Below are 144,179 nucleotides of genomic sequence, written 5' to 3' on the forward strand. Positions count from 1 at the left end.
CGCTCGATCACCAGCTCTAAACTTCGAAGGAGACGAAGAAATTGAGCGGAAACATCCATCGCAACACTTTAGGCTGCTCTGATACTGAACTAGGCTTCGTGGCGGTTCCTCTCTCGAACCTTTAGGCCACCCTCTGTCGTCAGCGTCCTCGAGCATAAATCGCCTTCGAAAAACTATACAATCGCAGCTATTACATTAAAAAAAATCACGAAGACAAAGCGTCCATCCTCATCTTTACCTTCCTATTTATTTCAATCACCTTTCAATATCCTATGTCATCTGTTTCTTCACCTCGGCTAAAACTCAGTGGGCTAATGGGATACTCTGACCCCTCTCAGGTACGGGTATAGTAGTAGAAATACATGGGATGTGAAGCTTCAAGTGTTATGTACTAAGTCACTTGATAGGCTATGGAAAAGGGAGATTTTATAAATGAATAACATCTGTTTCCGAACAAAGGTTTGCGTCTTCAGTAGGCTTCTTTATGGGCAATTATTTTCCTGAAGATGGTTTATTTTCAACATACTTTTATAAATTTACATCTTAGTTACAGATCTCCATAAATAAAGGACAGAACAGATTTCCTTCTTATAATTAAATCTACGCAACTTTTGCAGTTTATTTACATAATATGGATCAATCTGTCATATCAGTTATATAAAGACGACCAGGTGCTTGCTTGGAACTTTATGAACGCTCCTTGACTTAATGAAGCATAACTTTGACGTGACTGGCGAAGGTTTTGAGTATTGACTCCGATTTTAATATAAATTGGACATTATGGTCTGGCTTCAAGATATATGCAGAAATACAAACGGCTATAATTCGTAAAATATTAGAGACATCGACTTGATATCGGGTATGGCAACATGTTAGCATGTTCACAGGGCGAAACCTAACCATGCCAGATATCAATAATGAATAACCTGATCAATAAATAATTATCATGGAGACGAAATAATCTGAACTTATTCTTCCGTATGGTGGCATGTTAGCATGCCCACAGGGCGAACCTACTCATACGGCAGAATAACATTAAGTCCTTTTGCATTATGCAAAAATTGAAAATATATTACGTATAAGTTTCGAAGAAATGAAACTGAATTATCACAAAGTTGTGAGCAATCGTAAATTAACTTATTCTCACGCATGGTGACATGTTAGCATGTCCACAGGGCGAACCTAACCATGCGTCAGAATAACAGTAAGTTCTGAGTCAAAATTTAACATTATTTTGCTAAGATTTTATTTAAAATTTCAGAAAACTTCAAAATAAAGTTTAAATTAACTTATTCTTTCGTATGGTGAAATGTTAGCATGTCCACAGGGCGAACCTACCCATACGACAGAATAACTATGTATCTAAGCTAATTTGGGAACGAAGACTGAGTTCTTGAATCCTCCCATAAAGGGAGCTGAGTATTTAAGATGTTAATCCATCGGAGTCGGTGTTGAAAATGCCCCGGAATTAGGTTCCGAAGCTGTATTTATATCCTCGCATGTCAAGCAGAGCGCCTCCCATGACACAAAAGAAAAACATAGCTACAGCTGTGATATGCACAACTAATTTGTGTATAATGGCAATATTCTAAAGATTAAACAGTATGTTCCATAAGGTTCATTTTTCTATGTCTAAAACAACAGTTATGATCCTTAAAGTTTCTATAATATTCTCTACTATAAAGTTGTCACATTCTTAAAAACTTCTTCCCAATGTCCATAAGGCTTACATTACTAATAACTCCAACTGAAATTTAGCTCTTATGGCTTTCATAATAGTTTGATTCTAAAACTGAGAACACATATTTTTGACTAATTGTCAACAATGAAAGATTTTGCTTTCAAGAAGCTTGCAAATAACAAATTCTAAACTTCTCGAATGACAGAATTAGGTCATTAGTTCAACTATTAAATATCTCATCTTTCATAATATTTTTATAGTGAATATAAAAAGTAAAATAATTAAGAATAATATTAAATATGACCGAATCTTTGATATGGTTCGGGAGGATCATATCAAGATGGCGGGCATTTTTTTTATCATGGCGCACATCATTTTCTCCATTCGTAAGCCTCAGCGGCAACTTTTTTTTCCTAGCTCTGGTAAGTTCTACGACAATGAGACAAAATCTGTGATGTTAAGCACATTGTAAGCTACAATTATATTTCTGTGTAATTTTCTAAATATTATTCCTTCATAATAAATTTTAAGGTCAAAATTGTGTATTTTAATTGCTCAAAATGACCTTTTCGGATATTTGGGGGGGGGGGGAGGCAGTTTGTTTGACACTTGAATGTTTTTGTGCAAGTACCTGTGTACCAATAGAGTATGTCAAAATTATTTGAAGCTTGAGACTTTAATAATTTTTTTCTACAGGGTCATAAACATGTACTTTTTGTTAAAAAAAATCCAAGTTCAGGGTTAAATATCTCTGGTGGGCAGTTGTTTAAAGATCTGAAATTTGTACACAATATAGTACTCCATGATAAGTAACTTCCGTAAAAATTTTGAGTTTGAGATTCAATTGGTTAAGAGATACAAAACTCATGAAAAATTCAATATTTTGCATTAAATATGGTATGTCTAATTTAATTTTGTATTAACATTTTGTGTTGAAATTCTGCAAACTGTAATTTGGAATGTCAATCAACAACATTACAATCCTGAAATGAATCTACAATAAAGTATATATACGAAGGCATGCTGAAAAGTAAAGCTTCCTATGTTTTTATTTTCTTTGTTACCTTGTAAATGCATTTTGGATTTTGAGCAACCATACATTGCACTTATAAGACTTTCCCGCTTCTCCATTGAAGATTTCAAACTTCTATCGCCAGTGGATGCTGAACTATTGCGAGGAAAATGGCAGTATGTAAACATGCAATGTTGATGAAGTGCCTGAAGTAGCGTGCAGTTATCGAGTTTCTAACCACAAGAAAATGTGCTACAAATTGACATTCATCTGAGACTGAGAGCATTTTATGGGGATGAATGTGTAGACATCAGTACTGCAAAATATTGAATTTTTCACGAGTTTTTTATCTCTTAAACCAATTGAATCTCAAACTCAAAATTTTTACTGAAGTTACTTATCATATTATGTACAAATTTCAGATTTTTAAACAACTGCCCACCAGAGATATTTAACCCTGAACTTGGAATTTTTTAACAAAAAGTACATATTTATGACCCTGTAGAAAAAAATATTAAAGTCTCAAGCTTCAAATAATTTTGACATCCTCTATTGGTACACAGGTACTTGCACAAGAAAATTCAAGTGTCAAACAAACTGCCTTCCCCCCCCCCCAAAAAAAATATTCGAAAATGTCATTTTGAGCAATTAGAATACACAATTTTGACCTTAAAATTTATTATGAAGGAATAATATTTAGAAAATTACACAGAAATATAATTGTAGCCTACAATGTGCTTAACATCACAGACTTTGTCTCATTGTCGTAGAACTTACCAGAGCTGAGAAAAAAGTTGCCGCTGATGCTTACGAATGGAGAAAATGATGCGTGCCATGATAAAAAAATGCCTTCCATCTTCAAAACGATGATAGTAAAATTAAAGTAACAGTGGTTCTGAACTGTCAACATATGAGACTCACACCACACAAAAAATAAACTTTTTTAAAAATGGTCAAGCAACCAGGTTGTATGACTTCATATGGATACACTACTTCCCTACAAAAAAATACTAAAGATTGATTTCCGTTTGAAACTGAATCAGCTTTGGTCGTAAATTTAATCCATTTGCATTAGAGATGGTGCAAAATGGTATAGAACATAAAATGTACCTTAAAATGTGCTGGAAACAATGCTCTTTTTCACATTTCTATCATTTTTCGTAGCTGATTTATCATAATTATCACAACTGTGCAAATACCAAAAATACCGCAAGTCATGAAACAAAAATGGCCACCAAATTGAAACTAAGTTAAGTTTTAGAAAAATAATGCTTGTTTTAAACTACCATAGTGGTTACAACAAAAAAAAAATGATTTTTTTTTTAAAAATGGTCATGGGACCATTGCTGGACCATTGAAGTGACCTTGAAATTTTCCACAGTGTCCAGGAAAACGTAATATTTTCGTTACAAGGAGTAAAAAAACACAAATTTAATTCTTTTTAGAGAAAAAGCCGTCTTTGCAATGAGTTTCAACATCAAAAACTTTTGGTTCCATCATGCCCACATGCTGAAAATTCAGGTTTTCATAACCTAGTTTTCCACCACAAAAATTACACTACATGTCAATTATTAGGATTTTTTGATGCTGTTACAAAATGTTTTGGATGCTGATGTATTTTTTTTCTGAAGTGCTCATTATTTCATTGAGCTTTGTGTAAAATTTCAGAGATATCATGAAACTGCTTCAATCAATTGTAGACACCCTGTAGTAGGGTGACTATGACTCCTGCAAGTATACTATTACATTTGTGACTTATTTGCCTTGTTTACTTTCCAGAAATGCGTCCTCAGTGGTTTTCTGTGGATGAACTCCCTTTCGAAAAGATGTGGCCAGACGACAGGCAGTGGTTTCCGTTGCTTCTGAAAGGCAGCAAGTTCCGTGGCTATTTTGTGTTTGAAGGACTTAGCAAAATTATCTCCAGTGAACTCCACGAAGTGGAGGACTTGTCTCTTTGTGAAGAAAACAGTAGCTGACATAGTGTTACATATTTATGAAGCATACCAAAGACAGTATGAACAGAATATTCTTGTATTCGCAGTTTTGAATAAAGTGTAAAATGAAGTTAGGTGTGTCACGTAACTTCATCGTCTAACGGATAGCAAGTGCATGCTAAAATAAGCGATGAAATGGACTTGAATCACAAGTACAGGGTGAAAATTATGTCATAAGAAACCAATTCCATCAATAAATATTTCTATAAATAGCCTACAGTTTAGGATAAAATTCTGCCAATTTATTTACCTACTTAACATGAAAGTATAATTTTTATACCCTGATTTTGTAAACGCACTTATCCACAATCTTTTTTAAGGGATGTAGACAAGTATATGTTTAAAGTTGGGTCAATCCATATGAAGTCATACAACATGGTTGCTTGACCATTTTTAAAAAAGTTTATTTATTGTGTGGTGTGAGCCTCGTATGTTGACAGTTCAGAACCACTGTTATTTTATTTTTACTATCACTGATTTGAAGATTGTAAGGTGCCGTGATCCGTATCTCTCCCTTCAGTTTTCCTTTCCTCCAATTCCAGGGGGAGTCCTTTCAGGCCTGCCAGTATTCCTATCAGCACATATCAACAGGTGAATGACTATGAAGAGCGACGCATAGCGTTACGTAAAATTAGGAAGGAAAACATAACAACTGATGAGGGAAAACGCTCAAAATCAAAATAAAACAAATACCATCCTTTTGAAATCATCATTGCTTAGCTGCATGGCTGGGGAGAGACCTGCGCTCGATCACCAGCTCTAAACTTCGAAGGAGACGAAGAAATTGAGCGGAAACATCCATCGCAACACTTTAGGCTGCTCTGATACTGAACTAGGCTTCGTGGCGGTTCCTCTCTCGAACCTTTAGGCCACCCTCTGTCGTCAGCGTCCTCGAGCATAAATCGCCTTCGAAAAACTATACAATCGCAGCTATTACATTAAAAAAAATCACGAAGACAAAGCGTCCATCCTCATCTTTACCTTCCTATTTATTTCAATCACCTTTCAATATCCTATGTCATCTGTTTCTTCACCTCGGCTAAAACTCAGTGGGCTAATGGGATACTCTGACCCCTCTCAGGTACGGGTATAGTAGTAGAAATACATGGGATGTGAAGCTTCAAGTGTTATGTACTAAGTCACTTGATAGGCTATGGAAAAGGGAGATTTTATAAATGAATAACATCTGTTTCCGAACAAAGGTTTGCGTCTTCAGTAGGCTTCTTTATGGGCAATTATTTTCCTGAAGATGGTTTATTTTCAACATACTTTTATAAATTTACATCTTAGTTACAGATCTCCATAAATAAAGGACAGAACAGATTTCCTTCTTATAATTAAATCTACGCAACTTTTGCAGTTTATTTACATAATATGGATCAATCTGTCATATCAGTTATATAAAGACGACCAGGTGCTTGCTTGGAACTTTATGAACGCTCCTTGACTTAATGAAGCATAACTTTGACGTGACTGGCGAAGGTTTTGAGTATTGACTCCGATTTTAATATAAATTGGACATTATGGTCTGGCTTCAAGATATATGCAGAAATACAAACGGCTATAATTCGTAAAATATTAGAGACATCGACTTGATATCGGGTATGGCAACATGTTAGCATGTTCACAGGGCGAAACCTAACCATGCCAGATATCAATAATGAATAACCTGATCAATAAATAATTATCATGGAGACGAAATAATCTGAACTTATTCTTCCGTATGATGGCATGTTAGCATGCCCACAGGGCGAACCTACTCATACGGCAGAATAACATTAAGTCCTGTTGCATTATGCAAAAATTGAAAATATATTACGTATAAGTTTCGAAGAAATGAAACTGAATTATCACAAAGTTGTGAGCAATCGTAAATTAACTTATTCTCACGCATGGTGACATGTTAGCATGTCCACAGGGCGAACCTAACCATGCGTCAGAATAACAGTAAGTTCTGAGTCAAAATTTAACATTATTTTGCTAAGATTTTATTTAAAATTTCAGAAAACTTCAAAATAAAGTTTAAATTAACTTATTCTTTCGTATGGTGAAATGTTAGCATGTCCACAGGGCGAACCTACCCATACGACAGAATAACTATGTATCTAAGCTAATTTGGGAACGAAGACTGAGTTCTTGAATCCTCCCATAAAGGGAGCTGAGTATTTAAGATGTTAATCCATCGGAGTCGGTGTTGAAAATGCCCCGGAATTAGGTTCCGAAGCTGTATTTATATCCTCGCATGTCAAGCAGAGCGCCTCCCATGACACAAAAGAAAAACATAGCTACAGCTGTGATATGCACAACTAATTTGTGTATAATGGCAATATTCTAAAGATTAAACAGTATGTTCCATAAGGTTCATTTTTCTATGTCTAAAACAACAGTTATGATCCTTAAAGTTTCTATAATATTCTCTACTATAAAGTTGTCACATTCTTAAAAACTTCTTCCCAATGTCCATAAGGCTTACATTACTAATAACTCCAACTGAAATTTAGCTCTTATGGCTTTCATAATAGTTTGATTCTAAAACTGAGAACACATATTTTTGACTAATTGTCAACAATGAAAGATTTTGCTTTCAAGAAGCTTGCAAATAACAAATTCTAAACTTCTCGAATGACAGAATTAGGTCATTAGTTCAACTATTAAATATCTCATCTTTCATAATATTTTTATAGTGAATATAAAAAGTAAAATAATTAAGAATAATATTAAATATGACCGAATCTTTGATATGGTTCGGGAGGATCATATCAAGATGGCGGGCATTTTTTTTTATCATGGCGCACATCATTTTCTCCATTCGTAAGCCTCAGCGGCAACTTTTTTTTCCTAGCTCTGGTAAGTTCTACGACAATGAGACAAAATCTGTGATGTTAAGCACATTGTAAGCTACAATTATATTTCTGTGTAATTTTCTAAATATTATTCCTTCATAATAAATTTTAAGGTCAAAATTGTGTATTTTAATTGCTCAAAATGACCTTTTCGGATATTTGGGGGGGGGGGGGGGAGGCAGTTTGTTTGACACTTGAATGTTTTTGTGCAAGTACCTGTGTACCAATAGAGTATGTCAAAATTATTTGAAGCTTGAGACTTTAATAATTTTTTTCTACAGGGTCATAAACATGTACTTTTTGTTAAAAAAAATCCAAGTTCAGGGTTAAATATCTCTGGTGGGCAGTTGTTTAAAGATCTGAAATTTGTACACAATATAGTACTCCATGATAAGTAATTTCCGTAAAAATTTTGAGTTTGAGATTCAATTGGTTAAGAGATACAAAACTCATGAAAAATTCAATATTTTGCATTAAATATGGTATGTCTAATTTAATTTTGTATTAACATTTTGTGTTGAAATTCTGCAAACTGTAATTTGGAATGTCAATCAACAACATTACAATCCTGAAATGAATCTACAATAAAGTATATATACGAAGGCATGCTGAAAAGTAAAGCTTCCTATGTTTTTATTTTCTTTGTTACCTTGTAAATGCATTTTGGATTTTGAGCAACCATACATTGCACTTATAAGACTTTCCCGCTTCTCCATTGAAGATTTCAAACTTCTATCGCCAGTGGATGCTGAACTATTGCGAGGAAAATGGCAGTATGTAAACATGCAATGTTGATGAAGTGCCTGAAGTAGCGTGCAGTTATCGAGTTTCTAACCACAAGAAAATGTGCTACAAATTGACATTCATCTGAGACTGAGAGCATTTTATGGGGATGAATGTGTAGACATCAGTACTGCAAAATATTGAATTTTTCACGAGTTTTTTATCTCTTAAACCAATTGAATCTCAAACTCAAAATTTTTACTGAAGTTACTTATCATATTATGTACAAATTTCAGATTTTTAAACAACTGCCCACCAGAGATATTTAACCCTGAACTTGGAATTTTTTAACAAAAAGTACATATTTATGACCCTGTAGAAAAAAATATTAAAGTCTCAAGCTTCAAATAATTTTGACATCCTCTATTGGTACACAGGTACTTGCACAAGAAAATTCAAGTGTCAAACAAACTGCCTTCCCCCCCCCCCCAAGAAAATATTCGAAAATGTCATTTTGAGCAATTAGAATACACAATTTTGACCTTAAAATTTATTATGAAGGAATAATATTTAGAAAATTACACAGAAATATAATTGTAGCCTACAATGTGCTTAACATCACAGACTTTGTCTCATTGTCGTAGAACTTACCAGAGCTGAGAAAAAAGTTGCCGCTGAGGCTTACGAATGGAGAAAATGATGCGTGCCATGATAAAAAAATGCCTTCCATCTTCAAAACGATGATAGTAAAATTAAAGTAACAGTGGTTCTGAACTGTCAACATATGAGACTCACACCACACAAAAAATAAACTTTTTTAAAAATGGTCAAGCAACCAGGTTGTATGACTTCATATGGATACACTACTTCCCTACAAAAAAATACTAAAGATTGATTTCCGTTTGAAACTGAATCAGCTTTGGTCGTAAATTTAATCCATTTGCATTAGAGATGGTGCAAAATGGTATAGAACATAAAATGTACCTTAAAATGTGCTGGAAACAATGCTCTTTTTCACATTTCTATCATTTTTCGTAGCTGATTTATCATAATTATCACAACTGTGCAAATACCAAAAATACCGCAAGTCATGAAACAAAAATGGCCACCAAATTGAAACTAAGTTAAGTTTTAGAAAAATAATGCTTGTTTTAAACTACCATAGTGGTTACAACAAAAAAAAAATGATTTTTTTTTTAAAAATGGTCATGGGACCATTGCTGGACCATTGAAGTGACCTTGAAATTTTCCACAGTGTCCAGGAAAACGTAATATTTTCGTTACAAGGAGTAAAAAACACAAATTTAATTCTTTTTAGAGAAAAAGCCGTCTTTGCAATGAGTTTCAACATCAAAAACTTTTGGTTCCATCATGCCCACATGCTGAAAATTCAGGTTTTCATAACCTAGTTTTCCACCACAAAAATTACACTACATGTCAATTATTAGGATTTTTTGATGCTGTTACAAAATGTTTTGGATGCTGATGTATTTTTTTTCTGAAGTGCTCATTATTTCATTGAGCTTTGTGTAAAATTTCAGAGATATCATGAAACTGCTTCAATCAATTGTAGACACCCTGTAGTAGGGTGACTATGACTGCTGCAAGTATACTATTACATTTGTGACTTATTTGCCTTGTTTACTTTCCAGAAATGCGTCCTCAGTGGTTTTCTGTGGATGAACTCCCTTTCGAGAAGATGTGGCCAGACGACAGGCAGTGGTTTCCGTTGCTTCTGAAAGGCAGCAAGTTCCGTGGCTATTTTGTGTTTGAAGGACTTAGCAAAATTATCTCCAGTGAACTCCACGAAGTGGAGGACTTGTCTCTTTGTGAAGAGAACAGTAGCTGACATAGTGTTACATATTTATGAAGCATACCAAAGACAGTATGAACAGAATATTCTTGTATTCGCAGTTTTGAATAAAGTGTAAAATGAAGTTAGGTGTGTCACGTAACTTCATCGTCTAACGGATAGCAAGTGCATGCTAAAATAAGCGATGAAATGGACTTGAATCACAAGTACAGGGTGAAAATTATGTCATAAGAAACCAATTCCATCAATAAATATTTCTATAAATAGCCTACAGTTTAGGATAAAATTCTGCCAATTTATTTACCTACTTAACATGAAAGTATAATTTTTATACCCTGATTTTGTAAACGCACTTATCCACAATCTTTTTTAAGGGATGTAGACAAGTATATGTTTAAAGTTGGGTCAATCCATATGAAGTCATACAACATGGTTGCTTGACCATTTTTAAAAAAGTTTATTTATTGTGTGGTGTGAGCCTCGTATGTTGACAGTTCAGAACCACTGTTATTTTATTTTTACTATCACTGATTTGAAGATTGTAAGGTGCCGTGATCCGTATCTCTCCCTTCAGTTTTCCTTTCCTCCAATTCCAGGGGGAGTCCTTTCAGGCCTGCCAGTATTCCTATCAGCACATATCAACAGGTGAATGACTATGAAGAGCGACGCATAGCGTTACGCAAAATTAGGAAGGAAAACATAACAACTGATGAGGGAAAATGCTCAAAATCAAAATAAAACAAATACCATCCTTTTGAAATCATCATTGCTTAGCTGCATGGCTGGGGAGAGACCTGCGCTCGATCACCAGCTCTAAACTTCGAAGGAGACGAAGAAATTGAGCGGAAACATCCATCGCAACACTTTAGGCTGCTCTGATACTGAACTAGGCTTCGTGGCGGTTCCTCTCTCGAACCTTTAGGCCACCCTCTGTCGTCAGCGTCCTCGAGCATAAATCGCCTTCGAAAAACTATACAATCGCAGCTATTACATTAAAAAAAATCACGAAGACAAAGCGTCCATCCTCATCTTTACCTTCCTATTTATTTCAATCACCTTTCAATATCCTATGTCATCTGTTTCTTCACCTCGGCTAAAACTCAGTGGGCTAATGGGATACTCTGACCCCTCTCGGGTACGGGTATAGTAGTAGAAATACATGGGATGTGAAGCTTCAAGTGTTATGTACTAAGTCACTTGATAGGCTATGGAAAAGGGAGATTTTATAAATGAATAACATCTGTTTCCGAACAAAGGTTTGCGTCTTCAGTAGGCTTCTTTATGGGCAATTATTTTCCTGAAGATGGTTTATTTTCAACATACTTTTATAAATTTACATCTTAGTTACAGATCTCCATAAATAAAGGACAGAACAGATTTCCTTCTTATAATTAAATCTACGCAACTTTTGCAGTTTATTTACATAATATGGATCAATCTGTCATATCAGTTATATAAAGACGACCAGGTGCTTGCTTGGAACTTTATGAACGCTCCTTGACTTAATGAAGCATAACTTTGACGTGACTGGCGAAGGTTTTGAGTATTGACTCCGATTTTAATATAAATTGGACATTATGGTCTGGCTTCAAGATATATGCCGAAATACAAACGGCTATAATTCGTAAAATATTAGAGACATCGACTTGATATCGGGTATGGCAACATGTTAGCATGTTCACAGGGCGAAACCTAACCATGCCAGATATCAATAATGAATAACCTGATCAATAAATAATTATCATGGAGACGAAATAATCTGAACTTATTCTTCCGTATGATGGCATGTTAGCATGCCCACAGGGCGAACCTACTCATACGGCAGAATAACATTAAGTCCTGTTGCATTATGCAAAAATTGAAAATATATTACGTATAAGTTTCGAAGAAATGAAACTGAATTATCACAAAGTTGTGAGCAATCGTAAATTAACTTATTCTCACGCATGGTGACATGTTAGCATGTCCACAGGGCGAACCTAACCATGCGTCAGAATAACAGTAAGTTCTGAGTCAAAATTTAACATTATTTTGCTAAGATTTTATTTAAAATTTCAGAAAACTTCAAAATAAAGTTTAAATTAACTTATTCTTTCGTATGGTGAAATGTTAGCATGTCCACAGGGCGAACCTACCCATACGACAGAATAACTATGTATCTAAGCTAATTTGGGAACGAAGACTGAGTTCTTGAATCCTCCCATAAAGGGAGCTGAGTATTTAAGATGTTAATCCATCGGAGTCGGTGTTGAAAATGCCCCGGAATTAGGTTCCGAAGCTGTATTTATATCCTCGCATGTCAAGCAGAGCGCCTCCCATGACACAAAAGAAAAACATAGCTACAGCTGTGATATGCACAACTAATTTGTGTATAATGGCAATATTCTAAAGATTAAACAGTATGTTCCATAAGGTTCATTTTTCTATGTCTAAAACAACAGTTATGATCCTTAAAGTTTCTATAATATTCTCTACTATAAAGTTGTCACATTCTTAAAAACTTCTTCCCAATGTCCATAAGGCTTACATTACTAATAACTCCAACTGAAATTTAGCTCTTATGGCATTCATAATAGTTTGATTCTAAAACTGAGAACACATATTTTTGACTAATTGTCAACAATGAAAGATTTTGCTTTCAAGAAGCTTGCAAATAACAAATTCTAAACTTCTCGAATGACAGAATTAGGTCATTAGTTCAACTATTAAATATCTCATCTTTCATAATATTTTTATAGTGAATATAAAAAGTAAAATAATTAAGAATAATATTAAATATGACCGAATCTTTGATATGGTTCGGGAGGATCATATCAAGATGGCGGGCATTTTTTTTATCATGGCGCACATCATTTTCTCCATTCGTAAGCCTCAGCGGCAACTTTTTTTTCCTAGCTCTGGTAAGTTCTACGACAATGAGACAAAATCTGTGATGTTAAGCACATTGTAAGCTACAATTATATTTCTGTGTAATTTTCTAAATATTATTCCTTCATAATAAATTTTAAGGTCAAAATTGTGTATTTTAATTGCTCAAAATGACCTTTTCGGATATTTGGGGGGGGGGAGGCAGTTTGTTTGACACTTGAATGTTTTTGTGCAAGTACCTGTGTACCAATAGAGTATGTCAAAATTATTTGAAGCTTGAGACTTTAATAATTTTTTTCTACAGGGTCATAAACATGTACTTTTTGTTAAAAAAAATCCAAGTTCAGGGTTAAATATCTCTGGTGGGCAGTTGTTTAAAGATCTGAAATTTGTACACAATATAGTACTCCATGATAAGTAACTTCCGTAAAAATTTTGAGTTTGAGATTCAATTGGTTAAGAGGTACAAAACTCATGAAAAATTCAATATTTTGCATTAAATATGGTATGTCTAATTTAATTTTGTATTAACATTTTGTGTTGAAATTCTGCAAACTGTAATTTGGAATGTCAATCAACAACATTACAATCCTGAAATGAATCTACAATAAAGTATATATACGAAGGCATGCTGAAAAGTAAAGCTTCCTATGTTTTTATTTTCTTTGTTACCTTGTAAATGCATTTTGGATTTTGAGCAACCATACATTGCACTTATAAGACTTTCCCGCTTCTCCATTGAAGATTTCAAACTTCTATCGCCAGTGGATGCTGAACTATTGCGAGGAAAATGGCAGTATGTAAACATGCAATGTTGATGAAGTGCCTGAAGTAGCGTGCAGTTATCGAGTTTCTAACCACAAGAAAATGTGCTACAAATTGACATTCATCTGAGACTGAGAGCATTTTATGGGGATGAATGTGTAGACATCAGTACTGCAAAATATTGAATTTTTCACGAGTTTTTTATCTCTTAAACCAATTGAATCTCAAACTCAAAATTTTTACTGAAGTTACTTATCATATTATGTACAAATTTCAGATTTTTAAACAACTGCCCACCAGAGATATTTAACCCTGAACTTGGAATTTTTTAACAAAAAGTACATATTTATGACCCTGTAGAAAAAAATATTAAAGTCTCAAGCTTCAAATAATTTTGACATCCTCTATTTGTACACAGGTACTTGCACAAGAAAATTCAAGTGTCAAACAAACTGCCTTCCCCCCCCCCCCCAAAAAAAAAACATATTCGAAAATGTCATTTTGAGCAATTAAAATACACAATTTTGACCTTAAAATTTATTATGAAGGAATAATATTTAGAAAATTACACAGAAATATAATTGTAGCCTACAATGTGCTTAACATCACAGACTTTGTCTCATTGTCGTAGAACTTACCAGAGCTGAGAAAAAAGTTGCCGCTGATGCTTACGAATGGAGAAAATGATGCGTGCCATGATAAAAAAATGCCTTCCATCTTCAAAACGATGATAGTAAAATTAAAGTAACAGTGGTTCTGAACTGTCAACATATGAGACTCACACCACACAAAAAATAAACTTTTTTAAAAATGGTCAAGCAACCAGGTTGTATGACTTCATATGGATACACTACTTCCCTACAAAAAAATACTAAAGATTGATTTCCGTTTGAAACTGAATCAGCTTTGGTCGTAAATTTAATCCATTTGCATTAGAGATGGTGCAAAATGGTATAGAACATAAAATGTACCTTAAAATGTGCTGGAAACAATGCTCTTTTTCACATTTCTATCATTTTTCGTAGCTGATTTATCATAATTATCACAACTGTCTGCAAATACCAAAAATACCGCAAGTCATGAAACAAAAATGTCCACCAAATTGAAACTAAGTTAAGTTTTAGAAAAATAATGCTTGTTTTAAACTACCATAGTGGTTACAACAAAAAAAAAAATGATTTTTTTTTTTAAAAATGGTCATGGGACCATTGCTGGACCATTGAAGTGACCTTGAAATTTTCCACAGTGTCCAGGAAAACGTAATATTTTCGTTACAAGGAGTAAAAAAGCACAAATTTAATTCTTTTTAGAGAAAAAGCCGTCTTTGCAATGAGTTTCAACATCAAAAACTTTTGGTTCCATCATGCCCACATGCTGAAAATTCAGGTTTTCATAACCTAGTTTTCCACCACAAAAATTACACTACATGTCAATTATTAGGATTTTTTGATGCTGTTACAAAATGTTTTGGATGCTGATGTATTTTTTTTCTGAAGTGCTCATTATTTCATTGAGCTTTGTGTAAAATTTCAGAGATATCATGAAACTGCTTCAATCAATTGTAGACACCCTGTAGTAGGGTGACTATGACTCCTGCAAGTATACTATTACATTTGTGACTTATTTGCCTTGTTTACTTTCCAGAAATGCGTCCTCAGTGGTTTTCTGTGGATGAACTCCCTTTCGAAAAGATGTGGCCAGACGACAGGCAGTGGTTTCCGTTGCTTCTGAAAGGCAGCAAGTTCCGTGGCTATTTTGTGTTTGAAGGACTTAGCAAAATTATCTCCAGTGAACTCCACGAAGTGGAGGACTTGTCTCTTTGTGAAGAAAACAGTAGCTGACATAGTGTTACATATTTATGAAGCATACCAAAGACAGTATGAACAGAATATTCTTGTATTCGCAGTTTTGAATAAAGTGTAAAATGAAGTTAGGTGTGTCACGTAACTTCATCGTCTAACGGATAGCAAGTGCATGCTAAAATAAGCGATGAAATGGACTTGAATCACAAGTACAGGGTGAAAATTATGTCATAAGAAACCAATTCCATCAATAAATATTTCTATAAATAGCCTACAGTTTAGGATAAAATTTTGCCAATTTATTTACTTACTTAACATGAAAGTATAATTTTTATACCCTGATTTTGTAAACGCACTTATCCACAATCTTTTTTAAGGGATGTAGACAAGTATATGTTTAAAGTTGGGTCAATCCATATGAAGTCATACAACATGGTTGCTTGACCATTTTTAAAAAAGTTTATTTATTGTGTGGTGTGAGCCTCGTATGTTGACAGTTCAGAACCACTGTTATTTTATTTTTACTATCACTGATTTGAAGATTGTAAGGTGCCGTGATCCGTATCTCTCCCTTCAGTTTTCCTTTCCTCCAATTCCAGGGGGAGTCCTTTCAGGCCTGCCAGTATTCCTATCAGCACATATCAACAGGTGAATGACTATGAAGAGCGACGCATAGCGTTACGCAAAATTAGGAAGGAAAACATAACAACTGATGAGGGAAAACGCTCAAAATCAAAATAAAACAAATACCATCCTTTTGAAATCATCATTGCTTAGCTGCATGGCTGGGGAGAGACCTGCGCTCGATCACCAGCTCTAAACTTCGAAGGAGACGAAGAAATTGAGCGGAAACATCCATCGCAACACTTTAGGCTGCTCTGATACTGAACTAGGCTTCGTGGCGGTTCCTCTCTCGAACCTTTAGGCCACCCTCTGTCGTCAGCGTCCTCGAGCATAAATCGCCTTCGAAAAACTATACAATCGCAGCTATTACATTAAAAAAAATCACGAAGACAAAGCGTCCATCCTCATCTTTACCTTCCTATTTATTTCAATCACCTTTCAATATCCTATGTCATCTGTTTCTTCACCTCGGCTAAAACTCAGTGGGCTAATGGGATACTCTGACCCCTCTCAGGTACGGGTATAGTAGTAGAAATACATGGGATGTGAAGCTTCAAGTGTTATGTACTAAGTCACTTGATAGGCTATGGAAAAGGGAGATTTTATAAATGAATAACATCTGTTTCCGAACAAAGGTTTGCGTCTTCAGTAGGCTTCTTTATGGGCAATTATTTTCCTGAAGATGGTTTATTTTCAACATACTTTTATAAATTTACATCTTAGTTACAGATCTCCATAAATAAAGGACAGAACAGATTTCCTTCTTATAATTAAATCTACGCAACTTTTGCAGTTTATTTACATAATATGGATCAATCTGTCATATCAGTTATATAAAGACGACCAGGTGCTTGCTTGGAACTTTATGAACGCTCCTTGACTTAATGAAGCATAACTTTGACGTGACTGGCGAAGGTTTTGAGTATTGACTCCGATTTTAATATAAATTGGACATTATGGTCTGGCTTCAAGATATATGCAGAAATACAAACGGCTATAATTCGTAAAATATTAGAGACATCGACTTGATATCGGGTATGGCAACATGTTAGCATGTTCACAGGGCGAAACCTAACCATGCCAGATATCAATAATGAATAACCTGATCAATAAATAATTATCATGGAGACGAAATAATCTGAACTTATTCTTCCGTATGATGGCATGTTAGCATGCCCACAGGGCGAACCTACTCATACGGCAGAATAACATTAAGTCCTGTTGCATTATGCAAAAATTGAAAATATATTACGTATAAGTTTCGAAGAAATGAAACTGAATTATCACAAAGTTGTGAGCAATCGTAAATTAACTTATTCTCACGCATGGTGACATGTTAGCATGTCCACAGGGCGAACCTAACCATGCGTCAGAATAACAGTAAGTTCTGAGTCAAAATTTAACATTATTTTGCTAAGATTTTATTTAAAATTTCAGAAAACTTCAAAATAAAGTTTAAATTAACTTATTCTTTCGTATGGTGAAATGTTAGCATGTCCACAGGGCGAACCTACCCATACGACAGAATAACTATGTATCTAAGCTAATTTGGGAACGAAGACTGAGTTCTTGAATCCTCCCATAAAGGGAGCTGAGTATTTAAGATGTTAATCCATCGGAGTCGGTGTTGAAAATGCCCCGGAATTAGGTTCCGAAGCTGTATTTATATCCTCGCATGTCAAGCAGAGCGCCTCCCATGACACAAAAGAAAAACATAGCTACAGCTGTGATATGCACAACTAATTTGTGTATAATGGCAATATTCTAAAGATTAAACAGTATGTTCCATAAGGTTCATTTTTCTATGTCTAAAACAACAGTTATGATCCTTAAAGTTTCTATAATATTCTCTACTATAAAGTTGTCACATTCTTAAAAACTTCTTCCCAATGTCCATAAGGCTTACATTACTAATAACTCCAACTGAAATTTAGCTCTTATGGCTTTCATAATAGTTTGATTCTAAAACTGAGAACACATATTTTTGACTAATTGTCAACAATGAAAGATTTTGCTTTCAAGAAGCTTGCAAATAACAAATTCTAAACTTCTCGAATGACAGAATTAGGTCATTAGTTCAACTATTAAATATCTCATCTTTCATAATATTTTTATAGTGAATATAAAAAGTAAAATAATTAAGAATAATATTAAATATGACCGAATCTTTGATATGGTTCGGGAGGATCATATCAAGATGGCGGGCATTTTTTTTATCATGGCGCACATCATTTTCTCCATTCGTAAGCCTCAGCGGCAACTTTTTTTTCCTAGCTCTGGTAAGTTCTACGACAATGAGACAAAATCTGTGATGTTAAGCACATTGTAAGCTACAATTATATTTCTGTGTAATTTTCTAAATATTATTCCTTCATAATAAATTTTAAGGTCAAAATTGTGTATTTTAATTGCTCAAAATGACGTTTTCGGATATTTGGGGGGGGGGGGAGGCAGTTTGTTTGACACTTGAATGTTTTTGTGCAAGTACCTGTGTACCAATAGAGTATGTCAAAATTATTTGAAGCTTGAGACTTTAATAATTTTTTTCTACAGGGTCATAAACATGTACTTTTTGTTAAAAAAATCCAAGTTCAGGGTTAAATATCTCTGGTGGGCAGTTGTTTAAAGATCTGAAATTTGTACACAATATAGTACTCCATGATAAGTAACTTCCGTAAAAATTTTGAGTTTGAGATTCAATTGGTTAAGAGATACAAAACTCATGAAAAATTCAATATTTTGCATTAAATATGGTATGTCTAATTTAATTTTGTATTAACATTTTGTGTTGAAATTCTGCAAACTGTAATTTGGAATGTCAATCAACAACATTACAATCCTGAAATGAATCTACAATAAAGTATATATACGAAGGCATGCTGAAAAGTAAAGCTTCCTATGTTTTTATTTTCTTTGTTACCTTGTAAATGCATTTTGGATTTTGAGCAACCATACATTGCACTTATAAGACTTTCCCGCTTCTCCATTGAAGATTTCAAACTTCTATCGCCAGTGGATGCTGAACTATTGCGAGGAAAATGGCAGTATGTAAACATGCAATGTTGATGAAGTGCCTGAAGTAGCGTGCAGTTATCGAGTTTCTAACCACAAGAAAATGTGCTACAAATTGACATTCATCTGAGACTGAGAGCATTTTATGGGGATGAATGTGTAGACATCAGTACTGCAAAATATTGAATTTTTCACGAGTTTTTTATCTCTTAAACCAATTGAATCTCAAACTCAAAATTTTTACTGAAGTTACTTATCATATTATGTACAAATTTCAGATTTTTAAACAACTGCCCACCAGAGATATTTAACCCTGAACTTGGAATTTTTTAACAAAAAGTACATATTTATGACCCTGTAGAAAAAAATATTAAAGTCTCAAGCTTCAAATAATTTTGACATCCTCTATTGGTACACAGGTACTTGCACAAGAAAATTCAAGTGTCAAACAAACTGCCTTCCCCCCCCCCCCAAAAAAAAAATATTCGAAAATGTCATTTTGAGCAATTAAAATACACAATTTTGACCTTAAAATTTATTATGAAGGAATAATATTTAGAAAATTACACAGAAATATAATTGTAGCCTACAATGTGCTTAACATCACAGACTTTGTCTCATTGTCGTAGAACTTACCAGAGCTGAGAAAAAAGTTGCCGCTGATGCTTACGAATGGAGAAAATGATGCGTGCCATGATAAAAAAATGCCTTCCATCTTCAAAACGATGATAGTAAAATTAAAGTAACAGTGGTTCTGAACTGTCAACATATGAGACTCACACCACACAAAAAATAAACTTTTTTAAAAATGGTCAAGCAACCAGGTTGTATGACTTCATATGGATACACTACTTCCCTACAAAAAAATACTAAAGATTGATTTCCGTTTGAAACTGAATCAGCTTTGGTCGTAAATTTAATCCATTTGCATTAGAGATGGTGCAAAATGGTATAGAACATAAAATGTACCTTAAAATGTGCTGGAAACAATGCTCTTTTTCACATTTCTATCATTTTTCGTAGCTGATTTATCATAATTATCACAACTGTGCAAATACCAAAAATACCGCAAGTCATGAAACAAAAATGGCCACCAAATTGAAACTAAGTTAAGTTTTAGAAAAATAATGCTTGTTTTAAACTACCATAGTGGTTACAACAAAAAAAAAAGATTTTTTTTTAAAAATGGTCATGGGACCATTGCTGGACCATTGAAGTGACCTTGAAATTTTCCACAGTGTCCAGGAAAACGTAATATTTTCGTTACAAGGAGTAAAAAAACACAAATTTAATTCTTTTTAGAGAAAAAGCCGTCTTTGCAATGAGTTTCAACATCAAAAACTTTTGGTTCCATCATGCCCACATGCTGAAAATTCAGGTTTTCATAACCTAGTTTTCCACCACAAAAATTACACTACATGTCAATTATTAGGATTTTTTGATGCTGTTACAAAATGTTTTGGATGCTGATGTATTTTTTTTCTGAAGTGCTCATTATTTCATTGAGCTTTGTGTAAAATTTCAGAGATATCATGAAACTGCTTCAATCAATTGTAGACACCCTGTAGTAGGGTGACTATGACTCCTGCAAATATACTATTACATTTGTGACTTATTTGCCTTGTTTACTTTCCAGAAATGCGTCCTCAGTGGTTTTCTGTGGATGAACTCCCTTTCGAGAAGATGTGGCCAGACGACAGGCAGTGGTTTCCATTGCTTCTGAAAGGTAGCAAGTTCCGTGGCTATTTTCTGTGTGAAGGACTTGGCAACATTATCTCCAGTAAACTCCGTGAAATGGAAGACTTGTCTTTTTCTGAGGAAAACAGTAGCTGACATGCTCTTGCATATTTATGAAGCATACCAAAGACAGTATGAACAGAATATTCTTGTATTCGCAGTTTTGAATAAAGTGTAAAATGAAGTTAGGTGTGTCACGTAACTTCATTGTCTAACGAATAGGAAGTGCATGCTAAAATAAGCGATGAAATGGACTTGAATCACAAGTACAGGGTGAAACGTATGTCATAAGAAACCAATTCCATCAATAAATATTTCTATAAATAACCTACAGTTTAGTATACAATTCTGCCAATTTATTTACTTACTTAACATGAAAGTATAATTTTTATATCCTGATTTTTTAAACAGGCACTTATCCACAATGTTTTTTAAGGGGTGTAGACAAGTGTATATTTAAGGTTACAATTTTTTTTTCAGAACATGAAATCGGAGTGTTGAGTATTTTTGCAGCTGAAATGGACATTTCACTCAGAAAAAAGAGATTCAAACTGTAGGCATCTCAGTGGACATTGACAGCTCTCGGATACTTATTTCTGATTCGAGCCTGAACCCTACTCATGTGTCCTCCCATGTTTGCAGCTCCATCAAAGCTGAGACCCACCAAATTGTTTGTATTCAGGCCTAGGCACTGACAGGTGTTCAAAATTGTGTCACAGCTTCAGTAGTCATGTCGTGTCATGTCAGCACAAAACAAAGGAAGTCTCTCAAACCACAAAACAAATCTGATGCACAGTGAAAACTGTTCCATTCCTGACACATCTAAAGTATTGTCTTTCGGTATGGTAAAATACCAAGACTCGTTTATCTCAGATACAATTTTTTTTTAATCATCTCACCAGAAGTTTTTGTCACTTCATTTTGGATAACTCGACTGAATTAAAATGCATTTGGACGTTTTTCCCCATTTTCGCATGAAATCTTAACAAAGCCCTAAATGCAGCTCACGTTGACCGTACATGATTGCCATGACAACCGCTCAGTTTTCTTATTTCTCTTTGATTTTGTGGTTGTTAACCTCTTGACTGACACTATGTACAGCCCGTACATAGTCGACCCTGCATGCTGTCCTACCACTATGTACGGTTCGTACATAGCTGGTACTATTGGCCGAGAAGGAAATATTCTTGCATGGTAATAGCCAAGAAAACGTACGAATGCCTCTGGTCGGGAAGGACCGAAGTCTATGTGTTGCTGTGATGTCATTTGAGCATGTGAGCAAAGCACGCTCGTTACGCCATCTGTTGCTGAAAGTACGTAGCCATGCTATTGAGAAGACCTGTATGTTTTTGTTTTGTTGCATATTTTGTAAAACAAAAGCAGAAAAATATGGAGGAGGAGGATAATAGTTTGTTGGATTATGTTCCGGAAGAAGTGAGTGACTGTAGGGAGTCTGAATATTCAGATGTGGAAGATGAGGTAAAGTGTGTCGGAAATTGGACAAACGTGAATGATCCTTTCAGTGATGCACCTGAGAATCCAAGTTGTAAATTGGAAAATGACTATGATTTTCATCCTGCCTTCGTGGCTGAAGAACTGTCAACATCTGGCAAGTGTCTTTTTTTTTATGTATCTCATGGGGATAACACATTGCCCTGAAATTACTGATTACTGGTCTACAATTGTGTTGGCCCTAAAAAATTATGGAATTAGCAACGAATGTGATAGATGATTTGTTTGCAATATCGTTGGATGTTGCCTAATGCTCTCCGCATAGCATGGTCGTGAGATTCTGCTCTCTATCTACAGGTTGGGATTCAAGAGGTTAAACAGGCAACATCTGATTGCTTACTCGGCATTTATAAAATTTTTGGCCGCCTTAATGGCTGTCTCTTTGTTGTAGTCAGTGTTTGAGTACGTTTCGAATTTCTCCACAGCATTTTTCCATTTAATAAATGGTAACTGCTCTTACTGATTAGTTCAGCAGCAAACGCAACACAAAACTTAAAATAGGCTCCATCATCAACTCGTGAATAAGCAAGCTAGTTCCACCTCCTCAACCAGTTGATCTGTGAAACTTATTTCTTTCTTAATAAAGCTTACGCTACTGTCCAATATCAGGTTCTGTTTGAATATTCACTTTATAGACACTTCGATCTCTTCTGCTGTGGACATGAACTAGGACCACACTGAGGCTCCATAAGTTCCACTGCTGTCGATATCTTCTGCTGTGGACATGAACTAGGACCACACTGAGGCTCCATAAGTTCCACTGCTGTCGATATCTTCTGCTGTGGACATGAACTAGGACCACACTGAGGCTCCATAAGTTCCACTGCTGTCGATATCTTCTGCTGTGGACATGAACTAGGACCACACTGAGGCTCCATAAGTTCCACTGCTGTCGATATCTTCTGCTGTGGACATGAACTAGGACCACACTGAGGCTCCATAAGTTCCACTGCTGTCGATATCTTCTGCTGTGGACATGAACTAGGACCACACTGAGGCTCCATAAGTTCCACTGCTGTCGATATCTTCTGCTGTGGACATGAACTAGGACCACACTGAGGCTCCATAAGTTCCACTGCTGTCGATATCTTCTGCTGTGGACATGAACTAGGACCACACTGAGGCTCCATAAGTTCCACTGCTGTCGATATCTTCTGCTGTGGACATGAACTAGGACCACACTGAGGCTCCATAAGTTCCACTGCTGTCGATATCTTCTGCTGTGGACATGAACTAGGACCACACTGAGGCTCCATAAGTTCCACTGCTGTCGATATCTTCTGCTGTGGACATGAACTAGGACCACACTGAGGCTCCATAAGTTCCACTGCTGTCGATATCTTCTGCTGTGGACATGAACTAGGACCACACTGAGACTCCATAAGTTCCACTGCTGTTGATATCTTCAGTTTTGGACCCAAACTGGAACTATCACCAGACTTGGGTACTCTATGGGAAAATGTGTCAATAGTCCTTTTCAGGAAGTTCAATCCACGTATCTACATCCTTATATTTCAGAATGTTTTGCAGATGAAATGTTTCATTAATATGTTTGACATTTTTGTGTGCCACTACTCAGTTTCAAAGTTACGAAAGTGCAACTTTGGTCTAAAAGATCATCAGAACAGGAGTATAAAGAAGATTTTCTTAGACTTACCTTTTGCTGCAGCAGCTCCCTGGCTTGGTGTGTTGTCTTGACATGTTATTGGTGAAATACCATGAAACATGGCACCACACACAACAGCACATTGCAGGGGATGCAGTGTGCTTCTTTGCGCTTTGATCCTTTACTTTGTTAGACCCCTCTTCCACCAACCCTTACCCCCCCCCCCCCTTTTACCGACCCTGAAAGTACTTTGCAACCTCCTGTTACCGACCAGCAAACTTTTCCCAAATCGAGGTTCAACTGCATTATTGTTGTGGAACAAAATTTCCGACCTTTGTTGGTCACATTTTTTTTTTATTTCAGAGGAAGCTGCCTTTTTCCCACCTTTTTATGGAAGAACAAGATGTGCAAGAGTCCTTACAGTGCAATATATGTGTTAACAATAATATAAAAGAAGAAAATCTCAATCCAGGTAATTAACAATAGCGACATTATGACGTAAAAACTACAAACATGACAACATATCTTTTTATAGAGATGTGGTCTCCCAGGGTTTACAGGAACATATCTTTTAAAAGATATGTGGTAAACAAAAGGTTTTAATGAACTGTAATGCAATTAAAATTATTGCAGTTATTAACTACATCATACAAATGGCATAGTAAGCCTCTTAGTAACTATTATGAATGTAGAGGTGTGAAAGGCAGAGGTTTGTCCGAACTGGTTAGTTCCAGCTAAAAGTTTAATTCGGAAATTCACTGCACTTGGAACAATTCAGATCAATCAAAGGGCTACTAGGGTAGTTTCAGCTTTCCCCTAGAGGCACTCCAGTTTCATGTCTAAACCTGTTCAAACATCTGCGTTTCATACATTTTGATTCATAATATCTACTAGCAGGATCACTATGCCATTCGTATGATGTAATTAACAAATACAATCGTATCAATTGCATGATAGTTCATTAAAATGAAATATTTATTTGTAACAACGTAAATTTGCCAATTTTCCTGTTTTTGCCCAACTTTTTCCTGTTGAAATTTTGTTATCTATGTAACATCAATCTAGAACTTTTTTACATTCACCTCATTTATGCTGTCAATAGAGATACATATTGGGACCAAAATTTTGAAATAAATGAAAAATTAGCATTTTTGAAGAAAAACTAGTAACAAGAGCTCAAGTATTTTTCTGTTAAAACTTTGGATGTTTTATAATTTGTATATGATTCCTCTAAAAAATATATATAGCACTGAAGTTACACTACTTCCCTACAAAAATATGCTTAACATTGATTTCCCTTGAAAATTGAATCAGTTTTGGTCATAAATTTCATCCATTTGCATTAGAGATGGTGAAAAAAGGTACAGAACGTAAAATGTACCTTGAAATGTACTAAAACAATTCTTTTTATCACATATTTCTATCATTTTTCGTAGCTTGAGTTATCATAATTATCACAACTCCCTGCAAGGGCCAAAAATGCTGCAAATCATGAAACATAAATGGCCACCATTTTGAAACTAAGTTAAGTTTTAGAAAAATAATGCCTGTTTTGAACTACCCTTGCATAGGGGTTACAACAACAAAAAAAAAAATGAAAATTTTTAAAAATGGTCACTGGACTAGTGCTGAACCATTTGGTATGGATTGACCTTGAAATTTTGCACAATGTCCAAGAAACGTAAAAATATTTGTTACAAGGTGTAAAAAAAACACAAATTTCATTCTTTTGTAGAGAAAGGGCATGTCTTCGCAATGAGTTTCAACATCAAAAAGTTTGGGTTCCATCATGCACACATGCTGAAAATTCTGGTTTTTGTAACCTAGTTTTCCACCATAAAAATAACGCTACAAGTCAGTATTAATTTTTTTGAGGCTGTTATAATTTTTTTTTGAGTGCTGATATATTTTTTTCTGAAATCCTCATTATTTCATTGAGCTTTGTGTAAAATTTCAGACATATCTGGTCATTGGTTAAGGAGTAAAAAAAATAAGTTTTAAGGAAGGGTATCTTGTACGAAGGGTCTCAAGTGCGTCAGACAACACAGAATTAATGACATTTCGAAGTACTGTAAAATAAAAACTGTTTTGAGATAGAGTGAAAAATATTTATGCGTTTCTTTCAATCACAAGGGAAGAGGAGTGTACACCAAATTTCATTGAAATCTGAGATGGTGGGTGACATGACTTCCTTGAAATGGTGTTGAATGACCCCAGGGGGTATGAGGGCACCCCCTATTCAAATCAAAACCAGTGCCCAAATGTTAGGTATTGTAGTGAGACAGCTATTATTGTATACAACAGCCAAGCATTGAAAGAGAAGCTGCATATATTTTCCTTTACTCTCGGCAGTCTCTACCAACATAAGAGACCGTTGTCTATTCATTTGTCAGTATTGTTGTTAAGAATTGTTTCTTCTTTTGTTTTAAGTGGCATGTTTGTGTTTTTCGATATTTGCCTACAGCTCGCAGTGAGATCCTTTTTTTGGCATTGTTGTTAAACTGTTTTATTGTCTGCCTACTTGTTCATCTTTTCTCCAAGTCACACTGGAACAAAAATTTCTGTTGCTTTCAAGATATCATCAAGTCGTTCTCGGGAAATTATTTAACGTGAGTTGTATCATGATGGGTAATTTATCTGTTAGTACATTCTACATGTTCCACGTAACATGTTTAGTAAAGTACCATCTCAGACTTTGCTGAGGAGCCCAAAGTTTGTGAATAAATGTTACTGTTCGTTGGGGATAGTGTGGCAGTAGGGGATTTTAACAAAGATGTAGTTGCCGTGCACTTCGCATTTTGTCCTGGCACCGCAGCATCTGGGGCAGATGAAAGTGGCGCGACCACAGGGTGGCATTACTCCCCCATCCTTGATCGGAAATCAATTCTATGGGGAGCAAGGGGGGCAAACATTGAAGGAAAAAAGGAAGGCTAGCAGAATCTAAGAGTAGCAGGACAAAACTATACTCAAGATGGAATTATTTTTCATATATTTCTTGCATTTTTCTTTCAGACGGCCAAAGCCACCTGTAGGGGCGGAAATAAGAATGCATTTTGTAATTTTTTTTCGTAACTTTGCAAAAGTTCAGAGCCATAGCTAGGGGGAGGCAAATAATCTAAATTAAAACGTTGTAAAAGAGAGAATACGGCACCCTATTAAATAAATATTGTATTCAGTTTGCAATAATTTGGATCCAAAAATGCACTTGCGAGCGAAGCAAGCAATATCATTCTTTTCTGTAATGCATTGTAAATTACCAGAGAGAGAAGTAAGACCAACTATGTACTTCAGAGTTTTACTGCTAAGTAGTTTGGCCTTAAATGTATGAACAATTGTTTGGATGAAGAGGAGCATGCATATTTGAGAGATGTATATTATTTTTGCTGTAGGTTTGTTATGAGACGGTTGACAAACTGAATACGTACACAAATTAATGTTAACATGTTACATATGTATTTTCTTATTTTTTACATCGTTCCATGTTACATATATGTAAAACATATGTTCTACTTGAAAGTTATACATGTCATATGTGCAAAAGAATTATATTCGTCATGCATTTTCTTTCTTTCAAATACACAGTGTGCTTGTTTTCAATTATTAGCTAATGTGAAATTGAACGTGTTGATAAAATATTTCAAATCGTTTTGTCCAACACAAATGCTTTAGCACCAACTTCTCCCCTTTTTACGTGATTTGCAATGAAAATAACGTCTTTGATACTACTACTACTACTACTGCTGCTGCTACTACTACTACTATACTACTACTAACAATAATAAAATGTCACTATTATTATGTTTAGCACGTTTATCATGGTACTTGCCCCCCCCCCACCCAGGCAAAAAAAAATTGTGGTTACACCTTCACTAAAACATGCATGCATATTTCATGCTTTCTTTTATTTTCAACATCCCCCTCAGCACCCCCAGATGATTAATCCTGGCGCCGCCACTGAATGACCCTTATATAAGTTTCCATATCAGAGTCCATCTCATCACAGTGGCTTCAATCATTAAATGGTTATGCTATAAGTTATAGGCTTTTCCCACGACCAGCAGTGAATGTAGGAATTGTCATCTATTTTGCATGTTATAACACACTTGTCATAAATGGATGAAAATGTACATAGCATTCCTGTAAAGGGGTTTGTGTTGTGTCTAGAACCCTCCATCCTCCATTTGAGGATACAGGGCATCAAACTTGATTTTTTCAAAATTTTCACTTTTTGGGAGCTTATAGAAAAAGGGGGCCTAGACACCTTGGGCTTACCCGGCATCGCACAGTAAACATAAAAAATATGAATAAGGTGTTTTGCCCCCTTCATGGTTATTTTGTGCTACTAAGATGAGAAATTATGAAAAAAAAATATCATTTATTGTAGTGTAGTATGGAAACTACTAATCTGGAAGGAGAAATAATAATAAACAAAAAGAAAGATCATTTATTTTTTAAGAAAATAGTTTTTGAATCATTGCATTTATAATTATATAACAGAAGTTACAGTGATTTTCGTAAAGGTCTGATAACGCTGAAATCACCGCAGAACGCTGATTGAAAATGGCTGCCAGATCCAATCGCAAGCCTGAAAAAAAATTTTCAATGTTTGTTTTGAACACTTGAGAGATGTTGAAATAAGTTGTTAAAATATTAATATTTTTGAAAATTGTAATCGCGACAGGTTGGTCGAATTGGTATAGAATGACTGACCCTATATGAAATGAGCTGAGGGCGGTGACCAAACATGATACAGTAGGGGAACTGGTTTAGGCCAACATGCATAATTATGTGCAAACATGACACTGTGGAAGAATTTACCATTTACATTTTTAAGATTTCACTTTGGAAGCAGCATCGCTTCTAGAGTCCCTGGTGCACAGCACATTGGCACAAGACACTTGGCTGCTCCTTAAGGGGATCTTTTTGGTGGCCTCTGCTCCTGGGTTGATGCATGAATCGTCAGTGTTGCGCTGTCTTCTCACGGGTCTTGGAAATTCTGTGTCCTTCTTTCCAAAAGCAAGTGTCTTTCTTTGTTCATGCCTCTCGAACCCCCTGGATGCTGAGCTTGCATTCTGGAGTCTTGCTAGTATTCATTTATTATCCAGGAAGGTGAATGTGTCAGTGATGGAGGAATCCTTCACTTGAATGGTGGAATTTATGATGAGATTGTGCGAGGTGGCAGGCTAGTGGTCCGGTGAGTGATTTGCTGTTAAAAGCCATGACAACTGTTGAGAAGTAACAGAGCAACAGCTCATTTACTTGGAAGGAACAAAACATCAAAAATAGGTCTAAAAGACATGTTAGCTGTTACAGAGCTAATAAGTGCAAAGTCCAGAAACAGAGTTGGCATTTTGACCGGTTTTTTATAAAGGGTGTTTTTTTTTTTTTTTTTCAGATAAAACCCGGGCAAAACTGGGTTTTATTGGTTTTGTTCAGGTTGTTTATAAATATATATATTTTAAAAATGAAATACATTTTTTCCTGATAGTAATATATTGGAACATTCGATTTGTATTATTTTAGTTCACTGAATCAAAAACTATTAAATATTTTCTGTTAACATAGTTAAGAATTGACAATCAAGGTCTCGCATCTTGAAATGATTAAACTAAAATCATACATAATACGTGCCACAATAGACCATTGAACACAGCCTACCTACCAACTGCCGGCCGCACTCCCACCTGATCCTACTTTGAGGTGGGAAATCATACAACCAGTTATGGAATGACGTGTGGTCAGCACGACAAACTCCCAGTCGTCATCGTAGGTTTCCATGACCGGGTTACGCTACACATTCGTAGCTCCCCAATTTAATCATGATGGTGAGTGCTCACCAGTCTCATACATAGGCTGAAATCTCATGAGAGAAGCTCTTACATTTTTCCAAGAAGACAAACCTGCACACGTCCCATAGCCAGAGCCCAAAGCATGACTGCTCAGCTACAGTGCGGGACAAATGATTAAATTATCTAAAATACTATATTCTGAAAAATTTGACCAACAGTTTGATTCTATTCTTGCTGAATGGCGTATTTATGATCAGTTCCCAGGGTTGCGCATTACAATACTATACTAATGCTTGATAGCTGTGGTAGTTTAGTCAACCTCCGTGTCAGAGCGGTTAGCACAGCACGCTGCAATGCCAGTAGTCCCGGGTTCGAATCCTGGTTCGGACGTGGATGTTTGTTCCAATGAAAATACAGAGAAAATAGATAAAATTGATGTGCATGAAAATTGAGAAAATAGAGAGAAAAACAGGGATATTACTGCTTAGGGGTATTACTTTTATTACAAATGTAAAAAAAAAAAGAAAAAAAAGTAGACAGCCTGGCTGACTGCCATGCAAAAGACACAGGTTTGAATCTTGGGCTGGGTGATCTAAGGTTGGAATTTTCGGTCTTGTCCGTGCATAAAGCAGCTCTGGAACTCAACCAGCCTCAAATCAATGGGTCCTGCAGGGTAAAGGCAGCCAGAGTTTGGTTGTGATCACATCACCTCCACAATGGCAGAGATCAAGAATATGTCGGGCCCTACCCCGATATCCCTTGAATGTGCCTTCATGGTGTGATGCTATATGCACGGGAAAATTTACCTTTACCTACTATACAACATACGGTAGCTGCACACACACTTTAAAATCTGCTTCAATACAGTTTGTTCACAGTTTTTTTTTTCCAATTCTGTTTGTGGATGTTTCAAGTTTAAATATCTCCTCCGTGTATTAACCATGCCAAAATTATAAGGCTGACATATTTAATTGTCTTGACTGATTTCATCCAAATGGAATACCGTATCCATCCTCCAAAATATCTAGTTGTTATGAAACTTACAGTTCCCATGGACAAAACATTAGTGGCCCCCATTTGGATTCCAACATACATATTGCTGTGGTTTTTATACACACCTTGAAAATGGAAATATACAGGGTGACTGGTAATTAGATGCATTCCCTGAAAGGGGTTAAAGTAGAGACAATTTGCAATAAATTTAACCATATGATACCCCGTCCGAAAATTAGTAGTTTTCGAGATAATCGAATTTCAATTGTATTTTTTAAAAATGACAATTTTCCACATAAAAAGATGAATGGAGAAAAAACTGCTCATTGTATGGAACATATTTCAGCGTTTTCTGATAGCTAACAAATAAGTGGTTTGTTAAAAAAAGAAGTTTTTCCAAATAACAATCACATGTAAGTAACGGGTGGGTCTAAACTTACAAGTGATGATAAAAAAATGCACTCTTAGTTTACTTGGCAACGTATTAATAACAAAAATGGTATGACACGAAGCGTACAAATTACTTAAATTACTTCCTTGTGACATCTGCTATCCAATAAGGTACAAATGTTGCTAACATACACATTTGTGTACAAGAAATAATACTTTGTTCATCTTCATGTGAATGGAATCAATGAACAATACATTTAAAGAACATTACACGTCTTGCTCAAAGTGGGCACCTCCGTTACGAATGCAGGCACGCAGGTTTTTATGGACATTTGTTCTCTTAACTCGTGATGTGATGGTGTCCTTGATGTGTGTACCAGCTGTTAAGATCCTCTCCCTGAGCTCTTCTTGCGAGTTTACCGGTGTCTTGTCATGTGGCTCCAAATGTAAAAGTCGCAAGGCGTCAAATCGATCGGGGGATCGAGCTGGGCAGTCATCATGCTGATAAATCATGTCACGTCTTGTAGCTAGAGGCACATCCTCCAACAACATTGCCATCCCGTTCCTCAAAAAATGTTCATAAGTGATGCCATTTAAGGTTTGGGGCAGGAAAAATGGCTCAATCAAATGATTGTTGATGACACCCATCCATACTTCTGCCTGGACGTGCGACAGTGGCTGGATGAAAATTACCCAAAGAAATGGATTGGCCGAGGCGGCCCGATTCCATGGCTGGCTCAATCCCCCGATTTGGAGCCTTGCGACTTTTACATTTGGAGCCACTTGACAAGACACAGGTAAACTCGCAAGAAGATCTCATTGAGAGGATCTTTACAGCTGGTCAACACATCAAGGACACCATCACATCACGAGTTAAGAGAACAAATGTCCATAAAAACCTGCGTGCCTGCATTCGTAACGGAGGTGCCCACTTTGAGCAAGACGTGTAATGTTCTTTAATTGTATTGTTCATTGATTCCATTCACATGAAGATGAACAAAGTATTATTTCTTGTACACAAATGTGTATGTTAGCAACATTTGTACCTTATTGGATAGCAGATGTCACAAGGAAGTAATTTAAGTAATTTGTACGCTTCGTGTAATACCATTTTTGTTATTAATATGTTGCCAAGTAAACTAAGAGTGCATTTTTTTATCATCACTTGTAAGTTTAGACCCACCCGTTACTTACATGTGATTGTTATTTGGGAAAATCTTTTTTTTTCAACAAACCACTTATTTGTTAGCTATCAGAAAATGCTGAAATATGTTCCATACAACGAGCAGTTTTTTCTGCATTCATCTTTTTATGTGGAAAATTGTCGTTTTTTAAAAAAACAATTGAAATTCGATTATCTCGAAAACTACTAAATTTCGAACGGGGTATCATATGGTCAAATTTATTGCAAATTGTCTCTACTTTAACCCCTTTCAGGGAATACATCTAATTACCAGTCACCCTGTATATGTAAAAGTTTGAATGTAAATGGCCTAGGTTGCTTTTTGCCTGGTAGCCGGGGAAGCCAACGGTTGTTTTCCCTCAACAGTCTTGCTGTTTGAAAAGTAACAATAGAGCCTTGCTCCGGTGGTTGGGGGCAGGCCAGTTTGTCGGAGGTATATAATATACAGTGTTCCAACTTGTTATTTGTTCTCAGATGCTCAGACAGTTGCTGGCTCTCAGAGACTCCGACACAGGACCAGATGGATAGACATAGTTTGATTTTAACATTTGCTCCGAGCCAGATGGATGCAGAGAGATACACAGAGAGTGAGCATCGTATGTATAAGGACCTCTACGTGATAAACTGCGGGGGCAGGTTAGCACTATGCTAAATAGTGTGCTCGTAGCTCAGATAAGATGTACATTACTGATTGAGAGGACGGCGTAGGGACTCTTGCCTGATAAAACTGCGAGAGCGAGTTAGTGCTATGCTAAATAGTGTGCTCATAAAGTGAAGTCCTGTTAGGTGCATTTCTCTGTTTTGGGGCAAAAGACAACCGAGAGAGTTGTTAATGGATTGTAACGTAAAGATGTATACAGGGTGCTTGGAAATTCCCCTTACAAACTCCTAGGGCTAGTAGAGGCGAATCAGTAGACAATATTTGAAATAGGAACCCATCCGGAAACGTACCGTTTCCGTACTACAACCATGACAATGTGTCGGACGTGCCTGTGTTGGTATACAACCGGGTAGGCAGTACATGACGTCAGAAGATCACCTGATGACCTAAAGTGTAATCATTTATTACAACTAAGTCAAATGAGGTGTTACGTAAGGTACAGAATTGAATGACGTGTGACTCAGTACATAATACAAACAAATTTATTTGGTAAGAATGCCAAGGGAACTAAAAAGAAACGTACTATTCATTGATCACAATAACACTTGTGAAACGCAACAATTTGTTTCTGTCTTCTGCACTGGATGTGTTGCATACAGCACTGCTCAACTACAACAGGGGCTTGATGTGACGACCACCAATGTCGTTGCACACATTGTACCGATGAATCATGTTCCGGTACACTCGCTCCATCACACCTGGTGTCCCGTCAATCTCTTGTGCAGTGACCATAACTCATGCCAGCAGTTCTTCCTCTGTCTCTACACGAGTCTCATACACCATACTCTTCATACGACTCCACAAGAATTAGTCCTATGGCCTTAAATCCGGCGATCGTGGGGGCAACGCGGTTGGACCACCTCGGCCTATCCATCTTTGCCCGAATCTTCGGTTAAGATGTCTCCGAACGTCATGTGTAAAGTGAGGCGGTGTGCCATCGTGCTGAAACCACAGTTCCTAACAGACGTTCAACGGCACAGCATTCAAGAACAGGGTCAATACTTCCTGTAGAAAGATCAAGTATGCAGCACCCGTTAGCCTGGCTGGAAGAAGGTACAGCCCGATCATGACCGTCCAGAATACCTGCCCACATATTGATAGCAAATCTCTGCTGGAATCCCCGGACATGCGTTGCATGAGGGTTTTCGTCTGCCCTGACATGGCTGTTTCGAGAATTGAGAACACACTCCCTAGTGAATTTACATTCATCTGTGAACAGAACTCGACGTGGAAACTGGGTCTCGTCGATGCAGAAACCACGTGCAGAAGTTAACACGTGGTACAAAATCGGCTGGTCTCAAAGCCTGTAGCCTTTGCTGGTGGTAAGGATGTAGTTGTTGCTCATGCAGAACCTCCCACACGATGCTGCGAGACACACCCATTGCACGCACAATGGTTCGCATACAGCCTCTTCCAATTTGAGCGTGCAGTGTCTTTTTGGAGCACCACAGTCCTTCCTGTCAACGGTGAAGGTACCTCGTTCTCGGAGCCATTGTGTAATGCTGGCAAAAAGAGTATGTGATGGAGTCGCACGTTGTGGATAACGCTCTTGATACAGCCGACGAGCTGCTCTTCCATTCCCTTCCACTGCGCCATACACAAGGATCATGTCGTGTATTCTGCAAACGTTTACTCAACCATGTTCATCGGAGACGCACAGGCACGTGAATGGGGCTCCAGGCAATATACAGTGGCAGGGTAGACGTCACGTGTCATCAGGTGATCTTCTGATATCATGTACTGCCTACCTGGTTGCATACCAACAGGCACATCCGACACATTGTCATGGTTGTAGCACGGAAACTGTACGTTTCCGGACATGGGTTCCTATTCAAAATATTGTCTACTCAGTCCCCTCTACTAGCCCCAGGAGTTTGTATGGGGAATTTCCAAGCACCCTGTATACAGAGTAGGGGAGGTGTATAAAATAAACTGTGTTCATAACAGAAATCCACAGTGAGACGTTATTCTTTACAACAATATGCACTATATTGTTAAAAAAAATATTTTTCAAGTCATAGCTTAAGAAATGCCCTAAAATATTTAAGTCTCTTTTGTTAATGTCCAAAAATGTAGTTTAGGCAGATATTTGAAAGTGGCATCATAATTTGGAGCTACCTCAGTATATGCAAAATAAAATCATTCCCTGGATGTATCTATTTGAGACATGAATTTAGCTTAAGAACTCTGAATTTGCTACAGATATTGTGGTCTAAAAATTTATGACTTTCCCCCATCCTTCCTAAATCACACACTATATTACAGAGTTTTTATTAAAAACTTCAAGCTCAAGTAATGTCCTAACGTAGCTGAGACTTGGTTTTCTTAATCTACGAAAATCTAACCTCAAATATTTGCATAACTTAAAGCTCTCGCAAGGCATGTTAAATCAGTCTGTCATCCACCATTTTTAAACATGGTGACAATTTTTTTTCAAATACAATATCGTATCAATCCATAAGATTATATTTTTATTTTAAAAGCCTCTCTGAATGCTTCATGTTGACCAGGGCATTCACTTCTTTTTCTCAGTTGTCTCAGTCTCTGAGGCATGTAAACAATGCACAGTGTTGTGCTATGCAAACCTCCTGAGCCATTCAGGAAACAGGTAGTTTCTTCTGCCTATGGAGTCAGCGGTTTGCATAGTGGCAATTAAAAACACGATTCGGCATGGAGGAAGAGCTCCATGGCCTAGGGATATAGAGGTGAGACAAGCTGAGAGGTGACTGACTTTGGATTGGAATTGAGAACGAGGAAGAGGTTAGGAGAGCAGTGGAGCAAAAGTGAGACGACGCGCTGGTCGACCTATAGAGAAGCCAACAGAGGACTTAGGATATTTTTATTCATCATAATTACCTTCATTCATCAGATAGACAGGTAACTATCCTAAACCCCGCCATGATTCAGGTTCAAAGGTTCCTAAAACCCAACAAGTGACCATTGTCTTTTCTCGTTGTTAAGTTCCTAAATCTTACTTGTACCTTTCGCATTGCCAAGCGTAAACTCGTCATGTTAATAACAAGTGCTCTCATCATAGAGGATGAATGATGAATAGCTTACATCACCCAGCAATTAATTGCGATGTGACTGGTTCTGATCCCATCATTCTTTAGAATGATACGATATGACAACAATCCTTTAACTTATCTTGTAACTCTAAAAATTGCAACTCAAAAGGTTTTCATTTATGGCAAAATGTATGTTTGTGATTCTACCACCATTCCTCTCCTAAACTATGAAATATAATTTTAAAAGTTTTACTGCAAAATTGCGGACGGACGAATTATCAACAATGACTGAATTAAATTCCTTATACTTCAAAAATGCATTGCCAACAGTTTTGGGGGAAAAGAGAGCATGGTTTAGAGCGTGCATGCAACATGAGGAAAATCAGTTTTTCATTCACCATCTTGAAACACATTGTTCAATTTCACTCACGTAATACCATTGCAGTCTGTCAAGTTTTCTTTCTGCGGAAACATGTTATCAAGATCACTAAATAGATGACTTGTCTTTCTTTGCTCATCCACCCCACCTAAATCGTGCATTATGTTTCGATAATTTTATTGTTAATTTTTCAGTGCAGGTAATGTCACAGTGCTCCTGAAAGTTTTATACACAAAGCTCGAAATTGTAGTCTCTACAAAGGTTTGAAAATGTCAAAAATGGTCAAAATATGAAAGTATACGTATGCATTCTATTTACTTGAGTACCCCACACACCCTATTTTTAAGAAAAAATAAATTGTGGTAGATTATGAGTGTGCTCGACTTCTTGGGTATAGATCTCCTAACCACAAATAACATTTATCCTACATGGGCAGGTAACCCATTACGTTCAAACAATGCACTGAACTAAACTGGAGGTAGGGAGAGGCCACTGTCTCAGTGCAAGGCATTGGAAAGAAAACAGAATATTTGCGCACGTATTCAATTTTGAGAAATGAATAATTTGAAAAGTGTTTGGTTTAGTTATACCACAGTTAACTTTTTTCTACTTTCACGACATTCCAATAGAATGTATTCAAATCTCCTTTGTAATGTTTTATACATGGAAAAATTTATTGTAAAAGTTGATCGTCACAGGTGAAACTATGTGGCCTGCCCACATACGGAAGTGGCTGATATCTAAAGTGCTACCACATTTCAAAATTATAAGCTTTGTTTGTTCAATGTTTTATCTAAATATTTCAGACCCTCTTGCTTTTTGTTTCTTGGACATATGTTCGTATTATTTCTGTTAAAAGTCTATTTCTAGAATGATTTGAGAAAAATATCCTGAAAAACCCAATGTGATTTGTACCACATTAATTATTTTGAGTATTATAAACCTGGCTAAACACTTATTATACACGTTTTCTCAAACTGTTGATAATTCTAGAACCTCTCAATTATTTAAAGCAATATTTTACATTTTCTTAAAAAACCCACATTTTGAGTGTTTTTTTTTTGTGAGTTTTTCAAGGTGGGTGACCCACGTGGGGAAAACTGGGCTGGGGCCCAACCCTGCCCAGAAGAACTAATTTTGACATTTATATTTAGCATCAAAACTCAAATAAAATAGTGCAACGCTGTTTACATTTTCCCACATTATGCATTTAATCTTGATGGTCAAAATATAGCAAAATGTTTTAAAATTTTCATCAATTTTACATTTTCCTGCATTTTAAGTGTTTTCAGATTGGTCCCCTGAAAAACATAAAATCTGGGTTCCAATGTATATTTTACAAAATAAAGTTAATACTGAACAGATTCTTTCATGATACTAGAAAAGAAGTATTTATTCAAAAACGATGATCATTTATTACAGATTTTCATACAAATTGGGTGTGACGGTATTTTTTTATTCACATACTGAGACAATCACTAGATTTTCGTGGCAGTGCTTTGCTGTTGATTAGAAACCTACTCCTGTTGTTCAACTTCCAAGACATCCTTCAAAAGTTAACGACCTGGCTAAATTCCTAGCGAGAGCCAGCTGAATCAGGTTCTTCTTCTCGAGCAGCGAGTTAGCTTCATCCTCGAGCTTTGCCATGTTGTCCGTGAAGAGCTCCTCCAGGCAGTGCATCAACTCGTATGTCTCTTCTGATGTGAAAATTATGTCATTGGATTCCAACATTGGGAGTGCATCCATCAGTAACGTCAACCAAAAACTGTAAAAAATAGAAATATACATGTAAATCACATACTATCAAACCATGAATTATTTCTATGTACAGAAAAGATAAAGCCACCGCACTGTGCCTTGATGGCACATAGGGGAAGGGGGAGTAGAGCTCCAGGCATTCTTGATTTTGGCTATAGTAGACCATGCTCTGCTGCCTTCATCTCACTACCTACTAGAGTCCTGCACCGAGGCTTTTATGCTTGATCGTCTAAGAGTTCACACGGATGACGCTAGATGGTTTAAGGAATGAACAGTTTCTTCGCTCGAGCGAATAACGCTACAACATTCAAACGATCGGTATACACTCAAAGTACAGTAGTTCACATATAACCGTATTTTGTCTGTGGCAGTGGGCCTTCAAATATGGATCGTGAAGTGCAAGACGCAGTGAAATTGAAACTAAAGTGAAGATAGTCATCATCTCCATGTTAAAATGTCAATGAGTCTATCTTACCAATACATAGCAATATATCAAATTAAAAAATGATTATGGGCTGAAACTACCAGCACGAATTTTACACATATACAGGGTTATTCAAAAAGAATGGTACAAAAGTAAAGTTAATTTATTTTTAAGTGAAAAGAGATACAAAAGCAATTCTGGTGGGAAAGAAGAAAGGAAGGTTGTAAATTTACCTGGGGAATTAGAAATGTTGGATATGAGCACCCTGGGTAACATTGCAGATGTCAAAACGATAATCCATTTCCTGCCAGACACGTTCCAACATATCCTCGGTTATCAGCTCCACTGCATGAGAGATGCGCTGCTTTAAATTATCCAGGTTCTGTGGTAATGGAGGAACGTACACAGTATCTTTCACAAACCCTCATAAAAAGAAGTCGCGATGTGGAGGCCAGGTGTGGTTGCTCTACCTTCGTTGTTGCCATTTTAGCTATCAACAACAAGTAGCGCCTCTAGTGGATTTTACGTCAACTACAACCACAGGCTATAAATTTACAACCTTCCTTTCTTCTTTCACACCAGAATTGCTTTTGTATCTCTTTTCACTTAAAAATAAATTAACCTTACTTTTGTACCATTCTTTTTTAATAACGTTGTATTTATACGATTATTGTCCCATTGAAATCATATTTGATATTCTATATATTCGAGCGAATCACGCTCGAGTGTGGGAGATTTAATCAAGTTTGAACGAGTGAAGATGGTCCAATGCAGTATTCTAGTACCTACTGAAATTTTTTTTCTACTCATCCCAGGGATTGGAACTGGGTCTCCAAGCATTGCAGTTGGACAACTTGACAACCAACATATATGTAAACCCTCCCTGGCACTTTACACATAAAAACAGGTCTTGACGTGACCACCAGACAAGGTGGAGCCACTAAAAATAATCCTCCAATGCAGCATATTTTATACTCCATAATATAGATGCCATCCTCAAACACTTCATGTGTCGAGGGACTGAACAAATGATTTATTAGATACAACACACTACCCTGAGGATGGAGAGACAGAATCAGTCTCGGAAACGTAACATAAAGATTTAATACAGTGGTTAAAACTCAAAATGAATGAATCACCACTGACCAGCTACAAACAATTGTAAACAGTCATTTCAAACAAACTCTGCCACAGCCAGTCCCAAGCCTGGTTGAGAAAGTTGGAGGAAAATCTGGCTGTAACCTGAGTGGGGCCTAAAGAGGGAGTGGTGATTGTGAACAGCTAAATCTCAAAGCAGCCAGAGAATGGGAGGCAGCCCCTCCACTGTGCTATGGGGACTGTGGGCCAGTAACCCGCATCCCCGAGATTTGATTATTACTGAAACTGCAACAAGGAAGAAAAAACAGATTGCTAATTCGAGGAAGACCTTTGGCTTGAAAATGGTAACGAGAAATATAATGGAGGACACTGAAACAAACTGGAAACCTGAAACACGTTGACTCAGAGATGGTGAATTATACTCCTCATGTTTTGGGACTAAGTCCTACACTGGAAAGATTATGGAGAGGTGAGAATGCAAGAAGGGTTAACTCTTCTATACTCAGGAAACCTAAGGAAAAGATGATCTGGAAGATGTTGGAATGTTGTTAGGCAAGAATGCTAAAAGAAGTTTGATAAAGTGAAAGCCTATCTCATGTAGAATTATGCTAGTGCGATTCCACACAAATATACGAAACGTAAGTATTATTCAATGCTATGCCCTGATAAAAAACACCTCAGATGAAGACAAAGATAACTTCTATTCTTTGTTACGTACCACCTTAAACAGGATAAAGAAGAATGACATACTCGTCCTGATGGGTAACTTCAATGCAAACTTTTAAGTCCACTTTATGCACAGATAGGCCAATTAGGACTGGACCTACAGTTTAAAGTGGGATCCGAACCACTGTGCAATGTGCCTCCACAAGGTATCGAACCCGAGACCCCTTGATTTCAAGGCAACAACGTTACCACTCCACCATCGGGGAGGCTAACTTCAATGCGAAAGTTGGTTTTGTAAATGAGGGGATCAAACATGTGGCTTGGGTGAACAGACTGACAATGGTAAATGCTGAGAAAGACCTGGTGATCTTCCCACAGAAGTGGTCATACTTGGTAGCTCAGTACCAAAATAACAAATCCAAAATTCTTGACTTATTCTTGACCTTTTTTCATCTTTCTTCACATTTATTTAATCACTCCCTACTTAGGTATAGTTGCAAAATTAAGAAAAGAGATATAATTATTCAATGAAAAAACCCACCCCAGGCTGATTTAGATGAAAACTGAAGCTGCACTTTAACAAGAGATTTTTCATCCTAGATGGGAAATGGCCACATTACTTTATTTAATACTAGCTGGTTGCCCGGAGTTATCCCAATCTTCTATTAGACAGGAAAATAATGAATTCTAACTTTAGTGCAAAATGAACTTTGAGTTGAATGGCATTGGGAGTGTCACTATTTATCTTAGCGACCACTTAAACTATGGATTCCACACTAATATCGGCCATTTTCGCAACACAAAGTCATATCAGCCTGAATGTTAGACAATCCGAGAAACACTATCGTAGTGCAGGATTGCATAGAGTCACGGATGTCTGTATGTGCGGAATTTAATATCGGTCGTTATGGATTACTTTTACATGTCACCCCTTCGCAACTCACACCTAGGGGTGCCAGGGGTGTCTTACCCCCCAGAATATTATTTCCAGATTGCAAGTGATACGTGTACCAGGTTTGGTTGAAATTACTCCAAGTGTTCGAGAGTTATGCCGGAACAAACAAACACACCCCACACACATACATCCATTTTTATATATATAGAGATTGTTACAAAACTTCACGCATGCAATAATGTAATTCTTAAGAAGCAAAGTGAACAAATCTTAACCACAACTCAATACAATTTTAGATATTCAATTTTATCAAATCCCACTACAGGTATATAACAATGTAAGAACACTATACCATAAAAAATAGCAAAAATTCTTGACCAAAAGCATCATTTCTTGACTTTTTCTTGACCTACCTGTTGATTTCTTCACTGGTAGACACCCTGAAGTTGGTAGAGCTTGTCATCATTCTTTTACATGTATCATGTGAACAACCACAACATAGTATAACTGTGTTAACTTTGTAACGAACCTGAGCGTTTAAGGTTTTATATTTGTAAGATATTAAGATTTTAAAATGGTTGTTACTTCAAATAATGTGCAAGCTGTCACAGACAACTGTAGTTAGATTGATACAGTTGTGGTTGGAACTTATGTATATGTTTAGAAATACGTCATAATCTGTTTGTGTTGATGTCACTCTCTCATCTCAGCAGAGGAAGTGAACCCGCCTGAATGTTTTCACCGGAAGACAGACCGAGTTGAAAAACAGGTGAAGGTGAGAAATCAACAGACACGTGGTAACGGTTAATGGAATGCCCGATAGTGTAATTGGTAATTATTTCAGTTTCATTCTACCTATACTCGGAAATAATAATTAAGTACAGAAACTTTCGTGTATTTATGTTTGTCTTGTCCAACGTTAATTCTATATGCAAGTGGGTTTAGTGATTGTGATGTGATTTAATATGCTATAGAATTGTTCCTCTTCAGGCAGAAACATAAGCAAATCTCTACCTTGCTTGTAAGTCCACATACGATAGGAAATATAAGTGATTATGAGAGATAAGTAATTATAAAATTGCGTTTAACTTTGAATACCGTGTTGTGTTTCTTCTTTACCCAGCAAGCCCTGATGAATGATAGAGAGTCTCATGTTCCCGACACAAGGACCAGCGGACTAACTTTGTAACGACTAGTGTCCAACTGAAGTACGTTGCAACTTCCAAGTCTATTTACAGACACTGTATCAGTAAAATTGCAGACATACCAACATACCACATAACCAGTGGCGTGCGGTGCTAAATCAGGCATACTTGTCGTAATACAATACAGTAGACCAAGTAAAATTCAACCCTTGTTGAAATGAACCAAATAAACATATGATACATATGTTACAAATTGTCAGAAGTGAAATATATGAAGCACGTTAAAATTATGACAACACCAATGTTAAAGCAAATATGATATAATGTAAAGAAAACATTAAAAACAAAATTGTTGATGCGTAACAAAGAAAAAAATAATAAAAGCAATTTATGAGTGATCAGAGAAAAAATGTTTTGTTAAAACCTGTTTCATATCTCTATTTGTAGATTAAGTTAACATTTTTTTTAGAGGTTGAGCATTCTTGTAATTCAAAAGTCCTCAATGCAATAATGGCAATCAGATGGCAGAGTTTTTCATGACGTCCGCTAGATTTGTAGAAATTGTGACAAAACCCGAACTGTTCCAAACTCCCTTCTCGGGAACAAACAAGAACAACAATAATTTGCCACTGAGAGCAGGGTGCGAAATCATTGAAAACTGGTGGGAGGGAGAAAGTTCTTCATCTTCAAACCCCTTCCCCCACAAACATGTGTGTATATTATACAATATACATATTTGTAATGATAATAAAAGTAAAAATAAATTGCTCAATTAAAAATATATTATTATTATTAATTACATAAAGGAAATTAATTTGTTACTTTTATAGATATCAGATATTGCAAAGAAGCTAATTTCTTTACTAACTGGTTAAAGATATTAAATGAATTATGAAATAGTTGAAGTGGTTTTATTATGTGTAAGTTTTTGTTTAGTTTGTGCTTTATGTTAATATAAATCAATTAGATTTCATAGTTATTATTGTTTTGCATTCTTGTTTTACTTTTATTGCACGTATTGATGTAGATTTGTTAATGATCTCTTGAGAGAGAAAAAGCATTCAACACTCACAACTACACCAATTTGTGTGTTTTCGATATTATTCTTAGTAAAGTATATTTGAAATTAAAAGTAATTGCTTATCTTTTGTTTGTTATAACAAAAACTCTCTCCCACAGAAATTTTTGGTGAGGGGGATTTTTCAGACCAAGATTGTTGGTGGATTGGAACAGACTGTTCCCTCTGTTCCACTGCACATAACCCAATAATCACTATGAATGTGACTAATTTGTCCCGGCCCTTCTACTATAGTTCACACTGGAAATGTCTATCTGGATGTCAGATTGCAATATAAAAGTATTCTGAAGGTTGTTTACTTACTATTTGGGAGCCAGTCTTGAATTAAGCAGAGATATCAAGAGAGTGGCTGCAGGTCTGAAATCACTTGCTCTGTACAGTCGGTGAAATTCACAATATTTACCTGAAAGAATAATAATTAAGCATCAATTTTCTTGCAATGGTACTGAAGCAACAGAGTCACAGAGCAATGATAAGCCGACCCCTTGTGCCATGAAGGCCTTTGATACAGGGTATCAACAACAACTGGGCGTCCGTCATGCTGACCACACGTCGCCCTGCAACTGGTAGGCCCTCCTACCAGGGGAGAACCAGGCATTTTTCAACCTGTTGAAGTAGTTCCGGCACACACCCAGCATCGTATAAAGTGGGTACCTTCGGCTGTGATCAAGAAAGTGTGGGGCACTAACTCCACACCCCCTATGCACCTTCATAGCATGGTGCAAAGCACAGGGGAGCACTTTACTTTATACTTAAGAGAGTGGCTGCAGATCTGAAATCACTTGCTCTGTACACGTGTCCATGTAACTGCAGCTGATATATAACAGATTAAATTGCCATACGAGAACCACAGCAATGTAGCTCCAAAAATGCAGTGTTCAGTTTTTTTTAAAGATATGTACCCACTTTCAAAGAGTGCTATTTCGAGTCGGACTGACATATCTCCAAAACTAAACACAAAATTGAAGATACATGATTCCACCTTACCACTAAGGCAAAGAGGCGGATATACGTTGATCTGACTTCAAATCAAGCTTTTCAAAGTGAGTAGGTATGTTAAAAGCACCCAACAATCTATCAAATTTATCAGCCCTGCAAAATGTGGAATTTTCATTGATTTTTCATTCTCGTTAACAGGTTGAGCCAATATCAATGCCACTGAATTGGTGTCAGAACATATAGGCTGAAATTTAATCAGTGATACGGGTCAATACTTACCAGAGTCTGGGTTTCGCAAACTTTTACACATTTGCATAATGTAATATTAATTGATTTTGCACCAGCGTGAAAAAAAAAATGTTATGTTATATCATGAATACTTAAAAATATAGCTGTGGCATATTAACAGGCTACAGTTCCAGTGCAATACTTACAAATAAAATTTTATAACTATTCTGAACTACACAATGTATCGGTGGGGATAGGTAAGAGAGTCTGTATTAATTCAAAGTGGTATCAACTTGGTTAATTAATTAATCCATAATGAGAGGATGATGGTAAGAAAGGAGGAAGAAGAAATGTGAAGGTAGCATGTGTATTTATCATTTTGTTACAGTATTTGTAATTGTTGATATCCAGGAATTGTCAGATAAATAAAAAATAATACCTTCCCAACATAGAATCTCAATATGTATTCACTATGGGTGACTGACGAAAAATGTCAGTAAGAATGAAAGGCTGTGGTAATTGAACCCGTGACCTATTGAATATGAAACCATCACTTTCAAGTTTACATATGCTAACATTTGAGGGGCTTAGTGGAAAAACGGCATATCCCACATTAGCATGTTTTCAAGAAAAAGAAGGTTTTGCGTTTCAAGGCACCAACACTTTAATATGCAAGAGAGTTACAATATTCTAACACTGTAAACACTGTAAAGGAATGTCTGTGATATTGCACTGCAAATCAACACACACTTACGTCAATTCCTTTGTGAGGAAGCGCATATGATTGTATCACTCAATGTCACTGCCGTCAATATCTTCGATGACTTGCTTCCCCTGTGTTCCACATCAGAGTTGTGTAAAACTGGTTGTAAATGAGTAGAATGTACTGCAACATTGTCATGATATTATCATATTTAGCCTTCTGGATAGCCCTTCCTTCCGGATACTTGCATTTCAACACCACTTGCCCTAAGGATGGTGGCCGCACTCTTCCTCCTTGGAAACTCACATTACTCCACGGCTCCAAAAAGATAGACATTTTGTTTGTTAAAGTCACACATGTTATAAAAGGAAAGGAAAATGTTATCTTTTGACTCAAGAGTCTATGTCCATGTACCGGCACCATTCACTACTGCAACACACCACATCACTGCATGCTTTGTTTGGTACCTCTTTGCCTGTACGTCCAACGTATGTTTTACCTGTGTTCCTCTTGCGCTTAAGTTCATTGTCTTTCCAATTTACTTCGTTACTCTGTCGTTTCCGTGGTTTTACAGGTGAGCACACGAGGCTGGAACAACTCGTACCTTCTCGCACAGCTGCCATGTTTACTTTCAACAGTAAAATACAAGAGTGACCAGGATTGGATGATTACCTGGCTTGTAGACAACGGCAGACCGCAACACATTTTACATACTTCATTGCGATAACAAGCAAAGGGGATAGGTCATTATTCCACTAACTTTCTAGCATTGACAGGGGATAGGTCATTTTTCCACTCAATTTGTTGGAAAAACAATTGTGCTGTTTCAGTAATGTGAGTGTACAACCATGTGGTATGCAAATGAACTGTGAAAGTTTGTCAGGAGATGGATTAATGGTGCACAAATCCAAATTTGTTGTTATCTCGATTTTGAAAATTTTGTGGGATACGCCGTTTTAAACTAAGCCCCTCATTTGTTAAGTCATCTGATGTTGAATTACGTGGACACAGAAGAAATTACATAATTCAGGTCTCATTAAAATAGCAAATAAATGTAACTCTATTAATTTCTCCGCTTGTGATAACTGATAACTGTATTTTTTGATTACATAACAGGTATTTTAATATTATGACGTAATTCCTGAATATCTTGAAGCATTTGGTTAATTGGTGCATACATTTAATAATATAATTTAATTATATTTATAATTTAATTGGAGTCAAATACTCACTCGTTAATACTGACCAACAGTTTGAACAACTTTAAACTGTTACAATTTTCAAGCATCAGTATTTGTATCATTGGGAATTGGTTAAGATTTTCACCATCAATATGGGTATCAACAATTATATAATAATAATTCTTGAAGCTTTCCTGGTGGTGAATATTGAAGAAGTTTTCTCGGGCAATCAGCCAGGCGATTTTCGGATAGGCTTCCAAGCTTTAGAGAGCTAACGTCACTCTCATCTCCAGGGACTGAAGTGCAGAAATAAGTCAGGGTGAAGTTATACGTATTTGGTGTGGGAGGGGTAGTGTAGGTGGCAGACCAATCAGGAGGCGTTTCTCCAACGTCCGTGCTCCCAGTCGACTATCGCTAACCAGGCTGGGTCATGTTACATTTAAGCACCACAAAAATGTTAATGTGTTTCAACACTAATGTTCAATTAAGAATTTTAGCTTCAAATGTTATTGTGCCCACTTACCGAGGAATGTGAGGCGGTCACTGACCAGCATGCAGGAGCCCAGGTTGTCCAGGAGGTCCATTGAATGAAACTTCCCTTCCTTGCTGTACTCTTCCAGGAACTTGTCGGCCAGGTACGTTGTGAAGTTGGCATCTTGTGACCTCAACGCCCAAGTCAAAGCCATTCCCAGCTTCTGCTCCCTGTACGCCCTCATGCCAAGGACTTTGCAGATGGTAACCACTACACATAAAAATAACAGGAGATGTACAAAAAGTTTTTAAAAATTGTGAAATTTTCAATTAAAGGGTTCCTACTTTTCCAGACAATTTCAAATGCTTCTGGAACATGATGGAATATTAAAACTCAATACAGAGTTTGTTTGGTTCACACCACATACGGCCATCGTAATATTATAAAAATTACTCACCTAGACACAGCGTATTGCCACATGTCTTTTCGTATCACTCTGTATACCACGGCTAATCTCTAGAGTTATGGGTTATTTTCTTGGAATGTGAATCAAACAGCAGAGATATATACCAATGGATATAAATAAGAAAGTATATATTCTGAAACTTCTACGATACAAAGACTATATGCATGAATTGTTAGTACAAAATATTCTTCCATCTTCTTTTAGGGACAGATCATCTTCATCTTTCTTCTGTTATGGAAAGATCATCATCTTCTTTCCTTTATTATGTAAAGATTATCTTCTTCTTTCTTCTTTTATGGAATGATTATCTTCTTCTTTCCTTTGTTATTGAAAAATCATCTTCTTCTTTCATGGAATAATAGCCTTTTATTCCTCCTTGTCGTTTCTATTGCTACTCAATATGTTTTGGGGCAACAAATATGTAATTTGTAATTTGATTTTAAAATTGTGGGAGCGGCAGCACTTAGGCTATTTTGCTCCCGTCACATTATACGGGGGCCAGCCCCTTATCATTACAAAGAACAACTCTAACGTTGCATAAGTAAAATCTTAAAAACTTAAAATGTTCTGACTTTCGTTAAAAGCTGAGGCTGTAAAGGGGCACTCAGCACACATAAGGACAAAAGAACAGGACAATACAAACAAAATTATACTGGCCATGGGGCCAGTCGCCAGAGCCTCGTTAATCTTCAGTCCAGGGTGTACTACTATGTGGAAGTGAGGTTGACATTTGGGTGTACTACGTGGAAGGTCACCCCTTACACCCCAACAAATATGGATATAGCACCACCAAGATAAGGACCGAAGGGACAACCAACGATCGTGGTGATGCCAGCGCTGCCGTTGGTCCAGTGCGACAAATGTATATAGCACAACCGTTGGGCTTTGGGGCAACAAATATGGATATAGCACCACCAGGGTAACGAACAAAACTCTAGCAAGAATCTACCTTCTTGCCAGAAGGAAATGATACAGATTTTGAATCGGCTGCTTAACTTCTTTAATCTTCTATATGTACAATGTACGTGGATTACGTCGATCATTTCAGTTTCCTTTATTCAGTTATGTTTTTTATTCTTTATTTACAACCATTTAATCACTACTCGTTCCCTTTTATTTGTTTTGTTTGGTTTCAATCACTTTCTAGTTCCTCCTAATTCATTAATAATTTACTTTCCATTTTTCTGCTTGTGCTGCCATCTATCATCGTTTTCACCAACTGTTTCCCCATTGTTTATCATTGGCTTCACTCACTCCGGCACGTAACACTATGTTGTCCTATATTTGATCAAGTTAACTTTGCTTCCTCAACAGGAGCACTTATTTTTGGAGGCTGGAGTGTTATAGCAGGGTGGCTACTCTAGGGCCACGATAAAATTCAAGAATAATTCAAGGCGAACTTTCCAAAAATTCAAGGGTAGAAGCACATGTTTTTTTCCATTTCAACCTTATGTATCCAACAAATGTAATTCAATTCAATTGAACGGTACATATATAAATACATTTAATTTAAGGTACGGAGTTTACATTTGCCATTTCTCATACTCAGACTACAAATACATCTACAAACACAAGTAACAAATGTTACGGGATATAGTAATCTACGAAAAATTGTTAATTATACCTAGGTATAATAATTTCAAATTTACCTAATCAACTTCAAGATACCTTATCTTGCCAAAATCTTTCATTATGTCAGATAGATTGTTCTGCAAAGGACACTAACAAAGCAAAAAGATTGAGAGAATTATCTCTTATTTTCCACGAAACTTTCTTTCCTTTTCTTTCCTCAATAAAAATGAAAGCTAGACTGTGAAAAACGTACTTCAGGGTATTAATAAATACGAGGATCATCCAGAAAATAAAGACTGTTTGGTTATACAAAATTAAAAACACAATATTTATTGGAAAAAACAATTCTGTTGCATACCTGAAGTTTCTCTACATAATCACCTCCTACATTTAAACATTTGTCGTATCTGGGCAAGGGCTACAGAATTCCCATGTTATACTCTTCTGCCGCCAGTTCATTAAGCCAGGTTGTCACTTGATTCAAACAAAAGACCCCTCGTGCATTTCCGATGCGAAGCTCATTCCTCTTTCACTTTTCAGGGTCAACTGTCTTCCGTAACAGCTGTGCTCATAACGTTGTGAGTGGAGGTTGCAAGAAGTCGTCCTTGTGCAGTTGGGGTGGTCAAAATGAACTGCGTGATGGAAAATCCCGCCGACTGTGAGGTAAGGAGTGTTATTCGATTTCTGAATGCTCAAAAGGTGAAATCGGCAGAAATTTACAGGCAACTGAAAGCAGTGTATGGTGATAATGTAATGAACGAAAGAAATGTGAGAAAATGGTGTGAAATGTTCAACAATGGACGAACAAATGTGTACGATGAAACTCGACCTGGACACTCATCACAGAAGACCTGAAGACTGCAGTGAACAACAGAATCTTGCAAGACAGCCGCGTAACTCTCAACGAATTGCACATTGTGTTTCCAGACATTTCTCGTTCTTTGCTAGGTGAAATTGTGTAGTAACATCTCGGCTACAACAAAATTTGTGCACGATGGATTCTGCGGCAACTGAGTGACCAACACAAAACTCAGAGAATGGACTGATGAACTGGTAGCAGAAGAGTATCACATGGGAATTCGGAAGCTTGTGCCCAGACACGACAAATCTTTAAATGTAGGAGGTGATTATGTAGAGAAGTGAAGGAAGCTTCAGGTATGTAACATAATTGTTTTTTTCCAATAAATATTGTGTTTTTCTTTTTGTATAACCAAACGGTCTTTATTTTCTTTATGACCCTCATATGTAATAAATTCAATGAGATTTGCATTAATAAAAGTTGAAATTTTTCACGTCTATGGGGAAAAAATGAAGTAGAATTCATGCATAATTCCCAGAATTACCTGTGAGTAGCCAGCCTGTAAAAGTATAAAAGTAGGTATCCACAGTAAAGTTAATAGGATTCCATTTAGTAGTACAGGACACACTTCTATAAGAACAACATGTTTTAACCTTTTGAGTCCCAAGGCCATTTTCACTGGTAAGCCTCTCTGTCCCGACCGATTCTGAGCAAAATGCAGAGTTTCAATTAAATGAGTGTAGATCAGAGACTAATTGCCCTAGAGAGATGAGTGATATACCATTGTACGCGGAATGAACCAGAGATTCAGACTATATCAAATTTATTCAAATTCGGCGTATATGTGGTGGGGGGGAGAGGGCTAACTCTCAAAATTCCAAAATTTCGGGAAAAAAAAATTTGGTTCCCCCACCCTCCCCAAAGAAAAAAGTACATGACAGAGTCGACATGCATGTGGAAATGATCGCTGACATGTAAGGGACACAAAAATATTTGCTTTATCATCATATGACCAATGTAACTTGAGTTGTACCCGCAAAAGGAATGGTCGGCACTTCACTGATTCAAGCTGCAAAATGCAGGGGTACCTTGAAATGACTTTAGCTCAGAGACTATTTGCCCTGGAGATATGAACGATATACTGTTGTATGCAGAATGAATCACAGATTCAGACGATATATAATTTATGCACATTTGGCGTACATATGGAGGGGGAAAGGGGGGAAATCCCCTGAAAATACCTTTTTTTTTTTAAAAAAAATGTCACTTCACCCAAAAAATGTCCTCGCACTTGGGCACAAAATGACACCTACGCACAACATTCAGGGACAAAAAGCTAGAAAGCAGTGAAAAATGAACACCGATTCTTGCAGCTGCTTGACATTCTATTTTTAGACAATGCAGGGTAACCTATGTTCAACCTTGTGGAACACTTGTGCTCACAAACAAAGGTTTCCTTCAGCGTGCTTCGAAATTCCATTTTCACAACACAGATTCAACAACCAGTCTTCCCCCTCCCCCCCACCCCCTGCTTGCGCCCTCACGGAAAACTTTTTGATATCGGATACTGATAAACAAGCTTCCTTCGAATGCAGTTAACAGGAGGGAGTGAAAAGTATTGCTTTAGAACAACAAAAATTTGACCTTGAAAAGAGACGCAAAAGAGAAGTACCTTTTCCTGCCTTTTCCCCTCCATTTTCATGAAGACAAAAAAAAATGCAAAAAAACATTTCTGTTAAATACCTGTTAGGAACAATATAAAAAAAATCTAAATTCTAGCCAAAAATAGAAAAGTTATAACATAAAAACTACGACCTTGACACAGTGTCTCGATCGAGATGCTTGGGACCGTGAGGCTTGCTTTTGGGTATCTCGATCGAGATACTTGGGACACAAAAGGTTAAGCTTCATCTATTACATGCGATATTACATGTTAAAGTGCTGCACGGGACCACTTTCGCTCGCTCGTACACATTCTGAGTCCCCCACCTTCAAGCCTGCTAAGCTTGAGCGTACCGTACTCGTAGTGGAATGATTGGCATCGTCCCATATTTCAGAGCCTAATAAACAGCTCTGTCAACCTAAAACCCATACATGGAAGGAAACCACTCAACGCAATTACAATTCTAAATAAAAAGTCAGTATATTATTATGTAACACCCACATATGAATATCCAATATCTAAACACCGAAATGTGCAATGGAAGTCTTGGATGCACATGCTAACAGACCTGCCTAAGGAATTAAAAATATCGCAGCACAGTGAAACACATACCTCCACATCTTGTTCACTTACCAAAAAGGTAAATCACTTCTGAGAAATAATAAAATGAAACATAATTTTAATGTGACAATAATCATACAAACATATACAGGGTGAGTCAAAAGTCAGGAACCATAGTGTTATTAATTTGAACACGGTTACTACGATTTTTTGATTATGAAATTCCCTGACATTTCCAGGTTTCCAGTCCAAAAATAAAATTTTTCCAGACATATTTATCATCATGATTTTAGCTTTTTAACCATGTGTTTTTCAATTAAGTATATAATCTATTAATTATTATGAATATTCACTTTCACAACTTTTTTTTTAGCAAATTTCATTGTACACACACAACGCGTGAAAATTCCAAGAGTAAATTGTAAAATTACAGTACAAAACATCTTACGTCACGTGGCGACAACATATTTGTTAAAAACACTTAAAAACACAAACAGCACGATAAAAAACAATTTTAGCAGTTCTTCCGAGCTTTCGTTCATGTAATCATGTAAAATGATGTAAAATTACTATCGGCATCAAATGTATTGGGTGTTACAATCACGTGCATCTAGCCTTCAGGCTAAGATAACAGAGGTACATCATTTCACCATAACAGATCTCCACAACATAAAAACAACAGAAAAAAGTTCATACACCATTCACAATTTTTCATTTTCTGGCAGATTTATAGTGTTGTAGAAAATTCTGCTATTTGCTTACATTGATAAGTACACATTATCTGGGGACATTTTTGCTGCATATAGAACTTCTATAAGAAATGCCAACAGGACTAAGATCTATAAAATAATGGAGGATAACTTCATCTTCACCAACCTTTCCGATAATTATGATCATATTGTCAATGTACTTTAGTTATTAATCAGATAACTGGACTGAAACTTTTACTTTGATATTCTTTCTAATATCTAGTATTACAAAAGTGAAAATTTATTACAGAAATTCCAAGGAACCATAATTTTGCACAAGACTGAGAATCATAAGTACGAAAGAAACAAGTTTCTAAACTGAATCTTTTTTGGGAGTGGAATCACAAGAACCGAATCCAGAAGTGGAAGTGAATTGGTTGTTCATTTTGCAACTTTTTCTTTGCAGACTCCAAAATGCACATAAATTTCACAGATGATCTGCAAAATTTCCAGACATTTCCCTGACAAACAAATTCCCTGTTTTCCAGGTTTTCCCGACATGTAGCAACCCTGCTTCAACTTATATTGTCTACATGATATGCTCAATATGTTGATCCTCTTCAGCAAGACACATGTTCAGATGACACTATCAGTTCCTCAGGACACTGAGGATTGTGGCAGGCGGTATTTGCGCAGCACATTTAGTTATCCTCCCTTGCAGATGGTGTAGGTTGCAAATCTGGATGGAACGAACCATTGCCTGCATGCGACCCCATAGGTAGTAATCGATTGGTGTGAGGTCAGGGGACCTTGCTGGCCACTCAAAGGGGCCTGGCTGGCCTATCCACCATCCTGGAAACTGGTCATCCAACCTTACACATTAGTCCTATCGTTCCTGACTTTTGACTCACCCTGTATATAAAATGTCTGCCTAGGCAGTTTCAGCCCATAATCATCTATATCATTTCCATACATCACTGTATTAACATGGAGATGACTGTAATTAAGTTTCAATTTCACTGTGTCTTTTACTTCATGATCAATATTTAAGGGCCCACTGCCACAGACAAATGACAACAGTTATGTGTGTGCTACTAGGCTTCGAGTGTGTGCTGCTCGTTCGAGTGTTATGCACTCAAGTGGAAGAGCCATATGCCATCTAGTGTCACCCATATGAGCTATGAGGCACTTGAGCGAAATTCTCTTCATGCAGCACTCTACTGGAATAAAGAAACAGAATTCTATATTTCATTTTTTCTAGTAAGTTCTTCAATCCCCAGCAGGGAAGAAAAGGTATTTTTCCACCTGTTCAAGCGGCTCCGGTACCCACCCAACATCGTATGAAGGGGGTACCTGGAGGAAACTCTGGGATGTAAAGGTGACCTCGGGTGTGGTGATGATCACATCACCCCCAAACTTTGACAGTGATCAAGAAAGTGTGGGGACCTAACACCACACACCCCTATATGCCTTCATGGCATGGTGCAAAGCACAGGCGAGCACTTTACTTTTTTTTATGTTATATACACAGGTTTTGACCCAAAATATGTTCAGTGATATTTGGTCTTTTGTTCACCACAAATACACTCTCGATACAACGACCTTTCATGGTTCCCGGGAAAAGGGTTGTTACTTCGAGAGGGTCATTATATCCGGGGTCTTAGAATCGAGAGTTGACTGTATGTGTCTATTAATGGATCAAGTCAAGAGTGACTTTTCCTCCCACACTGCTTATTTTAGGAGGAGGAGGATATGTGTACAATTTCAGGGGAAATAATCAGATAAAAAGACACCATTTTTAAACTAATTAATTTCAAATACAAAACACAGGTTGTAGTAAATTAGTGTTGTCAAATAGGTGAAAAAATCAAATTCACCAACTGTACAACATTATTATTTTGTATTATTTTCAATGTATTTTTTTATTTCGCTGGCTTTTTCAGGACTTTCTTACCAACAGGTCAAGTTTCTTATTCTTACAGGATTGATTGATTGATTGATTTGGTGTTTTAAGTCCACTTTATGCACAGTAAGGCTAATCGGGACTGGACCTACAGTTTAAAGTGGAATCCGAACCACTATGTGCCTCCACCGGGTATCTAACCCGGGATCCCTTGATTACAAGGCGACAACGATACCACTGCACCATCAGGGAGGCTCTTGTTCTTCCAGGATTTTCAGGTCAATGGGTACCCTGTGGCAGTCATATTCAGGGTCTTTTGCATGTTTATAAGAATGAATTCAGTGATGCATTATGCTGCAGGTGCATGTTATAAGCCTGCAATTGCCCTTTAATTTTTCTTCTTATCCTAATTTTTCACATCCATGAGTTCTGATAGAAATAACATAGCTCCATGAATTTCAATTTGGTTGAAATTTGTGGCCTCCTTTCGACAAGATCTCATGTAGTAGCATTATAAGCATGTGTAAAGGAGAAATTTCAGTGAAGCCAGCAATAACCGGAATTCTAAGGAAAATAAGGAAATAATTACGAGGAATTTGCAAGTCATACTTACTGACATAGTTCAGCCCCCTCTCCTTTGCGATCTGAATGATCTTCAGCGCTCTGGCTTCCGAAGTGAGCGTAACGGTGGGCAGAAGAGCTTCCAGCCGAGCCTTGCCTTCCGTGGGGCAGTGGTCGAGGTATGTGATTCCCACCTGCCACAGAGCATGGTGACTCATCAGGAGGGTGCCATATTCCAGCAGAAGATGCTCCCGTAACTTATCAGTGATGCTGGAAAATAAATATAGTGTTAGTATTAGGCATCAATGCTGCACTAAAAAAAATATATTTTGTATTATTGCAAGAGATGAACATATATCATATTTGCTGATGTATAAGATCACCTCTTTTCCTTTGAAAATAGGTGTAAAAAACAGAGTGCGAATTTATGCAGTTACTCACTTTTCTATGACCTTCATTTCTGGAAATTTACTCTGTTCTGATTTAAGACGATTCCTTTCTTGCTTCCTTGCAGTGTGTGAGAGCATTCCAGACATAGCGTTCATACTCATGGATGCATATGCACTGTCAAAGTAAAAAGTTCAAAGTAGACGTGCCTATTACTTTATATTTGAAATACTGTGAATTAATTATAATATCCAGTGATAAAGCTTTTTTCTCAAAAATGTGAATGTCTTTAACGGCAGTACATCTTATACGTGGTGTGATTGGAAAGTTTTAAGACTGGTGGTGCTATTGCTCAATAAGAGGTGCTAGGTTTGCCCACGGGTGTGGAAGAGGAAGCTTGATTTGTCCTTGAAATGTCTTGAAAAGATCTCCGCAATATCTTTGTTCAGTAGAGTGGAATCCTGGTGAGTGAAGACATGTTGTCGGTTCTCGGCGAATTATTGATGTTGCAAAATGGATGAAAAACGGAACAACGTGTCAAATTTTCTTTAAAAACCGTGAAATCAGCTTCGTGATCTATGAACTCTTAAAAACAGCTTTCGGGGATAAATGTATGAGCAGGTCAATTGTTTTTATCTGGTTCAACAGAATCAGAGATGGCTGCGAATCAGTCGACCAGGAATACTATAAAAGTATCCTTCAGCTTTTGAGCAAAGACGTGTGGAAAAAAAGGCCTGCACTCTGGCAAGACAAGAATTGGGTCCTCCATCTCGACAATGCACCGGCTCATCGTGCGTTCTCGATAATGGAATTTTTGGCCAAATTGCAAATTCCTGTGCTTCCGCAACCCCCTATTCCCCTGATATAGCCCCTGCCGACTTCTACCTCTTTCCTAAATTGACATTTTCGCTAAAAGGGAACCAATTTGACTCAATTGAAGACATCCAGGCAAATACGGAGATTGTTCTTAACGCTCTTACGAAAGAACATTTCCAGGACTGCTTCCATACGTGGAAACACCATTGGAGTCGGTGTGTTCAGTCAGAAGGGGACTACTTTGAAGGAGATCCACCACAATAGACTGTAAGGTCTGCCACTTTGAAATTACATGCCCAGTCTTAAAACTTTCCTATCGCACCACGTATGTCAGCAAATACGGTACTTTAACATAGAAATGTGGCAGCACATGTTCTCATCAGCTGTGAAACAAAAGGATATGCAATGGAATCCAAACTTTATTTTCTCGAATTATCTTCATGGTACCAAAATGTTATAATTGCAACATTAACCAACAAAACAAAAACATTCAGAAGGGAAAAAAAAGGAAGACAAAAAATGAACTTAAAAAGACCAGAAATTGAATTTAGAATACCCTTGATTACATGTACATGTATTTGCTTATCCGTGATTTCCGTAAGGCAGGAAGTATGGCTGTAAATGGAGCATATGACTCTTTTTTTGACAAGTCAGTACAATATTTCACTTTCTTTTCGCACCGTGAAAATTTGGGCTGGTGGGGCAATATAACCACCATCGACAAGCAAAATGTTTCATGCTTTTGAGTCTGCTTCATGCTCAGACAGGCAAATCAAGCCTGGAACTACAGTTCAACTTTTAGCAGTAGAAGTTCTCAGGACAGGACTTTTCAAGTGCATGCTTTTCAAACTTGCAGCAATGTACAAAAAATTGTAGCTCAAAAGCTACTTGTTGTGCAGAGATGAAATGAGTTGTTTTGTTTTCGAAATCAAAGGACTTTTAACTAACTAAACTGTGGTGCAACAGCCCTTGAGGGCCAGGGCATACCTACCGACTGCCGGCCTCACTCCCACCTGCCAAGGTGGAAGATCATCCGACCAGTTACAGGGTGGTGTGTGGTCAGAATGAGGAACTCCCAGTCAATGTTGTAGGTTTCCTATGATCAAGTTATGCTACTCATTTGTAACTCAGCAATTTGCATACACAGGCCAAAATTTCAGGAGAAAAGTTGTTAGGCTACCCTCAGGAGACTCAAACCTGCAAGCGTCCTGCAGCCGACGCCTTAGGCCGCTTGGCCACGGTGGGGGACAAAAGGTTTTCAACAGAGGTGAAATTTAAACATTGCACCTCACAACACAGAAAGTCCAAGGAAATATAGTCCCCCTCTGTGGCCGTGTGATCTAAGATGCTGTGCTATGGACTCGGAATGCAGGACAGCATGGGTTCGAGTCTTGCCTGGGTTCTCAGCCTGTGTATAGGACAAGTGGCAACCCACCATCGTGAGGAAATTGGGGAGCTACTAGTGAGTACCGTAACCTGGTCTCGGATATATCCTACAATGGCTGAGGGTTCGACGTGGTGACCCCACATCACCAAATTACTGGTTGAAGATCTCTGCACCTCTAGGTAGGATTGTGGGAAGGAGACTCGCAGTCGGGAGGTAGGCCAAGGCCCTTCGAGGGCTGTCGAGCCATGGGTTAAAGGAAATATAAGAATAAAAAACATTCTTGAAGGTAATTAATTATACACTCACAGACATCTCTCTAACAAAAGAACAACAACACCAAGATCTAGGTATCCTCATAGATTCAAAACTGACATTTAAAAACCACATTTCAACCATCACAAAAAAGGCAATGCGTATGCTAGGCCTACTTTACAGATTCACCGAAAACAATAACCCGAAAGCACTTTCCATTTACTTCAACATTTGTGTCCCCCATTCTAGAATAATGAATAATGTATTATTTAGATGTGAGTAATAAGCACATCACAATATGTTCCCATTCTACAATACTGTTCACCCATCTGGAAGATGGCTGCCCCTTCTCATGCCTCCAAGATCGACAGTGTTCTCAGCTTTTTCCTCTCCATAGTTCGATATAGAGTGCATGCCCTGAGACACCCACCTAAGAGAGGTCTTCTTGTAAATCTTCACATTAATACTCCAGAAACTCGTAGATACATTGCAGATATGAAATTGCTACATAAGATCATAAATGGAAAGTTAAGATGCAGCATCCCACTCCACGAACTGTCCCTCAGAGTGCCCAGACATAAAACACGGAGCAAGGAAACTTTCCACACTGCAACACCAAGACTCTCACACATACAACATTCATTATTCCATAGGCTACCGAACCAATTCAACATCATCTCAAACTAAGTTGATATATTCAGTTCATATTCATCTTTTATCAGCAACTTAGAAAAAATTGTACATAAGTAATGCATTGTGAAAATATCTGTTTACCTTGGCTGTTTTGGCCTGTTTATTTTTGTTTATTTTATTTTATCTTATTTTGTGTGTGTTTTTTAACACTAGTGTACTGTTTTACTGTTGTTTCTTTCCAGTTTAAAATTGCTTCTGCTGTACTGGAAATTTCAATAAATGAATAAATTTCACAATAGACAAATGTGAATGTCAAAAGTACTGATTCATTGAACTGGTAACAAGGCATGCCAGTGGTAAGGCCACTCTCAAATCCAAAAGCGATAGAAGAAACCCCAACACCAGATATCAAGCTTCCAAAATCCACAAACTCTCAAAAATTTCTCTTTCCAACTGTTTCTCGTCTTTCTCACCCGTTAACACCAGGAATGCAGACTGGAGGGTAATAGAATTGAATTCGAAAATACCAAATTTGAGAATATTCAAAGTAAAATAATTTTAAAATAAATCAAATTCACCGTACAAGACCAAACTAAAACTCATGATTCACATTAAAAACATTTCCAAATATGTGGGAGAACAAATCGTACAAACCCTTCCACACTTTAAACCCTAAGAATAATCGTAGACAACTGCAGAATATTTCTCTAGGAATTATGCAAGTAGATTTTCCCCTTTTCTCTTGAGGGTTATGCAATCAGATATACTCCTCTTAAATTATTTACAAATAAGAGAATAAACCATTAGTTGCATTCTGTTTATGTGCAAAAGTATGTAGTATACACCCAGATATAAGTTCCTTCTTGAAAGTTATGCCCATGGGAAAACATCCATGTTATCATACACAAATGATTATTCATACCCAATATACACACAAGAATCTCCCCTCTAAGAGAATAATTAACAATTATTATACAAACAATAATGGAACAATGTGGGTGATGTAAGTTGAGTACTTAAATAGATGAACACAAGTGTAAATATAACTAAGTTTTATTGTAACAACCTCTGTAAAATATTAATTAAATGAAGGACAATCACATTTATTAAACAAGACAAGTGAAAAGTTTAAAACAACAAAAAAAAATATATATTTTAGATGATCTCAAAACAGTTCTGCGCTTGCTTTGGTGTACAATTCACAAACTGTCGATGTTACCGAAAGAACATTTGCATAACAGTCAGAATACAGAATGATTAATGAAATTTACTACTGACTACAAGATTGTTTTCATATCAACGTTTCTCGTTAATAATCAATGAAATACTAATGCCCTGTAGTGTACAAACCGTGTGCATATATCCTAATAATATTACAGAGCAAGGGCAGATTCTTATGGGCCAATGTACATCATGTTTACCGAAATTTTACGTCACGTACACAGACATTTACATTTCAACTACACTTTTTGAAAAACTATAAATTTTTTATGTATGATAGTGTACCAACTTGTGTGTTAACATTGTAATGCAATTACAGAGTAAGGCCATTTTCCTATCGACAGTAACGAATTTCTGTATAACATACAATAACTTTTTCTTAACAATGCTATTCTCGCAAGTGTTGATGAAATAGTTACCTATTGTAATGTGCAAATACATTAACTTTTCATGAACTTTATTCACAGAAAATACCACACACCTTCCAGCCAAGATTCAAAGTATTTTGGCAAGTGTGGTGTCATATACTATATTGCTTGTAAAATATTTTTAAGATCCTATTTTCACGGTGGACAGAGTTCAATTTGTGCAAACTAGGATAGCTTTCATTTGTTATTGTCTTCTCAATGCAACATTATTTAATAGCAAAAGGTATATTTCTTTCCACGAATCCAAACATAACTTTTATTTTCATAACGAGTTGTTGAAAATACTCACTTTAGTTGCTGTTCCTCAGGACTCTCAAAACTTCCGCAGTGGTACAGGAGGTCCGTCAAATGTGCTGCAAACCAACCACATTTCATGTTGGTATCTATTTCTCTGATAGCCTGAAAGTAAGCAGCTTTCATTCAATACTATAGTTGGGTTTCATTTAATTATATTTCAAACAAATTAAATTAACCACACATGATAAGTTAGTTGTACAGTGGAACCTCGATTTTACGTTTTTCAGGAGACCCAGCTGAAAAAAAAATTAAAATGAAGGAAAATGAAAAATCGAGGAAAATTTTATAACATTTTGATATGTTTGGGACATCAAGATTGAGTGTAAAATATAAAATCGAGGAACGTAAAATCAGTGTTCCATTGTATATAATTTTGTGTGTAGTTTATTACACACAAAAATTTACAAAACAGTGTAGAGTGACTCGCCATGCGAGGTGTGTTTATCTTGGTTTAAGCTTGAAAAAGTTCTGGGAAACCAGAACAAAACGTCACAGGAAAAATAAAAGCCACCAAAAATAACTGTACTATATCAGTTTGCAAAATAAGTTAAGATGTTATATGCAGACATTTCAACACATCTCAAGGTACATGTTTGATGGGATGCATTCTATTTTGTAATTTCAGAGTAGAAACATTCTAACATTTTTCAAAATAAGCATATTTGGAAGTCTGAGCTTGAGAGTTAAAATTAATGATTTTTTCAATTTATTGTTCACGTGAATTATGGTACGGTGGACTACTCTTGATGCGACTCCTCGCTTAGGATATTGAAGTGGAATCAGAGATGCAACCACGAATTTTTGTCTGGGCGGGCGAGGAGAAAGTGCCAGGATAAACGTACTAATACTAATAATAATAGTTACTAATAATATTATTAATACATTATCATTATTATTGATTTGTTTTATTTTACTTCGCTTCTTGTGCCACGTTTGGCTAATTTGCGAAGATGGGGATGAGTGATATGATGCAATTGATGAATGGAGAGTCACAAACATCCATGCCCAAGCCAGGATTCGAACCTGCCGGAACCAACATTGTTGTTATTATTATTATTATAATTAGTAGTAGTAGTATCAAAGACGATATTTGAAGAAGCATGAAGCACCATCTTGATCTAGGTAATCCTGCATTTCTCCAAAACCTATTGAGGCAGATATTGCCAACAAGAAACCTTCACGTCGACAAACCTTGAATGAGTCTTACAAGGGAGGTTACCTAAGTGTCCCCCTCTGATTTCCATGAAACTTGGAAGGTGTATAGAGGGGCCCAAAGGAAGAAATATGTGTTTTTTTTTTGTTTCAGCTAAAAAACTGTTTTAGGGGGTAACCCCCCCCCTTAAATGTCAAAATGAGGACAAATTGAAGTGGGCATTTGACCCCTGTGTCCCCCTCTGATTTTCATGAAACTTTGCAGGTGTATAGATGGGCCAAAAGGAAGAAATCCATGTTGTTGTTTTTTTTTGCTTCGGATAAAAAAAAATTTGGGGGGGCAAAACCTGCCTCAAATGTAAAGATGAGGACAAATTGACGTGGGGATCTGACCCCTGGCTCCCCCTCTGATTTCCATGAAATTTGGCAGGTGTATAGAGGGGCCCTATGCCCCCTGTTTCTTCCTATGCCATATTTACATGGTTTCAGGGTCAGATCCCCACTTCAATTTCTCCTCATCTTGACATTTGAGCAGGGGGGGGGGGGGGGTTTGCAACCTAAAACAGTTTTTTAGCGGAAACACAAAAACACATATTTCTTCCTTTGGGCCCCTCTATACACCTGCCAAGTTTCATGGAAATCGGAGGGGGACACTTAGATAACCTCCCTTGTTAGTGCAGAGAACATTGAACAAGTGGCGAACAGAGTGGAGCAAAGTCCCAATAAGTCTACACTTCACTTGCTCAACGGTGTTACAGAATTGTGGAAAAGGACTTGCACCTGCATCCTTATAAGCTGTAAGTTAAAGGGCTACTCTTTCTTAAGACACTCAAATGTCAACCTCACTTTCATGTAGTGCACCCTGGACTGAATTTTGCAGACTAAAAAGGACTCACAGGCAGCATAATTCTCGTGTTGGTGTCATGTGCTTCACCCTTCATCCATTGCATCTTAACACCATCCATCCTCATCTACGCAATTAGCCAAAAGTCATACAAAAGCAGTGAAATAAACCAAATCAATCGATCAAAGTCAACACCTAAGTGTTCAACCGCACTTGCAATTCAAGAGAATACGTATTACTTCACATTGTTCAAAATAAATGAACAAAAATAAACTGTAAGAACTTTTTCAGGATGGCCACTCTAGGACCATGATAAAATTCAAGCATAATTCCTGGTTTTCAAGGAGAGTTTTCCAAAAATTCAAGGCAAACAAACATATATAATTTATGGTGCAGAATTTGCATTTGCCATTTCACATACTCAGACTCGAAATACACTACCGACAAAAAGTTTAAGACCACCATGAAAAACGGCCAAAAAATCAGTATGGAGTGTTGTATGTAACCAACGGTTCCTGTCCAAGAAAGACGTGATGATGATACACATGGAAAATTCAATGTAGTCTAGTTTGAACCTCGCAAGATGAGAAAATCAATTTTTTTCCGAATGTGTAGCATGTAGTTGACAAAATGGAAAGTGACAAAAAACGTTGCTGAAGCTGGAAGCGTTTCAGCTGTGTGTGTGAAACCGGTCAGTAAGGCAGCCAGCCTCATGCGCATCCTTATCAGTGGCTCAGGGTCATTTGCTCTTCATACAGGCGACATTGCGAGCCCATTATTGTGTGTGAGGTGTGCAAGGTAAGTGGAGCTGTGTGAAATGGGCCGTCATCGTGGGGAACAGGCAATTTTGGTTGAAAAGCGTGCTGTGATATGTGCACTGAAAAATGAAGGTTATTCGGAATGCGAAATAGCAAGAAAACTGAATATTTCCAAGACTGGTGTTCATTGTGCATTGGACAGATACCGTAAAACCAACAGTCATGCTGACCGTGCCCGTAGTGGAAGAGCTCTTGTAACGTCTGCAGCTGACGATAGATATATTACAGTAACTAGCAAACGGAACAGGCCCCTAACAGCACCAGACATCACTGCTTCTCTGAATAACAGCAGACTGGCGAATGTGTCTGTGTCAACGGTGAAGAATAGTTTGCGCGAAGAAGGGCTGCATGGCAGAGTAGCTGCTAGAAAGCCACTGTTATGACGTGTGAACAAGACGAAACGATTGGCCTGGGCTAAAACACACCAAGGTTGGACTGTGGATAACTGGAAATGGGTACTCTGGACCGACGAATCCAAATATGAATTATTTGGCAGCAATAGGCGAAACTTTGTGTGTCGAAAAGTCGGCGAGAGAATCAAAGAAAAGTGTCTTGTTCCCACAGTGAAACATGGGGGTGGAAGTGTAATGGTGTGGATATGTTTTGCCGGAAACCAGATGGGGGACCTTCATAAAATTCAGGGTACATTGGTAAAAGAAGGGTATCATCAGATATTGGTGCACCATGCCATCCCCTCTGGTCGTAGTCTTGTTGGTAATGGGTTTATTTTTCAACAAGACAATGATCCCAAACATACATCCAAATTGTGCACGCGGTATTTGGAATGCAAGGCAACAGAAGGGGCATTAGTTCTCATGACGTGGCCACCACAGTCTGCTGGTCTTTCACCAATTGAACTGCTATTGGACCAAATCGATAGGGACATCAGGAAGAAGTTACCCAGCAACACTCAACAGCTATGGGAATTCATCAACGATGCCTTGCGTAACATTCAACCATTCTATCTGGACAAACTGTTGGAGCGCATGCCACATGTTTGCACTGCTGTCATTAAGGCCCATGGCGGACATATTGATGAAAGCAAAATATGAGGTGACATTAGTATGTATTGTGGATGTACCTATGTTTGTACATTGCCAAGCAGATTCTTACATCTGTTTCTTGTACATTAATTACGAAATACATTCATTTCTACTGATTTTGGCACTTTTTCCTGGTGGTCTTAAACTTTTTGTCGGTAGTGTACATCTACAAATACAAGTCACAAACGTTACGGGACTCACTAATTTACAAAAAAAAAATGTTAATTGTGTAAGAATTTCAAACTCAAATTTACCTAATCAACTTCAAGATATCTTACTTTGCAATAATTTTCAGTCTGTTAGATAGATTGTTTTGCAAAAGACACTAACAAAGTAAACGAATTGAGAGAATTTTGTTCTATTTTTCATGCAGATTTCTTTTCTTTTTCTTCCTCGATAAAAATAATGACTAAACTTTGAAAAAACTTGCTTCAGGGCATTAATAAATATGTATAAATTCAATGAGACTTGGAATAATAAAAGTTGCAATTTTTCAAGTCTAAAGACAAATTCAATCAGAATTTCCAGAGCCAATAATTCACGCATAATTCCCAGAATTCAAGGAATTCCCGGTGAGTAGCTACCCTGTTTTTATACAGAATATCTCCTACCAAGAGGTTGGTTTGTGAAAATTGTGGATTTTTTCTGTTCCTAAATCTTTGCAAGAAAAAAAAAGTATTTTCCCTAGCTTTTCAATCTATTTCAACTACTAGGTTGAATTCTCCTACCTTATCACATCAATCGGAACCCTGCCAAACCAGTCTACACAAATGGAGCACAAACAAAACTGTCTCATTCCTAATTGCCTTGTCACCTCTACCACATCTCTAGATTATGCATGAGTGATTTACTGTTATATAAAATAAGTAAATACCTGTATGATATCAGATTCCATGATAGCTATAATAATGCTGTCTTCCGGACTAACGTCTCGTGCTACTCCATACAATGTCATGCAGTTCTTAGCATACTGACTAAGCTCGTACGACTGTGCATTTGGGTAATTGTACAGAAGCTGAGCGACCATGTACTCATACCAAGTTTCACATTTCTTCTGCACCTCCTGGAAAATGTTCTCGTAACCTGCAATCACCTGCAAATTGAAGTTTTGGTTATCAGAATTGTAGGAATTATCTAACTCAATATTTATTATGTTGGTACGAGAATAAATGTATTCATATTTCTGTACAGTCAAAATAGGACACGAATGTCTCAAATTAAATGCAGCTGTGATTAACTATATACTGGGCAAACCAACAGGGTGCTAAGGGGAAGAACCACCGATTGTGTGGGATATACAGGTTGGGGCAGAAAAACCTGATCATTTTTTAAATGATATAACATAGTAAATAAAAAGAGTTCATCTTTATTCATGTGCAAGCCATACGGCCATATGTATGCCATTATTATTGAAAAAAGAAAATTATGATTTACACCAACATTAATGTCCGGATCGCTCAACCATCGTTACAACATTCTTAACAAGCTGATAGTTAACGCATCACTAAAATCTTAGCAGCATGTTAAACTTTTAATGTTCGCTCAAGCAAATTTATAGCAGACATAAGCATAAACACAACAAACCACGACTTTCTCCAGTTTCTATGTGATCCACTGGAAAACGTTGTGGACGACAACAACAAATATTTTAGTGAATAAATTTACCTTATAAAAATTGAAATATGTAAAACAAGGTGGCTACTCTACGAACATGATAAAATTCAAGTATATTTCCCGGTTTTCAAGGTGAACGTTGCAAAAATTCAAGCACATGTTTTCTCTATTTCAACCTTATGTATTGCCACCTCTCAACATCCACACACAAATATCTTAATAATACATATAAAGGGTCTATGTGATTCCAACATCCAAAAATTCTGATTCAATTAAACAGTATACACAATACAATCAGAGACGCAACCACGAATTTTTGTCTAGGCAGGTGAGGAGAAAGTGCCAGGATAAATGTACTAATACTAATAATATTAATACATTATTATTATTATTGATTTTACTTCGCTTCTTGTGCCATGTTTGGCTAATTTGCGAAGATGGGGATGAGTGATATGATGAAATTGATGAATGGGCAGTCACAAACATCCATGCCCAAGCCAGGATTCGAACCTGCCGGGACCAACATTGTTATTATTATTATAATTAGTAGTAGTAGTATCAAAGACGTTATTATCCTCGTAAATTATGCAAAAAGGGGGTATAAATTGGTGCTAAAACAACATGTTCAATTTCATAATGGAAAACAAGCACACAAACAATTTTGGGACAGGAAATGCTTGATAAATGCATTCCAAATATAATTATTTTTTACATTAACATGTATATGTTTCAAGCACGATATATGTTTCACATATATGCAACATGGAGTGACGTGGACACTAAATTGTGTACGTATTCAAAGTTTCATTAATACATATTATATTATTTAAATACATTACACAACCAATTCATCCATCTCACAATAAGCCAACACCAAAAATTACATAAATTGTCTCAAATGTGCACGCTCCCTTTCCCCAAAACAATTGCTCATACATTTAAAATAAAATCAATTAAGACAAGTGTTTATTTCTCTGTCTGATAATTTACGATACAATGGATTATGGAGAACAAAGAAAGAATGTGAACGAAGCGAGCAAGAAAATTTTTGGATCAAATTTTTTTCAGGCTGAAATTAATATTGATTTTATAGGGTGCCAATAATTTCACGGGATGACAATGCATCCTCTCTTTTACAACTTTTGTGCCTCCCCGATGGTGTAGTGGTAACATCATCACCCTGTGATCAAGGGGTCCTGGGTTCGATACCCGGTGGAGGCACATGGCACAATAGTTCGGATCCCACTTTAAACTGTAGTTCCAGTCCCGATTAGCCTTTCTGTGCATAAAGTGGACTTAAAACCACAAATCAATCAATTTTACAACTATTTTTTAATTTATACAGTTCGGCACCCAGGTCCGACTCCCGCGGCCCACTTGCTATGGTTGTAAACTTGATAATACTAAGAAAAGCAGGAGATGCGAGCGAAGGGAGCAAGAAAATTTTCCGAAAATAATTTTTATTTGCATAAAATGTGAAATTCATTACAAAATGAATGTGCTTTTTTGGACCTACATACTCTTATGTTTGGGTGGAAACTCTGACACAGGTCTGGAGCAACATATCCATGCCACATTTCCGAACCGAGTTTCACATGTTGGCTCATTATTCAACTTGTATGGCACTCAGGAACATGGAACATGATTCAATCTCTTTGGAAACGTCCATTCTTTGAAGAGAATACTAATGTTTGAGCGTTCTCCCCTAGTGGGAGAAGAGGGGACAAACTCCAGATTTTTGGTAGTTTTTTTTCATTGAAATTCGGTGGTCGCACCCCCTCGGTTCGGCATTCTGAATTGTACACGGTTGAATGCTCTGATGTTTTAGCTGCAAAACAAAACTTATCCAAAGTAGATTGCTCCCATAGTGCCCGAGTTATAACAATTTTCTGAGCAATATGCAAATTACCTATTTTTCGTAAAAAAACAGAGTTTCACATTTTGGCTTATTATTCAACTTGTATGGCACCCAAGAACATAAAACATGTTTCATTCTCTTGAGAAATGTCCATTTTTTTAAATGAATACTAAAGTTCACGCATTTTCCCCAAAATAGCAGGAGAAGAGGGGGCAAACACCAGACTTTAATGTTTTTTCGATTGAAATTCGGGGAACATGCCCCCCCCCCCCCCCAAGCCCCCTTTCCTCGGTCTGCTGTTCTGAATTGTATACGGTTGCATACGCTGATGTTTTAACTGAAAAACAAAAGTTATCCGAAGTAGATTGCTCCCATAGTGCCCCCAAAGACTGTTCGAATTTAAAATTCCGGGCGAGAGAAATTTCTCCCCCTCTCTCTCTCCTCCTGCCATCGCTGGTTTCTGGTGCCGTGGTTGTGTTGTGCATAAAAGGGGCATAAAAGTTGAGGCCAAAACTTACGAACGAGATTTCCTGTTCCTGTGCAGACTTCCATAACGATATCTTTAAGTAAATAATTTTAAAAAAAGTCAATGATGATGAAATTCCCTGACATTTCCCTGACTTTTTTTGACACCTCAAATTCCCTGACTTTTTCCGGTTTTCCAGGTCTGTCGCCACCCTGTTATAATATGAAATACGAAATGGGAAAATTATTTTTGCTGTAGAAAGAAATCGAACTAGTATACGTTTTGCGATGGTATGCAATTATGTGTTCAAATCGGTTTGGGATAACCTTCAACACAACAGCTGGCATACACAATTTCGCCATCTTATTTCCGACACAACACAATGTGCTGTTAAGCACTTTAATGAAGGAAAAGAGGGCCTTTAGATTTAACGACGACATTAGAGGTCTGTTAGCCTTAACGAAGGTTGGAGAAATGCCTCGATGTGCTAATACAGTGTTAACTTGATTTAACGCTTCTTTAAAATTTAACACGCGTTGAGCAAACCGGGCATAAGTGTGGAAAATAACACCTTGCAAATGACTCTCATTATGGTTCACAAACTGCTGGAGTCTGTTGCCAAATCTTTTTTTTTCTGGGGAAGAAAAACCTGCTGATTGTTTTTTTGTTGTTGCACCGCCTCGCATGGTGGGGTCATGGGACGGGAGGTGGTGGGGATTCCACTCCTCACTAGCTGCCATTTCAGTCAATATAGAGCCATTGGAATGCAACACACCACACTTTCATTGTTGAAATGCCATTTGCAAGATGTTGTTTTCTGCACTTAATGTTGGTGTAAATCAAAATTTTCTTTTTTCAATAATAATTGCATACATATGGATGTATGGCCAGCACATGAATAAAGACGAACTCTTTTTATTTACTGTGTTATATCATTTAAAAAATGATCAGGTTTATCTGTCCCATCCTGAATTACAAGGAGCAAGGAAAATAAAGTCTGCACTAGCTACACATGTAATAAGAAAAATGTCACGAAATAAAAGAGGTGAAAAGAATCAGTATAGTGGAACCACAAGCAAGAAAACCTGCACAGACCCGCAACTCCTGTGCCCTGTACTCCCACATGGAGGGAAGGGGCAGAGTGGAGCATGCTTCCTCATGGTCAGAGTTGAACGGAAGAAGGGGGGAGGTGCATGGAGACTTTTTGCAAAAGTTTCTTTTGTTTGTGGTTGCTCTACAGGAGGTGAAAAGAATCAGTTGCAAACTCATTTACTCAAAGAAATATTAAGAAAGCTTATTTATAAATAAAACTAAATCATGATAGATGACAAAGGTAGTGCTGTTCAAAAATGTTGGCTAACATTAAAAAATACAACTTTGATCAGAAAAAAACAACTAATGTGACATTATATGCTGAGGATTCTGAAAGAAAGAAACAAGAAAGTCATCTCATGGTTGAAGTTGTCATCCCACGGTAGATGTAGGAACCAGGTGATCATTCCCAGGTGTCAATAAGGTAGTAGAACTTTTAAACACCACTCTGAACCAATACCCACACTCATACATACTCTAACTGATAATGATGCTTCAAAATTGTAATTAAAAGGCAATTCAAAATATTGATTAACTACACTGGGGAACAGTGAAATGGCGGCAAAGTGTTTGAGAGCTAATTTAGGGCGATTTCATGCTGCTGAATAATGATATAATAATATATATCCTGAATTGGCTCTAATTTATGAAATAAATGCAACTAAACCAAAATGGCGGAAACATAAGACATACGTATAAATGAACTTCCAACAACAATTTAATATTTCTTTTTGTGATTACAATCATTATTATAAATATAAATTTATATAGGTCTATGATCATAATAATTAAGAAAATATGTACACAATGAAGTAACAAACTATGTGAAACGTTTTCTATATGATTTCCTGCTGTATTGCTTTTTAGGACACTCCCTCTGTAAGCTCCAACAGTAGTCGGCCATAATGTGGCAATCCCACCGTCCCTGGTACCTTTCTTCCATTATCCTTATATCCTGATGGAACCTTTCTCCCTGTTCTTCACTAAAATCACCAAGGTTCTCAGGGAATCTGTCAATGTGGATATGTAGAAAATGTATCTTCACACTCATATTAGCTCCCAAATTCTCAAAATTTTTCAACATATATCCAACTATATTGCGGTAGTTTTCTGCTCTGTGATTCCCCAATGCTTCATAAGTTGCCTAGCAACAATTTACAAATAAATAAGTTTCTTAATGGGAATTTCAACCCATTACCAAATTTTGATATTACCGAGAAAAGCGTGGAGTAATTTTACCTCCTACATTTTCCATGGTGTGTTTATTTTTATAACTGGAGTCAATTCAACTGAACCAATCATATAATTGGCAATCACAGCTGTTTTGTGTGCTGAAACTGTTATTAAACTTTATGCCACAAAATAAAATCTTTTTTTTGTTCCCCAGTGTTATCAGTCGGCGAGTATTCCATTTTAATTATAAGCATAAGTTCTCTCGTCATTTCAAAATAGGATTTTCACACAATGTGGTGCAAAGTAATTCGCAATTTCAAAGTTTGCATAATCAGGGTGTCTATCAAAATAATAAATCCAAAATTCTTTATGTTTTCTTGACCTATTTTTGTTTTTCTTAACCTTCAACCCCCAACTTAGGTAAAGTTGAAAATTAGTAATTAAGAAAATAAATATTTATGTAATGAAAGCCCCTACCACTACCAAAAGGTCAGTTAAGATGAAAACTGAAGCTGGATTTACCAAGAGAATTAGACTTGCTTTATTTATTAATATTCAAGTTCAAGTTGGTGCTTTAAGTCCACTTTATGCACAGTAAGGCTAATCGAGACTTGACCTACAGTTTAAAGTGGTATCCAAACTACCATGTGCCTCCACCGTGTATCGAACCCGGGACACCTGGATTACAAGGCAACAACGCAACCACTGCTCCATCGGGGAGGCCATCTTTATCTATTAATGTACCCTGGACTGCATTTGACAGGCTGGAGTCTCTCTGGTGTCTGGACTCACACCAGTATAAACGTGTTGTTGTCCCTTCATTCATCTCATCTTAGTACCATTCATTCTCAACTTCGCAATTAGCCAAAAGGGGCAGAAAAGTCAAGAAAACAAACCAAATCAATCAATTAGTCATTGTGATAGCATAAGTATAATTTCATGACCTTTTATTGACTTGTTGATTACTTTATCTTGACTTTCTTGACTGGAAGACACCTGGATAATTGGAGACTCCATGGAGTGTATAATGCATTACAAATAACACTGGGGAACAGTGAAATTGCGGCACAGTGTTTGAGAGCTAATTTAGGGCAATTTCATGCTGCTGAATAATGATATGATAATATATTTCCTGAATTGGCTCTAATTTATGAAATAAATGCACTAAACCAAAATGGCGGAAACATAAGACATACATATAAATGAACTTCCAACAACAATTTAATATTTATTTTTGTGATTACAATCATTATTATAAAAATAAATTTATATAGGCCTATTATTATAATAATTAAGAAAATATGTACACAATGAAGTAACAAACTATGTGAAATGTTTTCTATACGATTTCCTGCTCTATTGCTTTTTAAGACAATCCCTCTGTAAGCTCCAACAGTAGTCGGCCATCATGTGTCAATCCCACCGTCCCTGGTACCTTTCTTCCATTATCCTTATATCCTGATGGAACCTTTCTCCCCATTCTTCACTAAAATCACCAAGGTTCTCAGGGAATCTGTCAATGTGGCTATGTAGAAAATGTATCTTCACACTCATATTAGCTCCCAATTTCTCAAAATTTTTCAACATATTTCCAACTATATCGGGGTACTTTTCTGCTCTGTGATTCCCCAAAAAGTTTTTGACGACGGACACAAAGCTCAGCCAGGCCTCAGATTCGATGTAAGACATGTAAGTTGTAAAATTGGCATAATTTCTAAGTGTACGAATTTGTGGTCTCTCAAAGATTCCTGCCTTCAATATTTCTATACTTAGTCCTGGAAAAGTGTGGCATATATATTTGAAACAATCAACACTTGTATCTAAGGCCTTGACAAACTGTTTTATCAACCCAAGTTTAATATGCAGTGGCGGAAGGATGATTTTGTCCCTATCTATCAGCGGTTCATGAATGATATTAGCTTTTCCTACTAATATTTTCCCTTGGGGGCCAAACTTTTATCGTCCAATGCTTTTCTCTAGCACGACTATCCCACAAACATAGGAAACAGGGATACTTTGTGTACCCACTTTGTTGTGCTAGTAAAAATTTCACCATCTTCAAATCCACACACACATGAGCCACTTATGTTCAGCATATTCAATTTTTTTCTAAAACCATTTTTATGTTTTGGTATTCTTCCTTAAGCTTTGTTGAGTGTCCGATATATTGCTTAGCAATGCTTCATAAGTTACCTAGCAACAATTTACAAATAAATAAATAAGTTTCTTAATAGGAATTTCAGACCATTATCAAATTTTGATATTACCGAGAAAAGCGTAGAGTAATTTTACCTCCTCCATTTTCCATGGTGTGTTTATTTTTATAACTGGAGTCAATTCAACTGAACCAATCATACAATTGGCAATCACAGCTGTTTTGTGTGCTGAAACTGTTATTAAACTTTATGCCGCAAAATAAAATCTTTATTTTGTTCCCCAGTGTAATTTAACGAAATAATTCAAGATTATGAATTCCTAAGGAAAAAAAGCAAGATATACAGTGAAAATCAAGAACTCAATATCCTGACCAAGCCAGAATTTATTTTATTTTAAAACATAAACTAAAAGTTACGTTTCAACCTTCTAGCAAGGTCTTCTTCACACTCTGTTAGACCTTGCTAGAAGGTTGAAACGTAACGTTTAGTTTATGTTTTAAAATAAAATAATTCTGCCTTGGTCAGCATATTGAGTTTCTGGTTATCATGCAAACAAGGCTTAATGGTGTTATAAGTGAAAATCAGTTGCGGATTAATGTAACCCTATTTCATGGGTAGGGGCAGTGGATAACTGCTTTTAAGTGCCACCTATTAGGTTTAAGTATCTGATTCTGTGGAATCTGTAAACTGGTAATTTGTTGCTAAGTAAATCTCTGGTAAGGGGCGGGAGGGGGGAGGCGATCATTTATAGTGAAGACGTCAAGGAGATATCTTTATGTGCTGTAATCAAAATATCCTGAATTCATTTCACAGTGGAGACATGTAGAATGATTCAAATCCCACCTTAAACTATATACAGTGGTGTATTCTCCCATGTTACATGGTTTACTGCCGGTAAAACAACTTTTTTTTTCTTTTTTCATAATATAGAAATTGCTGGAAAAATTGAAATTGTCAGACTTCTGTTTTTGTCTTACTAGCACTGGTGTTTTATTTCTATTATATCTAATTAATGTATACTCCCTCTGTCCGATAATTATTGTCCGGTACATTTTTGTTTGTTGTGTCATAATAATTGTCCGATATTCAAACTGTGACATTTGTGTATACAGAAGAAGAACATGAAACACGGGAATGAGTCATACAACTTTATTACTCAAGGATCAGTACAAATTGTGCTTTCCATCTGCCTCTTCGTCTGTCATTCCTATACTACCATTTTGGCATACTGGACTATAATTATGGGACAGAGGGAGTAATAAATACATACAATAAATAAGAATTGTTCCAGTGAACCAGGTTAAATTTTCAGAATATAGCACTCGGCATACATATCCAGTCCCGACTGGTCCATCAGCACAAAGTGAACTCAAAAGAAGCTTTGTGAAACTTCAGCATTTTCAGATGTCAAAATACACTAAAATCAACTTTAGCCTATGAGATCAGTTAAGCCAGCCACATGCAACCACCAATGTATCACTTCAGAATTAACAACAAATAAGAAAAATTATTACTATTTTAAACCAATAATTTCAAAACTAATAATGTTAAAAAATTTCCCTAAAGGGCCATGTATATTTTCACACACAATAAAAATTACATCCCTATACATACCTTTATTATAAATTCCAGCTCCCCCCTTGTTGAGAAGGTGCCATTGTTAATGCTGTTCCTGCATGTACCTTGCCAGCGGTCCCACCTCATCTGCAATTCTACAGCTGAAGGTCCCTCGTAAAGCTACAACAGACAAAAGTTATAATTACATACTCCAATTTTTCGATGATATTTTTTTCCCAAATTCAGTGTTCATTTTATTAATCAAAATACAGGATTTTTACACTTCCTTGACTGCTTGCATAACCACAGTTGCACAATAAGAAAATAAAGAAGTTACGATTGGTTCTGGAACAGCATTTTTTGTTATCTCCCTATTGGCTTTGGTTTTTTGCACATAATGTGCAAAATAACCAACACATGCAAATGAAATTATAGGTGGACTCACCTTGAGCTATGAGTTGACTGATGATTACATTATGTTGAGACAAACTGAGTCTCAATAATCTAATTTGACGACACCTAACAAGTGTCGCATTCTAATTTAACCTTCGATAATGCAGAGGGGAACAATATTACCAAACCCAAATATAAACCATATTATACTTCAGTTTAATTGTTTATATGTTAGTAAGGTAACATTGCAGCACTACGCCTACTTATATTGAGATGCTGTTCATAGAAAACTTCATAGGAAAAACAATCTACACCTTCTAAGTCTATACTTGTGAAGAACGGTAAAACAATTATTATGAAACAGTTAACCGGAGAGACATTCTTTAATAAAAAAAATATTATTATATTAGAAATAATATTACACCGATATCTGACTCACGTCAAAAATATTTTATTTGCGAAGTTACAAAAGAAATGAACATTAACTTATATTGCATAACATGCTAAGCGATGTTGTAAATTGCTTTAAAATATGATTAATATTTACATATTATGTTTGTCAAATAGAATTTTACAAATTGCAATGCCACGAACGATAGATGTACGTTGGCTATATCACATCATATGATGTTAAAACATGCTTCAATCAAACTTAAGTTCCAGAAATATTAGATCAAATAATACGACAATTCAAATGCTTATAAGTAGGAGCCCGGAAGTTTGACAAAATGCCTCTTTTTATCTACTGCATATATTGATAAAAATTTTCCGGATATACGTTTTTTATGTTGTTTCGAATGTTTTAGAATCCTTTTCATTTTGCCTATTTTGCCTATTTGGGACACCACTGCCTATTTTTAATCATAATGCCTTTTTTGAATGAAATTTGAACATTTTTTTAAAAAATGTGTAAATAAATTATTTTTCTCCCAAAAAACGTTGTTGGCATTTATTTTTCTTCCGTTTATTATGTGAATAATTTTCACCTTATTTAAGTTATATTGAACTCACGTATGTTTCAACATTGCTGAAGGAGAAAAGTGTGTTTAAAAAAATAGTATTTCATGCTGAGTTAAGATATTGCCTTTCCGTTAAAATGTCCTTGTGAATGATTGACTGCTGAAAACCTGTTACAGAACACCTGCACAATTACGTCATCACGTCCAGCGTCCGTGTCAGGAGGTTATTGACAAGAAACAGCACTAATGCCCAAGGGCCTTTGCATGGATTCCAAAATCAAGTTCTCTATCTTTAGTTTAGTTCTGCACTTTGGAAGGAAAGGATCGTGTAGTTGTCATCACGCCGAAATTTAGTGTGCTATTAAGTGGTACGTTACATGGTTACGTGCATGAATTTGGTGAAAGCACATTTTTGACAGATGGTACTATTCTTCTCTGCAAGATATGTGAAAAAACATTCAACCATGAGAATAAATACTTTATATCTCAGCATGTGTCAACAGCAAAACATAAATCTGCAGTTGCCAAAAAGGTTGGACAGATGAAGATATCCCTAATTTCAACAGTGGGCACTTCATCCAACAGGCAATCTCAGTTTTCTCTTGAACTGTGCAAAGCTTTCATGGAAGCAGGGATACCTTTCTGGAATGTGGAAAACAAGTCACTGAGGAAATTTCTGGAGAAATACACTAAAGAAACTGTGCCGTCGGAATCTACGCTGCGAAAAACATATTTAAGCATCTGCTACGAAGAAGCTCTGCAAAGAATTCGTGCTGAAGTTGGTGGAAAGAAGGTTTCAATTTAAACAGATGAAAGTACTGACGCTATGGGATGCTGAATAGCCAACGTCATCATATGAACTATGGAACCAACATGCGGAGAATCCTCGTCATTTCTTCTCACGTCAGAACAACTAGAGAGAGCCAATGGTTCGTCAATAGCTCAGTTATTCTCAAATTCCCTACTTCTGCTCTGATTGATTGATTTAGTTTATTTTACTTCGCGTTTTGTGCCTCTTGGCTAATTTTCGAAGATGGGGATGAGTGATGAAATTGATGAATGGACATTCACAAACAACCAAGCCCGACTGGGATTCGAACCCAGGACCCTTGGCGTCGCAGAGCGATGTGCTAATCACTCGGCCACAGGGTCGGGCTAGTTCTGCTCTGGCCAGATGGTGTACATCATGATGACATGTTACTTTTTATCAGTGATGCAGCTCCCTATATAAAGAAGGCTGCCATAGCATTGAAAATTCTCTTCTTGAACATCCTTCATATCACATGTGTAGCCCACGCAATGCACAAAATCGCCGAAAATGTTAGAGTGCTGCACAAAGAAGTGGACAGGTTGATTTCAAACACAAAGAAGATATTTCTGAAATCTCCCTCTCGAACCCGAAAATTTCAGGAAGTTGCACCTGAGCTTAGTTTACCTCCGCAACCAGTCTTGACGAGATGGGGAACCTGGATATCAGCAGCTATATATTATGCTAACCACCTTGAACAAATCAGTGAGGTGATAGATGCTCTTCCAGAAAATGAAGCCGCTTCAATTCGTGAAGTGAAAAAAACTCCTGTGCTATTCAGAACTGAAGAATGAACTGTCGTTTATTTTTGCACATTATGGTGCATTGCCAGAGACAATTACAAAGCTAGAAAAAAGAGGTGAGACTCTTGTAGCATCCATGAAAATCTTCGAGGAATCTATGCAGCAGATGATGGAGGTGTCAGGAGAAAAGGGGTCAGTTGTGGAAAAGTGCAAATGGGTAGTGAGTGCAAATGATGACTTGAAACAATTGAAAACAATTTGTGATATTCTAAAAGGTGAAAATGCTGTTATCGAAATGAGTCCAGCTACATTTGCTTGTTTTATGTATGCTTCATTAACATTTTTCCAGAAATTATAGATAAAAGTAAGTGACTTTCAAGTGTGCCTTTTTTCCCATTTTTAGTGCCTATTTTTAAACATTATAAATGAGTCATTCCATGCGAAATCAACACAGCCTTTGACCTGACCATCTCCGATTTTCATGAAATTTGGGGAATTGAAACTATGCATAGAACTTAGTAAGTATAAACATTTTTAGTTTCGTGCGTCTTGTAATTGTTAAATTATTCAAGGTCAAAGTTTGCAGAAATTGCCCTTTTTGAGCCCGCTTAGCTATACTAAATCTGCTGTAACTCCGCCCCTATTTTGCCTAGGAAGCTCAAATAAAGCTTATTGTACAGGGAATTGAATAAGCTTTCCAGTGATATATAACAAGCATACCTTTGGATAAAAATATAATTTTGTCACGTGACCTTGACTTTTGACCTTGAATATCTCAAAACATGTCATCACCAAAAATTGTGAAAAAAATATATTTGGTTCCTCATTCCATACTATAAAACATATCAATAAATCATTCTGGGACTGCAATGGGATCAGAAGATACAAAATAATATGTGGAACTATGTGACTGATAAAAGCCCCATTACATGAACTATGAAGAGTCAAATGTCCCTTAACACCCCCTACAAAATGTGAAGGAGTTATCCTGGGTATAATTGGTCATGAAAGAAATAGGTTAGGCACAGGGAGATCACTAGCCGTGTGTGTCAAGCGCAGATCCGGCATATTGTTGACCGCCATATTGAATTCAACGCAAAAATTTCAAAGGAAAGGGGGTGATGTGATATATCAAATGAGGCTAGAATTTCACGAGAAATGAAGTGACGAAGGATTTTCCAACGTATCTTACGCCAGCAAAAAGTTATACACATATCTTTCACTTACGATATATAGGCACATTATAATGTTGTCAATGTTCCTGTGAGCACACTCGTTGACGTCTCTCACACTCGCATAGAACATTTGGTAATGTAGCATGTGCAACAACATCGCAAGCAGCAACTATGCCTTCTCTCAGATGGTCAATATCAGGGACTTTTAGTGCATGCACCATTCTCTTCAAATGTTTCTGAAGGTAAAAGTTCTCCTAAGATGTTAGATCTGGGGAATGTGCAGGCCTTTTAATAGATCCCCGTGTGCCCATCAATCTACCTAGAAAATTACCATGAAGAAATTGCGAAAATGTCTACATAGTGTGGTCACACTCTGTCCTGTTTCAAAACTCTCGAAAAGTGCCATATCCCATAAGCAAGGGTGAAAAAAACTGTTCACTTAACGCATCCAAGAAGTCCTCACCATTTAAGGTTCCGTTGTTGAATATGGACCAACCATTTCCGTTCGCCGTACATTATACCACATAATTAGCTTACCAGCAACAACCATTCGACTGAGCAAATCACAGATATTGCATATTATTTTTATTAACTTCATCGTGAACATAAAAATTTGCCTCGTCACTGAAGAATTTTTCATTCCAAAGGAAGTGTCACGTAATTGTTTGAGATACTTTTCCCAATATTCTTCACTATTCAACTATTTGGTGAATGTAGCTGATTAAAATCATATGCAATGGTGCGTATACTTCTTTCTCTCCCAAGATGTCAGCGTGATCTCGATGAGTTCCTAACACGTTAGTAGCATTCCAATGCTTTGTTTTTAACACCTCGAAAAGGAGAAAATGGTTACAAGCATGCAGTAATAAATTTTTGCTGGTTAAATATATGTTGGATAAACCTTCGTCACTTCATTTTTCGTGAAATTCTAGCCTCATTTGATATATCACATCACCCCCTTTCCTTTGAAATTTTTGCGTTGAATTCAATATGGCGGTCAACAATATGCCGGATCTGCGCTTGACACACATGGCTTAGTGATCTCCCTGTGCCTAACCTATTTCTTTCATGACCAATTATACCCAGGATAACTCCTTCACATTTTGTAGGGGGTGTTAAGGGACATTTGACTCTTCATAGTTCATGTAATGGGGCTTTTATCAGTCACATAGTTCCACATATTATTTTGTATCTTCTGATCCCATTGCAGTCCCAGAATGATTTATTGATATGTTTTATAGTATGGAATGAGGAACCAAATATATTTTTTTCACAATTTTTGGTGATGACATGTTTTGAGATATTCAAGGTCAAAAGTCAAGGTCACGTGACAAAATTATATTTTTATCCAAAGGTAGGCTTGTCATATATCACTGGAAAGCTTATTCAATTCCCTGTACAATAAGCTTTATTTGAGCTTCCTAGGCAAAATAGGGGCGGAGTTACAGCACATTTAGTATAGCTAAGCGGGCTCAAAAAAGGCAATTTCTGCAAACTTTGACCTTGAATAATTTAACAATTACAAGACTCACGAGACTAAAAATTTTCATAGTTACTAAGTTCTATGCATAGTTTCAACTCCCCAAATTTCATGAAAATCGAAGATGGTCAGGTTAAAAATTGCACATATCTATGTTGATTTGGCATGGAATGACTCAAATGCCTTTTTGCCTGCCTATTTTAAAGAAAATAAATGGCTGAACTTCCGGGCTCTACTTATAAGCTTTCACTAAGTTCACTTGTTAGAATGGCAACATTGCAAGGAAGAAGCCAGCTCTTCGGCCGCGAGGACTGTATGTTCTGCAAGAGCACGAACTGTGCATACCCATATGACTGATATGAAGGTTCGGCAGTATCCGTTCCCATTCATTTTGCCCTATTCCCACCTCGAGCTTCTTGAAAATAAATCCTTTCAATCTACTGTAGGATTCAATTTACCAAATTTGTCAATCAAACCATACTTATCTGAGTCTATTTACACATGCAATAAATATTCAGTTTAGATCCTCTTCATGTCACATGTGTATCTTCAATTTTAGAATTCTGCAATTCCCAACTTACCAGCACGGGTTATATGTCAACATTTATCCAATATGGATATTCAGATTTAATGTGACATAATAATCAACAGATTCATCTAGTTTATAACAAGATGTAGCTAGATTTAATCTGCTCAAAATTGTACAACGTCACCATACATCTCTCTTCATCTTAAAGATAGCAGTGTTTTCAACTTTTTCAATTATCACCATTTTCCCAGAATACAAACCTGTACACATTTTTCATGTGAGAAACATTATTTTGTACCTACTTCTTACTTGAATTTTGTTGTATAATATATTATGCACAATAAATTACATTATAAGTTATTCTGATGCTTCTTTTATTTCTTAAGTTAATAAATGTCAACCAGAAGTTTCTAATGTTTAGCAGGAAAAAGGGTTTTCCCATGTGACATAGATTTCAAACTAGCCAGCATAGACGTAGTGGACATGTACTCCTCCATTCCGATCAGCCTTGCACTTGACTCCACCAGAACATGGCTACTCAGCAATAGCACGCCTCCATTTGTAACTGATGAAATCTGCAACCTTCTACAAGCCTGCCTCACCCACAACTATTTCCAGTTCGAGGACAGTTTCTTCCACCAGACAGGGGGCCTAGCGATGGGCAACCCCCTTTCCGCACCCCTATCCAACATAGTGCTGCATGTGGCCGAGAAGTCAATTCTCACCCAACCAGAGTTTGCTCATATAAGATACAAAAGATATGCCGATGACACCATAGTCATTTACAAGCAGGAAGAGGACCTAACCCATCTCCTAACTGCCCTCAATAACATACATCCCAACATAAACTTCACCGTTGAAAAGGAACAAAATGGCCACCTCAACTTTCTCGACCTCAGCATCCGACGACTCCAAGACAAGTTCGTCACATCCGTATACAGGAAACCAGGTTCGGGCACCCAGTATATCCATGCAAAATCCAACCACCCACCAAAACAGAAAGCTGGAGTATGGATGAACTTCTACAGAAGAGCATTCACACACAGCTGCACAGAAGATGACCTGCAAGATGAAATAGCGTGCGTAACGGAAATAGGCTTAAACAACGGTTACACCGAGCGCCAACTATCCATGTGGTGCGCAAAAACAGAAGCCCAGTTCAGACACCCAAGAAACAGAGATAACCCGAACCAAAATCCTGAACCCAAATGGATCGCCTTTCCATACCACCCCACCACATCTGGAAAATTTGCCAAAGCCCTCAAACCCTTCAACATCCGAGTAGCGCACAAACCCATATCCCAAATCGGAAGGGCACTACCCAACTTCAAGAGATACTACCTACCCAAACTTGCATCCCCCGGTGTCTACAAGACCACATGCCAATGCCACAACACCTACATTGGCAGAACCATCCGCACCGTCCAAGAACGGATTAACGAACATGTAAAAGATGCCAAAAACGACACACCTAAATCAGGCCTCTCCCAACACCTCCACTCCACGAACCACACCATCTCCTCCATATCCATACTTCACCCAACCGGCTCTGTCATAGAAAACACCATCAAAGAAACCCATGCCATCATCCAGCAGAAACCAGCACTAAACCTGGACAATGGGCAAGCACACCCAACTTGGCACCCTGTCCTCAGAAAGATCCCCGACCCGAAAAAGAAAAGATGCTATGCACCTACCCGACCCCCCTCCAGTCACGCGGGGAACAGGAACGGCACATTACCGAGCAATTCTGCCCAGCCCCCCAACCCCCAACTGACAACACCACCGGACAACAGGAAGCAGACGACACAAACCAAGATGCGCGCGCCAGTGCTGCCGAACGGGAAAAATCGCAACCACCGCCGCCCGGGAACAAACAAAGTAGTGACGCGGTACCATCTCCGCTTCAAACGCCGTACCCTTTTGTAAATGAAGACAGTGGATCTTCGAAATTAATAGGATTGAACCATTAAATTGTGCAACGCGGAAGTACGAAATCTTCTAAATTTCACGTAAGTAATTTTAAACCGCGTTTACCGCAACCACCATGAATAATGATCAGTTTTACTTTCTTGGGATTACCAAGAAAAATTACGCTTCTAATCTAGAATTGTGAATTTTAATGTGATTTTGAGATAAAATAACTTAATTTTGACAGAATACAATCGCAAATCAAATGCGTACGAGTGTGTAACCACATAAGCACCAAAAACCTATAGAATCTAAATTCGATTAAGTTTTCATGCTCGTATCGATATTACGCAAATACTACATTGATCAATTTCAACTACAATTACATCGTCAATCTTAAATTTTTCAAAGGACTTGAAGTACAGAAGTGTACTCTGAGTTAAGGCTATTTTAGAAAGTTTTAAAATGTAAGTATAATTTTTCCCGAAGAATAATATCAGCTCCAATTAGAGTGTCAAGCTATTTAAATTATTATATTATAATGGTCTAGTACCATTATAATATGAGGTGTTGAAAGTGGCTGCTTGGACGTGACTTTACATGTTATAAAAGGTTAGCACCAGCCGTTCATGGTGAATGTTTTCTTTGAGTGCCACGATCCTCAGTACTTTGGACGTACTGCATCACTTTAATTACAATGATGAGGATGACTGATAATGAAGGGACACTCACTATCAGCATTTAAGTATAGAATTTCAGTGAAAATATGCCACACAAATCTAGTAGTTTTGTTTTGAAATTATTCATAATTTAACATATGAAATCGTCAGAATATTACATATTGTTGTCATTTAATAATAAAATTATTTTTTCGGACAATACTGGGGCAAAATTATAAAAAAATATCTTGCATAATTTTCCAAATATTGAGATTGCCAAAGCGTCACTTGGCATATTACAGATCCCACAGGATACTGACTCTGGGAAGTATAGGATATATCATTAATTATATTCCAATGAATACCCAGGTCGGCTCTGCTCAATTTATTGTGCCCTTTTTCTTTACTTGGAAAATGTTGATTTTGTGGAAATGAAAACCATGAATACACTGTATCATTAAATATATGTCACATTCAGGGTTCCCACGGTAACTTGAAATAAAAACACTAAGTTGCTGACCAAGGCAATTTATTATTAAGATAAAAACACTTAACAGGTAACGTTTCAACCCTGTATCAGGATCTTCCTCAGAGGAAGAACTAAAGTAAAATGATGAAATATACTTCACACAGAAAGATTACATACACATAGCAGGGTCACTAGCCACACAACAACAAATCAAGTTGACAGTCCTTATCTAGGAAGATTTCTCCAAAGGAATTAAACATATCACCTCCTGACAGTTGTTGACTAATTGGTCTACAAACTGACAGGTGATTGACAGGTCAAGATTAGCAAGAGAGTAGAACCACCTGTTTACCACTCCCCCACCCCTCCTGCCTTTTTGGTTATGGATGAATACCTCCTCCTCTGGTCTTCTTTTCTCTTCTTTCTTCCTTGTTCATACTTCTTTTTTCTTCATTCCTTTTCTTCATCCTTTTAACTTTCTCTAACACTCTCTTCCATTCCTTGTTTATCTGGAGTCCTCCATTCCAATTCATGATGTCTTCTCCTTTCTTTTCTATTTCTTTGGCCTCCTTCCATTTTCTCACTAGTTCTCTCTTCTCTTTTCCTATTCGCCTAGCCGAATCCCATTCAACTTCATGTCCTGTTTCTCTAGTGTGTTTGAATATGGCATTCCTGTCTCTCTTCAATCTCACATCATCCATGTGTTGCTTTAACCTGTCTTTAAGTCTCTTCTTCGTTTCCCCTATATATACACTTTCACATCCTCTGCACTTCACCTCGTAGATAACCCCTTCCTCTTCTTCCTCTCTCTTTTCTTCCTTCTACTTGCTGGCTATACTTAAAATAGTGCGTCCTCCCTTCCTGTAAGTTCTTATACCCACTTTCCTCAGCACTTTGCATATCTTCTCTGTGGCATCGCCCATACTTCTTATACCAAACCATCTCTCTTTTTCTTTTTCTTCCTTCTCTTCCAGTCCTCTCTCTTTTATCTCTTTCCTTCTTCTGTTGATGTTGTGTCTGTCTTTCTTCTCATAGCCATTCCCTTCTAGTTGTTCCCACAGGCTATTAATCTTGGTTTCTTCTTCCCCTTTCTCTGTGCATATCTTCTTCATTCGGTCTTCCATGTTCCTTATAAAATTACGTTTAGTTCCATCACCCACATCACTTCTTTTGTGGCAGAACACTCCTGCCGAACACTTCTTTTGATACCAAGGAAGAAAAAAGAAGTATGAAGAAGGAAGAAAGAAGAGAAAAGAAGAAGACCAGAGGAGGAGGTATTCATCCATAACCAAAAAGGCAGGAGGGGTGGGGGAGTGGTAAACAGGTGGTTCTACTCTCTTGCTAATCTTGACCTGTCAATCACCTGTCAGTTTGTAGACCAATTAGTCAACAACTGTCAGGAGGTGATATGTTTAATTCCTTTGGAGAAATCTTCCTAGATAAGGACTGTCAACTTGATTTGTTGTTGTGTGGCTAGTGACCCTGCTATGTGTATGTAATCTTTCTGTGTGAAGTATATTTCATCATTTTAGTTTAGTTCTTCCTCTGAGGAAGACCCTGATACAGGGTCGAAACGTTACCTGTTAAGTGTTTTTATCTTAATAATAAATTGCCTTGGTCAGCAACTTAGTGTTTTTAAATATGGAAACAAGGCTTAATTATATTAACTTGAAATGTATTTTCCCTGAATCTTCATTTTTTTTCCAGAGTAGTCAATACTCAGTGTAGTATTGTTTAAGTTTCTTTCTTTTTATTATTTTTTTTTTTACAATTACCTCCATTTTCCCTCATAGCTATAACGTCACCACCTTATTATTATTATTCTTAGAGATGAGATGGACTAGCTGATTGATTGACTGATCAATTGATTTAAAATTTTGGGGTGCTTTGGCACATGTGGACATTTTTCATCATAAGCAAATAGAAAAAAAATCCCCTCATCTACCCTTACCTTAAAATTCATAAAGGGGTGTAAAGAGCCCCTTAGGAAAAGTTAAAAATGCAAGCTGTAAAGGGAATTCCACAAGATACTCTATAAAACTTGCTCAGAAACAGTGTAAAAGGCCCACTCTTCTCAAAAAAGATAAATCATGTGATAAAACACTGTCAACTCCTGCAAACATGGATAGATGATAAATCATTGGGAAGGTTAAAACTCTGCCTGAGAAATTAAAATCAGCACATGGGAGAAGAATGTGCCTAACACTTAAAAACGTTACAGTGGAGGGTCCAGCCCTTGCAGCAAATGACGATCTGCGAGATGGACGTGTCCAATCGAAGCAGAGTGACTTCTTCTTGTCGGGAGGGAGGGATGAAGAACACCAAGCACCAGTGATGGGCCTGATAGCACGAAGCTTGTGCCATGATACCTCATCCCACTCTTCCTGCCACGAGTCAAGAAGGGAACAATCATAAACATTATGCAGGTGCATAGCTGGCAGAAGGTTGTCAAGAACATTGCCATCTGCATCAGCAGACTTGGCGGTAGCATCGACTCCTTCGTTCCCCTTGATGCCAGGCATATATCTAGAAACACATTTCAGGGGAAAGGGGTGTCCGAAGTGTCTCAGGTATAATAATAATCATGATGATGATAACAAGAATAAAAAAGGCGGTATAAGAATAGAGATACAACAGCATTTGTTCAATATCTAGCTTACAGTAGTTAAGATCAGTATAATTTGCATAAAACCAGTGCCCTGACAAAGAAATTCATGTAATTTAGTTGGTGAAAAGTAAAGTTCCTAATTAATATTTTATGCATAGTATCATAAATAGTAGTGTGCAAGCATAAATATTTTGTACTGTCCTTCATAGCCTTCCAATAAGTTTAGAGGAAATTAATAACAATCAATTACACAACAAATGCTAAAGAAGCATATTTTCATTATTTAATTTTAGTACTTGGTTAAGTCTTTTGGGAGGGTCCGACGAACCACTCCCCCCCCCCCCATAAATATATCCTTGTTTGATGCCTACGTGACTGGGGACCCAGCAGAAGCAGACTAATTCTTACTCTATAGGTATGGGCATATTTGTGTAAAGGTAAAGGTAAAAAGGTAAAGTGTTCCCCTGTGCTTAGCACCATGCCATGAAGGCGTATAGGGGGTGTGGGGGTAACGCCCCACACTTTCTTGATCCGGTCGTGAGTGGGGGTGATGTGATCAGCATCACGCCCCTGACCGCCTTTACCCCCCAGGGTTTCCCCCAGGTACCCATGTTATTCGACGCTGGGTGGGCGCCGGGGCCGCTTCCATCGTTAGAAAAGTTCCCGGATTTGAACCGGCCGGGGATCGAACCCGGGACCTTTAGCATGGTAGTCAGACGCGTTACCGACTGAGCCACCGTGGCCAACCGGGCATATTTGTGTATCAGTAATATTGCTTTAGCAATTCTTTATTTCTTTTATGAATAAAAACATACAATTTTTATGTCATGGCTTTGTAGAGTAAATGTCTAAAAATGCAGTTCATTATTAAAGGTAAAACACAATGATTCACTTGGTTACATACATTGAGGAGGTAAATTAATATTCTACAATTTTGTATTGGTTCAGTAGATATTCTGTTATCAGAATCAGTAAAATTTATATCAGTAGCTTTACAGTACTGGGAAATATTCATATCAGTTCATTTTCTGAAACCAAACTAAATGAAGAATAAAATGGCATCCCCGTGCGCAGATATTTGTGTGAGTTAAATACCTTTTCCAACTGTATTACCGTGCACAAAATAACATTTCAAACACACCACATACAAAAGAAATATTTTGACACTTTTCAGAAACACAAGTTTACAAATGGACAAAATATCAATTAATCTGTAATGGAAAACAAACATACATCTAAAGCCTGTATCTTCAAAGCAGCTTGTGTCAAGAAAATCAACAGGTAGGAGGATATTCTAGCCATTCAGGTGTACTTCACTGGGACTTATTGGCCATTTAGATGATTTTCCCTGAGATTTCCCTGAGAATTTTACTTTTTTCAAATTCCCTGAGATTTCCCTGAGAATTTTACTTTTTTCAAATTTCCTGAGAATTCCAGGTTTTTCCAGAAGTGTGGGAACCCTGCAGATTGTTTTGCACAGTTTACACAATACAATAATTTTCTGAACAATTCATCCCAATTCATAGCAAGGTTCCATAAGTCACATCGAAATGCATGATTCAAATTAAAACAACTGGCCTCATGAACTTGGTGAAACCAGTTATTTTACTGACCTTAAGAATGCAATAAATTAAAAAGTCAGTCGCATTGTGTTGTTCATGGAAAGTTTTCAGTGCTTCCGGTTGAAATATACTCTAACGTACACATTGTTGCTAATTTTAATCATATTTTTAAGAGCAGTTACAGACACAATGGTCCTTTGTATCACTATCTATTTAAATTGTATTTTCTGGACAAATTAAGTTTGAGGCTACTACATACGTACATGTTTTGTCTGCAACTAGGTGATAATTTTCAAAGAACAAATTTGTCTTCCACTTTGTGTAATTCGTGTGAGAATGGCTTTCATGCACTGAGCAAGAAGCAACTACAGGAACACCACAACAAACTTCACAAGTAATATCTTAAATATCCACAGTTGCTAATTATTATTAAAGATAAAATACAGATCTGGCTTAGAAGGTTCTTGTTGAAACCAACATTTTGAATCCGTCACTGTCGTCGGATCTTTGTTCAGGGCTCTCCAATAAAATCACAATAAAAAGTAAAAAGTAGGGCTGAGCCGATTCCAGTGGTATAGGTATCGCAAAGTATCGGTTGGAATTCACCTACCAATATCAGCTGATACTTTGCAGCATTTTGGTCTTTCACTCACAAAGTCTACAAAAAAAGCCACGCGATACTTTCTCGGAGCTTAATTATCCTGGAAATCATGCAAAATTCACACTTTCTTTTTTTATGCACAAATTTTGCATTTAAAACTGTATGTTGTGATTACATAATAACTATTTTTATATTCTGATGTAATTCTTGAATTTTCTAAAGCAAATTTCTTGGTAAATTGATGCACATAATTAGACAAGAATATTTACACACCAATATTAATCAATATTTTCAACAAATTTTAATTATTGCAATTTTCAAGTATTGGTATCGGTGGGAATCTGTAAGAGTATTGGCACTGGTATCAGTTGAAAGTGATACCAATTCATAGCAAGGTACCGGCTGAGCTCTAGTAAAAAGGATAAAAATGGAAAGAAAAATGGTAAAAAATAAAAGGATCAAGTCAATTGATTAAAATCCGCTTCGTGGTCGTCAGCTGTCTTTCATACTATGGGAATGAGAGTAATATAATTAAGCCTTGTTTCCATATTAAAAACACTAAGTAGCTGACCAAGGCAGTTTATTAAGATAAAAACACTCAACAGGTAACGTTTCGACCCTGTATCAGGGTCTTCCTCAGACGAAGAACTAAACTAAAATGATGAAATATACTACGCACAGGAATGGAAGAGTGTGTTAGAGAAAGTTGAAAGGATGAAGAAAAGGAATGAAGAGAAAAGAAGTATGAAGAAGGAAGAAAGAAGGGAAAATAAGAAGACCAGATGAGGAGGTATTGATCCATAACCAAAAAAGCAGGAGAGGAGGGGGAGTGGTAAGCAGGTGGTTCTAGACTCTTGCTAATCCTGACCTGCCAATCACCTGTTAGTGTAGTAGACCCATTAGTCAACAACTGTCAGGAGGTGATATGTTTAATTCCTTTCGAGAAATCTTCCTAGATAAGGACTGTCAACTTGATTTGTGGTTGTGTGGCTAGTGACCCTGCTATGTGTATGAATCTTTCTTTCATCATTTTAGTTTAGTTCTTCCTCTGAGGAAGATCCTGTTACAGGGTTGAAACGTTACCTGTTAAGTGTTTTTATCTTAATAAACTGCCTTGGTCAGCTACTTAGGGAATGAGAGATGTGGTAATATGTAGATAATTCAGTTACTCACACTTTCCGCAAAGCTGTTTTAAGTAATTTGTTGTGTCGTTGCTTGGTGCATTTCTGCTGTTTCTTCCTAAATCGCCGCTAGGCGTGCTGTTGTCACCTGTATGTCTGCGTATGTGTCATCTGCTGTTCACCAGTGTTAATTGCTGCAGTAAGGGAAGCCAGGCATGGTGTGCCTGACCACTATCTATGTTGAGTCCATGGTCGTAGTGCATGATGGCGTGTGTTTCTTTCATTTTTGTCTCTATGAGAGTGTGTGCTTTGTATTTGACATGTACTTTTTCAATTGTATGGTTGTGGAATTTGATATGCTTTGCAAGTCCGTTGGGCCATTTTCGCATTTAATAGGTGCTGCTGAATTCTCTCACTGATAGGCCTGATGGATCTGCCGATGTAATGAGCCTTGCACTCGCATTCAGCATCATAGGCACTTGGGTTGTTGAGGGGGAGAGGAAGTATCGTTTGTGTTTGTTTAGGTGGTCAGCTATTTTGGAGGTTGGTTTGTGTGCTATTTGGATGTTGTAGGATGGTAGGGAAGGCAAACCACTTAATTTTGTTACTGGGATCTGGTTGCATTGATGGTGCAGGTTGTCTGACTTGGATTTCAGCTTTGCTGCACCATGTGGTGAGTTGACATTCAGGACATCCATGTTTTGGTGCCAGTTCCATGATGGTTGCTATGTTGTCCCTCAGGTCTTCTCTGGAACAGTAGGAGAAGGCTCTTTGGTAGAAGTTTAGCCATACGTTTGCCTTTTGCACGAACGTGCCAAGCAAAGACACAACATATTCCAACGAGGATGGTGGCAGTGGCTACCGAAATTAATAGAAAATTACCTAAAATATCTACGTGGAAAACGTGAGTACCTAAATTAGCTGTCTTTCATTAACAAAGAATGTCACTACCCACAGCCTGCAGCACTGGCCATGCTCTCCATACTTCACTTGGGGACCCAATTGATAAAACTCATGAAACTTACAGAATTCACCCTACAAGTGTAATAAAAAATTATCACAACCATATCCAATGGGAAACACTTACATTGTAGCGTGGCATCTTGAGCAGCAGCTCATTCGCACACACAAACATGTCTGACTGGGATGCAGTGTGTGCCTGGAGCATGTTCCTTGCACTGTCCATCCGCCCTTGCAAAACAAGGCCAAGCACCGTGTCCCAGTAGTCAGGGTGCCTCTCTGGAGGAAGGTCGTTGTATCCACCTTTCAGAATCTGGTTCATCTTGTCCTGTGGCTTCCCGAAGTTAAACTGGATCCACTCTAACAGCAAGGGAATGAGGGCACTGCCTTTGGAGACAATAATATTAAGTGACAGTGACAGTGATTCATTGAAATCAATAGGGAATTCATATATTTTTGACAAAAATTAAAAATTATTAAAATTCATTGCAATTGTGTGTGTTACCACAGTTTCTACTTTTTGAATTGAAACCTTTTTAAGGATGAACAGTATCAAATGAAACCAGCCCGACATGGCAGCAAATAACTCGTCATTTCTCGGAAACTGCAGATGAAATTTCGATTCTGTCTTTATTTGTTAATTTATATACATGTGAAGGTATGACATACTGGAATGATAAAACAATATATTTTAGTCTCTCTTCTCCTTGGAGTAGCAGCGTCTGCTACAGGCCAAGATGGTGCTGGGTTTTCACATCCCGTAGCTCTACTAACTGCTTAAGTTGCAAAATGCAGGACAAAAACATATATACATCTAATGGATGATGATGTGTGAGGGCAGTTGTCAAGACCTTTGACAATTCTAACAGTCCAGATGGTGAGGGAGAAGGAGAAGGAAGCTTCAATATGTCCTGCTCACCACCCCAGCAAACTTTGGCATTACATTATGGGATATAGGTATATACAGAGGCACATATTTTTGGTAAATAAAAAAGCAAAATTTCGGTACAAAACAGCAGTAAATAAAATTAAATTTCATTGTTATAGTGGTGAAAAATCTGATCAAAAGTGGTATGTAAAATGACATTTTGGTTTTAAAATTGTGAAAATAATCCTAAATTTGATTTAAAAAATGCACCTGTTACACAAAATAAACATATCCCTTCTAATAGAACATTTATGTAGTTACCAGAGTATTAAGTTTATTCCTGTATAAAGGGGCCCATTTTTTCTTCTCGAATATTTACAGAAGAATTAATCAATTTTCTGTGAACTGCATAACTCACAGGATAATTCAAAGTTCAAAAAGTGTCGCGTCGGTAAATAAACTCTAAATTTCATATTCATCTACATTTCATGTTTAAGAGTCTATTCCGTATTTTGCAGTTCATTTTGCACCATTTTGTGACAAAACAAGGTAGGAAAATGCACCTCACACCTTTCAGAAACATGAAAAATTAACATTACAATGTGTTATTTCACATTTCGTGTTTTCGTCAAAAATGAAACATGCATGCCTCTAGGTATATATTAAATATAACCACCCCCTGTCCAGAGAAAATTCTATCCTCACTAATTGTGGTCAAGGGGTTCCTTTCAGATTCCAACATACACTACAGTGCAATACCATATTTCAGGTCACCAATATCTGGAAGAGGTGCAACTCATTCCTTCAGAAAGTAGCATTTTATGACTCGGTGAGATTACTATTTTCACGTCACGTCCATAAGAACGCTGGACTCAGTCTTCTCTGACTTGTGAATCAATTCTTCCCCAGGGGCCCATTTTTTATTTACAAGTTTTGGGATTTCATTTACACTGCCTTTTTCAAGCTCTTATTTTCAATGCACCAATTCACTTGAACCTGAGGAAAATAAATCCATATGATGTCTATGGCTCTTGTTCATTAAATGTACATGAAGTAGAACATTTTAACACATACTACAAATCCTTGGAAACTTCTACGGGAAGTTTTTAAAAAATCCTACTGGTTAATTGTAATGTTAAATTAAAATTGATTATCTTCCTCGGAGGCAGAGCACGTCGAGTGGTTGGCTCATAATCTCTATTGAAGGACCCAGGTTCAAATTCTGATCTGGACAAGCCGCTGAGAGTGTACCTTCACAAATTCTGTCTAATAAGTACGGTGCTGCACCTACAAAAAAATAATGTTGGACTCTTCCATATATGGAGTCTCACATCTTATATATCAACATATAGACCCATTCCGTGGTACATCATTCCTCCTAATTTGCACCTAAAACACCCCTTTGCACCTAAACATGCATTTTGCACTGATCCTGCCTTAAACTATGATTGCAGTGAGGAATCCAAGTAAAAATGTACAATTATATGAGCTGTACCGTAAATCGAGGGAATTTTGTGTTCACTCACTTGTGCATCCATAAAGCAACTGGAGGAATGGGAATTACCAGCCGCTGAACAGTGGCGGAGCTTCACAGAAACCAAGAACAGTCTTCAAGGATTTGCTCTTCACAAACTAGAATATATTTGACCGAAAATCCGAACACATTACAAGTTCATGATGGATGCGGTAAACGCGGTTTAAAATTACTTACGTGAAATTCAGAAATTTCGTATTTCTAAATTTCACGTAAGTAATATTACAGGTTGTAAGTGGTGACTAATTATCATTAGAGGATAGTTTTTTTCTGAAGTCTGCCTCCTTAGTGTATGCTGACGTAGAGAGGTTTGAGTTCACCAACGTAATTAAGTACAACTCATTCCTTTTGTATTCAGAAAACAGTGCTAGGGATGAGCGAAGGTGAACACTCGAGTATATCTTCATTTCTCACAATACTTTCTTTGTAATGTTTAAAATGAAAAATTATGTGATACACATGGATGTACTTAAGGTTTTTTTGATTTTGTTTCTTCTGCACTCTACTAATAACCATTCATCATCATTGTGAACAATCAAAAGTAAATAAGAAAAATAGACTCGAATATATTAAAAATTCTAATCAGTAATTGTACAATTGACAAAAAAGAAATTACCAATTGCCTATTTTTTTCTATAGATATGCTGCTCTCTATTGATAAGTTGTCTACCTTATGGTTTTAAAAACTAAAACAAATAATGCAAGGTAGCGATGTTCTAACTTACCAGGTACAATATCAATGCAAAGTATCTCTGTAAGATGCCACAGGAATGCAACCTTCTGAAAAAGTGCCTTGTACGAAGATACTGTCTCCCTTTCATCCTCTGTCGTAGCTATCTGATGTTTCTCAAAGTTATCCAAACAATCCTTTAAAACTGACCTGTAAATTTAAGGAAACAACGAATTGAGCAAAATTTTATGAAATGCATAACTTGCACCTTGTATCAACACAATCTGCATTATACACACCTTTGAGAGCCTGGTGTTTCCAATGAGAAGCACTTTTGTTTACAATGAGACCACACATGCAGAGAAAATACTTTATTGAGCTCCATACTGTATAAATATACATCAGGCAAAATGACAAGCAAAACTTCCAAATGTGAAAAAGAGCTGCGAGTGGAATGGACAAAGAATATCATATTTACATGTATATAGACTGAACATTATTTCCACCCAAAATTGGAAATTTGAAATAACTAAAAGTCATATCTAATTTTAAAACAACGTATTCTTAATTAACCCCACATACATTGTAAACACAAAAAAAAAAAAACCTACCATTACAACCAATATCTTCATTTGCCTACTAACAAGACTTACTACTTGCCAATACTCAATTGGCGTCTGTGGCAAAATTGCAAGGTTATATCTGGGCCAGCCATAACTTTCTTTAAATTTCCTTGGAGAAATTTATATGTCATGGCCTATTAACTGCCACTTCAACAGAAACCAAAATTCATCTGCCCACATTCTATGTATGTACACATTTAACCCATAAGCAAACGTGTGGGGGAAAAATAACCAATTTCATTTTTTACGGGTTGGCAGCTCTGTTTCTTTCAGATACAATAATGAAATATCCAGTACCTTTCAAACGGACATTGTTGACTGTATGATTGTTGATTTAAGAAGAGTGTATATATTACTGACTGAACAGTGAACTTATAAAGATATTTAACGAAGGTGGATTGAACTATATATTCTAAATTCTGACAGAATAATATTTTAGTAAAGGTACAAATAAGACTTATTATTTCAAATCCAATTATTTGTTAATTAAATACTACATTTGAGGGGTTCAAAGCACGAGTGCCACAACTCCATTCAAGACAGTTTAGATTTAGTACTATGATTGGCTGTTGGAGCACAAACATAATGGTGCCTCTGTGAGCAAGAATTTCAAACTGAGGAGATTCTTACTTCTAGCACAGATATGTTGATACTTCACGCTTCTAAGTAATACATGTATGCTCTGCCCCAGTAATGTGTGGAGGAAGGCTGTGCACAATGGTAGTGAATGGAGAAAAGTGAGTGGGTGGAGCAAATAGCTGATGACTGCAGTCGTTCCCCTCCAATCGCTTTACCTCTCACACATTCGTTGGTAGAGTACTCTCGATTCACTACTTGCCCACAGACTTGTTTTCGTCCACTTGCTCTGAAGATTCCCAGGACAGAGTATAAGTCCATTTCCACGAAAAGTGGAGTTACGTCGCTTGTGCTCTGAGCCCGTCTTTTACGTTATTTAATCCGATCCATTTTATGTCTGCCATATTATTAGAAAGTTTCATACGTGTTGAATTTATGTAATTTAACTGTTACTAACGAAATATTTAAATATTGTTAACATAATCAACACTGCACTACAGGTATCAATCAAGCCCCAGGCTAAAATTGTATTATGCCCCCCGTTCCACTGTTAGAACAGAGAAGGAGGTGGTTTAAATGACGACAACCTTTATCTTTTACAATATGACACCGGCACTTACCTATACTGCTTACTCAATTTCACTATCTGTGCTTCAACTGCTCCCTTCTCATTCTCAGATTTTAGATTCTGCACAGCCAGGAATATGCCGTTCGTTTCATTCACAAGCTTCCTCACAACTGGGTGAAACAGTGGAGTACTCCGCATCACTTGATGGATTCGATCGACACATGGTGAATATTCACTTGCTTGATCTGGAATATATAAATGCATACACACATATTAAATTATCAGCAGAGAGAGAGAGAAGAGAGAGTAAATAAAATTAAAGAAATGTTTGTAGAAATGTCTAACCCCCCCAAAAATATGTACCCCAATTGAATATCTGAATTGCAAAATATGTATTACAGTTGTTATATGAAAAATACACAAAATTATGAATAGAATAGAAAAACAGGGGTAGACAAAATTAAAAACAAACCCTTTTGCTAAGGAACTGGCTATTTGTAAAATGGAAAGTCATCAATACATAGTTTTTCTTGTATGTACGCATTGCTTGCATTGTAGAATTATTTTCCTGTAGTTTACGGTATCCACTCATATGGGGTAAAGTAAACAGAGCTAAACAACAAGTTGTAGAACACTACAGCAAGCTTTCAGAAAGGAGACCAGATAATTCAGGTGGAACAACTTATATACAACAACAATGAAAGAAGGGAAACAGTTGATGTCACTGGTAAAATAGAAACTAAGAAAATTGACAACAGATTATTTATAAATCTTACGGATATTGAGGTACCTGATGAGTATATAGAATTTTTTCAATTCGGAATGAAATTTTCAGTTGGTAGTGCTTATATACACAAGTAAGATTTTGCGATTTCAATAGAAAAAGCACTGAATTTCTTGGATGATGAGGAGGAAAAGAGAAAATTACAAAATCTCACACATGATGCTCTTGATGAACGGTTAAGTTTTGAATACAACAGAAGAAATAACAGAGGTCCAAAATACACAGAACGGGAGAAAGAGCATATAAGGTTGGGGGAAAAAGTTCATAGTTTCAAGATCTGGTTGAGAGAAAACGACATTTTCTTAATAAAATCGGACAAGGAAAATAAACCTGTCCCTATCCAAATTAAGGACCACAAAGAAAAATGGAAGAATGTTTGAAAGTAAACAATTTCAAAGAAAGTTCTCAAACCCCTATAAATAAAATAATAAACGAGGTAAAGTAAGTAATTGAAAGCAGTATCATGATAGCAAGAGAAATGAAGATAAAACTCATTGTCACAAATTCAACCCTGCCAACTGCCTTTGGACTAATAAAAACTCACAAACCGGTCAAAGGCTTGCTATAATTAAACAACGAACACCATTCAATGTTAAAAATGCATGTGAAGTGAAACAGAAACTAGAAAATATTGTTAAAAAAAAATGAAAATAAATGTCTGATGAAGGGAAACGTCACAAGGAAAAAGTGTTTTCTTATGCTTGTATAGCCGTAAACTACAGAAAAATAAGTCATCAATACAACCAACTAGGATAAAAAAAAGATAAAGTGCTCCCCTGTGCTTAGCACCACGCTATGAAGGCATATAGGGGGTGTGGGGATAACGCCCCACACTTTCTTAATCTGGTCGTGGGTGGGGGTGATGTGATCAGTATCATGCCCTGACCACCTTTACACCCCAGGGTTTCCCCCAGGTACCCATGTCATTTGACGCTGGGTGGGTGCCGGAGCCGCTTCCAACGTTAGAAAAGTTCCCGGATTTGAACCGGCCGGAGATCGAACCTGGGACCATTAGCATGGTAGTCAGACGTGTTACTGACTGAGCCACCGCTGCCACTAATCTACTAAGATAAAGCTATATATTTTGAAATGTGATCTTAAAACATTTAATGGAGTAATTAATACAAGATTGAACTAAAAGTAATGAATTCTTGGACCAGAGTGGCTTTCCTTCAGCAACCATACAATACAGTGTAATATATGGTCAACTCTACCATATCGTTTCAGGTTTTAAAATTGGCTAACAGTAGTGGAAAAATTTATAATGGCATGTGTATTATTATGATTTACTGATAAATGTGATAAAGAAAAGCAGATACTGCACTCGTTATTTAACAAAGAAAAGGTAATTGTAATTTCAGTAAGCAAAATCGAAATGTTAAAAAAATAAAAATAAAACAGAGTTTCAAAATTCACGCAAGAGGAAAAAAAATCAGGAACATGTATTTTATTACACATGGAAATAGGTAATCTTAATTGTGTATACATTTCAATTTGAATCCACATCACATCAAACACTATAATCACTGTGTATTTTCTTAGATTTTTTTAATCATTTCAACAAACTAGATATTTGTAAAAAAGTTCACATTTGTGCTGCTAACAACGTATCAGTAAACGTGACAAGTCACAATACATGCCTCATTTTAAAGTTCCAAATTTTCTGGATAGAAAAAGCTTCTTAGCAAAACCTTACATTAGGTTAAACCGCGATTAAAAATAAGTGCATCGGTCGAAATGGGGAGGAGGGAGGAATGCAGTTAAGAACATTATCATAAAGCATTTCCCAGATAGGATAAATTGCATAAGCATCCCCTCGCCTACGGTCTTGTCTCCATGTTGATCCATACAAGCATCTAACCCCTGATATCCCAAGCATCTCCTCAGCTAGGAATCTCTACTTTGAGCACCTTAACTTTCAACTGTGTGTTGCGACTTTTGTCAAAGCTTCAAAGTTTGTTTAAACTGACTTTATGGTCAGATATTTCAGGTGGAGCTGGACGTACAAACCCGGCAACTCTATCCTCGGTGCAGATTGAAAGTGGACCACTAAATGTGTTCGGCCACTAGAACTTTTGAAGTATCCCCCTTTACTATTACTATTATTATTTACAGAAGAGAATTGATTATGAACAAAGCAGACAGATGGGAGAATAGAGCCAGTGATGGAGAAAGGTGATTGTTACAAATGGGCATTTTAGTGTCACAATTATGAGAAGACTTGTAACTTTAGTGATCATTGTTTTAGCTGTGCTAACCACTTTGCAAATTAACCAAGACAGCCATCACAACACCTACCTTCTATCTTTTGTTAAAATTTTCTAATCAAAAACAAAGTATGAAGAAAATTTGCTTACCTTGTGATTTGTATGTTTTGTGCTTTGCTGCATGTAAAACAAGTTTCTCTCCTGGACCCCATTTGGCTGTCAAACCAGCTTGCTTGCACAAGTCATCAGGAATGCCCTGAAATAAACCACCAGAAATGATTTCTGCTTTATGTTAACAAGGGCAATGAGTAGTGTATTTTGGATATTACTATGTTTACCACCAGCAAACCTTCTCTAGCAAAAAAGTTTTTAAAGATTTAGTCATAATATATGTAAAATGGTCCCTTATATACGAGACATGTCAGCAAATAGACACAAAGGAAAATATGTAGGGCGTAAGTTAACAACAATGACAGTAACCTTGATCGTTACTCTTTCCAGTAGCATTTATTCACAGGTGCTGGAAATGGCTGCAGCAATAAAGAATCCTGCCAAATGCAGGCTGTGATATGGTTTCCCCAGAAAAATGTGAATGACCATCGGACATTCATCATCAAATTGCGGCAGTTTATGGGAACATTATGAATCGTGAAAATGTGACTAACTTGTGTCGTGCCATTGTTGACGATGTATGTCCCACCTGAAGAAACCATATCACAGCCCGCACTTCGCATTTGGAGAGATTCTTTATCGCTGCAGCCACTTCCAGCACGTGTGACTCACAAAAGACTCAGTGCAGCAATGCGGATGAACACTGCTCGAAAGACTAAGGATAAAGCTTACTGCCAGCGTTGTCAACTTATGCTCTACATATTTTCCCTAAGATATATATCCCTTGTATCTTTAATTTTCTGATACGCCTTGTATTACATAAACTAACAAAACAAGCATCTGAACCTGAATTTCAGTAAACTTTTAAGAAAAAATCAAGATGGATCTCTTCACGCCACTCGAACTGTTCAAATTTTCAGTTTGTTGCTTGCTTGTGGGCAAGGGGAATGCAAAGGCGGAGAGTGACTACACATCTCATATTATTACCAGAAATTGTGAAGGATTGATTGACTGATCGAATTTTTAAGTCCACTTTATGCACAGTAAGGCTAATTGGGACTGGACCTACACTCTATAGTGGGATCCAAACAACTATGTGCCTCCACCTGCTATAGAACCCGGGACTTCGCGTTGTGCGAATGTTCTGTCGATTGAAGCAGTGTTGCAACCTCGTTCACCAGAAAATACCTACTTTCGTGCCCGGATTTGAAATTATGCTAATACCTCGCAAACTATTGGCGTTCTCACAAACCATTGACGTTAGCCCGAAAAACCATTTTCCATTAGGTTAGGTTAGGTTGGGCAAGCATAGTTCTAGTGAAAACACGGCGAGTTTGAAACACTGACTACGGGGTTACGTCATCTTACACACGGAACATTTTGCTCTCGTGCAGAAAGCAAATGGCGGCAGCAGAAACAATGGATCAAAACTACATTCACGAACTTCCACAATGCTACAGAAAATGATTTCTGTAAGTACTTTCTCCTGTAAACTTGAAGAAATCCGTCACCCCTATACTATAATGTTGTACCATATATTTTTAAGAATGCTGATACAAAAGGTGTCACCAGCTCGTTCCTCTATTTCAGTTCTCGAAGCAGCCCAAGTTCCTTTTGTTTTATTGCGATTTCATCATGCTACGAATGCAATTTTTACATGGTTCGATTTCGATTTATGTCTGTTAACACATACTGCGGGGTTTTAGCGATCAATTAATATTTTGTTCAATATATGCTATCATGGTTAGGTTAGGCAGGTTAGGTTTGGTTCCCTTAGCATTAAAATTAAGTTCCTAAATGCATTCTACTAAGGTTCCGATTTACTTCTACATTCATTCCCACGCTTCTACGATATTTACTGTCGGTTGGCGACGAAGAATATCTTGTCCATGAGAAGTGCGTAAGGTAATTTTCAAGGTTTTTTTTCAACATAAATAACTTTTTTCCCAGTCCAAACAGCACTCATTACTTTAAGGAAGGTTTAAATTTCGTGTGACAATGATTTCCAAAATTCTACGATAATTAGTCTTTGTGCTAGGACAAATCATAAAACAATCGCAACCCTTGAAGCTCTCATTTGGTAAAAGAAAATGCACGAGCATTTTCGACAATTTGCTTGGTAATACTTATGTATCCTGTATCCCACTGTACAGCAATTACAACACATGTGTTTTCTTTAAAATTTAAAAACTCCCTTATTGAAATTATATCGTATGCTAAAACTAATACTCACAAATGTTGGTATTGCAGATTCGTTTTCTTCGGAGGGTATCATGTCTATGAAATGTTTGGAACTATTTGATATGCTTCTTCTAACTCTACAGGCTCACACGTAAATCAACCGTGATTATTTTCTATCAACTTGTTTTATTGCATTTGACACCTGCACAATTAAAGGTCGGCATTATGAGAAAAAAAACTTAGTCGATTTTCACTTTCCTGTTTCCCTCCTGCGTGTTTCTGCTGCACTAATGTATTACAATATGTCCCATGCTGCAAATTAAGGCATGTTGAATGTACAGTACAGTACAGTGCAGTACAATAAAATATATGCTAAATCACACACATGTACATAATTTTAATACGCAACACAATTAAAACAACTTAACGCATGATTCTGCTCTATTACCAGCTTACGTTGCTTCTTCTTTGTCAAATAATCCAAAGGGGGATCAATTGCAAAAGGAGAGCGTGAAAGGTTATACGATTTATCCCCGATCATCATTAAACTGGGGTAGTGTCTCCTGCCACGTTCTTTTTCTGCTAGAACCTCAAAAAAGATGCGCGTTGCAGTAGACTCCGTCTTTGTTTTATCGTGATTTCATCATGCTATGTATGCAATTACGTCTGTAACTCAAACTGTGAAGTTGTAGCGATTACTTTCACAAAAATATTTTAAGATTATGTCTCAACATTCTTCTAATAATAAACCTAAATGCTCTCGTCAGTGGCGCAGGAACGTTTTTCATTTAGGGGGGTACAAAATTCAGCCTCCCATATATATATATATATATATATATATATATATATATATATATATATATATATATATATATATATATATATATATATATATATGTATATGTATATATATATGTATATTATATACACACTACTGCACGTATTTAGAAATACATTTCGGGGGGTCAAACCAAGTGTTGCAATAATAATACATAATAATAATTAGAATAATTATATTAAATTAAAATATTAATTAAATATGTAAATTAATTAATGTTAATTATTACATGAACAGGTAAAAGATCGTGAAAGAATAGATATATAACAGCACGTACTCATTATATAGCTTTCATGTAGTTAAGATCGCCAAGATTTGCATAAAAACAACTGCCTTGGTAAGCATTTAATGTCAAATAGAAAAATAATTGAATATTTATTGAATAACAAAAAATAGGTTAGATCCAATTAACGAAAAGTAAAGTTGCTGATCAATATTTTATGGATATCATCATAAGTACTGTGCATAAATATTTGGAACCCTTCAAAACCGTATGAGTGAAATTCATTGCCTTCCAATAAGTTGATCGGAAATAGCCATCGATTATATATTTAATGCTACACAATTATATTTTGATTATTTACTTTCACTACATGATAAGTCTTTCGGGGGGTGGGTCCGGACCCCTTGGACCCCCTCCAAATACGTCCATTATACCTAGGTATAATGTGAAGCCATGGGAAACATTCTATTTTAGAACAGCACACGCGAATGTCCTGTTATTTAATGCAAAATTTGCATAAATATATTTTTCTTTTGTTTTTCTTAGATTTTTTTAAACAGATTTTAAAACCTGATAACAATTGTAAAACATATAAAGCTCTGGACCTCTTTCTGGGCTTATTTGGATTTAACGGAACAGAAAATCAGGAGTTCGAAATGTGAAAATTGCGAACAAAGATACATCTTTTCATTTTAATGCAGGTTAAGATTAAAGGGGCTGAGGAGGATCTTGAGCCACCCCAACCAAGAATAATCATCTTTCACCCACTGAATCAGTTTATCATACTTATAGAGTTCCACTTCAGATCAGTTCATTCTAATTTAAATGTCCCATAGCTACGCATAAAAATATCTTTAAACAATTTATGGCAAATGTATACCACATCCAATGCCTTTTAGAAGCTATGTAGCCTATTTGGTATTTTCTCAGACATCTATAGGGCGTTGTATTAAAAAAGAAAAAAACTGCGTTGAGATGTTTCCCGATGAAGTCTAACTTCGAAATATTTGTGAAACATTTGACAAAGCATTTATTTGTTATATATTTAGCTAATGACAGACACTCTTCAGGCACTGAAAGTACTATCATTACATATACAAAATCTAATTTCTTCAGATCTCAGGGGAAGCAAGGAAAGCCATACGCTCAAAAGTTGTTTTTTTTTGTGGACAATATGAAGAGCCGGCCAAGGTTTATTTTCATATGGAATAGTATTAAATGCAGATACATGCGTGTGTTTTAAGGTGACATGTAAATTTCTTGTTTATGTGAAAAAGTGAACTTAAATGTAAACAAAAGCATGCGCTTCACAGATTTTTGAATCTACAAAGAAAATCCAAAAAACATTCGCGCCTCGCCGGTCTCCGTGGCAGAAGGGTTAGCATAGTGCGCTATGACGCCAGAGGTCCCAGGTTCGAAACCCGGCCTGGGCATGGGGTGTTATTTGTGAGTGTCCATCAATTCCATCATATCATCACTCATCCTCATCTTCGCGATTAGCTAAAACTGGCAGAAATGCTAAGTAAAATAAACCAAATAAATCTATCAAACATTCCTATCACTCCAAAGACCTAACGAATCCAATCCAAAATCTACCAATAGAACCTGCAGTGAGTATCATTTATCTCGTGCATTCATATGACTAATGAAATTTTCTTACAGTTTGACTTTAGTGTTTAACTTAAAATGGTGTTGTGTTTGTGTTGCATTCGAAATCAAAATCAGATTTTGAGCAATTAATGTCCAATTATAAGTATACCTAATACATAGGTAAAATAAGTCCCCCCTCTGATAAAATCGCAGATTCCACCCTGTTTAAATGTCTAGGAAAAATTTCATTTCACCTGGGAATAATATCGCAATCCGATGAGTCGAAAACTGTCACAGCTTCATCTCGTCTCCTGTGTGGTTAGGTCCGTCCTTCTCGTTCTTGTTTGTGCTTATTTTTGTTTCGGTTTCGACTTTGAAGTTGCTAGAACATATTCTAGATTCACTTCATGCTCAGGTAGGTTACTCTGGACTCTATTTTATAAAACATCTCTTAATATATAAGTTTAAGTATAATTTTCCGAACACCCTCTTACAAAGTTATGAAAAATATGGGTGAGGTACAGGAGTGCATTGTACCCCCCAAGTTGGTCTGTCGTGTCTCGTCTCGTTCGTGTAAGTATTACGTTTCGGAAAATTCCATGTTCAATATTCAAAAGAAAATGGGGTCAGTCATACACTCTTCTGATGAAGATTTGTATTTTATCTTCGAATCGACGCGACCACTTCTTTAGAAAAGTGTACCCCCCATACGCAAAGGAGCATTCGTATGCAGCGTGATTTTCTGAGAGCAAATCTGATTCCATCGTTCCACACACATTTTAAACAATTTTCATCTCCTTAAAGATTTATCTAAGAGCATAGGTCAATGAACTAACTAGTAGCAAGCACAATGCAGTAGAATCAGTTTACAATGGTTTGAATTTCTGTGGTAAGGAAGATAAATGCTTATAAGTTATAAAAATTATTCACTTTCTTATTGGGTGAATTTAAAATAGGTTCTTTTAACAGTAGCACCTTGCGTCTGCTGTCAAATTACCAAAGGGGGTACAACTCGATTTACGGATTTAGGGGGGTACAGTACCCCCCTTCAAAAATTTGGGGAGGTACAATGTACCCCTGTACCCCCCCGTTCCTGCGCCACTGGCTCTCGTAGTTAGGTTAGGTTCTGTTTGCATTACAATAATATCGCAAAATGCTTTCTAAAGAAAAAGGTTCTAAATTACCTGTACATTCATTCCTACTAATCATAAACTTGCATTTCTCTCGTCTTAATCTGTTCTTAAGATTTATAACATCCTCTTAGCAGATGAATTACGTGGCAGGAGCAAATTTGATGCTTAATCTTACTGCTGACACGTGCGTGGCAGCAGACTCGGCCTTAAACTGGGCTGGGCCTGGTCAAAGCAAACATTATACAATATGATGATAATGAATTGAAATAGTGAGTGACGTTAATAAGCAGAGGGCAGTGCCTGCTTCGAATCAACATAGGGTGCGTTCCGAAAGTCATAACTAGAGCCCGGAAGTTCAGGCATTTATTTTCGTTAACATAGGCAGGCAAAAAGGCATTTATAATGTGGTAAATAGGCACTAAAAATGAAAAAAAAGGCAAAATAAACCGAAAAAAGGCACATTTAGAAGTCGCTTACTTTTATCTATAACTTCTGGCAAAATGTTAAAATCTAAATTGGGAAGAGCATTTCAATTTTCTCCGTCTTGATTGCACATAACTACAAGGTGCTTTTTAAGTTCTCAACATTCATTGATAGTCGTCTGTCAGAGAGAATGTTTTTCATAATAGAAAATGATCTTTCTACTTCGACAGAAGTTATTGGAGCATACATATAACAAGCTAATGTAGCTGGACTCATTTTGGTAACAGCATTTTCACCTTTTAGAATATCACAAACTGTTTTCAATTGTTTCAAGTCCTCATTTGCACTCACTACCCGTTAGCACTTTTCCGCAACAGCAGACCCCTTTTCTCCTGGCACTTCCATCATCTGCTGCATAGATTCCTCGAAGATTTTCATGGATGCTATAATTGTAATTGTCTCTGGCAATGCATAATGTGCAAAAGTAAACTTGAATAGCACACGAATTGAAGCCGCTTCATTTTCTGGAAGAGCATCGATCACCTCACTGATTTTTTGAAGGTTCTTAGCATAATATATAGCTGCTGATATCCAGGTTCCCTATCTCGTCAAGACTGGTTGCTGAGATAAACTAAGCTCAATCGCAACTTCCTGAAATTTTCGGGTTCGAGAGGGAGATTTGAGAAATATTTTCTTTGTGTTCGAAATTAACCTGTCCACTGCAGCAGTCAATCATGCACAAGAAATGTTAACCGAAAGGCAATATCCTGACTCAGCATGAAATACTTTTTTCTCACACTTTTCTCCTTCAGAAATGTTGAAAAATGCGTGAGTTCAATATTACTTAAATAAGGCGAAAATTATTCACACAATAAACGGAAGAAAAATAAATGCCAACAACGTTTTTGGGGAGAAAAATAATTTATATACACATTTTTTTAAAAGAATTGTCAAATTTCATTGAAAAAGGCAAAAAAAGGCATTATAATTAAAAATAGGCAGTGGGGTCCCAAATAGGCAAAATAGTCAAAATGAAAAGGCTTCCAAAACATTCGAAACAACATAAGAAACGTATATCCGGAAAAATTTTATCAATATATGCAGTAGATAAAAAGAGGCATTTTGCCAAACTTCCGGGCTCTAGTCATAACGAAACGAACGAATCGAACGAAAGGGCCCGTTCCGAAAGTCGCACGAGTTTAACGCGTTAAACGAGTTATGGCAACTGGCCGTTCCATAAGTGCTTCCGTGCGTTTCGTGAGGTTCATTATGCTGTCCCAAAAGTCGCATTCTGTACGACTCGTGCAAGAACGAGATTCACCAAACGCACGAGCCAGGAGGTTGGTTTGTTCGGTGAGAATCGTCTGCTACCTTTAGACAACGAGGGTGCAAGATGGCTTCAAACTGCACTATAGTGTAAATCACCAACCCTGAGACCTTCTGTAAACAAACGGTCTCACCCATTCGATGTATCACTCCGCGTCAGCTGATTCATGACCGCAATCATCTGCTTTACACTCATAGTTCGCCTCACCTATTCATTTTATATAAGAGCCTCTGAATGTGAGAACCCACTCTCAAAACATCAGACGAATATGCAGCCGCATATATTGTTACTCTCCCGGTCATTCTCTCTTTCATAACCCTTAAAACTGCAGACACTGACACACCACTGCACTGGGATACCAACTTGACCACTTCATTTACTGGTTTCTCAGGATACCACTGACAGAACGTTACATAAATATTGAGTAGAATCTGTTTCTCACCCCTTTTCAAAGGCTGTCCTTGCTGGTGTTTTGAAAACAAGCTCAGAGAACACTGAGACCATTCCGCACGCATAGAACTCGGCATGTTATTTTTAGTCAGGCAATATTACTAAGTTGCACTACTTCCTTGCTGTTCACATGATTATTTTTAGAAAATAACCAATGATATAAAATATCATTATGTACACAAATATCTAAGCTCATTGAAAGTTACAATGCATATTACTAGAAAATGTTCACACTTACCTTGCCTTGCCATGTCACCAAGTTATTTTACGAAGTCCACTATATTTGGTGGAACAAAAATATACTGCTGGACAATGAAAACCGGACACCTTAATATTTGACATCTGAATTGCAATGACAGCTCGCAGGTATATTACAGAATGTTCGGCAGATCATGTAGTACCATATGCACCATTCATAGGCTCGGACTTTGTTTATGCATTCGTACTTAATTCAGTTTCTGCAACATTTAGTTAGCCCTAGAATCAGAGCTTTTATCGACCCATTGCGTTATCACAAAAAATGCAAGTGTCCGGTTTTTTTTGTCCAGCAGTATAGTTATTAGGATGCTTGTCAAAGTTTCCAACCGCAATAAATTTACGAACTTTCTTTGTCTTGTTTTGATCATCATCATCAATATATTTATTGGACTTACAGCAATGCATATGGCTGTTTATGCCCATTATATATTTTATTTACATAAGATACAATTTACATAAAATCTACAAACAAATTTCAAATACACTCCTATCTATATCATCCTTAGAAATATACATTACCATGTTATATCATTTTGTCTAAAAAAAATGCAAGTAAAATATATTCAATTCACATGCAAGAAAGAAGCCAAATTTATGGGAAATGATTACTGGTGGAAAGAGTTAACCATAAAGGTGAAGCAATAAAAAAAAAAGAAAGAGCATTGGGTTTAAAGTGAGACGTCATTTGCGGCAGCGTATCCCATACTACAAATTGGCCATTGTTTGACCTTACGTAATGAATCCTGTAACAACGCTGAATTTTCGTGTGGATTATTTTACTTCTATGAGTTCGCAATGCTTTCTGCATGCAGGTGGTTTTGTTTACAGAAGGTCTCAGGGTTTGTGATTTTGAGTACACAACAAGGTTGATAAAGTGTTGGAAAAAAATGGCGTTGAGCTTGTGTTCGGCTACGAGGTTTTTCGGATCGTGATTGTGTTATCCGGTTTTTATTTCGTAGTTATTACGTGTTTGACTATAAAATACCTCTTGTGAGGTATTCGAAGTGAAAATTAATTTGGATTTATTAACTTAGTGTGTGTATTTGTGTAAATAAGAGTATAGTAGTGGTAACGATAAACTGACTCACCTGAACGCTATTAATCAGTGTAATGGGGGAAGAAGCAACCCTATGTGCTGCTGATACTCTATTAGCATTAAGCGGTGGTGAAACTCCCGTCTTTCTACAGACTAATATATCAAGAGTGAATGACGAGGATGCTATCATGAAAGGGGTGGAAGAAAAACAAGAACATCGTGCAAAAAAGAGATCGGCGGATTCAGAATCACCTGCCCAACCAGATAAAATCATCCGATCGAACGAGAATGAAAATTCTCCATCACGACAGTACACATATGACAATGCACAATCAGGTACATATATAGTACTGTTAGAGGGAACAGGAAAAAATATAGGAAAACTGTCCGGTGGCAGTTCAGGGAATAAATTTCGAAAGGCAGGACTAGACATAGAATTGATCGAACAGTGTGGTAAAAATAGAGTCCGTGTGACTTTTCCAAATGCAAAAGCTGCAAATGCTTTCACACAAAACGAAATGTATCATAAGGATTTACAGGTTCGAGCTAGAATTCCTCAAGCTCTTGTACAGCGAGACGGTCTTATTTTCGGAGTTGGCATAGATATCAGTGTACAAGACATTATGGATGGAGTGCAATCGGCGATCCCAGTCATCAGTGCGAGGCGTATGCAGAAGAAAGTATGGAATAATACGGGTTCTTTCGATCTGAGAGACAAAAAATTAATATGCCTAACCTTTCAGGGTAATGTCTTACCAGAAAGAATACTAGTAAACAGTGAAATTTTCGAGGTCCGACATAGAACGAGGTCTGTCTTACAATGTCAAAACTGTTTCCGTTATGCGCATCAAACTAAGAACTGCCGTTCAAAAGCAATCTGCATCAACTGTGGAAAAGAAAAACATGGAGATTCCTGCACAGAAGTTCCTATTTGTGTCATATGTCGAGGTAATCATAGAGCTACATCCCCAGATTGTCCTCAACGACAAATAGAACAGCAAATACAGACGCGGATGGCGGAGGAAAACTTATCTTATTTTGAAGCTAAGGCAAAAATATTGGGGACATATAAACCACCTCTAACCAGAAGAGACATTTTGGCACCTCCATTAACTGCTAAACAATTTCCACCGCTCCCCTCTCACGCTGAGGTCATCCAATGTACAATGGCACGTCCATTAATATCTGTGACAACTAGAGAGTCAATAACTCCTAAAATAGTTACATCCTCGCAACCCTCAATGCGAAAACAGAAAAATCACACGAGTGTGAGAAAAGATGGGCTGCACTCACGTAGAAGTAATATATGGACACGAGAAACTCCAAAACCACCTAAAGAGCTATTTTATGAATCTTCATCACTTGACAGTTTATCCGAAGACGAGGAGAATACGCCATCACCCCCAATTGGACGAAATGCGCAACCCCAGTCTGGATCCAATCACATTGAGCAACATCCACATGAGCATAGATCATCAAATAGACAGATCATTTCAAATCCTCCGGCGGAAAATCTTCAGGCACTGTATAAATCTTTAATGCAAACTTTGCCAGAGCTGTGGTCGGCACTAATAAATATATCAGAACTTAGAAGACAACAACCACTACTTAAACATATTCATGAGCTAACAGGGAATCTCTTGACTGTTTTACAAAACTTAATTTCATAAATCCAGGAATCAAAGGGGAAAAAATTAATAGTATATTGTAGGGAATGGAATTTTTAATTCAGTGGAATATAAATAGTTTTTCCGCACGTAAAATCGAATTAAATAAACTAATTGAGGAATCCCATCCTTTAATTCTCTGTTTACAAGAGACTAAAGGAAAGCAATACGAGAATTACAATCTAAAATATTATAATACTATAGGTCCGCCATTTCAACACAATGAAAGAGGTGTGAGCATACACATTCATGAGAGTGTGGCCCACCAAACTCTTTTTTTATACCCAAAAATTAATATAGTAAACAAATATCATGTAGAAATCATAGCAGTGCGCATAAAAATACAAAACTTTTATTTCAGTATTATTAATTTTTACATACCTTCGAATTCGTTATCTCAAAAAATACAACTACAAGATTTTCAAGGTATTCTGGACAATATTCCAGGCCCTTATATTTGTGTAGGAGATTTTAACGGGCATCATCCAATGTGGGGCGGTTCACGATCAGATCATTTAGGCCAGATTTTAGTGGACTGGATAGAACATAATAATTTTATCATACTTAATGATGGTTCCATAACACATATTCCTCGATCCGGAAATAATCCTTCTGTGATAGATCTAACCATGGTGTCTGATGAAATTTTCCCCCAACTTACCTGGTTTGTGGATGAGGATATGCGTGGAAGTGATCACTTACCCATACATGTTCAAGGAAGATTTATGTATAATGTACAGATCCCGCGAAATACACCTCTCCTTAGACGCTGGAAAACTAACCTTATTGATTGGTCATTGTATTCCACAACAATTGACTCCTTGATATTATCAGAAAATTTACGATCTAATACTGATATCTCGTATTCTCAATTTATACAACTAATTACAAAAACTCTGGATATCGTAGGTGTACGTTCAAAAGGGCAAGATACACATAGATTCCCACAATTATATTGGTGGACACCAGAATGCGAGACTGCTAAACAGAACCGTAAACGTGATGAGAAAACATTTGCTAGCAGACCCACAATTACCCACAAAATTGCCTGGAAGAGAAGTCAGGCTCTTGCTAAAAAAGCTTTCAAAAAAGCCAAAAAAATAGCCTGGATAAATTATTGTAACTCTCTAGGAAATGCTGAACCTATAAAACTCGTCTGGAAAAAATTTAATTACTTAAGACACCCGAAACTAAGCAGGAAACAGACAATTGATGTAACCTGGCAAAATGAATTTCTCTCCATGATTGCGCCTCCTTCAGTAAATATAGAATATCAACCTCCTCTGGTTCCACAACAAATTTTTACAAGAGAGTTTCCAGCTGTGACTGTCATAGAATTACATAATATACTACATAGAGTTAAAAATTCAGCACCAGGAATGGATGGAATTCCATACCAAGCTATAAAGAGCTTACCTAAAAGGGGATTTGATATTTTAGTCGATATATACAATAAAACATATACCGGGGGTAGTAGTAGTAAGACCCCCCCGTCCATTCCACCTAAACCGGAAATGAGATAAGATAAGAGCGGAAATGATAAGATAAGGGGTAGGCGTTTTCTGAGATAAGGAGTGTGTTTCGAGCCTGACCGGAAGTGATAAGATAAGAGGTGGGCGTTAACTGTGTTTCTTGGAAGTGTCTCGTCTTTTACTTGACCATGCTTGACCACTTGACCACGCTGACCACTTGACCACGCTGACCACTTGACCACGCTTGACCGCTTGACCACGCTCGACCGCTTGACCGCTTGACCACGCTTGACCGCTTGACCACGCTTGACCGCTTGACCACGCTTGACCACGCTTGACCGCTTGACCACGCTTGACCACTTGACCGCTTGACCATGCTTGACCACTTGACCACGCTTGACCACTTGGCCACGCTTGACCACGCTTGACCACACTTGACCGCTTGACCACGTGACCGCTTGACCCCTAGCGTTTCCCGTTTGAGACCGTTGATGAGTCTGAGATTCCTGGAAATGGGTTTAACGGTTTTCTGTCTGAATAGAACATGTCCGAACATGTTTTGGGCGTAGGTTTGTCTGGGTGGTGTAACGGTTCTGTGTGAACATGCCCGAACATGTTTTGGGCGTAGCCTTGTAGTTTGAAGTTTGTTTAACGGAAATGGTGACGTAGGAGGGAAAAGGGTATAAATAGAAAGGATGGAGGATAATAGTATCATGTGAGGATGGATGTAAGCGGTACACGTTTGTCTGATAATGGTGTGAATTTCTACGAGATCAGCTACGAAGAGTTCTGGGAACTTGTTCGGTCTTGCGGCGATCTGGACAGCGATCGAACGGCCCTGGATCGGTTGCTGAGTTATTTCCCGTTTATGTATGTAGCGATACCTGAATCTCCCTGGTGTGGATGTCACGTGGTCAACGGTTCAGGAAAAAGACTTCACCGTCGCTGCGAGACTTTGAAGGAGATAGAAGAGAGGAAAAGAAGAGGTGACGAGAGAACAGGATTTCCGAGTCACGGGTGTATCTGCGAACTACGTCGCAGGAAGGAAGAGTTGGGCGAAGCTTTGAAGAAGAGAGTGAAAGAGTGGCTTTCTTTGTTGGCAGACAGAAATTCCGTGTGGTGTTCTGGCTGTGATCGTCCATTGTTACTTAACTTAGAAGGTCATCCTTGTTTCCCTGTGGTTCCTCCCGAAGGTTTCTATTTTCGCAGACGGCTGTTCCCCGACGATCCTGAGGATATTCAGGCTGAACCTTTATCGCCGTTACCGAGGACCCCGTCACCTACAGTATCTGATTTTGAGAATATTCTGGCTGAACCTTCATACCCGATACCTACAACGCCGTCACCTACAGTATCATACGAGTTTTCTTTGTTCGACATATGAGAGTGTATACATACCATACTCGTCTGATAGCAGGCGGTCCTTTTACCACCGATTATATGTCAGTGAATGCGAGATACAAGACTTACAGAAAGTGGCCAATAGGATTACGTCAGACTGCTGAAGAATTAGTCACTCCAGGTTTTTATTATTCAGGATTCAGTGATAAGGTAATATGTTTCCATTGTGGGTACGGAGTGTGTGATTGGACATCCGAAGATTGCCCGATTCTAGAGCATTACCAGGCAATACCAGCCTGTAGTTACATACAGAGTGTTGCAGCGATACACAGTGATTCGAAAAGTTGCAAATATTGTGATAGTGTGGAAACTACTGAAAAAACATCCGATAATCTGAGTGTGGATTCTGTGCTACTCTGTAAAATATGTTTTGAAAACTCTTGCAGTGTGGTAATTCTTCCGTGTCGACATTTTATAGCCTGTGGTCTCTGTGCCTCTCAATTGGACAAGTGTGCCGTATGCCGGGGCAGCATTGAAGATACCTTAACTGTTTTCACCTGTTGAACAAAATGGATGCCTGTTTTTTGGACATTCAAGGTCTTCGCGGAGCAGGAGGAGAATTTGTGTGGAAAGAAGTGGGGATTTTAAAATTTCCTTTCGACAGCGCATTTGACTGTTTAGTGAAATCTCCATATGGTTTTCACTTGTTGAGTGAAAAGTATCGCCGGGTGAATTACTGGCTCCGTACCAACAAACACGGTCTGAACTGGGGAGATGGGTGGCTACCGTATGAGAAATTAGGAGACGTTTTATATTTTATGCTTGTGAATCAGGAAGTGTACGTCAAAGGTATGGAGAAAATTAAATGGTTGGAAAAATTACTTGGAGAAAAACGTATGGGTAAAATATCTGTGCGCAACATCGAAGAACTTGAATGTCCAAAGTTGGATAGTGTGAAAAAGACTGCAGGAAAATGCAGAGAACATAGTCAATGTGAGAACGTGAAAAAAAATTGTGCAGTTGAAAATGTCTGGAAGATGTACAGTTTCTATTGTAATAAGTACGAGAAATAAAAGATTTTTTGAACATTTACAAATGTTTTATTTATAATTGTAGATATAGGTTAACAATATGATTCGATCACGATGTGAAATATATTTACATATGGACACCGATAATGGTAATTTTACATAATACATAAAAGTAACAATGGTTTATTTACAATATGAAATACAATGGATAGTTTACAACAGCAAATATATAACAGATTTTATTTACAATACCAATGTGTGTCCAAGATCGTTCTCAAGATATATTTCGATCATCAGTTCGTTGTACCAAAGTACATAAAAATAGTTCAATACATCGGGTACTTCTTTTTTTTCTGAAACCATATTCTTTTTTATACAATATACAAAAGCCTCCATTTCGGGTTGTAATTTATGATAACGTTCGTTCATTAATTTTTGCAGAGGTCTGAAAAGATTACACATAAGTAAATGTAGTTCAGAGGCTGTGAAAATGAAAGCATCCGGTGAATGATGTTGATACATCGAGATACAACGTTTCCCGAAAAAATTTACACCACTAACGGTGATATTTCCAGTAACCAAATAATTGAATCGTCGACCAGTGTCGACGTAATTCAGTAAGTCAGATTTTAAAGCACACAGTTCTCTAATCTGTTTAGAATCGATGCGTACGGGTGATCTCCCCTGTTGCGAAAACTCCCACACTAAACTGAAAGGGGATTCCTTTTCGAATCCTATGGCTACGTACTTGTTTTTTTCCTTGTTCAGAAAATATGTGTTTGCAAGATAGAGATCTAAACATGCATCTACGTCATGTAGTTTAGGACACTCGATTTTGTCTGTGGAAAAACCAATTTCCCTACGTCTCTTTATGAAATCACAGTCCGTAGTCACATCCATTCCTTCGTCAGCCGCCTCGTTCTTGATAGTAACGGTTTCTAATTTAACGGGTTGCACACGTTTTCGAGGTTTACGTTTGGAAACATCATCCTGATGGGTCATGCGTGTCACAAGTTTGTCTTGTTTCTCCATTATAGAAACAGCAGGAGGTTCCATGGTGTGTTCACTAGAACTGTCTCGATGACACTGAGAGAAAGATACGCAGCACACATTTTAAATAGATTTTTTCATAACACGACCCCGGATCGTGTGGATAGAACAACACGTTTGTTCCCCTCTGGGACACTTGGAATGTGGTAAACATTTGAAGATCTGACGAAAACGGTGCAGGATATATCCATCTTTACTGATACCTGGTGGAAATGTCTGGATGAAATCCTTGGTTGTAACGTGACGTGCTTTGTAATAAGCATACACGCAACAGTAATGACCGCATGTTGTGGCCAATATCCCCTGCAAGGGAATGTTGTTGTAAGTCCAGACCGAGGAATGACTGTTCAGGAAAGTTACGAATTCTTGATAGAAAGGATGAAATCCGTATGAATCGAAATACTCGGCCACATTGTTTCTGTCGAAATAGAAGGCCACCCAGTGTGTACCCGGGGAGTCGGACTTGTCAGTGTTTGCGATGATCAAGGCCGGGGTAGGAAACGTCCGAGGTAAAAGATCTCTCGGGTAAACACCGTAAAAAATGTTTCTGGTGGAACAGTTACGAGATAGAATCTGTCTGATCTGCGATGTGTTCATGCTGCTTATGTTTTCCATCACAAACAGTATAATGTTTACATCGGAGCTGTTTCGATAACACTGTGAGTCAGAAACACAGGCAGACATATTTATGGAAAATTCGGTCTCACTGATGGAGGATGACACTTCTATCTTTAGGTATATCTACTGCAGATTCAAATTCAGCATACAAAAGGCATGTTATATTTTCCGACAGCTGAGGAGAAAACTGCATCTCGGCTCCGATGATGCCTTGTTCCTGGAGACTGGTGTGCGTGTCGTTTCCTGAAGAGTCTGGCGTTATGTCGTAAATCAGGAAAAAGAATCCGTTCTCGAACATTTTCCGTGTGATCTGGTGTCCGTAATTAGCGTGGTGAATGCCTGTACCGGAAAATAGAGTTTGATAGGCACGTGTTATCAATCCGCTGTTTCCTCCTGTGGTGATCCGTAAAGGTTCGGAAGGTACGAGTTCTCCATTTTTCACAAGATGGAAAGAAGATAGGTTATAACTTCTAAAGTCGAACGGATTTTTCTTACTGTCTCCGAGAAAGCTGGCGGTGGATACCATAGCAAAAAGAACAACATTCGGAAAAGGACCTTGAAAAGCATTATCGATCGAAATCTGCTGCGTTCCGGCGACGTAAGAATAAGCTTTGATGACGCTTCTGGTGAACGGATAATGAGCAGGAGCGTAAGTGAGTGCTCTGTCTATGGCCAAACTGGTGGTAGGAGTAGGAATGATGTGATTTATTTCGAGAACAGCCTTTAAAATTTTTATTCTGACTGTAGGTGATGTCTGGTCTCCCCAGATGTAAAAAGCGTCACGTGATCTAGCTAGATCGATGCGTACTTCAACACCGTTGATCAGGTATTTAGACTGGTGGAAGAAATCTATGTGAAGTTTTCCCATAAGGTCGACCACGGCTGTCACTTCCGTAGGATTTCCGGTCGTCGGAACATACTGGAAAATTTTTTTTCTGGTGGTGAAACCTGTGTTGTCGGCAGTGATTTCATCTTGATGTTCAGGTGTGTCCAAATACCATAGGGCATTCGTGAGATGCGTGTTTGCGGCATCGCTTCCGTAATTGATAGCTGCTTCGAAGATCGCTTTATATGCGTAATTGTTATCGGCGGTTGTTACAGCAATGCCGTTGAGAGTCACTGTACATTGGGAAAAGAGTGAATGGAGAAGATAATTCACGACCCCGCAGTTTTTTGTGAGGGCATTTTCGGTTTCGGAAGCACTCATGGGACTTCCATCCTGTTTAACCATTTGCGTTTGCAGACGGAGATATGCAGATGAAAGATCGAGAAAATCAGTTCCTGCCGCCGGTATGACATACTGAATTATATTCTGATTATCGATGGAAGCGATAGGTTTGTAGGTGGCTGTGTACGTTTTTTCCACATTTTGCTGAATAGGTTTTTTCCGGAAGAGGTCGAACTGCGAGATCATGCACATGTTATCCTCCATCATTATCCAAAAATATCTTTCCCTGAGACCTTCTGTTTGATTTTTCTTTTACGTGTTCTCCTAGATTTTGCGGATGTTTTCCTTCGTTTTTTGGATGCTCGTTTTTTACGGATCGTAGATGTTCTAATACGGGTGGCTGAACGTTTTAACATCAACTGAGCAATTCTTGTTGCAGGTTTTCTTCTTATACCGGAACCTACCAGAGAGTCGATTTTCCGTTGTGCTTTACTTTGAAGATTTTGACCTGCTTCACGTACCCGTTGACGAACAATAGTTTTCGGAGTTTGTTGGGTTGTTGCAATGTCGGTGATAATGTTAGCTCCTGTTTTTAAAGCTTCTCTTCCGATCGTCTTTGCACCGCTCCAGAGTAGAGGTTTCACCATTCTAAACAGTCCTGCGAAAAGTGACCCCAATCCTCTCCCTTTTTGATTTCTAGTTGAACGGTAGATGGGCCCAATTCCTCCACGGATTTGGTTACTATAATATTCGGTCTGCGAATTCATGGTGATTCATTCGCTTTTCGACAAAGACTGAGAGAAATAGCTGTCTACTGTTTTTTAAAAGGACTTTGCTTTTCTACGAAAATGTAAAACAGCGATTGTGGGTACGGACCCAGTTCTCAAAGGTAAGAAATTTCCTTTTCTATCGTACAAAGCAATTTCTATTGTTTCGAAAGAGGCTTTATCCAGAGGAACGTAATGAATCGGGTCGAATGATTGATGGGCTACGGGTACTGTGCAAGACGTATTTGTGTCCGAACACTGTTTTCGGGTAAGACGCAAGAGACGTACCATTTCTCCCCCGACCAATTGTTGTTTCACCAGATCGGAGTAAATAAATATATATGGGTTTTTATCCACAACGCTATTGGACTGTGCGTGCGTAGAATAAATAGATTTCAATATGTCATATCGAAATTTAGCATAGTCATCAGTTTCGTTTATGGGTGTAACGGTATTTGTTGGTGCATCGTCAGGTTCAGGCTTGGGAACCCCTATCACGGATAGATGTTTGTACACGGCCTGTTTGAAGAAAAACCTGAGATGAGTAGGAACAGCTACATTAGCAGGGTCTGTTTTCAGGAAATAAATCAGATCCTCTATCGTATATGTTGTTGCAGGAAAATAAAATGGTTGTTCGTTAATATAGAGTGTGTTATCCGCACAAACAGTAGATCCAAATGTTCCCCATTGCGGTTCCGTCAAAAAATGCCAGAATTTCTCGAGAACGGATCTCCTTATTTCCAGGTCGTCGGGGAGAGATTCGATGATGGTAGAGACTAGGTCCTCAGCACTTGCATATGTCCGAACAGGAATAGTTAACATTCCAGAATCAGTTTCCAAAACATTGTCGTATAGAGTTGAATAATGTAGTTCTGCCAATCCGACTTCCCACAATTCTGGAGACAGATCGATCCGTTTAGCAAGTTTTACGGTGAAATGGGTGAGTGTGTTGTCTGGAAAATATTCCTCCGATGCAGATGATAGGAGGTAAACGTAGAAATTATCATCCATTCTCGCCGAACACAGAGGACTCACTGGATCGCAGTACCGTTATATTTTGATATAAATATGTTTTGGAAATTATTTTCCCGATAACTGTTCTACGGAAGATGCCTTGATCCATGAATCGAAACTAGGCGGATATCCGAGCCAACGAACCAGGTATTCCAAATTTTTTCCTTTTCCTCGGGTGTTCAAAATTTTATCAATTTTATACTCTTCGTCAGGATCCGAATAAACTTTCTGCAGTTCATGTTTGTAAAATGTACCTTTTACAGGTTCTTCATTTAAGTCGTCTAATATGTATACAGGTACAGGTGTTCGCTGAACAAGGGAATGGATTTTGAAAAGTTCTCGTGACCACGTTTGTTCGTATCCTTTCTCAAAATGTCCTTTGACGACCGAAATTCGTACAATATCACCTACATTAAAATCTGAAGACGGTTGCGAGACATGTTTGTCAGGTTTGTTAAGACGTTTCCACACAATGTAAACATTTGTCTCGTTGACATCTCGAGGGGCCATTCCTATGGAACTATGGATTGCCGTATTGTAACCTTCGAGAAGTTGCGGTAAAATATCTACATAGCGTCTTGTCTGTTTTGAGGTGAAATATTTCCACATCCGTTCTTTTAATGTTCTGTTGAAACGTTCCACTACACTCGCTTTCACAGGATAATTTGTTGCTGTCGAGAACTGTACATGTTCATTTTTTAAAAATTTCTGGAATGTAGAATTTGTAAATTCCGTTCCTTGGTCGGTCTGTAGTGTAACAGGTTTCCGTCTGTTTTCTTCGAAAATAGTTTTGAAAGCTTCGGTTACCGAATTGCTTGTTTTATTTTTTAGCGGTAATGCAAAGGCATATTTTGAAAATACGTCGATCACTGTCAGAAGATATTTGTATCCGTCGTTATGTTTTTGAATCGATGCCATGTCGTTGAGATCAGCTTCCCAAAGCATGTCTATGTTCCATACATTGTAATGATTTCGAGGAAACCTTTTTCTCGCAGGTTTGTGGAGAGTGTAGGTTTCCTGATGCATCAGCCATTTTTTCACCGTATCGCGGGATATATTTTTATCCCGTACCGCTTTCCACAGACGATCTACAGATGAGAATGAAGCATGGTGTTGGGGATTGTAATATATTTTGGTTAGAATTTTATTGTGTTTCAACTTAGAGACTCCCATGACCGATCTCTCTGTCTACGGCTTTTTCTCAGAGGAACCAGTTTGTAAGCGTCAGATGTTCTCAGAAAAGGTGTAGTTTTCCTGGAAACACGGACGGTCACTTTCTTTTTCTTCTTCTTCTGTCGATGAGACGGTCCAGGGCTTTCCGTTGGCGACGATGAGAAGTTCAACGTTTTCGGATCCGGAAGTGTTTTTTCCTGACGTTCGTCTATCAAATGTTGTGCCGTAGATTGGTACTCATCTATGATATTCTGTAACTGATGACGTGTATTACGGGGTAATGTCTCTGCTAGGTTCTGAGGAAAATACGTTGATTCTGGTGAAATAGAAGAACCGTCGTTATCTTGAACAATAGGAATCTGTAATGGTTCTTTGGATTTGCGACTCAGCCATAAATACTCGTCCAGTTCCTTTCTGTAGAGACGCCATTTTTGATCGTCTGATATATTTTTCATTTTTAGAATATCATTCATCTTCTTATCTAGAACGGATAATTTTTGAGTTACAGACAATTCGGAACCACGAATACGTGCTAACTGTTCCGGTGAAAGGACGATCATCTTTTTGTAAGAAGATGTCATTTCTCAATGAGGAATGAGAGTACCGAGAAGACCCGATAACAAGGAGCCTAGAAGTAAAGGTAGAAATCCTCCTTTCTGAACAAGAAGCTTTCTGCGTTTCTCGATGTTCACTTTCGGTTTCACTAGGTTGCGTATGACCGACTTGTAAGGTGTCAGACGACGTTTTGCGGACGGTTTAATTTTCACGTTTCCTTTTAAAACGTTCAGGCAGCATTCGCTGATGAAACGTATTGTCTTTTTCGGAGCACTTTTCAATAATGATTTACGGATTTTGGGCGGTGAATTTTTCAACACGTGCAAAAAAGGTGAATGTTTCTTGAAAGAATTCGAATGTCTATTCCTGTTAGAAGGTGAGTTGATACGTGTCTTCCTCGTTTTCCTCATCTCGATGTTTTAGACATTCGTGAGGAAGATATGCTGTCGAATAATCCTTGTTAAAAATATCTGTTTGATAACGTAGAGGATCAGGTGTTGACTGGGAAAGATCAATATACAAATAACTGAAAGGGTGTTTTGTTGCATCTATATATACTTTTTCGAGTTCTTTCATACGGTGAGGATGAAGTTGTCGTGCGAACACGGTGAATTGGTTCATATCTCGTGGATTTTTGAATATGACAAAATGTTTTACGTTTAAAGAGATATCTCTACAATTTTTTCCCTGGTGGAAAAGATTCTGTGTTATGAAGACTACCGAAATATTCTTGTGGTGACTACCTTTTGTGAAAAGATCGGCAACTTTTCTCCTTGAGCAACCATCATAAGATCATCTAAAATTACAAGGGTGGGAGTTTTAGCGTTCCACGATTGCCAATCAACAATTCCTTTATGGTATTCTACATTACCAATATTTTTGGGGGTACTGTTTTCCTGATCGTAACACCATACTATTTTTTTAACAGGTCCTTCTACAAGATGAGCAATAGAGTCGACAAGGTTTGTCACGAAAGTAGTTTTACCACTCCCTGATGCTCCACAGACCATCATTGTAAAAGGATGAACAAGTTTAGGAAACACCATGTTTTAGAATTTTTACGATAGTGAATTGGAGGAAATCGAAAGAAGAATGATAGTTTTTGGTTCTGTTACCATAATATATATCTATATAAAAATTGAGAACATATTTACACAACTCTACTTTTTATATAAAATGTGTAATAGATATTTATATAACTACTTTTATAAAAATTGTAAAACATAATTACAAACTACGTTCTTGCAAAACAGATATTTATTACATACAAAACCAAAAATTATAATTGAAACATAAAAATATTCACCATTGATTGGCAATATTAGAAAATTATCTGTCTGTACATTTAGTAATACGCAAATGGGTAGAAGATAACACAGTAGTTTCTGACTCTGTTACCATAATATATACATAAATTGACAATATATCTACATAGCATTACTTTTTTTACAAAATGTGAAACATATTTACATACTACATTTCTACAAAAACACATATTTATTACATACAAAACCACAAAATGTTATATTTTAAACATAAAATTATTGACCAATGTCAATTTAGAAAATTATCTGTCTATACACATAGTATTTATTATATACAAAAAATATTATATATACAAAACAAAAAATGTTGTATTTCACACAACATTGTTCACCATTGTGGATATTACAAAATTATCTGCCTGTACATTTAATAATACCCGAATGGGTAGGAGAGGAAGTCTTCAGAAAACCTACGTTTTAATAACACAGCTTGAAAAATTTTTTGTTCGTTTGTGGTGATTACTCTGAGTTCTTTGGTTCTTCTTATACGAAAAATATTTTTCACCACAACTTCTAATTCTTCACCTTTAATCATACGGCACATGGTGTCGAAATTTACTACCTGTGAGGCTCCTACATTCAATGTGATTCCTTTAATTTTACATATATATTCGGGTGCACATTCTGGTTTACATACCTTAAGACTGTAACATTTTGGTCCTGTTGAAACAAATTCCCTACAAACTGCTTCGTTACCAAAAGATTCTAGTTCATCTGTCAGTTCACCGAGTGCATCACCTATTTCAGGATGGTAGATCATATCAGGGGCATCTATATATATGACTGAATCAGTATCACAATAACATACTCTGTCCCCTAATTTCTCCAGCAGTTCATACAATTTTAGACGAGCATGACATGTAGTAAAGGCTGCTATAGGAACATTAATTTTCGTGTTCTGTTTGAGAACTTCCTGGATATATTTCCAATGCACTATAACAGTCTCCTGATTCAGATATAGTACACTGTTAATTGTTATGTTAGGATCAGTCATTTTGTCTAGAAAATCCTTTGTTTCTGTAATGATACTTGTTTGGGACAGATTTTCCCGTTGACAGAATTTTCCCCACAAAGAATTTAGACATAGTTTTGCAAGGGTACGTTTTCCAGGGTTTATCTCTATTTTGGATTCATCTAGAAGAATTCCTTCTTTGCTGAAATAGTTTTGTATGTAACGTTTTTTATCTTCTTCAGTGAGGCACCATGCAGGCCACCCACTTGCTTCTTGTTTAATCTTAAGGAAAGTATTTACATATCCTGTAAATAATCCTCCTGTCTTAGATGATGGATCATACTGAACAGTTTCATACTGCCACACTTCCAGAACAGCTAGAACGTTATAACCTAAACTGCATGCTTTTCTAACTTCGGCTATAACCCAAGTTCCATCTAGTGCACGTTCGTCTGGAGAATGTTCACACCTTTCTTCACACTGTGTTTGAAGAGCACATTTTTTACACAAAACGAACATTAATTTCTGGTTAATTTTTGCCGGTAGAACGGGGTGTAGAAGATGTCTTGGAGGTAATATTCTACATTTGATGAGACCTTCCATTTTCAGAATTTCATCTACGATAGGAATATCTTCACCAAGAAATATTTTAGGGTGTCCAACAGGATAACAGCAGTATTTGTTTACATAAGGGTATAGACTGGTGAAATCCCTATAACAGATGGTTTCATTTTCCTTTGTTTGGTAATAGGTTCTGACAGTCTCTACTCTACCACCGTAGAGAGCATCTCGAGGGTTTAAGGGTGTGCATTCTACAATAGGATGAGATGAAAGATGCACATTTATAGCAGGATTTTCTTTGAGGAATCTGTTGAAATCACATTCCCACATTACTTCAACATTATACCCTTCAGTCCTGAGTGCTGCTAACTTACGACATGTCATCTCATATCGAAATCCTGCAGTATTCAATAAATCTTGTTCATTATCTTCTTTCCCACTCTGTTCATCACCATCTACATCTGTGTATTGGGGGTGTGTATTTCTTCTGACGGGCATACATCGTTGACAACCATGCCAAAAACATCCTAATGCTTCATATACTGTGTTAGTCTCTTCATGATACCCATCTACTTTGTATCGCCCACCTAATACATATTTCTCACGAGTTCGTCCCCCGTGAATAAGAATGATATTTTTCTCCTTCTCAATGTGTGTCAACCATTTTAGAGCAAATTTCGACATTGTATCAGCATGGTGGTATCCTCCTTTTGGAATTATTCCAATCGTGTTGGCAGACATGAATTTGGACCTGTATATCAGAGAACAGACAGAGGCTATGGTGATACATTCTCTAAAGATGTCTATCTTACAGATTTCTATGAAATCCGATCTCAATTTCAAACACCCCTGCCTCAAAACAGTAACATCCTTGATACAATATGCTAAAAGTTCTTTTCTGTTATCAAATATTCTGTTTGTATTTTTCTCTTCGTTGTACCACAATAGAAATGTTTTCTGTTCATCTACATTTTTCATGCGATCATACCCAAATGCTGACGGTGGTGGTATTTCTCCGGCATAATTCTTGTTTTTTCTGTATTCCACAAGTGGGGATAATGTCCCTTCTGGGTAGGTAATCCAAAAATTTTAGAAAACTCTGACAATGCCGAATGAACAAAATTCAGGCTGTCGATAAAATACAAGTTTTCATATCTCATACTCATAATTTTCGTCCCATTGAGAATAACACTCGGATTCATTTTGGTCTCCAACATCCTTCGTAAAATAAACGTGCAATCGTACCCTCGTGCATTATGTGCACAGATGATGATGTGCGGAAATTTATTCTGTAGTTGCAAATAGGATAGGAATGTGTCAACAGGATCCTCCCAAAATATATGTTGTCTAATTCCGCAAACCTTACACGGTGTAGATAGATCTTCCGAAAGATAACATTTATGACATGCTGTTTGTAACACGATTAAATTAGGTACATGGATGAATGAGTTTTCTTTATCAGTATTAGGAATATCTGTATAACACTCAAAATCGTAAAATATGAAAAGAAATTTAGAACCACCTTTCGGTTTTGGAACACCCATATAACATAAATGGTTTATAGGTTTTACCAGACTACATACTGTACAATATTTTTTCTCACAATTGTGCACTTTTTCACGTCGGTTATTTGTTAGAATTATTCTGTGGCACTTTTCACACTGCTGAATCTCTTTACACACAGTTCCCTTTCTAAAAGGTGTAGACATATGTTTTGTAAAGCATTGACTGTTTTTGAATAAACGGTGGCATATTTCACATGTTTTTCTAAAATTACTTTCCTGTATACATGGTGGTATTCCACGACACATTGGACACATTTCTTTACACCTGTGGGTGTGTGGTTTATCAAAGATAAGTTCATTACACCCTACACACACGTCTTTTGCTGCAAATGCACCCACTCTGTTTACAATGGCATCAAAATGTTGCCTTGTACTGTCATACAAAAGATATATATGTTTCGATGCGTTCTGTATCTGACCTTCGAATAAAATATCTTTTGGGTCACGAAGATTATTATGGACAATAATTTTGTAATCCACCAGATACTGCTGGAATTTTCGAAGTTCTGGAATTCCTCCTCCGTTAATTCCTAAATTCACTCCTGCTTTACTCATGAGTTCAAATACAGGTTTCTGCAAATTTCTTCCCTTTACATATGATTTATAATTTGGATCATTGTCAGCACAAGCTTTACCAATAACTAAACTCTCTGCTAGACATAGAGGTTGTTTTAAACTCTTCACTGAAACTATACTTGTTTTCTGTGCAACCAATATATGGTTTGGTGCACTGTAAGCACGTAGTCCTCCACCCCCCACAGGAATACTTACATGATCAGCACGTAGAACTAGATGATCAGTAATCAAGAATGTCTTTGCACTTTGGAGTATTTTGCCTACAATATCCCATAACATATCTGCATGTAATTGGTCACTTCTGTGCCATGCTACATAGATGTCATCTACCTTTACATCTGATAAGTTAGATATTCTCAAACCAATTTTATCTTCATCTTTAGCATGTCTTTTGATAAAGTTAAGAAGGTTTGTGAGCCCCTCTCGAATCCATTCACGAGGATCAATATTTTCCGAAGGAGGTTCAAAACTAAATTCTATACGATGACCTGTAGATCTAAATCTAGGATACTGCATATCTTTAATATTATGTACAGTAATGTTACCGATAGACTCAGTATTTGGTAAAACATATTTTCTTTTACGAGATTTCCTACCTTTATTTTCTACAACTGTAGGATTTTCTTCGGTTGTTGAGTCTGCCAATAATTCAGCACTGTTTCTTCGAGATGGTCCTGGTTGGTTTGTGCTCCATGATGATCTTGACTGGTCAGTCCTCCACGATGACCCTGGTTGATCCGTCCTCCACGATGGTCCTGGTTCCTCAGTCCCCCATGGCGATCCTGCCTGATCTATCCTCCATGATGGTCCGGGTGAATCAGATCTCCAAGACGGTCCTGAACGAGACTCCGTATCTGGTCTGGATAAAACATTTCCCGAAGTTTGTGGTGATAAAACTAGATTCGATGTTACAGGATTCGATGTCGATGCTGGTACAGTCTGTTCCAAGGATGTCCGTCCTCGTCCGGAAAGTTCTGGTACGGACGTTGTCACTGATTGTAGTAATCGGTCATACTCGCCAATTAACGAGACACTTTCCCCTAAAATGATTTTTTGGGCGACGTATGCTAACACTTCACGTAACTGTTCGGGTGTCTTGAAATACCCATCCCTATATAACGCCAGTAATTCGTCAGCGGATAACAGGGAGTCCATGATCGTACGTCGGTGGTATCACGAAGACTGACTCGTGGAGGGCCATCGTGCTTTTGTACGTAGACACGGCAGCACTTCCGTTATATTCTTATCGGTTTTAAGCGTTCCACCCCTAATAATTCTTCCGGTCGATTTATAACCTTCCTCGAAATAGCTGACGTTTTTAACGTTGTCTGTTAACACAGGATACAATTCTTCGAAATGTTTATCTGCCTCCAACAGATAAATAGGAAACTGTTCACTTACCGGAAACTTTATGATAGCTTTCTAAGAACATGTTTAATTGTTTTCTATGTTGTTATTTAGCCTTATAGGCCTTTTTTCAAGAACTATAGACTTTTTGAGTGTTTAGTAATACCAGGGATTATTTGTGGGCGTTATATCATGTGAGTCTTATTTTTACTACAGTCAGGACTAAATTCCACTGACTGAAGCTTAAAACTTAGGCTCTATAGCATGTTGATTGGTTAATCACAAGGCAATATGAACTATACAGAGGCATAGGAACGCATGGCAGAGCATTATTAGTGTGCAAGAACCTTTCTACATCGAGAAATAATGTTGCCTTGTATCTGTTTTTTAGTTTACATATTCATTTAGGATTCAAATGAAACAATTGCAGTATTTTTAAAAAGTTTATTTTTATTCAAGAATATATGAGATTTATATACACGAAAAGTAGACTACCAATAAGCAAAAATCACATAGTCATTACAATTTAGTCGTCGCTGGAATTCCTCCATGAGGGTGGCATAGTAAGAGAGAAATTTTCGCCATTGTTCAAAATTTAGTGTGACTTCTCCGGTGGCGTTGCTGATTTCCACTTTTATGTTTTCTCCACTGCCCTCGAAGGTGAAGTAAAGTTCTCCTATAATGTTTATAGATCTGAATCTCTCTTCTCGTGTGGGGAATCTGTTCTTGTAAGTGTCGAAGATCGCATCTGATTTGTACACGCATGCTGGGTACTCATCCCTATTTAGGACAATGTAATTTTTTTCATGTTTCAAAATCAATTCAGTGTCGGTGAAAGTACCTCGAATAACGACATCCATGTTGTTATCAATGTTGTAGCGGCTTTCTGGTTCCATCTTGTGTTTTTATGTGTATCTCTAGTACATAGACATCCTGTTTCCTGTTAACCACATGTGGTTGTAGTATGACATCAACTTAGGGGTCAAGCGGTCACGTGGTCAGCGTGGTCAAGTGGTCAAGCGGTCAAGTGGTCAAGTGTGGTCAAGCGTGGTCAAGCGGTCAAGTGTGGTCAAGTGTTCAAGCGTGGTCAAGCGGTCAAGTGGTCAAGCGTGGTCAAGTGGTCAAGCGGTCAAGTGGTCAAGCGTGGTCAAGCGGTCAAGTGGTCAAGCGGTCAAGCGTGGTCAAGTGGTCAAGCGTGGTCAAGCGGTCAAGCGTGGTCAAGCGGTCAAGCGGTCAAGCGTAGTCAAGCGGTCAAGTGGTCAAGCGTGGTCAAGTGGTCAGTGGTCAAGTGGTCAAGCGTGGTCAAGCGGTCAAGTGGTCAAGCATGGTCAAGTGGTCAAGCGTGGTCAAGCGTGGTCAAGCGGTCAAGTGGTCAAGCGGTCAAGCGTGGTCAAATGGTCAAGCGTGGTCAAGTGATAAAGTGGTCAGGTGTTGGTAAAGTAATAGGTAACCACGGGGTCTTGATACTTGTCGGGCTTACCGGTGTGTTATCGTATCAGTTTAATACTACAATCTGTTTTACCATATGTACCAATTAAGCTGATTCTGTAAATTAAATGATTACCTTTCTATTTGAGTTATTTGGTAATCAGTTTATCGATGGTTGAAGTCCGGTTTACCATATGTATTAAGATGGTTCTAGAAACAAGGTGATTACGCCTTCTACGAATTTAGTATGATAATCAGTTTACCAGATGGCTGACAGGATGGAACAATCACCAAATTTGATATGACCGGATGTAGCAGCCCACTTTTTATCTTGCACGTTCACATAATATCGTAATCGAATCCTGCAGTGTTCTTGATACTAATAGTAATAATCTATTTGAAGCAGCACAAGTTTCACTTAAATCATTCTACACTTTGCTTTCATAGACTCGACAACAGAATGGTTGACAGGGAGAATGTAAGTACCATACATTGATTTTATGTTGTTTAAATAATAAGATGTTGTATATATATATATATATAAATTTATTTACGTTATGATGAAAGAAGTTCATACAGAAAATATACATACATACTAAATTTTTGGTCACAACATTCTATGGTCATGTATTGGTGTACGTTGATATACCAGCACTCTTTAAAGTGATACAGATACTATACAATAAATAGCTTATTACATTAGTCATGAAAGTAGTTTTCAAATACATACACAAAAATATTGTTTGAATAATAAACATTTACAATTGTACAGTAATATTTTTACACTGTTACATGTTTATTATAACAATTTACATACTAGTACATATTTATTATATAGATAATAAATATACAGATTAGTCTGAAATAGAGAAAATTAAACACTAGGATTAGTGTATTAGTAGGATTAGTTAGGCGTTTAATTTTCTTTTTTGAGAACTTCCATCATTCTTTTTTCTATTTCTTCTTCTTCTCCTTCACCCCCCGTTTTTTCTTCTCCTTTCTGCTGTCTTACACCTTTAAACACTTCCATCAAATCGAAACATACTCGAAGTGATAAATAGGAAGGTATATACTGCCCTTTTTTTACGGTCTCGATAAAACCCTCGAATACCGGGGATTTTCCTTTTTTCTCGACTATGTACGAGAAGATTTTCACTAAATTATCAATTTCAATTTCACGATTTTTACAAACTTCCTCAAGGTTTCTCAACAGTTCCTCCGATAAACCATTCTCTTCACAGAAGTCCACATAACGTGTAATTCGTTTTTGTACTTGCTTCGTCTCGTTTTTATTCCACAGATTTCTTCTTTCACCCTTTTCATTTCCATTGTCCAGGTCAGCATACAAAAGGTTAAAACTTAATGGTAACACCGCCATCTGAAAATAAAAGAAAAACTTACTTATGTACACAGTAAACAGTATTACATAGTTTAAACTTTATATATATATATATATATATATATATATATATATATATATATATATATATATATATATATATATATATATATCGCGATATCTAACTGGAGCATCAAAAATTAATAATTTAGAAAAATCCTTATTTACTTTAGATTTTGACTTACTCAACAATTCTGGTTTTCTCAATCCTGAAACCGTAGCAGGGTATGCTAAACACATTGTTCTACCGGGAGAGCACTCCGTATACCCATAAAGAGGATTAGACGTTATATTTTTAACACTATCGCGTTTCCTTCTTCTCAAAGATGTACCGGAATTGTCGATACTCTTGCGCCTACAGCCGTTTATTTTTTCATATTCATGTTGTGCTGCATTCCTCTCCTCCCACGATCTCCGAAACTCTTCCTCACTGATCCTGGTCTTCACATACGGTTTTTCTTTTGGGCTCACACCTGCATGCATCGACAATTTCGGTACACTTTGAGAACAAGGTAACTCATTTACACTAGAACCCCCGTCACTTTCTGGTGGGGGTGCTTTTCCAAGCATCCCACCAAGAATTTGTATTACCCAAGATAGGAGACCCATGGTTACTCACCTTAACAGTCTTCGTTGATACACTTCGAATGCCTCAGAACAAATATCTCCAACGTGCTAGCTTCGAAGATGGTTGCTGCTAATAGTATGTCCGGTGAACAGTGGAAGTAAACTGACAGCAAGTATCTCGAACGTGTGAAGAATTTTCAGATGGATACTGGCTAATATGAGGGTGTCTGTTGAACAGTGAAAGTTGAACAGTAGTTGTATTTGTGATAGGATAAGGACCACTTACAAGTGTAGAAAGGAAGAGCCCCTCTCCAGCAGATTTGCTTACACTTAAAACAAGCTCAACATGAGCATATGAGCTTTTTGCTCAAGTGTGGAACCTCTTCTAATCCAAGATTTTTGTAAAAATGCCCTCTCGAATTTTTCAGAAAGGAAGAGCCCCTCTCCAGCAGATTTGTTTACACTTAAAACTAGCTCAACATGAGCATATGAGCTTTTTGCTCAAGTGTGGAACCCCCTCTAATCCAAGATTTTTGTAAAAATGCCCTCTCGGAAAGGAAGAGCCTCTCAGATTGATTTGCTCATACTTACAAAAATTGCATCAGCCATCATAAACTTGTCAAAAATTGACCATACCAGAAATTAAGCCAATACACACGCACATACACACCCATATACACACATATTTACTTCCAATTTAAGTTCAATTGAACCCCAGGTTCAATCTAATATTAAAACAATGCAATATGCAGAGCTCCTCTAGAATTGCTCTGTGACTCTCTCATTTCTTACATCATAAACATATGATTTTTCACCTATGAGAATAACACTACATATGGTGTCATCAGGTAAAGCCTCATGGAATTCACAGATAATTTTAATATTTGTTCTGTCATTCACCACAACTTGTTTTCTTTTTGAAGTGTTAATTACAAACATGGGTCTCTGTGCTTTGAATTCATCTGGTGTGTAATACATGTCAGTATTGCCAATTGTAGAAAACAGTAAACAAAATTTGCTTGTTTTAGAGATATTCCAAAAATATATATATATTTGATAAGCAACAACAATAGGGCCATCTATGTGCAAATGTCTGAACTCGGTGAACACTTGGGAACAAGTCAATATGTCAATATTTTTAACTCTTTTTGCCAGTAATAGGGAATGGTAGTAAGCATTAGACAAAGTACTTTGGAGCCGAATATGCCTTTCTTAAGACGTCGTATATTGCTAAAATATTTTCAATTCACATATTTCTCATACCGCCGTATCTTGTTCTATTAGGCCTCTTCAAGAAAATTGCCAATTAGTGAAAATTAATTGAGCACAACAGCAAAAGAGGTGCTAATAGGGCAAGCATACAATGATATGGGGATATGTGAATTGTTGGTTTCTTCGATTCAGATAAATGGATCGAATTGAAACTGGGATATTTTGCATTTTTTTAATACAAAATCTGATATTTGTTACATCCAGCTTGTTTGTTGTAATCTATTCATATTTAGAGTCAGGCTTATATCTGTCCAAGTTGTTATATAAAATCAATACACATGGCATTAGGTCAGTGCCTTCTGGGACATGCATGTTTGTGCAGGTATTTGTGCTAGGTCAGTGCCTCTGAAGGCTGCTGCTTTCTTCTCAAGACCCAGTTCTCAACCGGCCTGGGAATCAATATATTGATTTGTTCTATTGCCTTCAGCAATTCCATTAGCAGCTCCTGCAGTCTTATTAGTAGTTTTATTGCCAGTTGGAGGAGCAGTTCCTCAAATTCTCGCATGGCGCTGTGAGCATCGGATCGCTGTGAGCATTGGATCAATACATTAGTACCTCGGATTCCCGAGGTGTGGGTGTGTAGGGGTGGGGGCAGCATTGTGGTACGATCAATACTTGGGGAAGTTTTTTTTGCCTTCAGCAATTGCCTTGATGGATTAGTTCCTGCGAGCGCGAGGGCATGGCGTGCAGTGTTGATTGCATGTACACCCAGCAGAAAAATGGGAGGTACGCACAGGAGAAAATACTCCAGCCATGCAGAATCACCCCTATAAATATAATTATCCTAGGATCAAAATTAGTGACAGAATAGAGAAACAAAAATTATAATAGGGCTTGGATACAGCTACCAGCCATTATATTTTTATTTTGAACACAGCACAGGGCTCCTATTGGCTCTGTAAATCTATATAAGCCAGGGCACAGTGCAGATTCTTCACCATTGCTGGATTGGCAGTGGAACCCACAAGTGGGGGATAGAACCTGAACAGGCTCCACCAAAGTATAGGAGACTTGAAGCATATAATTTGGCGGAATAACCCAAGTAAGGTCATAGAAACAATATACACTAATACAATAAAAGCCAATTTTTGGCAGGGGGGGAAGAGGGGGGGAAAGCCCAAAGTGGTTCCTAAATACAAAATAATTAATATCTCAAGAACTAATTGACATAGAGCTATGCAGTTTTTTTGTCTGCACTGAACCCAACTGATCCAGTATAGAGTTTTGATTTGATTCCCAGGAAATTTTATATAAATACTAAAGCCAAAAATATTAACACACACACACACGCACACACACACACACAGCACAGTGCTGAACCCAACTGATATTTTTATCCAGTATAAAGTTTTGAATTGAACCCCAGGAAATTGTATATAATAAACAACGGCAAAAATGCCAAATCAAAAATATTGTGACCAATGCAATAAAAATATATTTAGCTCTAATTGGGCCAGACACCAAAAGATTTGTAACCCAGACAAATACAGAACTCCCACAAAAATATGCCCTAAATGCCATAGAAAATATAACATGCAATACTTCACTTATACACATAAAGATACTTGTTCTGCACAGTCATCAATATTGCCCCCACAAGCATCTACATCTGGTCTCAAAAGGAAGCATGAAGCACCTGTTAATGCTGGACCTGCAAAGCAGCCACGCTATGAACCACCTATCCATAGCAGTTTTAATGCCCAACTTAGGGATTATCGGTTTGTATCAGAGCCAAGATGTGATATTAAGAATTTTTTGAACAGTGTAAAACCTGATGTACAGGCAATTCTAAATGCACAAAATGGCTCTTATAAGCTCTCTCTCAAATTGTTTGCTCAATATAAGAAACCAAATGGCACTAAATTTACACAGCCCCACATAACAGAAACTGTACCTGTATATTCAAATGCAAATTCAGACACAATAATAAGCAGGTTGATGGATCAATTGAATATTAAACACTCTGAATTTGCAGCAAAAGAGTCTGGATGGAGCCTATGCGGCTCTCCACACAAGTTATATGTTAATATTTCTGAATTCAGCCCATTACAAGGATCTACATATCTGCCATTACCTGCTAATATTAAAAACATAAAAGCCGTGGTTAATATTAAAAATAATGATGAGAAATGCTTTTTGTGGTGTATATTAGCTGCTTTGTTTCCAGTTGTAAGGCATCCTGAAAGAATAAATTATTACAAACAACATGAACATCTTTTTGATGATGCAATGAAGGGTTTAGAATATCCAATGACTGTTCAGAATATTGATAAATTTGAAAAAAGAGCCAGGCATATTAATGGCAAACAATTATCTATTAATGTATTTATTTGCTCCACTGGCAATTGCTTGATAGAACCTCTCAGAATCAGTACAATCGATGATGAATCTGCTATTCCAATTGATTTGCTCTTAATTGAAGAGGATGGCACAAATCATTACACTCTGATACATAATCTTGAAGCTTTAGTCAGAACACAACTAGACAAAACTAATAGAATATTTAAGTTGTGCAGAAGATGTTTAACTGTATTTGATGGTAGAAAAACGGTAAAGAGGGTTCCTGAAGAGAATGTAGAAATTGCTAAAAACAAGTTAATTGAGCATCTGAAATACTGTGGGAACCATAAACCTGTCCATATGGTGATGCCAATGCCAAGTGAAAATTGCAAATTCAAGAAATTTGAAGCCTTGTTGGAACACCCAGCATATATTGTCTATGATTTGGAATCAAACCTCAAATCTCTTTCATTCTGCAATCCAGATCCTGAAGAATCTTCAATTACACCATACCAGCTACATGAACCTTCCAGCTTTTGTTATGTGGTTGTACAGGATGGTGTTGTTACTAAAGAATATTCATACATGGGGCCAGATGCCATCAAAATATTTGCACATAGAATAGAAAATGAGTGCCGTGACATAGCATCTAACATCTTATTAAAATCAAAACCCATGTTGCCTTTAACAGAGAAACAGATTGAGGATTTCAACAATGCAGAAAAATGCCCGGTATGTGATTGTGAATTTTCAGATACAAATATCAAGGTGAAACACCATTCTCATACAGATGGTAAATTCAAAATGGCCCTGTGTAATAGCTGTAATATTAAGATCAAGAGACCAAGATTTGTCCCCATATTTTGCCATGGAGCATCCAATTATGATTTCCATCATTTGATCAGGTACGAGGGGTTTGAGAAGCAGAATTTAAATATTTTAGCTGAAAATGATGAAAAATATATATCTATTAGCAAAACAATTAAAGTTAATGGTGTTCCTATTCACATGAGATTTCTTGATTCTTACAGATTTTTATCTGCTAGCCTGGATACACTGGCCACTCAATTATCTGATGATCAATTCAAAATCACACGTGCATTGTTTCCAAATCAGGATCTGAAATTAATTAGGCGGAAGGGTGTATATCCTTATGATTATGTTACAAATTTTTCTAAATTTGATGAGTGCTCCCTGCCTCCACAACATGAGTTTTACAGCAAAATCAGAGGATCTGGAATCACTGATGAGGATTATCACCATGCCCAATTGGTGTGGAACAATTTAAAATGCCGGACATTTGGTGATTATCACATGGCATATTTGAAACTTGATGTGACCATCTCAGCAGATATAATGCAGGCATTCAGAAAATCTTCTATGCAAAATTATAAACTGGACCCAGTGTATTTTTTCAGTGCCCCGGGCCTAGCATGGGCTGCAATGTTTTTAAACACCAAAATGCCATTGGATCTGATCAAGGATCAGAATATGTATCTGTTTATGGAGCAAGGTATAAGAGGAGGGATGGTGCAATGTTCTCAGAGATATGCCAGAGCAAATAACAAATATATTCATGGTTATGATCCAGAATTGCCATCAAATTATATAGTGTATGTAGATGCCAACAGCCTCTATGGTCACGCTATGATGCAAAAACTGCCATATGCAGGGCTTGAATGGGATGAAGATTTCAATATTGAGGATTTTCAGAACTTTGATGACCGTGAACATGGCCTCTTCTTAGAGGTTGATCTGATAATTCCAAAAAATTTACACAACAAATTTTCTGATCTGCCCCCAATTCCTGAGGTTCAGTGCTCACCTGGCTCTAAACAGAAGAAGCTCATGATGACACTGGAGTCAAAACAGGGCTATGTCATATATTACAAGAACCTCCAGTTCCTGATGAAACATGGTGTTCAAGTGACCAAAATTGGCAAAGTTTTGAGGTTCAGGCACTCAGAATGGTTGAAACCATACATTGATACAAATACAGAGCTTCGAACATCTGCAAAGAGCCAATTTGATAAGGGCTTGTTTAAATTGATGGTTAATTCTGTGTATGGCAAAACTATTGAAAATGTCAGAAAACATACCGATGTTAAAATAATTACTGACCCCAGCCTGAGCAAAAAATTGGTTGCAAAGCCTAATTTCAATTATAGAAGAATTTATGATGAAAATATGGCACTTTTCAACATGAAAAAACAAAAATTAAGTTTGATAAACCTATTTATGTAGGGGCTGCAATATTGGAATTGGCCAAATTACATATGTTAACATTGTATTATGATGTGTTGAAACCTTTTTATGGTGATAATATAAAATTGATGTACATGGACACGGATAGTTTTATTCTTGATATTAAAACAGAAGATGTTTATCAAGATATTTCCCAGCCTGAATTGTTTCAATATTTTGATACCAGTGAACATAAAGAGATTCAACAACACCACAACAAAAAAGTGCCTGGCAAGTTAAAAGATGAGACACTTGGTGATGTTATTGTGGAATTTGCTGGGTTAAGTGCCAAGATGTACAGTTTTAAAACATGTGATGCTGTTGTCAAAAAGGCCAAGGGTATTGGCAAAGTAGCTGTGGAAAAAGAGCTTAGCTTTGAGGATTATAAAAATTGTCTCAAATCCCAGAATTTAATCAAAACATCAGAATCCAGAATTCAGAGTGTGGATCACTTATTGACTTCAAATGTTGTAAGAAAAGTGGCTCTGGACCCACATGATGATAAGAGATGCATTTTGTCATGTGGCATACATACTTTACCATGGGGTCATTGTGATTTGAAAAATGGGAATCAATGCCCAATCACAGAGCATGATTTGAAATAAATAAACATGCCTATGAACTTATTTGGGTTCAAAAAACAGGCTATTATGGAGCTGCCAACACCACAACCCTCTCCTGATATAATATCTAAACTGAGTGGCTTGTTAATTATTCATCTGAACAGCATATTTACAGATGTTGATGATGAAACAGGCAAAATATTGTACATATTTAACAATAATTTAAATCATTACCAATTACCTGTAGGTGGGCAATTACAATTTATTACAACTCCTGAGAGTGATGTTAAAATTTCAGTAGGGAGAAATATTTACAGAATTAAGCACTCAAACATGGTTTCTGGCACTGTTTATACTGTTTCTGCTGGTGATTGCTTATATATTGAGGTCCCTGGATCTTATGACAAGCTTATACCCTTTTTTATAGAATTAAGAATCAGATACTCTATAATAAATAACTACTAAACAAAATGCCTAATGATATTTTTGGCCATACAAGACATGAAGATCACAGTGATGAGATTCTGATGCTTGATGTCAGAGTCAAGAAATTAAGAAGTGATTTACAAGCTTTACAAACTACACTCAATGCCAGTCTTCAATTAGAAATTACAAATTTACAATCACAATGCATGGACCCTCTTCTTAAAATTGATTCTGAACTCAAATTGTTGCTTCAGAAATATACTGATTTGGCTACATTAGATAATTTTCAAAGTTTAGAAGAAGCTGTAGCAGCTCTTCAAGCCAAATTTAAGACCCAAGCTAACAACTCTGAGCAATTGAAACAACAATTAGAAGAGCAGATAAATAATGTCCAGGCACAGCTCCAAACAATTGTCAAAAGCATAAAATCACAAGAAGATTTTGATCTAGTGATTTCCACTCTAAAAGAACAGATTCAGTCACTCCAAATACCTAATCTGGACCCTCTGAACAATGCCATAGCCGAGGTTAAAGAAAAAATTGAGACACTTGAAAATTTTATGAACAATTTGCCATCTTCTGATGCTTTGAATGCAATAACTCGGAATGTAGCAAATATTAAGCTGCAACTTGAAACATATGAAGATTTTGGAAAAATTCAAAGTTCCATAACCCATCTTGAAGGTACAATAGCAGCAGTGCAAAGTGATTTGGCAAATGTACTAGAATCCCGATTGCCCGGGATTGTAGACACACTCATCAGTGTCCAGCAACAAATCACAAAGCTTGAAAACCTCAATACTGAATCTGAACTATCTCATTTTCATCATTTGATAGATGATATCCAAACAAAACTTGAAATTTTACAACAATCCACACCCTCTCAGGCAGATATAGCCCTGCTCCAAAATGCTATGCAAAATGTGGCTGATGCTTCTGAATTAAACAATGTGAAATTGGCACTTGAATTTTTGCAAAATACTGTATCAAATTTGCCTACATCACAGGAACTTAAAAATATTAAGAGAGCAGTGAATAGGATATTGAAATCAGAAGATATCAAGAATATCCAGGCAGAGATCAAACATCTCACTCAGACAGTGGCCACTCTTCCAACTAATCAACATATTAATGAACTGCATGCCCTGTTTGAGGATATCAGAAGACAGGTCCATGATCTTACAGCTCAAAATTCAAAATTGGCAGTTGTTGAAAATTTGCAACAAATTGTTGCTAATATCAAGCAGCAGCTAGGAACCATGGAATCCAATCAAGCAAATGCCCTGTCTGTTTTTGCCACCCAGCTACAAGAAATTGTGCAACAATACAAAAAACTTGCTGTTGACATAAGAATCAAGCCTGGGCACGATGAGATTGTTAGGACCATCAATGAGCACCTTGAATCTGTAACAAGCAGATTGCTCACAGCAGAAAAGGAAATAACAGGCATAATCGAGAATCCAAAACATTCAGTAATTCTTGAATTGTACAGCATCCCCAACAAAGAATATGATTCTCCATTTACACCAGGAGGCAAAATATATATGCTGTCCCCTGCACAATTTTATTACCAGTTTTTTGTTGGGGGCACATTGAGACCAATCAAGATCAAATATTGGCTTCAACCACAGGCACACCACTACCCCACCTTATCAATAACAAATGCTGATAACAAAGTGAAAATCAGCAGTGTGGAATTGGAGGATTTTACAGATCCCAATACATTAGAAACAGCCTATACTGAAGATGATGGCACTTTGGAATTTAAAATACAAATAGGGGACAAATTATATTTAGAAAATCCTGCAGTCTCAGCTGCTGAACACCCAATAGTTGCAATATTCTTATTTACATATTATGTCTAGACAAATTATTGTTGATGAATTACACAGACAGGCCCGACATAATTTTAAGAGACTCCCAGTAGTTACAAAAAGCATAGATGATTTATGGCAAAGCGACTTGATTGAAATGGCAAGTGGGCAGTTGAAAAACTTAGACAAAATCAACAAGGGCCACAAGTATCTACTCACTGTAATAGACACATTTTCAAAATTTGCCTGGGCTGTGCCACTCAAATCCAAGACTGGAAAATGTGTTACAGAAGCCATCAGAACAATCATCAATCAGAGTGGAAGATCACCGCGCTATTTGCAAACAGATAATGGCAAAGAATTTTATAATTCAGTGTTTCAACAATTTATTAAAAGCGAGGCAATACAACATTACTCGAGTTACAGTGACCTCAAGGCCTCAATTGTAGAGAGATTCAACAGAACCTTAAAAAATCTTATGTATAAACAATTTACACTTCAAGGTAATTATAAATGGATTAATATTCTTCCAGAACTTCTACATAAATATAACAATTCTGTCCATTCCACAATCAACATGAAACCCTCTGAAGTAACTTCATCTGATGAGCAAAAATTGATCAGCACTGTTTATTATCCTAGATATCAGCCAACAACAAGAAAGGCCAAATACAAGGTGGGGGATCAAGTAAGAATCAGCAAATATAAGCACTTATTCAAAAGAGGGTTTACAAGAAACTGGAGCACTGAATTATTTACAGTGGTTCAAGTTAAACCCGGGACCCTTAACACATATATAATAAAGGATCACCGAGGAGAAATTCTCAAAGGCAGGTTCTATGAACAAGAGCTCAGCAAAACTAAACAGCCTGACACATATCTCATAGAAAAAATTATCCGCAGAAAAGGCAAAAAGTTACTTGTCAAATGGCTAGGACTTCCAGAACACAGCTGGATCGATGCAAACAAAATAATAATATGAGCACCTGGGATGTTATAAAAAGGCTGCCAGAACCTGAACAACAGAATAAGAGAAATGGAAAATTGTTGCCTGAAAAGATTAGGTGTCTTATTGTTGGGCCATCTGCTTGTGGTAAAACTACACTAATGGTTGATAATTTTTTATTGGCACCCAACTGGTTAGACTGGAAAAACAGGCACTTGTATGTTTTTTCTAAGAGCTTGGAACAATTAAAATATCAGCAGCTGATGAAGCTATATGATGGATTGGATATTGCCACTTTTGAACCAGATGTTAAGCCACTTCATGACTGTCTCGATAATTCTGTTGTTGTGTTTGATGATATTATATTGGATAATCAAAACAAGGTTAGAAATTTCTTTACACAGGGCCGGCACAAAAATATTGATTGCTTCTACCTGGCACAGACTTTTTCAAAAATACCCAAGCAGCTGATCCGAGACAATAGCAATTTTATATGTGTGTTTCATCAAGACCATACCAACCTCAAACACTTACATGATGAATATGTAGGTGGGGACCTGAGCTACAATGATTTTTCCAAGTTTTGCAGCAGGTGCTGGAACCAGGACAGTTATGGGTTTGTCACAATTGATATGACAAGAACACCCAATAGTGGCAAATACAGAAATAAAATCAACAATTTTCTAGACATTGAATCATATATAAATAAACATGAAAAGGCCAATCATTGATGATCTTAAGTTAAGAGATTATCTTGTAAAAAGATTTAAGGGATGGAAATCAGAGGACCGAGGAATTTATGAAAAACACAAACAAAGAGAACAGCCTGTAATTGATGCTATTAATAATTTAGGTAAGAATATCAAAACTGTTACAGAGCAAAATCAAAATTTGCTCACAGAGCTTGTACCTGTAGCTGCAAGGAACATATTAGATTATCCATTCACCCCACTTTCCAGTATTCATACACCTAGTCCTATTGCTCCTAGAAGAATTGAAGCTAGTCAGGATCCTATTGAATTGGGTCTTCTTGCTCAAAAATATTTAACCACACCTAAAGACAATAAAGATGAGGTTTTTGGCTTATATGCTGACACAGAGCTTGATGGCAGCATCATACATAGAATTGGCAATTTCAGAGTAACATTTATGGGAGATGATATAATTGTATATTCAGAATCTCGACTCGGAGAAAAAGGTGCTTTTGTTAAATATGCCGGAACACCTGGATTGTGGGAACTCATGACTAGGAAAAGGCCTGGCAGCTATACAGATCAAGATTATGAGGATTACAAAGAAATATTAATAAAATCAGATGCTCTATACCAGAACAATGATCCCACACAAAAAAGAGTCAAGTCGAGCAGTGGGGCAAAATACAACAATTTAATCAAGCCCATATGGTCACAAATCAAGACTGGAAGTGGAATCAAACAATACAACACCCTGCCCAAAGAATTTGTCTGGGTTGATGATGTCAGGAAACTTGTAGATAGGTTATTGGTGATAGCTGGGGAGGAAAATGCTGGGAACAACAATTTTTACAATGAAAAGGTTGGAATTATGGACATGATAAGCACAAAATTGTCAAATTTTATAGTGAATGACACTAAGGGGATTGGATATCTCATAAAAATTATTAATACTCTACCCCCCAAATTTTGGAATATTTCTGAGGGTCGGGGCCTTGTTAATGACATTATAAACAAGCTGCCATTTGAACTGCATATTCCAGGCTATCAATATTGTGGTCCAGGCACAAAATTAGATCATAGATTAAACAGAGGTGATCCTGGTGTTAATCCCCTAGATGCTGCTTGTAGAGACCATGATATTGCATACAACACACATTCTGATCTTGACAAGAGACATGTTGCAGACAAGAAATTAGAAGAGGCTGCATTTGGCAGATTTGTAAGCAAAGATGCTTCTTTGAGTGAAAAAATAGCAGCATTGGGAACCACCATAGCTATGAGCACCAAACAAAAATTGGGGTGGGGGTTGTGAATATGTATATAATAAACCTACAATGAAGGCCAAGGGTGTTATGTATCAAATACCTTATGCAGGTCTCAAATCTCTTAAAATTATTGACAGTCTCTTAACCAAAAAACAGCGCAAGAAAAAAAACTCTTGTATTGCTAAGGGTCATGGGATGAAATTGTTGCTTAGCACCCCCCAATTAAAAAAATTACAGCAATCAAGAAAAAAATCACATCTGGGGGGATTTATATTTACCATCCCTGCCATCTTAGCTGCTCTCGGGGCTGTGGGGAGCTTGGCTGGGGGATCAGCTGCAATAGCAAAAACAGTAATAGATGCCAAGAAAAATAGGGCAGAATTAGATGAGCAGAGGCGCCATAACCTGGCCATTGAGAAACAGGGCAAAGGTGTTAAAAGAGCCATGAATAAGTTTAAAAAAAACAAGAGCCGCTTACAAACCAAGATATTGAAGCTTTAATCAAGCCACTGGGCATCAAACATTTTAGAGGTGTGTACATGTCTGATTCTTTACCAGAACAATCACTCAACAAAGAGTGTGGCATTGTTAATTTGGATAAGTACAAAAATCAAGGCACTCACTGGATCTGTTATCTTAAATATTTAAAAGATGAGGCATTTGTGTTTGATTCATTTGGAGGTGTTCCACCTGAAAATTTAATAAAATATCTAAATTCAACTAATCTTTATTACAATAATGCCCGTGTTCAAAACTTCAAAGATGTTAATTGCGGACATTTGTGTTTATCCATTCTTAGATATATGTCTCAAATAAATAAACCATCAATTGAAAATTTTCAAAAAGCCTTGTGGTATCTGAAACATCATGGGGGTATTCCATCTCACCAGCCAAAATTCAATATTGAAACTCAAATTGCATGATGACATTGTATATCCCAAAACAATAGCTCTCAGAGCATTTTATGGCATGTACCTAATCCCTAATATTACACACCACAACAACAAAATTGCAGTAGGGGATGAAAAAATTGTCATCACTCCAGGGCAATATAATCTGTCCACTCTAAATGCTCAATTACCCAGAGGTGTAGTGTTAAGTCAAAATTCTGTCACTCACAGAGTAGAGATTGTATCTGCTACAGAAACAGTGGATCTGGGTACTATAGGAGAGCTGTTAGGCTTTGAGAACAACACAAAACTTGAACCAGGCATCAAACACACTGCTATGAATATACCTAAATTCTTAGCCATAGAAACTCTGAATATTCACTGCAATGTGGCTGAGGGTATGATCACCAAATCAAATGGCATAGGCACTCACAAACAAACAGGCATTATTGCAACATTCAAGCCTAATTCTGAATTTATGGAGCCTATCATCTACAATCCATCCCCAACATTATATTTTCCTGTGTGTCATAACAGAATAGATTATATTGAATTGATGGTCACTAATGAAAGAGAAGAATTAGTTGATTTTGCTGGAGCCACAACAACTGCAATCATAGAGATTAATATTTAAATAAAAATACATACAAGAAGAAAATGGAAAATATTGAGAGTTATGAGCTACAATCATTCCCCCCAAACAGGAGGACATTTGCAAATTTAAATCAACCCAACACAGAGATTGAGGTTGATCTTGATGTAGGGGATGGGTTTATACACCCCCACAGAGCAGATCTATACATCAAATTTGATGTTGTAAAGCTCGATGGTACCGATTATCCGGCAAATTCTAATATAAGACTTGTAGATAATTTTGTCCCGCATCTATTCTCTGAAATTGAGATCAGAAAGCATGGCGTTGTTATAAACAGAGTGGATTATCCCGGCATTACCTCCACAGCTTTGGCCACATTAAAATTATCCAAAACCGAGGCTTCATACTACAAAATCGGTGGATTTGAGGCTGGTGATAAGATATTATCTAAAAACCACACTGTGCTGTTCCCTATGCGCCTATTGCCAGGATTCTTCTCGGATTACAAAGAAATTATGTGGAAGGGTGGGTTAAGAATTACATTTAGAAGAGCTGCCAATGATAATAATGCCTTGATGAGGTACAGCACATTAAACTCTACAGGAGAAGCTCTGCCCAATACCCTACCTGATGCAGGCAAATGCATTATTCAGACTATGGAGTTAAGAATCCCTGTTGTTGAGTATGAGGCCAGTTATGCTCTTAAATACAAAGCTGATATAATAAAAAATCCACAGATTCCTCTACAATTTTATACATATCAATGTGTACAGAAGCCCGCATCTGGTACATATTATGAGTTTGATGCTACAAATTCATTCTCCAGCATACAATATGACATGCCTGATTTTGTAGTGGTATTGTTTCAGACTGGAAGACACAATAATCAGGAAAAAAATTCAAGTAAATTTGATAGCTGCAACATCAAGAACATATATCTTAAAAATGGCAGAAATGAGGTCTTTCCTAGAGAAAATTATAATTTAGACATGTCCAAGGATGATTTCCTTAAATTATATGAGGCTTTTTCGGCTTTCAAGAGAGTCACTACAGGCAATACTGACATGTATTACACACCAGATGAATTCAAGGCACAGAGACCCATGTTTGTAATTAACACTTCAAAAAGGAAACAAGTTGTGGTTAATGACAGAACAAATATTAAAATTATCTGTGAATTCCATGAGGCATTACCTGATGACACCATATGTAGTGTTATTCTCATAGGAGAAAAATCATATGTTTATGATGTAAGAAATGAGAGAGTCACAGAGCAATTCTAGAGGAGCTCTGCATATTACATTGTTTTAATATTAGATTGAACCTGGGGTTCAATTGAACTTAAATTGGAAGTAAATATGTGTGTATATGGGTGTGTATGTGCGTGTGTATTGGCTTAATTTCTGGTATGGTCAATTTTTGACAAGTTTATGGTGGCTGATGCAATTTTTGTAAGTATGAGCAAATCAATCTGAGAGGCTCTTCCTTTCCGAGAGGACATTTTTACAAAAATCTTGGATTAGAGGGGGTTCCACACTTGAGCAAAAAGCTCATATGCTCATGTTGAGCTAGTTTTAAGTGTAAACAAATCTGCTGGAGAGGGGCTCTTCCTTTCTGAAAAATTCGAGAGGGTATTTTTACAAAAATCCTGGATAAGAAGAGGTTCCACACTTGAGCAAAAAGTCATATGCTCATGTTGAGCTAGTTTTAAGTGTAAGCAAATCTGCTGGAGAGGGGCTCTTCCTTTCTACACTTGTAAGTGGTCCTTATCCTATCACAAATACAACTACTTTGAACGCAGGGTAGGGCTTTATATAGCATCTACCCCTCCTCTTCCTCTCCCGA

At 37.2% G+C, this 144,179-nt stretch overlaps 1 protein-coding gene across 1 annotated transcript; it reads right to left on the bottom strand.

The window, feature by feature from the left end:
• Positions 1–37,791: 37,791 nt before the first annotated feature.
• On the bottom strand, positions 37,792–100,767 carry Nup75 (nuclear pore complex protein Nup75). The gene is made up of 12 exons (XM_083143692.1): positions 100,543–100,767; positions 98,349–98,454; positions 95,260–95,452; positions 93,496–93,650; positions 90,496–90,755; positions 74,448–74,570; positions 65,349–65,567; positions 60,610–60,719; positions 55,249–55,466; positions 47,034–47,252; positions 43,763–43,862; positions 37,792–38,160 (listed from the first exon to the last, which is right to left on the bottom strand). Exons 1-12 carry the CDS (start codon positions 100,582–100,584, stop codon positions 37,926–37,928), a joined length of 1,980 nt encoding a protein of 659 aa, XP_082999818.1. The 5' UTR covers positions 100,585–100,767; the 3' UTR covers positions 37,792–37,925.
• Between the last annotated feature and the right edge of the window lie 43,412 nt (positions 100,768–144,179).

This window comes from Lepisma saccharinum, chromosome 22 (genome assembly GCF_977018435.1).
Source record: "Lepisma saccharinum chromosome 22, izLepSacc3.1, whole genome shotgun sequence".
In the NCBI taxonomy this organism is placed as follows: domain Eukaryota; kingdom Metazoa; phylum Arthropoda; class Insecta; order Zygentoma; family Lepismatidae; genus Lepisma; species Lepisma saccharinum.

Coding starts and splice junctions, on each gene's coding strand:
- Nup75 (XM_083143692.1), bottom strand. CDS start 100,584: ATGATACCCTCCGAAGAAAACGAATCTGCAATACCAACATTT. Junction 90,756..93,495: donor TTGCATTGATATTGTACCTG/GTAAGTTAGAAC, acceptor TTGTCTCCAAAG/GCAGTGCCCTCATTCCCTTG. Junction 47,253..55,248: donor GAGGGGGCTGAACTATGTCA/GTAAGTATGACT, acceptor TTTTATGTGTAG/TGGTTACCATCTGCAAAGTC.